The sequence below is a fragment of the Malus sylvestris genome, chromosome 12 (assembly GCF_916048215.2).
Source record: "Malus sylvestris chromosome 12, drMalSylv7.2, whole genome shotgun sequence".
NCBI lineage: Eukaryota > Viridiplantae > Streptophyta > Magnoliopsida > Rosales > Rosaceae > Malus > Malus sylvestris.
Window position 1 is genome coordinate 29,134,202 of NC_062271.1, and position 137,109 is coordinate 29,271,310.

At 38.4% G+C, this 137,109-nt stretch overlaps 10 protein-coding genes and 1 long non-coding RNA gene across 15 annotated transcripts; 4 read left to right on the plus strand and 7 right to left on the minus strand.

The window, feature by feature from the left end:
- Positions 1 to 2,106: 2,106 nt before the first annotated feature.
- Positions 2,107 to 3,065, plus strand: LOC126591911 (uncharacterized). Its single transcript, XM_050257621.1, has one exon. The coding sequence runs from the start codon at positions 2,220 to 2,222 to the stop codon at positions 2,925 to 2,927; it is 708 nt and encodes a 235-aa protein (XP_050113578.1). The 5' UTR covers positions 2,107 to 2,219; the 3' UTR covers positions 2,928 to 3,065.
- A 136-nt stretch (positions 3,066 to 3,201) lies between these two features.
- On the plus strand, positions 3,202 to 5,633 carry LOC126591909 (putative pentatricopeptide repeat-containing protein At3g05240). The gene is made up of 2 exons (XM_050257619.1): positions 3,202 to 4,989; positions 5,097 to 5,633. The coding sequence occupies exon 1, from the start codon at positions 3,225 to 3,227 to the stop codon at positions 4,920 to 4,922; it is 1,698 nt and encodes a 565-aa protein (XP_050113576.1). The 5' UTR covers positions 3,202 to 3,224; the 3' UTR covers positions 4,923 to 4,989; positions 5,097 to 5,633.
- A 935-nt stretch (positions 5,634 to 6,568) lies between these two features.
- Positions 6,569 to 13,608, minus strand: LOC126593942 (alpha-crystallin domain-containing protein 22.3-like). 5 transcript variants are annotated; one of them, XM_050260120.1, is made up of 6 exons: positions 13,469 to 13,608; positions 10,469 to 10,845; positions 9,136 to 9,688; positions 8,763 to 8,789; positions 8,259 to 8,325; positions 6,569 to 6,874 (listed from the first exon to the last, which is right to left on the minus strand). In XM_050260120.1, exons 1-3 carry the CDS (start codon positions 13,489 to 13,491, stop codon positions 9,450 to 9,452), a joined length of 639 nt encoding a protein of 212 aa, XP_050116077.1. In that variant the 5' UTR covers positions 13,492 to 13,608; the 3' UTR covers positions 6,569 to 6,874; positions 8,259 to 8,325; positions 8,763 to 8,789; positions 9,136 to 9,449. The 5 variants fall into 5 exon arrangements, with proteins under 5 accessions (XP_050116077.1, XP_050116074.1, XP_050116076.1 ...); XM_050260117.1 differs by lacking the exon at positions 8,763 to 8,789; XM_050260119.1 differs by lacking the exon at positions 8,763 to 8,789 and having other exon boundaries at positions 8,259 to 8,441.
- Positions 13,609 to 15,273: 1,665 nt separating this feature from the next.
- LOC126594166 (nuclear transcription factor Y subunit C-3-like) lies at positions 15,274 to 17,682 on the minus strand. Its single transcript, XM_050260380.1, has 3 exons — positions 17,537 to 17,682; positions 17,251 to 17,308; positions 15,274 to 16,361 (listed from the first exon to the last, which is right to left on the minus strand). The coding sequence occupies exon 3, from the start codon at positions 16,334 to 16,336 to the stop codon at positions 15,548 to 15,550; it is 789 nt and encodes a 262-aa protein (XP_050116337.1). The 5' UTR covers positions 16,337 to 16,361; positions 17,251 to 17,308; positions 17,537 to 17,682; the 3' UTR covers positions 15,274 to 15,547.
- A 9,391-nt stretch (positions 17,683 to 27,073) lies between these two features.
- Positions 27,074 to 29,934, minus strand: LOC126592049 (cation/calcium exchanger 5-like). Its single transcript, XM_050257807.1, is given in 3 exon segments — positions 27,074 to 28,277; positions 28,923 to 29,182; positions 29,185 to 29,934. Coding segments are annotated over 3 exon segments (1,212 nt in total). The 5' UTR covers positions 29,381 to 29,934; the 3' UTR covers positions 27,074 to 27,521.
- Positions 29,935 to 46,839: 16,905 nt separating this feature from the next.
- Positions 46,840 to 49,595, minus strand: LOC126594508 (signal peptidase complex subunit 3B-like). Its single transcript, XM_050260852.1, has 6 exons — positions 49,351 to 49,595; positions 49,185 to 49,232; positions 48,023 to 48,085; positions 47,618 to 47,671; positions 47,277 to 47,363; positions 46,840 to 47,157 (listed from the first exon to the last, which is right to left on the minus strand). The coding sequence occupies exons 1-6, from the start codon at positions 49,474 to 49,476 to the stop codon at positions 47,032 to 47,034; spliced, it is 504 nt and encodes a 167-aa protein (XP_050116809.1). The 5' UTR covers positions 49,477 to 49,595; the 3' UTR covers positions 46,840 to 47,031.
- A 1,407-nt stretch (positions 49,596 to 51,002) lies between these two features.
- On the minus strand, positions 51,003 to 52,719 carry LOC126592455 (gamma conglutin 1-like). The gene has a single exon (XM_050258133.1). The coding sequence runs from the start codon at positions 52,507 to 52,509 to the stop codon at positions 51,160 to 51,162; it is 1,350 nt and encodes a 449-aa protein (XP_050114090.1). The 5' UTR covers positions 52,510 to 52,719; the 3' UTR covers positions 51,003 to 51,159.
- Positions 52,720 to 55,694: 2,975 nt separating this feature from the next.
- Positions 55,695 to 58,473, minus strand: LOC126593780 (heavy metal-associated isoprenylated plant protein 34-like). The gene is made up of 3 exons (XM_050259893.1): positions 58,248 to 58,473; positions 57,982 to 58,057; positions 55,695 to 57,509 (listed from the first exon to the last, which is right to left on the minus strand). The coding sequence occupies exons 1-3, from the start codon at positions 58,275 to 58,277 to the stop codon at positions 55,897 to 55,899; spliced, it is 1,719 nt and encodes a 572-aa protein (XP_050115850.1). The 5' UTR covers positions 58,278 to 58,473; the 3' UTR covers positions 55,695 to 55,896.
- A 23,263-nt stretch (positions 58,474 to 81,736) lies between these two features.
- Positions 81,737 to 85,415, plus strand: LOC126592454 (probable serine/threonine-protein kinase PBL7). The gene is made up of 6 exons (XM_050258132.1): positions 81,737 to 82,143; positions 82,532 to 82,797; positions 83,838 to 84,220; positions 84,652 to 84,784; positions 84,879 to 84,968; positions 85,076 to 85,415. The coding sequence occupies exons 1-6, from the start codon at positions 81,822 to 81,824 to the stop codon at positions 85,235 to 85,237; spliced, it is 1,356 nt and encodes a 451-aa protein (XP_050114089.1). The 5' UTR covers positions 81,737 to 81,821; the 3' UTR covers positions 85,238 to 85,415.
- A 14,466-nt stretch (positions 85,416 to 99,881) lies between these two features.
- On the minus strand, positions 99,882 to 101,391 carry LOC126593971 (E3 ubiquitin-protein ligase ATL6-like). Its single transcript, XM_050260152.1, has one exon. It carries the CDS (start codon positions 101,220 to 101,222, stop codon positions 100,086 to 100,088), a length of 1,137 nt encoding a protein of 378 aa, XP_050116109.1. The 5' UTR covers positions 101,223 to 101,391; the 3' UTR covers positions 99,882 to 100,085.
- Positions 101,392 to 121,227: 19,836 nt separating this feature from the next.
- Positions 121,228 to 123,271, plus strand: LOC126592090 (uncharacterized). The gene is made up of 3 exons (XR_007612599.1): positions 121,228 to 121,342; positions 121,885 to 121,945; positions 122,740 to 123,271. It is a non-coding gene; the product is annotated as an uncharacterized LOC126592090 (long non-coding RNA).
- The last annotated feature ends 13,838 nt before the right edge of the window (positions 123,272 to 137,109 follow it).

Consider the following 137,109-nt stretch of genomic DNA (forward strand, 5'->3'; position numbering starts at 1 on the left):
GCAAAGCTTCTCGGGCAAGGCTGATCGGGCAAGGCTGAAAGAGAATGACAAAGTTAACTTTGAAAGGTGCCTGTGTGGGGTTAGGTGTAGGCCTTGAGGCTCACAATCAAGATTAACTTTTAAGTGCTTAGGCGTGCCACTGCCATCTTCAGCATGGCAGATGTAGAACGAATGTTGAATTTTAATTGTATATATATCCAAGAGACTATTTTAGTTATGACAGGTGCCTTTGTGGGGCCTTAGGTATAGGCTTTGAGGCTTCCCGTTAATAACTAACTTAGTATTTGAATATATACATATGGTTCGTTTCCTTGGTTATATAAATCTTATAACCATTATACTTCTGATTACCTGAACCCGAATGACAGAATGAATCAAATAGGTGCCTTTGTAGGGCCTTAGATATAGGCCTTGAGGCTTCCCATCAGAATTCATTCTATATTCAACGTTCTAGCCCGAATGACAGAATGAATCCAAATAGGTGCCTTTCTAGGGCCTTAGATAGGCCTTGAGGCTTCCCATCAGGATTCATTCTATACTCAACGTGCTATGGTAATCATAATATAATATAAATAAAACTAGGTGATAGATCGATTACTTGCGCCCCAAGTAACTTCGCACTTCTTATTTATCAAAGCTTGTCGTGGATGGGTTAAGTCAACATAAGGCTCTTTTTTATGCCTTGAAGCCAATGACTTTTAGATGATCAAATCTTACATGCTCGAGGGCTTAGAACTTAGATATGGCTTGAACTATGAAAACATATTCAAATCGGATTTAAGCGCTGGGAGAGTCTTTTAATAACCATATTACTAGAAATAACTTGAATACAACTTGTAGTATACAACATATTGCTAGGTTAGTGAATGAAAAGACAAAAACAAAGGGGGTTGGGCAAGGCTGATCGTCTTGCAACTTCCTATCTTTGTAGTTTATCAAGGGGGTTGAGAACTTTTTAGAAAAGGGGTAGGAAGATGAGTTTGCAGAAAGAAATCGATACTACAGCAGGTTCTTGACCAGGTAGCAGAGCTATTACAAAGGTTTATCCCGAGAAGGATGAAGGCTTGGGCTGACTACAGCTTTGTTTTGAAGGCAAATCTGATTTGAGCAGAGTTTGTGCTTGTATTTGTTTGTTTGAGTGTCTTCATTCATGACTTCTTTTTCTTCTTTTATAGACAACTCGGCTTGTCTTCTTGTAGCAGTAACCTTGCCCGAATGCAGCTTGAAGGGTAGTGACTCATCAGCTTTTTACTTGTACTGCCATTGTAAAGTACTTTTGGGCTGATTAACTGGCAGGTCTATACCACTTGGCGCTTGGACAGGTGAGCAAGTGGTGCAAATGATATGCACCTAGTCGGGAAAGGCCTCTTCTGCCTTCGGGACTTGGGCTGAACTTCGGGCTTTCCTCCTCTTCGTTGGGCCAACTCCCTTCTGAGCCCAAGGTTTAAGTTTTAACCCAAACAGTTTCAAAGTTTCACTTATACACAGCATTACAAAGACCCATTTTTCGACTTTATAGCTAATAAAAAATAAGAAACATAATACTTTTTTCTCCATCACCATCACTTTAGTTTGAATCAATCATTGAGGGCAATTTCCACCCAAATCAGACTGAATTTTTGGAGCATTCGCTCAATTTCATAAATCAAATTGTCTACCCTATTGTAGTTTGTAAACTTTGGACGGCAAAGTCAAAAGAATTTGAACTTGGTTGGTGGGAGAAAAAAACTTGTGGAGGGTATTGTTCATTAGCCGAACATTTTTCACCAAAACATGAGATTTTTTGTACTTTGGAATTTGGTATAGCTCTTTTTGTATATCTTACTGCGTTATACTTAAGATTTTGATGTATTTTTAGTCTTATTTAAACTCACACTCACATTATTCTCATTTAGTGTGAGAATTGTCGTAATTATGCAACCCATAATTTTAATACAATACTTTTTTTTTTGGAGAGAGTTAATACAATTTTTGTTTTCCCTATAATTAGGAAATATGGTATTCTCAACCCTAAAAACAAAATTGAAATTTCATATGACACTAGATGAATCACAAGGGATGAAAATAAAATATAAATATAAATATATAAATCCCACTTAAGCTTGTATTTTTATTTTATATTTGGTGAAAAAAATCCCACATAAGAATGTTCTTCAAGTTCAAACGGTCATCTTTTCTTCTTCCTCTCCATCTTTGAGATCAGAGAGCAGGGAGTAGAAATGCAGCAGATCCTTCACTTCCAATTTCAACCGGTCCTCTCCAAGCAATCTCTTTGCTTCTCCTACCCATTTGTTAAAACCAAAACTTCGCTTCCAAGCAATCTCTTTGCTCCAAAATCTCCAATTTTTACCATTCCACTCTCACTCTATCATCAAATCCAGACCCACAATCCAATTCTATGTGCGAGGAAGAACAAACGCCGCAATGGGTCTCAAAGATTAACAAGATTGCTGCTCCAATTGGTGCCGGCCATCGTATCGAACTTCAAGATACTGCCTCAGCCGCTGGATCTGGTTGTTGAAGAATTCTGCAGCGGAGACGGCAGTGGAGGGGGTCTGGGGATCTGGAAGGGGTTCGGAGGCGGCGGCGATGGGTTTGGAAGAAAACGAAAGAGGAAGTCCTTGTTGCTGTTTCTGTTATATGGGGTTCTGGTGATTTGTGCGTTGGGATTGTTGTTTGGAGGAGATGTTGAAAGCAATGTGCTTTTCTACGGATTGGGATTTGGGCTCTCTGGGGTTGCTATGGTTCAGTGGTGGGACAAGATTGGCATTTTTGCAATCTTTTTTGGGGGTGTTTTGGTGGGTCTAGGGTTTCAGAGAGAGGAATTGCAGAAATTGGGTTTGAAGATTAGGGCTTTTTGTCCCGCAATGGAAACTGTTACTTGGAGAACAAGAAGAAGAAGAAGAAGTGGAAGAAGAGCATTCTGAGAGACAAGAGAGAGAGAGAGCAGGTTTTTTTTTTAATTTTTTTTTATGGAATCTTGTAATTTTTTTTCCTCAAACACTACGAAATATGAGATGTTACCAATTTTGCAATGAATTTTAATTCTTCCATTCTACAGTGAAGTGATGTTTACTTCTTTTATGTCACTTTTGTAGCGTCATATACCGTGTACTGTCACGTGGTGTTACTAATTCATTTTTAGTCTCGAGCTTCAAAGTTCAAAGATCTTCTTTTGATCAGTCCATCAAGTTCTTCCATGTGAATAAAAAAGCTCATGATTCATGAAGAAACACCAGAAAATCATTCTCTCACTCTTGGAAAAATGCAGAAGCATGAGTGAATTGAAACAAATACATGGGCTGATGATCACCGCCTCAGTTGTTAACAATGTAATCCAGTTAAGTAGGCTTGTTGATTTTTGTACCAATTCCGAGGCCAGAGACCTCGGTTACGCGAAGAAAGTTTTCCGGCAGATCAGTCAGCCTAGTGTCTACATCTGGAACTCAATGATCAGAGGCTACTCCAATAGTGGGAACCCGGTTGCGTCCTTGATTATGTACAGAGAAATGCTGCAAAGGGGTTACTTGCCCGACAATTTTACTTTCCCGTTCGTGCTTAAATCGTGTTCTGTGATCGCTGATTACCATTATGGAAAATGTGTTCATAACTGCATTGTGAAAACTGGGTATGGGTTGGAGGTCTATGGCTCTACTTGTTTGCTTAGAATGTATGCTTCTTGTGCAGATATGGAATCTGCACTCAAGGTGTTTGATATTATTCCCAAGTGGAATGTAGTTGCTTGGACTAGTTTGATTTCCGGGTTTGTTAATAACAGTCGGGCTATCGAGGCTATAAAGGTGTTCAAGAGTATGGAACTTCACAATGTACAGCCTAATGAGATCACCATGGTGCATGTTGTAGTCGCTTGTGCTCGAAGTAGGGATATTGGTACAGGAAAGTTGGTTCACAGTCGTATTCGCCAACAAGGGTTTGATCCTTTCGGTTCAAGTTTTAACTTTAATGTAGTTCTTGCAACTGCCTTATTAGATATGTATGCAAAATGTGGCAGCTTGAGAACTGCAAGGGATCTGTTCAACAAAATGGCTCAAAAAAACTTGGTTACCTGGAATTCCATGATTAGTGCTTATAATCAGTATGGCCGGGCTGAGGACGCAATCGATCTCTTTTCTGATATGCGGATTGCTGGTTTTGTTCCGGACCAAACCACCTTTCTAGGCGTAATAGGTGCTTGTGGGCAGTTGGGGGCTTTGGCATTCGGACGAAATCTTCATTCATATGTATCGAAAACTAGCATGGGCAAAGATACTACAATCGGGACTGCCTTAGTTGACATGTATGCTAAAATTGGAGATGCAGGAAGTGCTCGAAGAATTTTCGAGAACTTGCAGAAGAAAGATGTGATGGCATGGACTAGCATGATTATCTGTTTAGCTACGCATGGACACGGTATGGAAGCGCTACATACATTTAGAAAAATGCAAGAGGATGCTAGTGTTATTCCAGACCAGATCACTTACATTGGGGTTTTATCGGCATGTAGCCATATCGGTCTTGTAGAGGAGGGTCAGAGACATTTTGCCTCAATGGTAAATCTTTACGGCATAAAGCCGACTGCGGATCATTATTGCTGCATGGTTGATCTTCTGAGTCGAGCAGGCCACTTTGATGAGGCGATGAGACTGCTGGAAGAGATGCCGATCCAACCCAATGTTGCTGTCTGGGGAGCTCTCTTGAACGGCTGCGAGATACATGAAAATGTTGATCTAGCTGACCAAGTGAGAAGATACATAATAGAGATGGAACCTCATGGCAGTGGAGTTTATGTTCCGCTGTCCAATATATACGCTAGGGCTGGTCGATGGCAGGAGGTAAATCGGGTTAGAGAACTGATGAAAAACAGGAATATTGCCAAAAATCTCGGGCATAGTTCGGTCGAAATGGAGTTGTTAAGTTCGTAAGTGTACTAAAACATTCCCAGATGAGATATATGTGTATGTTCTGCCTGTCATAATCTCAAAAGAGCAGGTATGTCCAAAGCCTTGGTCATTTGTGTTCAACTGAAACAAATATTTCAATCCCAATACTTCGAAATCCTCCGGAAAATCTCGATAATAATTCAGAAAAATTATCAGGAGTAAGCTGTACCGAAGAGGATCAGATCGAAGTTACTTGCAGTGCAAACTGCAGGTTGTCACGGTTGTGCGAATGGGAAGACCTTCCATTCCCATAACTGTGGCAACCTGAAGTTTGCAATGGAAGAATGAGACCACTGCCAGCAAAAGCCCTGAAGAATGTTCACAATAGTAACCAACTAAAACATCAGAGCAAGTGGTTGAAGAAGTGCTGAAGGTCTCAGGATTTTTTTGTATTCTTGGAGGTATCCTATACTTCGGAGTTTTTAGCTGTTAGATTTTTGATTGAGGATAAAAATGACTCCAACGACAAAAAACCTCAAAGTATAGGATACCTGGAGCCAAGGTTCTAAAAGGTGCTAGTCGGACGACGAGCAGGGGTCTAGCACCTAGGCGGCGTCTTGGAGCGGGGCCAATGTGGTTTTTTAATATTAATTAAATTTATTATATAACATATAAATAAATGTTTACTTATACAGATAAATTGCAAAATAGAATGACGTATAGATTATAAAGTATTAGAGTATATTGAAAACATGAGCAACAAGCATATAATGAATATTTATTCTAGTATTTAAGTCTACAACTTATTGAAAAAATTAAATGCAAAATGAAAATTATTTATTTTCTGTCAAAGTGAGGATGCAGCCTAGGCAGGTGCTTAGAGGATCCTACCTAGACGCCATTTCTTAATTTTCAAGCGCCTAGGTACTAATTAATCAAAGTGGTGACCAGCTGCCTAGCGCCTAAGCAGGGCCTAGATGACGTTAGGCAAAGATTTTTAGAACAATTCCCGAAGCATAATAGAATTTCGTAAACAAAGAGATTGAAAGGAGAAGTTCAAAGTCTCAAGTATTTGTATCGACTATTTATAATAAATTCCGTCCCAACTAAACAATGCACATGTTGCTTGCGTCCTTCAATTTGTGGCGACCCATACCTTATAGAGCTATGTTATGGGTAAAAAAGAAAAATTCTTTTTTACACATCAAACTATAATTTGTCTGCAAAGTAGAATGGCTGATAGAAGAAATGATGTGTAATTAGTCCTCATACATGTCAAATTGTAATTTGTCTACACACACATCAATTTGTGATTTGTCTGAGGAGGGTGTCCAGGAGTAATTTAATCAGGATTTTAAATGCGGTTACGAAGTCCAAAGGCGAGAATGATAAGGACTTTAAAGGAGTTTATAAAGTTCATGAAAATCCAAATGTATTCAATCAAAGATTTAATTTTCAAGGATTTAAAAAGAGGAACTTTAACGAAAAGCTCCCAGTACTGTTTACTCTAACGAAAAATCACATTTTTACACTAAAATATCAATCCTAATACTATTCACTTTATCCTTTATTTTGTCATTATCGTTAAAACTCAAAATTTTCAAACCTTTTCATTAGTCTTCCTTTTAAAAAGTTATGAATTCTGGGGGATTTTGAGGAATGTTTCAAGTCTTTTAACACATCCAACCTCTGTAACAAAATCACTTCGACAAAAGCAAATAAGAGTCTTCCAACACAATGCTCAAGAAACTCAAACAAATTGAAGAAGAAAGTTTATACCTCTTTTCTTCATTTTTCAGATCATAATTCGGTGTTTACACCGATACAAAGGGAAATGAATATATTCTGGTAATTTTGCTCATGGATCCGACTTTCAAACATCTGCATTTTGAGATGTTCGAAATTTTTTACTGTAATCCATCATGGATTCGCTTCATGTCCATCGTCCTCATCTTCAACATCACCTTCACCGGCACCTTCTCCCGAAATCATGACTGCAAGACACAAAAACAGAGATTGGTACAATGGACCTTGGATAATTTTGATTTCTACCTACAAATGACTAACAGATATGTTTTGGGGATGCAACTACTGGCAGTACTTATAGACTTAATCAGACCACGCAGCAGCGCGCACGCGGAAAACATGCAGTGCACACATGGGAAGAGCGTTACCTACACCCACCTACCCATTTAGTAGCATGTTCAGTGGGCTGGCTTGGATTGGGGTTTGGGTACCGGCGTGGAAACCCATGTCTAAGGTTGGGTTACAGAATCCCACTTATTTGGAATATAAATCCAAGATTCAAATCCGATTCGTGCTACACTTAACTCCAGCAAACAACGAACAGGATTCATGCCCTCATCCGGCCCACCAAACAAGGCCTTTAAAAATCCTCAAGCAACACAAATCTGGACTCATCTATCTTCCTAACATGAACGAGATGCACTTTGTACCTGTGCTTTGCATTCATGTAGAGAACATCCAACATACGAATAGGTTTGGCTTCACTACATTCCCCATTGAAAGATGGAGTGACCAAATCCAACAGTCTAACACAACTACAACAAAAAACTCTTTTACTCGTAAAGAAAAACATCTCTACAGGCAGGCGACGACATATTTACATATTAAGGAGGTTTTTTTTTGGGAAGAAGACAATCTGAGACTTAAAAAATGACTTCCAATGATATATGTGTTATTGCTTGAACATAAAGATGCATTGTCAGCTTATATGAATAATTGGTATGACAAAGAAGCAATCATCTATTAGCTCCAACCAAAATAAACATTGAATCATATCATTCAACCGTACCAATCATAGAAAATATGAAAATTGGGCAAAAAATTGAAGACACCAAAAATGAAATGCTAAACATTCTATTTATATTTATACCTGTATATAATTATAAATTATAAAAAAAAAACCTTTTCTAGTTGCACTAAGCGCATATTTCACCAATGACCTTTTAACTTTTATGTCTATACCATAACAGTGACGGAAGAATTTAGACATCTATAAAATACTAAGCAGAGTGCTGCTATTTACACCACATTTATTGACCCCGTTGCTGACCAACCTTCTAACAGAGGGTGGCCAAACATGTTTGTGGGCCCACCTCTATTAGAAGGGTGGTCAGTTACGGAGTCGATAAACGCAGTACAAATGACATTATTGTATTTTGTAAGATATGGTAAAGGATGAAATAGTAAGACAACCATTAGATGATTTTCCAAGTACTAAGCAATAATTAAAACCTTAACAGAGGAAGAAAACTGGCTTACCATATCTATAGATTCTATTCTATACAATTCACAATCTACTAACTTGGGAAGAAAATAACTGCATACAATAAAAGACAGTCAGGAAAGTAATACCTCTACAAATTATGCGATTCCAGATGGCAAGCAAACTTTATGATGCCAAAATTGCTTCAACCATTAACTGTGAATATCGAAAAGTTTACGTGTCAGTTTATCTTGTGTGAGACAAACCAAGAATTTGCTGGCAGAAGTTTGGCAGAGTAACCTCTAAAAATGAAAAATTAAGAATGCAGGAACCTGTAGAGCCAAATTAAGAATGCAAAACAGTAGCAGTCAGGGGAAGTACAGTAGTGAAAGCAGGACTCTCAGTAAGAGATGCCACAAATTCTCATCAGAGAATCTAAAAAAAATGTGAACTGGGAATGAACCAGAAAATTTTTGAAGACGCTAAGGTTGTAGGTCTTAACCTTCACAGGACACGGATGCATGAGGAAGTTTTAAAAAATCTTTTGGTCAATACAACAAAACACTTGCCCACTCATTCAGATATCCAAGAGGCTGGTAAAGAAAAGAAAACAAACTTATAAACGGTCTGAATTTGGGTTTCAAAGTTCAAACCTGCAGTTTGGTGTTCCGACCAGCAAGCTGTTAATCACAACCAAAGCACCACTACCAATGTCAGCCCCTTACGGTCAACCCCACCCACCCACCCAAAACATATACACACATTTGGAAGTGCTTTTAAAATAACTGGAAACACTTTTGGTGAAAGTGCTTTTGGGTTCCAAAAGCACTTGGAGTGCAATTGGAAGAAACACCAGTTATGTGCTTCTTGCATTCCAAAAGCAATTTCATCAAAAGCGCTTTTAGTAAACTCAAACGATATATAATTTTTTCCAAAAGTACTCTTCATAAAAATATAAATCCATAAGAGACCAATTTTCCACAAAATAAACAAAGCTAAGTATCTTGCAAGTCTCAAGATAACTACCAGCTGTTTCACCATGAACTGGTCTTGGTAGAGAGAACTTTCAACGAAAATAAAACATAGTCCACCCATGAACACAGCTTCCAGTCTTAAAATGAGTGCATATAAACAGCTTAGCAAAGCCCCAGTTCACTATTAGTTGGGCTCCAGCAAGCGTACTGTATATCACCTCTAGCTCGTATCCAAGGCCTCATCCTCCGCTTAACAGAGGCAATTATTTATTGTCTACATCTTAAGTCCTAACATATGGAGTCTTCTCCATTCAATTCAGACCTCTTCATCATAAGAAAGCATACAAGCTCCTCAAAGCAGAATATTTATGGTAATTTTTTCTTCACAATGCCCTCCAAAATCCCCTCATTCTCGAGAGAGACAATTTTTTTCTCGCTTTCAACTGGACCAGGAAGCTGGATCGAGACAGAGAAGTGACCTGGTGGGCACAGATTTTGTGTCTTCATCTTAAAGACATGAAAATCCCTGCATACGATTTTCCCTCCTGTCGTAGTTACTCCTTGTACTAATACTTTCCCATCAGGATCAACATTACAACTAAATTCTGCATTGGCAAAGACAAGAGATGTGGTTCATTAAGCATGATAATAAGTATCAAGACATGTTGAGACAAATAGATAACCCAGCTTCATGATAAACAGATAACCCAGTTATTCAAAGTCTAATAGGAACACATTATAGAAACATACAAAAATGTCAACATGCTTGACTAATGTTTTTGTTGTGTGTATGTTGTGCCCTACTAACCTGAATAGCTTAGGGCATTCTTAAGGTGACCTCACAACACCATATGGTGGTGAACTGATTTCAAACACCATGCCTCACTCGACCTCTACTCTATCACCAATCAATCACTTTAATCCAGTAAGGTGATAAGAACACTTACTTCTTTCACACTGTTGCTAAAGATAATCATAGAAGACACAAGGAAAATAAAGCTAGAAGATGGGTCGAAGGCTAAGATGCAATTGGAGATGCTTGGTGTCAAAATGTTATGCGGTATAAAAATGGAGAATCTTACTCTTTTTCACTAAATAAAATCTTGGAGATATGCCCTGCTTAGTTACACATGCATGACTAATGTTGAACAAATTAACTTTTGACTGATAATCACGCCTTTGTCAAAGATGTATATACTTAGCCTAATATGCTACAAGCATTCAAGCAATCAACCATTATTATATGAGATAAAGAATGCTAAGTCAACGAACAAGGGTCTCCATTCATAGTGCATCCAATTAACAAAAAGGAATAATAAGTTATAAGAACGTATAACAATAACAATCAAGTATTTAACAAACTGACGCAAGGTGATCATACTCACTATCTTCCTTCAAAGCCCCTGGTATAGAGACACGGAATAAGTATGAGTCTTCGTTCTCGCCAATATCAACTGATCCTACTGTTGGTCCCCCTTGTGCCAATGCAGCAGCAGCTCCAGTCAAAATAATCGTTGACTCATTGGTTTCCAAAATCTTATTCTTCTCTTCTATTGTTGACTGAGTTGGTAGAACTATCATAACTTGCTGCATCTGTTCTTCTGCATCAAAGTCTGTAGTTTCCGATAAATCCATTGTAGGCGGAATATAAGGCTCACTTCTGAGAGGTGTTGGATGTAATAATATGGGTTGTGTAGGATCAAACTTTGGTTGTTGAGGATCTGATTGATCTGGTTCATTAGTCTTACTTGTTCCCGCAAACCTACAAGAATACCTCAAAGTTTATCACAGCAGGCAAATAGGGTGCAATAAAGTCTATTAGACAAGTTGCATTTTCAGGCATTAAGCAACTCCATAATAAAATAATAGATATTAGTCACATACAGACATATACAAGAGAAGTACATATATTTCTACTCACTTTCCAAAGGAATGTGATAAATGATTATTTTCTAATTGCAGCTTTCAAAAAGTGAGTTTTATATTTAACTATTATATATTATCAGGTGTAATCACAAAAAGCACTCGAACCAGGGTAAGCCACTGGCATTTAGGGTCCTGAGAATGAAATGTGGTCCTCATATTACATTGGCATAAAAAATAAAAAATAATAAAAAATCTTTTATCACCAAGTTATAAGGTGCAAACAATATTGTTTAGTTGCAAGCATTCAGACTTAAAAAAATTTATAAAAAAATACACATAATTTGGTGAGTTCATGATTTTTTTTTCCATTCAACCACAATAGGTGGGAATGCAAAAAAAAATCATCGGGATATTGGAAGCTACACACTTCAAAATATAGCAACACCATAAACATGAAATACCCTAAAATCCATGACAAAAACCCCCCAATCATTTCCCATGTTCAAGAGGCGGCACTTACAGTACCCATCATCCAAAAAAGAAAGACAGATACAAGAAACAAAAGTCTCATCCTATATACCCAATTCTCTTGAAAGAATTAACTAACATAAAATAAAAACATTCTCTTTAAAATACAGTTGACTGAGATATAGAATCTATCATCAATAAAATAAAATTTAAAAAAAAAACAACTAAAAAAACAAACAGAAGAGAAACATCAGTCAAAGAAATGGGCAGAAATCAAAGCACAATAAGAATAGGGAAGATCAAGAGTAAATCGAAGAAAGAACAAACCTAAACGGCATTTTGGCAAAAACAAAGGGAGAACCAGAGCAAACTAGAAGGAGAGGAAGAAATTTAGGCAATTAGGTTTTCCGGTTTCTCTTAAATAAACAAGGGCATATGAAGATTGGGCTGGATCTTTTAGTACAACACTTAAAAAACATCCTTCCAAAGTACATATGTAACTTGGATCTAATTTTGGGCCCTATTTAAAGTATCATACTTTGCCCGGTGGCCTTACTGGGCTCGTGCTGACTCAAACCGACAGACATAACGCAATTTTTCTTGGACTATTCCTACACTTGGAAAAGAAATTCAACGCATACACTTAGATATTATATGTATAAGTAATCAGCACTCTTTTACACTTAAGTTCAAACCATACTTTAGTGAAGTAAGACGCATAAAGAACACATTATCATTAAATCCTGAGGATATGTATCTGTGTATATGTATATACATCATGTACCACCATTGCCTAAAGAAGCAAACACAGATACCCTTGCTAAACTTAGTATTGTCTTCCCGTGGTTTGTTCCTTTCTTCATTTTCTAAAATTCTTGTTATATTTTGTTATCCCTTTTTTGTGTTTTTCCTATTACAAGTTCTTTGTGGGATATTTTTTTCCCAAAATACTTGTTTTCTCAGTATCACAACTAGCATGATTCATCCCTTTTTCTCCCTTATGTTTAACTTTACCGGGGATCTAACCTTGCTGAATGTTTTATGATTCACTCGACATAACCTAATTGGAAATGTCCAAATATCATAGGGTACACAAATCTATTGGAACGCAAATGATAATAAATAGGCTAATCTATTTGTTCAATTCTCCTAATTTCCTAAATGACACAAATCTATTGGAAAGCTTCGTTTCCATATCAATCATACTCATTCTACAATAAACACTTCAGAAAAATATAAAGAACTAATCAAACTTCTGTGACCCCATTTGCGCAAAATGGTTTTTTCTTTCCGAAAATAGGAACATTTTGAAATAGCGCGGGAAATGCATATTGCATACAGGGTGCCACTTCGTATTGCATGACACGTTGAACATTTTTAGGAAGAAACACGTTTCCTTAACTGATGACCATGACCTAAAACCAATATCTCATATATTTCATTTTCAGTTTCAGAAACATGATCTCCCATTAAAATCACATTTGAACTGCGACGACCCCTAGCATTCCTCAAAAACATGCTGTTCTAGCCTAATACACATGCTTATCGAAGGAACAGTTTCAGAAATCTACCCACCAAACAACTCCTTACTCCTCATCATCAATTTAATCCACAAAACTCCCAAAGTATTTATCTTTTCTTATTCCTTTTCAATAAAGTCACACTCATAACAACTAATTTCCTGAAAGAAAAAAATTCCTTTACACATACAGAAACTGGAACAATTCCAAACACAGACCGTTATCGATTTCAAGTACATAAAAGCATTTTATGCAAAGACTACAAGAAATTCAGCACCAACATGCAAATATATAACAAGCAATTCTGTAGATACACACACACAGACATATAGATACACTTATATACATATGTGCATATGTGTGCGTGAAAAATCATACATGCAATTGCCGATCTGAGCCCCAAAAAAATGTATAAAATTAACTGAAAATTGCTGTGCAAAAATTCGACTTTATATGTGTAAAATTGATATGTCCAGAGATATAAATACATAAACTTTATGTATCTGTGAAAGGAGATGTGTGTTAGTATACCAAGACGGCGGTGGGGAAGCCATTGGAGAGAGGTAGGAGATTTGCACGGCGTCGCAACGGGGAGGTTCTTCGGGTCTCTGCCGCTTCCTGCGCTTAAGCTGAGAGTGAGGTGCTACTCGGACTAAAGAAAATGAGGTGCTTTATATAGGCTAGGGTAATCGGGTGCAAAGAGGTGCACCGTAAACAAAAAACTGTTGTTTTTTAGGGGGTACGTGTAAATTGCAGACATCGTAATATTATATTAAATGATTTTTTTTTAGTAACAAGCATGTTACAACCATAAATATTTCCAAGTGTATTTACAGGACGACACCAAGTCAACAAGGCTTCCCGCTTTGTGAGGATCGGAATAAGAAACGTCTATTTTACGCAGCTTAAATCCTTAATTACAAAGAGTAACTTTTCCGTTGCAGCAAGGCTGTTTCCAAGTGTTTTGATTAATTTATGATATTTAGACTTGCATTTAAGTGTGCTTAGTAACAATAATCTTTCTTAATACCATACAAATCATTCGTCGAGTTTGTATCGAGTTAGTATCACTCATGCGTTGAAAAAAGACTCTCATTAATATCTTTGTTGTTATCAATAAAGTCTAAACCAAAAATTTTATCTGAACTCACATTTCGATGCAAATTATCCATTAAAGCTTTTTGAAGACTTACATAGTGGTTTTTAGCCCTTTTTTTTATTTTTACAAATCGACAAATCAAAAGAGATTGCCAGCTGCAAGACTCAAAGGCCTTGATTCAACGTAGAGAACAATCCTTACGAACTCAACTAACCTTCGCTAAAAGGGTTAGTTACTTCCTTGTCGTTGAATAATTGTACAAATTTATTGGTTTACTGGTACATATATATGTTTTCACAAACCATGGATATCATTGAATGCTTCTTACTCATCTACTCTTCTTATTACAACCTTACAGTTGAAAATGTTTCACTCGCATAAATTTTTGTGAACCTTAACATTGTCGCGTGATGATCATTACCCGAGTTATAATATGAGTAAAATCAAATAACACGTGACTCGAATGCTAGTCCGAGTTATAATACGAGTGAGGTGTTTCGAATAGACATAAAAAATTACACCTTATTGCTTTGGGGTGTGTGGATCCTCATTGCTTTGGATTGTGATATCCACACACCTAATTTTACTTCTCACACACCTTTTTAATTTTCGACCGTCGGATCGGATGAATTGAAGAAGATCAATGGACATAATTATCAAGGGGTGGGTGAGAAGTAAAATGGGGTGTGTGGATAGCACACCCACACACCCCTATTGCTTTTCTTGAATTGCTATTGCCGCCTACTATCCCTACCTGAACATAAAACACCATTTATTTACAGCACGGGATATTTAAAATGTCTTCTTTACAAGAAAAACTTCCATGTCACAGGTTTCATACCTCCTCCGTTTCTCTCTCTCTGCAGAGAAAAGGAGGGGGTATGAAACTGATATAGCTACGTTTTCCTCCTCCACTGGAGGTTTCCCAGAGTGATTTTAATCAAAACCATGTGGAGTACCTCTATCTGAACTGCAACTGAATCAATTGAAACATATTTTTCGCAAATGGGGATTCAAATTTATGAACAAAAGGGTAAATTCAACTGCCCAAGTACGCAAAAATAGTCAACAAATGAAACCAGAAGTTCCATTACACCCTTCAGGATCTTATCACATCACAAGAAATGTATGATAAATGATAAAGGACGACTTCGAGCCAACAAGGCACCCCCTTTGCAAGGGTCGGAGGAGGGGGGATGTCAACAAATACTAGCTAAATCGTCGAAAACAGCATATATGCTAGTCATGGTCATTCTTTTTTTACTGTAAAAGGGTAGAGAAAAATCAGTTCACAACTGCATCATCGTCAACAATATTGTTTTACAGCGAAGAATCTACGAGACAGATACCAGATGTTAAGCATAAAGGTAAGAAATTGCATTATAATTACAAAACCTCCCAGAGTTTGAACACGTTAAGATCACCACTTTGCTTTTTTCTCAGCTTTCAGTCACAAGCCTGGAGAACAAAAACGAAGGAACTTACAGGTTTCCGCTTCCATGTTGCGCCCACTAATGATCTGATGGCGACTGCTGCTGGTCTGGAGCCTGCTGCCACATTGGCTGAGTCATGTAGGGGTTAGACTGCTGAGCATACATAGACGGATCCATCATAGGCTTACCCATCATCATTCCGGGAGCCCCCACCTGAGGTGCGTGCTGAGGCGGCATATAGCAGTATGGAAGTGCATCGGCAGGCCCCCCAACAGAAACTGTACCCCTTGGAATTGACCCGAGGACTTCATCTTTCAGATCCTCCCTTGGGACAATGTCTACCAAGAAATCAAAGATATCAGTCCTTGTGATTGCAGCTGCAATGTCATTCTTCTGGAGTGTCCTCCGCTTGTTCTCTTCCGTGTGATTCCAAGACCTCAATGTCAATTCCAATATGAACATTTCACATGCCCTGGCAAATATCACAGGTGCCTCGGCTGATATCATTCTCACATCCTCATCGGCCTTCATAATCTTCTTGATCCTTGCCAAGGGAAGGCTATGGTTCTTGAAATCGGTGACCTTGTCGATTTCTTGATACTGGTTTGCCCAGAAAGTTTGCAGCTGCTGCTGAAGTTGTTGCTGCTGCTGCTGGTGGATATGCTGATAAGCAAGCTGGTGCTGCGCAAGCTGAGCTCCAGGTGATTGGCTAGCAGATTGCATAGCTCCCACTGTTGCGGAAACTGACCCCGGATTTGGGCTCCCAACCATTTGATTATGCTGATAAGGGTTAGAACCGTAAGTCAACTGAGCTCCACTACCTACCATCCCCATAGATTGGGGTTGGTTATGCCCTTGCGGATCCATCCTGGTTGAATTCTGCAACTCGGCCCTGATTGAAACAGAGAACGGAAAAGGTGTCTGCTTTAGAAACCTAATAGTTACTATATGCATTCCTAAAATACCAAGGGATCTCCTTTTCACACACAATGAATGGTTAATTCCGACCGATCCATCTTGTGCTACGTTGCAGATAAATCTAAACAGTTTGTTCTCTCGTTTTTCGTTTTTCCTCTTTAGACAACCAAATATTAAGAATACTAAAACAACAACAAAGCCTCATCCCACTAAATAGGATCGGCTGTATGAATCATAGAATGTCATTGCGCTCAGTTAGACTAAGCAGGCATAGCCTTCCTGCAGAAAAACTTATCAATTCACCGCATGAAGGGTCCCTAAATGCTATCTTACAACTAAACATCTACAGAAAATCAACGAGATTCGCATCCCGCCACCTGGTTGCCACTCAAAATAGTACCCACCTCACAAAAGACAATTTTTGATAATTTGATTCTCTATTCTGCAGAAATCATTCTACCACCACCAGCTTAATTAAAATTATGTTTTAGAGAAAAAAGAGTTAGAAAAACTAAGAAAATGCGCATAAAATTCCATGAAAGCAATAATTCGAGGTCGAAACGCTTGAGATACGATCATGCAATTAAGCCAAAAACAGTTTCAACCAACAAAAATCATGCAAAACAGAATCAAACCCGACAACAAAATCCAAAATTCGATCTCTGACAGATACCAAAAACAACCGAAAATTCAAAACTCACATCCGAAAAACAAAAATGTTACATGGGAAAAGAGCAAAGATCGCCCATTTGGCAATCTAAGATCAAACCCACCACCCACACGCTTACACACATAAACGCAGAAATATAAAAAAAAAAACCCAGAAAACCGTGTGTGTGGGCGTGTGCGCGTTTCTCTGGTACCTTTTATCAAACAGGTGGTGGGCGCTGCTACTACGCAGGATTCGAGATTAACGAATACCTGGAAAAAAAAAAAAATCTTCAGAAAAAAAGCGACTCGGAAACATCCATCTGGGCAATGAGAAGAAAGTCTGAATTTTTTATATATTTTTTTCCGTTTTGGGAAATTAATCGTACGAAGAAAGATCCAGGATTTCTGGGAGGTTCTTGGGTTTGCAACCACATTGGATTATAGTTTTTTTATAGTTTTTTTTTTCGTAAAGATTAATGATGTTTTTAGAAGACAAACCTAAAAAAGAAAGAACAAAAGCTGCGAGGGAGTGTTGGATTCTGACTTAGATTTGTCAGAACATATTGAACTTTTATGGGAGTTTGGTTTTCTGTTTGACGGTTTTGCCCTTGGTGGAAGTTGGCATTTTACTATTAGGGGTAAATGGTCTATGGTTCCGAGTCTTCCGATGATACGTGGCGATGTTCGTTCTACTTATTTGGAATTCTGAAATCAAATCATTCGTAACTAAAATGGATGTGACCTCATTATAATTTTAATTATTGATTAACACATATAATAATAAAATTAAGAAAAGTGAAGTTTATAAATATATGTCAGTTAATGATTGAGGTCACACAGATGTCCATTTTGGATGCAGAAGATTTGATCTCTTGAAATTCTTATATGGTCTCTGTGTCAAAAGTTGATGGATCGGGAGAGTCAAACCACTCATTTTAAATTATGGAGTCTTAACGAAACGCTTCTGGTACTGTTCATTTTTAACGTTAAGGACATTTTTACTCTAAAAAGTCACTCCTGATACTATTCACATACAACACATTTTTGTCATTTTGATTAAAATTCAAAGTTTTCAAACTATTTTCATTAGTTTTCTTTTTAAATTATGCAATCCTCATTAGTCCATTTCACTACCCTACCCCACAAAACCAAGGATCCGAATCTTTCTTTCTCTCTTTTCAAATGCTCGGATCTCCGAATTCTTGGTCACTGAATACAAAGATCCAGAGAGAATCTCAGCTCACTTATTTAGAATTGTGATTGTCACCAGATCTATAGATTCTTAATTTTACTCTTAATTTATTTTTAGGGATAGGAAATAATTAAATTGGAATGTTATCTTAACAATCTGGAAAGAAGGGAAAGAATTTGGATTAGTCTTGAGTATTATATTAGTTGTCATTTTGATTTTTTTTCCTAAAAATTAAATTGGAATGTTATCTTAACAATCTGGAAAGAAGGGAAAGAATTTGGATTAGTCTTGAGTATTATATTAGTTGTCATTTTGATTTTTTTTCGTACAAGAATTTGCGTACGTTAAACTAAATTTCTACAAGAATTTGCATAAGTTAAACTTAAATTTCTAATCTCTCTTACTACTTGAATAATTGTTTGAGTTCTCCGAGTTTTTACTTTCCAGTGTTTCTAAACACTGGAATAAAAGTCTTCCATTCTCGTTTGTCGAGGACGAGCATGTAGAATTTCGTTATCAACCCATTTTGCAAACCGAAGAATCACTTATGGCCTGTTTGGTACTATACTTGAATCTAATTTTTTTAACTCAAATTTTTTTTTTCAAGTTTTAGGCCTTAAAAACTTGTTTGGTATGACTATTTTAAAAAACTGAGTTCAAGACTAACTCAAAAATATAGTTTATTCTTTAAAAACATAAAAAATGAGTTTTTAGAGTTTTTAGAGTTTTTAAAGTTTTTAAACTTAAACTCACTCATTTCTTTTTTCTCCTTCCTCCCCTCTCACTCTAAATCTATCTCTCTATTTTCTTCTTTCTTTCTCTTTTTTTTTTTTTACCTTTTTCGTCTCTCCTCCAATCCAATCAAGTTTAAGTCATAAGATTTAAAATTTTTAAATCGCAAACCAATCAAGTTTTTTAGTTTTAAAGAAAATTGTTTTCAGGAAATGTTCTTAAGAAATGTTTTGAGAAATGATAAAAAATTTCAAATAGGATACCAAATAGGCTCTTAAAAATTCAATCTTTTTTTACCATTAATGTGAATCTTATTGCTATCATTCAATTTATTTAATTACAACTCTGATGGGTTAATTGGGGTGGAATCTTGGTGAACCATATTCGACTCCTCTACAAACGGCTATGGGCGATAAATGAAGTTTGTTATCGTGGGACGAGCTGTAAACTTAAACATTAGTTGGTCATCTCAATAGCTTTGCGAGTTTTGATTTACTCGTTGCACAAGTTGTGGAGCTGGTTCATGTGACCGAATCTTATTTTATTTTCTTTAGTGTACACCAACTTTAAAGTTGCTAATTAGCAACTTATGTTTGATATAACAAAAACTAACATAATTTAATTGAGTTTGACATCCCAAACAAGTGAGGAATGTTGGTTTGAAACTAGCTATTTTTCGAAAATGTATTTCAATTTTTATTCATGGCCTTGCAAAAGCATGCTTTACAACTTTTATATTTGATGGGTTTTCTTTTCTTTTTTCTAAGATAACAACTGTAATTTGCTTTTATTTTTCGTAACACATGGAGGATAAAAAGAAAAAGTAGTTGTAGTACAAAAAAGAAAAAGAAAAGGAAAAAAAAGTACTTTATATCTTTCAGTTTGACTATAGAATGGGCCCCTGAACTTACACCTTAGTTTATATTTGATCCATGAACTAAATTTCCGTTAATTTACATCATAGAATTTTGTCAATGTGGAGAATTAGTCCCTCCATCCTAACTCTGTAAATTAACGGAAATTCAGTTTAGAAACTAAATCTAAACAAAGACGAAAGTTCAGGAACCAACACTAGAGTTTACTCTTATATCTTTTATGGGAAATTTCCTTTTAGAGTCTCGAGGTTCCTATGTTTATTTTATAAAGTACAATTCTATGAAACTAGTACAATATATATCAACATTGGTTTTTCATAAACCAAAAATCCCAAATAATGTGATTAGCAAGTGTTGGACATTAATAATTTAATTATTAAGTATTAAGGGTAAACCAAACCCAATTAGCATAAGTTTAAGTTCCCTAAAACTTGAATTTATGGTGATTGTGACCATGACCTTCATTTGAAGGACCACTTCAGATTCACATGATCAGATCGAACCCACCACATGTATGGAGTCATGGACCACTTCACTTTTGATTGAAACTTCGCTTTGAAATCCTACTTCATTACCTTCCTAGTAAGGATTTTGCTAGATTCAGTTGTCAGACGCGTGTGATTGTTGATGTCCGTAGATACATTGTGAGATCTACTTAAATATAGTGTCATCGATCAATCATGTGTCTGACACGGTTGTTGGTTGTGAATGAATTATAAGGGATGAGATCATCTTTGGATCTCTGCCCTAAAACTGACGGATCCAGAAATTTGAACCATTTAATTTAAACTATGCGGCCCCTTTTAGCACATCACACTGACCCACCTCACACACAAACCCGCTCCCTTTTCTCTCTCACTCATGACTCAGATTTTAGGATTTGTCTGCTCTAGAGGCATAGATCCGTAGATGATCTCATTCTGAATTATAAGACACACTTAGGTGTACAAGACTAAAGTGAACACACTGTTTTTTAGTTTTTTTTTTTTTTTTTTTTTTTTTGGGCGGGGGCGGTGTTGGCCAAAGCCATTGCAAAGCCCTTGGCGTTGTTTTCCATCTATGCATCTATTTCTTTGTACATTTCACTCTTGCAGTAAAAGCCTGTTTTTTCAATAAGACGATTATATAAATTACTCTAATCTATAAAGAAAATGACGAGGACTTGAACTCTGGTTAAAAATGGGCTAGCATTCGAACTCGGGCATTTCACTCTGCAGTAAAAGTTATAGTTCAAGCTATCAGGTGTTTAGATGATTCATGAACATGATTCTGAATTCCAAAGGTCAAAAAGTAATAAGGGCATATATGGAAGATCAAAAGCTAGAAAATTAAGTATTAAAACATGAAAAGGCATGTGGAAAGTAAATATGGGAAAGTGAATAACGCAACCCTTCTAGTAGTCCAAAGAATTTCATCTATCTGCCTATCCGGTGTGAAAACAATAAAAATACCTATAAACTGCATGACACTTACATCCGGGGAGTAAAAACTTGAAAGAGGGTGGATGATTCTTCCAATATGCAATGTCCATCCATCAATTATTTCTTAAATTGTCAGTGAATGATGCTTGTATAATATGCACAATCCATCCAGGTTAGAGCTGGCATGATTAAGCTTGAGATACGTTGTAGCTCTATACCGTCCCTGGCTTCTTGGATTTTCCGATGGCAGATCCAACCTAAATGAACTTGGAATCACCCTGAAAACTTGGCGAGCAATTACCAAACTAACTGCCATAAAAATAACATAGAGACCAACTAGGCAAATGCATAAGTTAATTTACATATTTCGCCTTGACTATAGAATCTGCCCCTGAACTTACACCTTAATTTAGATTTGATTTATGAACTAAATTTCCGTTAATTTACATCATTGAATTTTTGTCAATGTGGAGAATTAGTCTCTCCATCCTAACTTTATAAATTAACGGAAATTTAGTTTAGAAACTAAATCTAAACAAAGATGAAAGTTCAGGAACCAATACTAGAGTTTACTATTATATCTTTTATGGAAAATTTCCTTTTAGAGTCACGAAGTTCTTACTTTTTCTTATAAAGTAAAATTCTATGAAACTAGTCAACATGTATCGACATTGGTTTTTCATAAACCAAAAATCCTTTGGTCCCAAATAATGTGATTAGCAAGTGTTGGACATTAATAATTTAATTATTAAGACCTATTAAGGGTAAATCAAACCCAATTAGCATAAGTTTATGTTCCCTAAAACTTGAATGTATGTTGATTGTGACCTTGACCTTCATCTGAAGGACCACTTCAGATTCACATGATCAGATCGAACCCACCACATGTATGGAGTCATGGACCACTTCACTTTGAAATCCTACGTCATTACCATCCTAGTAAAAATTTTGCTAGGTTCAGCTGTCGAACGCGTGTGATTGTCGATGTCCGTAGATACATTGTGAGATCTACTTAAATATAGTGTCATCGATCAATCATGTGTCTGACACGGTTGTTGGTTGTGAATGAATTATAAGGGATGAGATCATCTTTTGATCTTTGCCCTAGAGCTAACAGATCCAGAAATCTGAACCATTTAATTTAAACTATGCGGCCCCTTTTAGCCCATCACACTGACCCACCTCACACACAAACCCACTCCCTTTTCTCTCTCACTCATGACTCAGATTTTAGGATTTGTCTACTCTAGAGGCAAGGTTCTAAAAAACGCTAGGCGTTAGTTGGGCGGCGGGCTAGCGCCTAGGCGGCTAGACGGGAGCTAGGCGGGCGCCTAGGCGGATTTAGGTAAATTTCTTGTATATCTTGTAAATAAGTGCATATTGACACTTACAAAAAATTATACTTGTATGAAATCCATGGATAAGATAATAAAAAAAATGATAAAATGCAAAAAGAGTATTCAACAAGTCCAAAATTTAAAAACACATTAAGCATATATGCCTATTGACCCTAAAAAACTACCAAGCCTACGTGGCACGCAAGTCAAGTAACTAATAAGCTAACTACGTCATTCGGTTGTGTGTGGGCGTGCCAACTCGTCGGCCGAGGAGTAAATTTGTTGATGTTGTGTTGGGTGCACTGCTGATTTTTTGATCTTGCGACTGTGGCCGAGGAAGGAACACGCCTCGGCCTTCGGGCATTGCTGTTTATCCAAACTGAAGGTGCTTCACGGTCGGCTGATTCTACGGCAACAGTCCAAACTGAAGATGTGTTGGCGAAAAAGGAAAATAAAAATCTCAAGGTTATTGAGAGGTTTCGCGTAGAGCGAGGGTTTGCGCATGGCAGTTTGTGTGTTGAGTTGGAGAATCTTCTTCCATTGCCACTGCCTCTATATTTATAGGGACATATGCGCGTTGGTTGATAAGCCAATATAGGCTTCTACCATGTACTAGAACTCTTCCACTAATCGCGTCAGATAAGCCTTATATTCCCAAGACTCTGAACTTAGTAAAAAATACAACCAAATTCAACCCGTGCTCAGCCTTATCGCATCGAGTCCCAAAATAAACTGCACGCCTGGAGATGAACATCTAAACAACCACCAATTATATATATACATACTTCCTCACCATTAAGAAAAACTTTTTTTTTCCTTATCCTTCACAGGCCTCCAAAGAACCGTGCCCTCACATCAATGTTTTCCCTCTTTATTTCCACCATGTGTAAAATCCTTTCCCATACGTATATGCATGCGCTGACTTAATGAATTGCAAATGAACTACAATTCTTCCACCAATATGTATCTGTGAAGAGAAGGACAAAGATAGGGCCAGGATTAAAACCACACTATATCTTTTAATAATAGCAAAATTATCTTCACCTTTCATCCGACGGTGTAAAGCTATGCTCACTCAACAGCCTTGATTGCATGGGCCGACGGTGTAAATTTGGGTCCAAACAATGCCATATAACCATAGTGAGGAGTATTGTAGGATGACAAATGTACAACAAGTTCACAATTTTCAACCACTTAGACTTAGATAGGATTTTTTATTTTATTTTTTAATTTCATGAAAAAAAAAACCACCTAGCCCTGCCTAGCCCCGCCTACCCTGCCTAGGCGGCCGCCTAGAGCCAATCTAATTTTTCCAACCGATTTGCAAGAAAACGCCTCGGCTCACCACCGCCTAGGCCGTTTTTTAAAACAATATCTAGAGGCATAGATTCGTAGATGATCTCATTCTGAATTATAAGACACACTTAGGTGTACAAGACTAAAGTGAACACACTGTTTTTTAGTTTTTTTTTTTTTTTTACGGTTGGCCAAAGCCTTTGGCATTGTTTTCCATCTATACATCTATTTCTTTGTACATTTCACTCTGCAGTAAAAACCCATTTTTTCAATAAGACGATTATATAAACCACTCTAATCTATAAAGAAAAGGATGAGGACTTGAACTCTAGTTAAAAATGGGCTGGCATTCGAACTCAAGGCATTTCACTTTGCAGTAAAAGTTATAGTTCAAGCTATCAGGTGTTTAGATGATTCATGAACATGATTATGAATTCCAAAGGTCAAAAAGCAGCAAGGGCATATATGGAAGATCAAACACTAGAAGATTAAGTATTAAAACATGAAAAGGTGTGTGGAAAGTAAATATGGGTAAGTGAATAACGCAACCCTTCTAGTAGTCCAAAGAATTTCATCTATCTGCCTATACGGTGTGAAAACAATAAAAATACCTATAAGCTGCATGACACCTACATCCGGGGAGTAAAAACTTGAAAGAGGGTGGATGATTCTTCCAATATGCAATGTCCTTCTTGATCCATCAATTATTTCTTAAATTGTCAATGAATGATGCTTGTATGATATGCACAATCCATCCAGGTTAGAGCTGGCATGATCAAGCTTGAGATACGTTGTAGCTCTATACCGTCCCTGGTTTCTTGGATTTTCCGATGGCAGATCCAACCTAAATGAACTTGGAATCACCCTGAAAACTTGGCGAGCGATTACCAAACTAACTGCCATAAAAATAACATAGAGACCAACTAGGCAACTGCATAAGTTAAACCAAAATTTCTACAAGAATTTGCATAAGTTAAAGTTAAATTTCTTCTCTCTCTTAGGGCTAGTTTGGTATTGCTGTGCTTTGAAAAAAAATTGTTTCTGCTGTGCTGTAAGAATAAACTCATTTTTCCTGCTTCACGTTTTCAGTTTTTTTTTTCTTCACCCAAAACTGTGAAACTAAGTTGTTTTCAAGTGTTTACCAAACATTTTTTTGAGCTCAGCTTTTTTTATATTCACTTTTTATAAAAGTACATCAGTACCAAACCAGTACTTACTACTTGAATAATTTTGTTTGAGTTCTCCGAGTTTTTACTTTCCAGTATTTCTAAACACTAGAACAAAAGTCTTCCATTCTCGTGTGTCGGGGACCAGCATGTAGAATTTCGTTATCAACCCATTTTGCAAACCGAAGAATCACTTAAAAATTCCATCTTTTTCACCATTAATGTGAATCTTATTACTATCATTCAATTTATTTATTACAACCCTGTTGGGGTTAATTGGAGTGGAATCTTGGTGAACCAGATTCAACTCCTGCTGACTCCAAACGGCTATGGGCGCTAAATGGAGTTTGTTGTTGTGGGACGAGCTGCAAACTTAGACATTAGTTGGTCGTTTCATTAAATTTGCGAGTTTTGATTTACTCATTGCACAAGTTGTGGAGCCGAATCTTATTTTCTTTTCTTTAGTGTACACCAACTTCAAAGTTGCTGATTAACAATTTATGCTTGATATAACAAAAATTAGCGTAATTTAATTGAGTTTGACGTCTCATACAAGTGAGGAATGTTGGTTTGAAACTAGCTATTCTTCGAAAATGTATTTCAATTTTTATTCATGGCCTTGCAAAAACATGCTTTACAACTTTTATATTTGATGGGTTTTCTTTTCTTTTTTTCTAAGATAACAAGTGTATTTTGCTTTTATATTTCGTAACACATGGAGGATAAAAAGAAAAAGTAGTTGTAGTACCAAAAAGAAAAAGAAAAGAAAAAAAGTACTTTATATCTTTCAGCTTGACTATAGAATCTGTCTCTGAACTTACACCTTAATTTAGATTTGATTCATGAACTAAATTTCTGTTAATTTACATCATTGAATTTTTGTCAATGTGGAGAATTAGTCCCTCCATCCTAACTCTGTAAATTAACGGAAATTTAGTTTAAAAACTAAATCTAAACAAAGATGAAAGTTCGGGAACCAATGCTAGAGTTTGCTATTATATCTTTTATGGAAAATTTCCTTTTAGAGTCACGAAGTTCCTACTGTTTTTATAAAGTAAAATTCTATGAAACTAGTCAACATGTATCGACATTGGTTTTTCATAAACCAAAAATCCTTTGGTCCCTAATAATATCATTAGCAAGCGTTGGACATTAATAATTTAAGGTAAATCAAACCCAATTAGCATAAGTTTTTGTTCCCTAAAACTTGAATGTATGTTGATTGTGACCTTGACCTTCATCTGAAGGACCACTGCAGATTCAGATGACGAGATCGAACCCACCACATGTATGGAGTCATGGACCACTTCACTTTTGATTGAAACTTCGCTTTGAAATCCAACTACCATCCTAGTAAGGATTTTGCTAGGTTCAGCTGCCGGACGCGTGTGAATGTTGATGTTTGTATATACATTGTGAGATCTACTTAAATATAATGTCATCGATCAATCATGTGTCCGATATGGTTGTTGGTTGTGAATGAATTATAAGGGATGAAATCATCTTTCGATCTCTGCCCCACAACAGAAGGATCCAGAAATCTAAACCATTTAATTTAAACTTTGCGGCCCCTATTAGCCCATCACATTGACCCACCTTACACACAAAACCACGCCCTTTTCTCTCTCACTCATGACTCAAATTTTAGGATCTGTCTGCTCTAGAGGCATAGATGCGTAGATGATCTCATTTTGAATTATAAGACACACTTTGGTGTACAATAAGTTCAGTCTCCTTATACTAATATGAACACACTGTTTTTTAGGTTGATTTTTTTGGGGGTTGGGCAAAGCCATTGCAAAGCCTTTGGCATTGTTTTCCATCTATGCATCTATTTCTTTGTACATTTCACTCTGCAGTAAAAGCCTATTTTGTCAATAAAGCAATTATATAAACTACTCTAATCTATGAAGAAGAGGACGAGGACTTGAACTCTGGTAAAAATGGGCTGGCATTCGAACTCGAGGCATTTCACTCTGCAGTAAAAGTTATAGTTCAAGCTATCAAGTGTTGAGATGATTCATGAACATGATTCTGAATTCCAAAGGTCAAAAAGCAGCAAGGGCATATATGGAAGATCAAACGCTACAAGATTAAAGTATTAAAACATGAAAAGGGAGTGTGGGAAGTAAATATGGGTGAGTGAATAGCACAACCCTTCTAGTAGTCCAAAGAATTTCATCTATCTGCGTATCCGGTGTGAAAACAATAAAAATACCTAGAAGCTGCATATCACTTACATCCGGGGAGTAAAAACTTGAAAGAGGGTGGATGATTCTTCCAATATGCAATGTCCTTCTTGATCCGTCAATTCTTTCTTAAATTGTCAATGAATGATGCTTGTATAATGTGCACAATCCATCCGGGTTAGAGCTGGCATGATCAAGCTTGAGATACGTTGTAGCTCTATACCATCCCTGGTTTGGATTTTCCGATGGCAGATCCAACCTAAATGAACTTGGAATCACCCTGAAAACTTGGCGATTACCAAACTAACTGCCATAAAAATAACATAGAGACCAACTAGGCAGAAACCCCAGAACCTAGGCACCCGGAATGTAATCACCAATAGAGACCCCATCAGGCTCAGAAGCAAGAAAACAAATGCAATCACAATACCCACGTGGAACTGAAGCTCGTACACCTCGGGATAAACATTGTATGTCTGTATAACCAAAGCTGTTCCAAGTCCAACAAGCATGTTAAACTTTGGCCCAGCAAAACACCCAGCCATGGCCATTGCAGGGTGGCCTGCCTTGGCAACAGTGACATCAGCAACAAGATCCCCCACCGAATTCCCCCATGCAAGAACTGTGAGCCCCAGAAGTGCAGGTGGCAACTCCAGAAGTGTTCCAAGAGCAGCAAGGCAGTTCAGCAATTCTCCGGCAGTAGTGGATATCCAAAAGACGCTCATTACAAATGCTATAAGCAATACGGGTAGTTGCTCAGTTTTGGGGGGCTCTTTTTCCACTGCATAATGAAGAAGTGCAAGAGAGGAGGTTGCCAAGAGGATTACAAACCATAGAGGCAAATGGGTGTCGGAAAGGAGAAAAACAACAGGATGATGGAATGGTATGAACGAATTGCAAGCATATAGAAGTGCTAGAGGGCAAAGAGCAATATTGGCTGATGAGTAGAATCTGCTCCATTCAGAAGGTGCAGCTTGAGGAATTGTGAGCTTCAGAAGAAATGAGACTGGAAGCTCCCATGCTTTTGAGATCTGCATACAAAATGAAGAGAGTTAACAAATGTCCGAAATGAGCTAATAAAATTGTATAGGTGAAAAATGAGCTCAATCAGGATATAAAGTTCCACGCTTTCTCCCGGTTCATGCTTCTAAAATTTATATCACACAACAATCAGGTATCTCCAGTTAAGGTTATCCTTGCTCATAGATTGAAGTTTCCTAATTCTGTGCATTGTAATTGATATATAAGCGAATTCCAACTCTCGAAGATCTCCACTTCTGGCTAATGTCATCCATTTCATATGCCCAAAGTTTTTCATCTCAAGGACTTTAGGCACGAAAACTTTCACCTACATTCAGCTACCGAAATTATTTGGTCCAATGTGCTTTAGGAACAAAACCATCAGAACATATAGACCAAAGTGCTGAGCTACTTAGCAAGCTGTATAGATTGATACTACAACCAACATTCCTCTATTAGGTAGCTCTTCTCAGAGCAGTACAACCAACCAACAACGGAAATTCTGATCGAATTCTCGAAAACATGTAACAAACCATTGACACTAATTCTAAACTTTGATACAGATACAATCATACAATTGCATACAATGCACAATCCACCTAAACTTTTGCAGAACAAGCACAAAAAAAAAGAACACAAGTTCATCTGAAACATACCATTCCAAGAGCTCTCCGAAACCTGAAACTCCGCTTAACATGCCCGATTCCGGCATCCGGGACAACCAAACCCCTCTGCATTTCACAATCTCCGACCAATCCCACCTCAACCCTGCTCTTCTTTCCTCCTCCGCCCAACCCCAAATCCATCCAAAACACCAACCCAACAAAAAACAAGTAAAACCCAACAAACGCAACCGCCTGCCACAGATAAATCTCGGCGCTGAGATACACATAGAACAAGAACAGCGCCGCCGTCACCTCACAAACGGCGCCGGATTGAGCGAAAAGGGCGCGGCGTAAATCGCCACAAACCCCACAACGAACGCCAACACGAACGTGCCGGCGGACAGAATTGCGACGAACCCAGTTCGGTACTGGCCGGTCCGGACCGCCGCAACCGACGCGAAGACGTCCGGGGCGCCGTTGCCGAGTGCGAGGAGGGTAACGGCGGCCATGCTGGGTGTCAAATCGAGGGAAAAGACAAGCTTTGTGGTGACGAGAGAGAAGTGATCCTGGATGAGAGAGAGGGAGGAGAGAGACAGTAATGGGTTTTGGCGGAAGAGGCAGAAGTGGAGGTAGAGGTAGTTGAAGAGGCCATTGGAGTGGCCGGTGGAGGAGCAGGGTGGAGTTTTTGCTGCGGTGGTGATGAGGGACCTGTGGAGGGTTACGGGAGCTAGGGAGGGCTAGTTTGGGGCATCGGGAGTTGGGGTAGTGAGGAGGAAGAAGAGAAAGGAGGAGAGGAGTGAGAGAGAGAGACAGAGAATGCAGGTTTTGAAAGAGGAGGAGAGAGAGATGGCCATGCCATTTAGCAAGCTGAAAGCTCCAATCTTTGCGTCAAGTTTCTGGTGAGAGTGTGAGAGAGTCAGAATTTTTGAATTTTTGGATCCAACTGATTGAGTGGTTACCTGCCTCTACAAGTATTTGAACTCTGTTCAATCCATTTAACTCCAAAAATATAACTCTTCCGTTGCAAGAAACCCTTGAACTGTTTTTTCAAAAATGCTTTCATTTGCTTTCAATCATTTTAAAAGCAAACGAGTCTATTGTTCAAAAATGTAATTATGCAATTTAGAAGTAGGATTTTAAGAAAATTTTGGATATTTAATCCTTTATGACTTGTATTACTTGTGAAACAAGTGAAGCCCACTTGATAAGGTATAAGTCCACCAAAAAGCATAAGCAAAAGAGTAATGCTACACTTATCATCTAGTTGTATCTTCATTTGTATCATATCTCTAATAGAGATAGGGTTCGCCAACGCATGTGATCCTCATTTTTATTAGAGACATGATACAACTAGATGGTAAAAGTAGCATTTTTGTAAGTAAATATATAACCGCTGAACTCTCCTTTCTCTCTCCCTCGCCATCTCGATTCCTGGAGAGATTTTTGAGTGTGACCGACATATAAGGTGGTACCCCACGTGTTACAATACAAATGATGAGATATGTGAGTTAACAAATTAATAACTTAAAAAGTAAAATTTCTCACCACTTACATAAAAAAACGTGATGTACCACCCGTGTTTTAGTCACAATAAAAAATTTCTCCGATTCTCACTCCTATCCTCCCTCCCTAAATTTTCCTTCAACACATTGACAAATTTCGTTTTTCTTTTACCAAAAGAGAAAAAAAAAAGGGTAATTTGTACGGTGTAATTGTAAGTAAAATCATGAAATATTTTGTTATCTTCAAATTTCATTTCATTCCCAGAAAATTGGGCAGAGATGTTGAATGTAACAGAGATATCTCATGTTCCAATAGCACTCAGCACGTGATTAAAATTTAGAGAAAATAATAAAATCTCGAGATTGTAATTAAGTAGTTTTTCTGCCTTGGGACATTATTCATAAAATAATCACAATTAATTGAACATATACAATAGAATTCATTAAATTTTCTCTATTATCAAAATTCAAAAAACCAGTTACAAGCATGATCATCTTTGTATCATAACCAGCTACACATATAATGTACAAACTTACCCAAAAATCCATGGCTAAGAACACCAAATGCATCTCAAGAAATCATAATAAAATTAATCAGAATTCATAAAATTTAATTAGTTACAAGAGTTTGTGATCGTAGTGGTAGACGAGAAATTTTTCAGTGTGCCAATAACATGGGCTAGTGCACTAAGTGTCATAATACAAGTGGTTGGAAAAAAAATTTGTTTAAGTATCCAACTACTTGTATTATAACACTTATTTTTTTTATCAAAATTGTATTATAACACTTGCTATATTGAATCATGTTCCAGGCACGTTGAAAAATTCATCTTAACAACCCAGCTACAAATATCTGTTAAAAGTGGAATAAAACTAAAAATTAAAGCAATTAAGATTATTTAACCTTCACCTCCGGCGGTATGTCCTCACAGTCTTCGGGAATTCCATCAAAGAACCTATACAAAAGCCGATGTTTCTCTTGCTCCAGTAAATCCAGGTCGGGAATCTCCCCGGGAATGTCCCACAAAACCTCAACAACCTCCTTCGTTGTCTTCTTCTTCGTCTCCTTTTTACCTGCCGTTGATGAAGTCGACGATGGTTTTTTTACCTTTTCACCACAAGAAGATGAGCCAATTTCTTTCTTAATAACAATCTTCTCACCAACAAGTTCTTCCTCAGTTTTCTGATCTTTTTTAATCTTCCTTCTTGTTTTTGTAATCGTTTCTTGCGTCTTACGCCTCTTTGTATTAGGGTTTTTCCCCAGTATCTTTATCTCGTGAACGATCTCAACTTCTTTTCGTTTACGACCATTAGTAACTGGTGGGGTGTGATCATCATCACTCGAAGACTCCGTGGCATCCGGGTCCAAAAAGCGGACGCGAACCACCTCCAAGCTCGGCTTCTCTTTTTCAGGTCCTTGTAATGCCGACGCCGCTGCTACCTTTTCTTGTTTTCTCTTCTGTCCGTGGCAGGCGGGTTTTGAGGGTGGTGGTTTGGGTCGAACGCTGTAGTCACTTTTGGTGCCGTCGTTGGCGGTGATGTTGAGCGGCTGTGGAGGGGCACTGGGAGGGGAGAGAGCAAGTGCTACTTCTTCCGTCCTCTCTCTTGTGCCTGCCCTGTCGGTAGTGGTAGCGGTGGTGGTGGTCTGGAGCTGTGGTGGAGGGGCGCACCGATCAAGCACTGCCTCTTTTGACTTCTCTCTCCTACCTAACATTTTGGTGGTGGTGGTTTGGAGATGCCGCGGAGGAAAGGTATTGGGAGCGGCGAGAGCAAGCACGACTTGTCTCAGCGGCATCTCTCTCGTTGTTCGCTTTCTCGAACCGGAGTTGCTTGAATCCTCCATGAGTCCTGAGTGCTTCGTTTCACAAAGCATATGAAAAAATATCAATGTTAGAGAGAGAACGAAGAGAGAGAGAGAGAGAGAGAGAGTACGTACGTAGCAAGAGTAGTGAAGAAAAGTGGAATTGGGCTACAAAGAACCAGTGTATATGTGTATTTATAGGGATTGTAACTTAAACGGTGCAATTTCCCCAAACCCGTGCTTTAATTTAATTCAAAAGGATTAAGGATTAGGAGAGAGTACATTAGGGATTAGGGGTTTCCAAATCCAAGTAGGTAAGGGGTTTACTTCCTTGCGCCCAAAGGACAATATCTTCAAACGTTAGGGTTCTACTAGCAGTCTAGCACGCAGAGGAAACAAGATCTAGAGTGAGAAACAAGAGAGAGTGTGTGGACTTGGTTGACAAGTAGCAAGTCTCTGTATTTTTATAGGGATTTGATCGTAATGATCTAAGATCGACAACGGGAATTTTTGCCCTCCATTTATTTATTCTGAAGACAAACGTAAACTTGAATTTGTACAAAATAACTTCTCTTTTAGAAATGAAAGAGAAAGAAAGATATACGAGCAGGATCATCGTTAGGCATCGACAACTCTTTTAACTCTTCAGTATTTAGTTACCATTTTTCTCTCCATCTTCGTCACCATGCAGGAAGGAAAAAGTAGGGATATCTTGCATCGATGCTCTACATCTCTCTCTCTCAACCCCAACTCACGCACTGCCAACCACCGCCGGCTCTGCCTCTTCGTCGGATCTCCGATTATCCCTCCACTCCCTTCCCTCTCCCCCAGTCCAATAAACCAAAAAAATCCGAGGATTGGTTTGGTTCTCACAAATTTGTATAAAGTGTCGTTTGATAAACTATTTTATTTTTATTCTTGTTTTTATTTTTATTTTTATTTTAAATTAAAAACCTGTTTAGTAATTATTTTCAGAGCTATTCTCGTGCACATTTGGAATTCGGCTTATTTTTAGTTTTCAGATTCTGGAGAAATGAAAATTTATTTCGTATCTATATTCAAACAGCCCTTAGTAATTTGTACCTAAATCAAACAAACTATAAGGGCGAAAGTGGAAAACTCAAAGTTCTGGGTGTTGGGTCCACATAAGTGTTTTTTTTTTTTTTTTGTAATAAAAGAGAACTGTTATTAACACTTTAAAATTTTCATTCTACAATCATTTATTTTTCTTTCTATCTATAGAAAATTTGAAGTGTAAAATGAGATTTTTGGAGTGCCATAACATTTCCCTATCTAAACGGTAAGTTAGGTAGACCAAATTTTTAAAACAAATTTTCAAACCAAATGACGTGTCACCAATTGGAAATAAGCTTGTTAATTAACACTTAAGTAATAATTCTTCCTTCATGGCCAAACGCATTTGGGCCGATTCTTCTTCCCGACAACATTGGTTTTCATTCATTCTTGCCATTTCGCTAGCAAATTGTGCACGTATCTGATCTTGGGACTTTCCTTTTCTCTTTGCTTCATTTTGCTTATCTCTACCCGCGGCCTTGCAAAAGAAGGAGTTGGGTTCATTTGTTTGACACCTTCATTGTCGGGAAAATTCACACCTTCATTGACATCATTTGGGGGTGGGGCTTCACTATGAAATAATCTTCCACATTGTTAGTTCGCATCGGTTCCCCACCTCGGACAATCTTTGAGAATGTTCCAAGCATGATGCAACTTAAAGGCTTGATTTTTTGGTGTAGTTATTGTCTTGTAAATTGTCATTGCTTTGTCACCCTATGCAACAAATACATAAAAACAATTAGTTGCAAAATCCTATTATGTACATGATAAATAAAATATCAACAAAGAAACTCACAATTTTTTAGGCGCCCCTTCCACTAGGCATGTCAACCATGGCTCTTTCCAAGCTTCCCTTCCACAGAGTGCACGCTTTGTTGATAATCTTCCACCGATCATAAACACCACCAACTTCCCTTTGACCGGCGTTGGAGTTTTCATGGAACTTATCAACGATTTTACCCCACAAAACCTTTCTATTTTGATTGGTGCCAACGGCACCATCTTCACTAACAGAAATCCATGCCAAACATAAAGCAATATCTTCGTCAAAGGTCCAATTACGACTTCTAACATGCTCTTTTGCCATCTTGAAAAATTTGGAAATGAGAAGAAATGATAGAAAGAAAAATTGGAAGAATTGTAGGAGAAAAGTGAGTTTTGTGTAGATGTTTGAACAAATACATAGGTATTTATAGAGTTTTTGGTTGAATTTTAAGTTAAATAATTTTTTTAAAATTATTTTAGCCGTTAGATTTAAATTTGGACCGTTAGACCTTTTTCTTTTACCGTTAGATTTGGTTATATTCGATTAAGCCGTTGGATTCAATAAATATATAAATATAAAACTAAAAAAAAACCATTTGAATGTGGACCGTCAACGGTCCAATTACCACAGCCGTGCGATGGAGAAAAGTAGCCGTTGGCTACATATATTTTCTGACACGCCGGGGGACACACCCACGTGGGTGAGGGTCCACCTCGGCTGAATGACTTGCGCGTCTGCGCATGGAGGAAGTGTGGCTGGGCATTTGGGCTTCACAGCACAGTTTCAGTCTCATCCATGGGTCCCACTTCAATTTGTGGGCTAAATTTGTGACCGGTACTTGCCTTTATTTTAAGTTTTAGGTTTTAGGTTTGGTTTAGGTTTTGGGTTGGAGTGGATTTGGAGGGGGGAAAAGGAAAATTTATGTTATAAGTCACCATTGGAGATGGACTAATGGAGATGTTGATGTTTGTTGGTAAGAAAAGCCCTCGGATGGGCTGAGATAGAGAGAGCCGAGAGAGTGTAAGGGAGAGTGAGGGAGAAGAGAGAAAGAGGAAGACTTTTCAGAAAAAAAAAAAAAAAAAAAAAAAAAAAAAAAAAGAAAGGGAAAGGGAACCGGGGGACAAAACAAGGGGTGGGCCCTTGGACACACCATTTAAGACCCAAAAATCATTTTAAAAGCAAGATAATCTCAAACCTAGTGAAAATACAATTTAAATTAGGAATGAGTGTAACACTTTAGCTTGAGGGGGTGTATTAAGGATACAATAGGAGTACCAGTCAATGATGTACCTGATTAAGAACTTACTTAGCTGTTAAGCTATGATTGCTATTTATACTTGTTGTACACAAAGTTTGGAATGAATGAAATAGACTCATTTTCTCCACGACAACTTCTCTCTCTAAGTTTCTCTCACTACAATTCTCTCTCTACTCCTAGCATTTCTCTCACAGAGCTATGAGTTTCTACAACAAGTTTGTTCTTTCAATCCTGCAATCCTGGTACAATCTTGCAGGTTGATGATCAGCAACAATCCTTACTCCACAACAGGCGCTATTTCCTCAGTCTTCGGGAATTCCATCAAAGAACGTATACGAAAGCCCATGAATATGATACTTTTTCTCCAGTAAATCCAGGTCGGGAATCTCCCCAGGAATGTCATACAAAACATCAACCACCTCCGTCGTCTTCCTCTTCGTCTCCTTTTTCTTCTTCTCCTTCCTCTTCGTCTCCTTTTTACCTGCTGTTGAAGAAGTCGACGATGATTTTTTTACCTTTTCACCACAAGAAAACGACGAGCCAATTTCTTTCTTGATAACAATATTCTCACCAACAAGTTTCTCCTGGTTTTTCTGATCTTTTATTATCTCGTGGACGATCTCAACTTCTTTTTGTTTACGACCATTAGTAACTGGTGGAGTATAATCATCATCGCTCGAAAACTCCGTGGGATCCGGCGCTGCTGCTCTCTCTTCTTGTTTTCTCTTCTGTCGAAGGCTGTAGTCACTTTTCGTGCCGTCGTTGGTGGCAGCGGTGGTGATGTTGAGCTGCGATGGAGGGGCGTTGGGAAGGGAGAGAGTAAGTGCTACTTCTTCCTCCTTATCTCTCGTGCCTGCCCTTTTGGTGGTGGTCTGGAGCGGCGATGGAGGGGCGTTGGGAGAGCACGTATTAAGCACTACTTCTCTCGGCTTCTCGATCGTGCCTGCCCTTTTGGTGGTGGGGTGGACCTGCGGTGGAGGGGCGTTGGGAGCAGAGTGAGCAAGCACTACTTCTTTCGGCTTGTCTCTCCTACCTGCCCTTTTGGTGGTGGCGGAGCGGAGATGCGGCGGAGGAAGGGCACTGGGAGCCGCGAGAGCAAGCACCACTTGTCTCAGCGGCATCTCTCTTGTTTTTCGGTTTCTCGAGTCGGAGTTGCTTGATCCCTCCATGAGTCCTGAGTGTTTCGTTTCACAAGGTACGTATATGAAAAATGGTCAATGTTAGAGAGAGAAAGTAGAAAGAGAAAGAAAGTAGCAAGTGTAGTCCATGTAAAAGAACTCAACAGTATCGTTGTAAGCGCCGTCGCGTTCAGTTACGTGGGCCTCGGCAGGACACCACCCACGGCGTCCTTGCCTCCACTCGCGTCTGAAATTCGTCCTCCCATCTCTTTAAATAAAAAATCCCTAACCTTTCTGTAATCTCTTTCTCTCTCTCTCTCTCTCTCTCTCTCTCTCTCTCTCTCCCCCTCCTTTGTCTCTTTGAAATTCGAAAACCCTAGAAAAAAATTGTGAGTATGAGCTAAATCAATCTTCTAATGGTGTGATTCTTTGCGATGCGCATATATATATATATATATAGGCAGTGAGATCGTTTCTTGTAAATATATAAGAGGAATGCAAAGTTGGTGCTTTATACGTTTTCCTGCCTTATCTGGAAATTTTCTCGAACGCGGATGGGTAGATGGCTAATTTCACGAAGCCTCACTTTATGGAATTTACCACAAGTATTTCCAAATAATGAAAGAAATGTCCTTTTTAATGGAAAATCAATAAAAATCTTAGACAAATATAATAAAATTAACTTAGCTTCTCAATGTGAGTAGAAATTTTGAATTTCCTATGTGGTCGATTTACGAGACTTCATACTTATAATCAGAACTTTTTATATTGTAAATAACTATGTAAAGATCATATGTGTAAAAAACTAATAAATTATGAGATCGTTCAGATATTGAATTGTATAAAAACTTCACTTTTATGAAGCAAAACTCTTCTAGAAATATTATTTGTCATAAAATAGTTTTATAATATTAACAATGAATAAATTAATATTTTGTGCTTTTAAAAGAAGGTGAATTCAATCTTAATATTTTTTATATTGTTGCAGCTTAGTCAAAAAGGCAATATGGTGTTTCCCTCTGCCTCAAATCCTCAAGTAATTTAATTTACAATAATACTAGGGAGACTAAATTTGTAAACTAAATTTTGAAAACTAAGGGCACTAGTACAAAAACATACTTGAGCGACGGAGAAAATTGCGTCGCGCAAAGTATGTTTGCGCAACGGTGACAACAAAACGTCACCCAAAGGCATTTTGCGCAACGGAACTTTGAGCGACGAAGATCGCTGTCGCGCAAAACAGCGCACGACGAAGTCGTCGTGCAATGTTAGGGAAAAAGCGATAAAAGTCTTGGTTTGGCGCCAAAATCTTGCACGACGCACAGGCATGTCGTGCAAACGTCCTTTGCACAATGAAGGTGTGCATTCATTTCGTAAACCTTGCAGTCACAGACCTTGCGCGACGGTTTGCGCGCGACGAAGATGTCGTTGGGCTAATTTTCAGACAACGTTTTTTGACTTTGCGCGACGAAGGCACGTGCGTCGCACAACTATTTTTTGTACTAGTGAAGACTTGGAAGTTAATGATTGGTTTATTACTTAAGTGTTGATAAACGTGTTCATTCCTATTGGTGGCACATCATTTAGTTTGTAATTTAGTCTCCCTAACATTACCCTTTAGTTTAATTTGTATAAATGATTTTATTTTTTGCCAAAAGAAAAGTTGTTTTTTTCCTCATAAAAATGATATCTAAAACTACATTAATGAAACACTCTTTGTCAACTAAAAGAATGTGAAAAGACATCTTTGTCTTCTACCACAACAAAAAAAGTAAGGACAGTAACATAATTTTACAAAACAAAATTTTGTTGTTTTTACCTGCCCTTTTGGTGGTGGTGGAGCGGCGATGCGGAGGAGGAAGAGCACTGGGAGCCGCGAGAGCAAGCACCACTTGTATCAGCGGCATCTCTCTCGTTTTTCGGTTTCTCGAGTGGGAGTTGCTTGATCCCTCCATGAGTCCTGAGTGTTTCGTTTCACAAGGTAAGTATATGAAAAATGGTCAATGTTAGAGAGAGAAAGTACAAAGAGAAAGAAAGCAGCAAGTGTAGTCCATGCAAAAGAACTCAACGGTATCGTTGTAAGCGCCGTCGTTCTTAGCGTTCAGTTAGGTCGGCCTCGGCAGGGCACCAACCACGGCGTCCTTGCCTCCACTCGCGTCTAAAAATCATCCTCCCATCTCTTTAAATCAAAAATCCCAAACCCTTCTGTAATCTCTCTCTCTCTCTCTCTCTCTCTCTCTCTCTCTCTCTCTCTCTCTCTCCCCCCCCCCCCCCTCCTTTGTCTCTTTGAAATTCGAAAACCCTAGAAAAAAATTGTGAGTATGAGCTAAATTTGTAAGTATGATTCTTTGCGATGCGCATATATATATATATATATATAGGCTAGGCAGTGAGATCGTTTCTTGCATATATATAGGGGAACCAAACCTGGTGCATTATACGTTTTCCTGCCTTATCTGGAAATTTTATCGACCGCGATGGGTAGATGGGTAATTTCACGAAGCCTCACTTTATGGATATATTCTTAACCTGCTGCCTTACCTGGAAATTTTCTTGAACGCGGATGGCTAATTTCACGAATGAATATATTCTTAACCTCATGGAAATATTCTTACTATTATTTATACTAGGGAGATTTTATTTAAACCTATTTAACCTCTTTTTACACTCAACTTAAATTTTAAATGTTAACTGTCTATTTTACCCTATTGTATAATTACTATTAAGTACAAAATGAAATTAATAATAAAACTCAAATTTATCAATAAACCTAAATATTATAATTAAACCCTACGATCATTCTTTGTTTATCCTACGTTTATTCTAGCTAAAACCCTAATAGCTGTCATAGAGAAAAATAAGTTTTGTTATTGATGGATGGTGATTTTGAAGTTTTGAATCCTCCAACCAAGTTATGACTCAATTTATGAATTTTTTGTTCGTTTGATTTCAATTTATGAATTGGCAAACCATGAGTTGCAATTAGAAAACCATGATCTGACTTCGATACGATCAGCAATTTCATTAGCCTTAATTGCAATTAGAAAACTATATGATTCTGCTCAACCTTGGTTGTTTCCAGTTTCTCTCATTGTCAATTCCAGAATCTAGAAATGACTGAAGAGTACGGGGAGGACAACTTAATCACACAAAGTGAAGCCTTTCTCAATCAAGTAGTTCTTCGAAATTGCAAGGACTCTCTAAAGGCACTTCAAACTTGTGATGACATTCTCCCTTATGCTGAAGAACTCAACATTCCAAAAAGGTGCATGGAATCACTTGCCATAAAAGCATGTACTGATCCTAATTTGTTTGGGTGGCCTGTCAAGGAGCATGGCGGCCCCATGCAAAGTCCTGGTGGGAGTGTCTTGTGGAATGGAATAAGTACGGGGGCCAGACCAAAGAAATCAAGTTCAGATTACAGGAGGAGCTTCCTCCCATCAAATTTAGCTTCTAAAAATCAAATGAGTGTAAAAATAAATCCACATATTGAATTGGGTTTATGTGGGTATTATTAAGGACAAAAGTGTAAATATCTCTTCAAGAGATAAATCTTAGAGACTAAGTAATTGTTACAGTTTATTAGGACATTTAGTTTTTTTATTAGGACATTGAATCCGGATTTTGTGACTTGGTTCGAGAATGATCAGAACATTCTCATCTGGTTAAATTCAACCCTCTCGGAGTCTCTCATTCCCTACACCGTTGGTGTTACCTCTGCTCGAGAGCTTTGGGCTAAATTGGAATCCCGTCTTGCCACCGCCTCTCAGTCGCATATTCATGAGCTCCGATCTCGCCTTCGTAATCTTTCCAAAGGTGAATCCACGGCTGCTCAGTATCTTCAGAAAATTGAAGAAATTGCTGATGCCCTTGCCAGTGCCGGTGCACCGGTTGATGATTCTGATCTCATCTCTGTCACTCTGCATGGCCTGCCTCCTGAATTTGATTCGTTTGTTGACGCGATACAATTTCGCCTTGGATCTACAACGATTGATGAACTTCATGGCCTCTTAATCAGCAAAGAAATTCAACTCAACAGTCGCAAGAATTTGTCATCTGCGCCACCTTTTCAGGCTTTCTCATCCTCCCCTGGTATTCTGCCTACACCGCCTCAAGCATTCACTGCTCAGAATTTCACCCACTCCACAACCACCAGCCGTGGTGTGGATCGAAATTCAAGGAATTACTCTTCCAATCGAGGCAACTTTCGTTCAAACAACACTAACAATCAGCGGCAATTTTCGTATCGCCCAAATCAGAGGCCAACCTATCATAATAATCGTGGAGGTCGTCACAACTTTCAATTTTCTAGCAAGAAAGTTCCTTGTCAAATCTGTCGCCAATTTGATCATGAAGCTTGGGACTGTCCTCATCGCATGAATGCACATTATGGTGTGAAATCCTCTCCCTCTGCAATGGTGGCGAACACTTCTACTTCTGCTCCTACTTGGATTGTAGACTCAGGGGCTACATCTCACATGACCAATTCTTATGGCAATCTTCAGAATCCAGAACCATATACCGGACCTGAACAAGTTTATATTGGAGATGGAAAAGGTTTATCCATATCTCATTCTGGCTCTTCTCTTTTGCCTACTGCACATCATAATTTTCGATTACAAAATGTGCTTCATGTTCCTGAACTTAAGCACAATCTACTTTCTGCAAACAAATTTTTAATTGACAACTGGTGCTCAATGCATCTTTATCCTTTTCACTTCACTGTGAAGGATCTTTCTTCGGGGATGACGCTTTTTAAAGGTCCTGTCAACGACGGTTTCTATCCTTTTCATCCTGCTTCATCCCATGCTGTGCATCCCAAGGCTTTGACTGCAACTGTTAAAGCTTCAAATACTATGTGGCATCAACGGTTGGGCCACCCCTCTGTGAAGATTTTGCATAAATTGGCTGCACATTCTTGTATCTCCATTTCAAATAGTAGAAATAAGTCTTTTTGCTCAGATTGTGCATTAGGCAAGTGTTCTAGACTTCCTTTTGTATCTACTCCTTGCACTACAAGTAAACCTCTAGAACTTGTTCACACAGATGTTTGGGGGCCAGCACATGTGTCTTCTCTTAATGGTTCTCGATACTATGTACTGTTTGTGGATGATTACACCAAGTACACTTGGTTTTTCCCTTTGAAATACAAATCTGAGGTATTCTCTGTGTTTGTTCAATTCAAGAATCTTGTTGAAAACTTTCTGTGTACTAAACTCATTGCTCTAAGATCTGATGCTGGAGGTGAATTCATGAGTACTTCTTTCTCTCAGTTTTTAGTGGATAATGGCATTCAACATCAACTTAGTTGTCCTCATACACCTGAGCAGAATGGGTGTGCCGAAAGGAAACACAGACACTTGGTTGAAACTGCAAGGACTTTGTTGGCAGCTTCTAATGTACCTCATTTCTATTGGGTTGATGCCTTTGCAACTGCAATTTATCTCATCAATCGATTACCTACAGCATACAAATCTTCACCTTGGGAGTTGTTATTTCACAAAGTTCCAAATTACAGTACTCTTCGAGTGTTTGGATGTGCTTGCTTCCCTTGGTTACAACCCTATTCTCCTTCAAAGCTACATCCAAAGAGCAAGTTATGTTTTTTCTTGGGTTATAGTCTACATCATAAAGGATATAAATGTCTTGACCCAGTGACCAAGAGAATCTACATATCTCGGCATGTTCTCTTTGATGAAACTCGGTTTCCCTGTCACCATTCTTTAGTCCCTGTTCCTACCACACCTCCTCCATCTCCTTCTCAGCACATCCCATCCTCTCTCACATTTACCACTTCCATTTCCTCTCCTCCGTCTTTATCCCTTCCTGCTATATCACCACCCTCTCCTCCACCCTCTACCTTATCCCGATCTCAGCAACCTCTTTCCCTCTCCACAGAGTTACAAGTTTCCTCCCCTCCTAATCAACCTTTACCACCTTCCTTCCCTTCATCTAATCATCACCAAATGCAAACACGATCCAAATCTGGAATATTCAAACCCAGGGCATTCACAGTCACAAAGCATCCAATTTCAACCCATGCCTCTTCTGATTATACTCTTCATACCTACCTGCAAGCATCCAAACATCCTCACTGGCGCAAAGCAATGCAAGACGAGTATAATGCTCTTCTCAGCACAGGTACATGGTCTTTAGTCCCTTCTATATCATCTCAAAATATTGTAGGCTGCAAGTGGGTATTCAGAATCAAGAGGAATCCGGATGGCTCTATTGACAGATACAAGGCCCGATTGGTTGCTAAAGGTTACAATCAACAAGAAGGCTTGGACTATTCTGAGACTTTTAGTCCCGTGGCCAAACCAGTTACCATCCGCATACTTCTCACTCTTGCTTGTCAATTTGATTGGTTTCTCAACCAACTTGATGTTAGCAATGTTTTTCTACATGGTACTCTTACAGAATCTGTGTTTATGCAACAACCTCCTGGCTTTGAGGATGCCACCAAGCCAAATCATGTTTGTCATCTTCACAAGTCTCTTTATGGTTTGAAACAAGCTCCTCGAGCTTGGTATGAAAAATTGCACGGTGCTCTGGTTTCCTTGGGATTTACTGGTTCCCAAAATGATCATTCCTTGTTCATTAAAAAGGTTCCCCATTTGGTCTTCGTCTTAGTCTATGTGGATGACATTTTAGTCACTGGACCCTCTTCTGCAGCATGTCAAACAGTGATCACGAAATTGAGCAGTTTGTTCCCTGTTAAAGACCTTGGTCCGTTGCATTATTTCTTAGGCATTGAAGTTAAGCGGTCATCTTCTGGGATCTTTCTTAATCAATCAAAATACATTCTTGATCTTCTGCACAAGTCTCATATGGATGGAGCCACACCCTGTGCAACACCCCTGAGTACAGACAAGCTTGATCATGACTCTCCACTTCTTGCCAATCTTACTGAATACAGGTATTTGGTCGGTGCATTACAGTATCTCACCTGGACTCGCCCCGATTTGAGCTTTGCTGTTAATCTGGTTTGTCAGTACATGCATCGTCCTCGAGTCTCTCATCTTCAAGCTGTCAAAAGAATCCTTCGGTACTTAAAAGGTACTATTGATTTGGGGTTATGGTTTTCTAAAACTTCAGCTCCCTTGGATATTCAAGCATTCTCTGATGCTGATTGGGCAGGTTGCCTTTTAGACAGGCGATCCACTGGTGGCTTCTGTATTTTTCTTGGCAGTTCTATTATCAGCTGGAGTGCTAAAAAGCAACCAACAGTGGCAAGATCATCCACTGAAGCTGAATACAGGTCTCTTGCTCATACTGCCGCAGAACTGTCATGGATTTCTAAAATTTTAACTGATATAGGCTACTCTCTTCCTTGTGTTCCTCAACTGTGGTGTGATAATATCTTTGCCATTTCTCTGGCAAAGAATCCTATTTTTCATGCTCGCACAAAGCATGTCGAAATAGATTATCATTACATACGGGAGAGAGTATTAGCCAACCAAGTTGCTATCCGTTTTGTGTGTTCACAAGATCAGATTGCTGATATTTGTACCAAGCCTCTGTCCAAATCCAGATTTACACTTCTCAGATACAAACTCTCTCTTCGGCTACCTCAGTTTCGTTTGAGGGGGGATATTAAGGACAAAAGTGTAAATATCTCTTCAAGAGATAAATCTTAGAGACTAAGTAATTGTTACAGTTTATTAGGACAGTTAGTTTTTTTGTTAGGCTTGTCTTACATGTATATATATACTCAAGATGTAATATTATCAGTTGTGTAAATGAAAATATATTTTCTAATAGGTATATTAGGTATTAAATTTGGGTTTAAAATGATATTAATAGTTTAGTTAAAAATCAAATGGGTGCAAAATGTAAGTTGGGTGTAGAAATAGGTTAGATGAGTTTAAATAAAATTTCCATTTATACTATTCCTCTAATAATGATGAGAGTCATTTGAATTGGTGGGCCCTACCTCTATTAGAGAGATGGTACAAATAAATCATAAGTTTAGCATTATTCTTTTTCTTTTTGGTTTATTATAAGTTTAGCACCATTGTTTCATCAATAGCATTATGGACTCCATTGGCTCCACATTTTTCTTTTCAAATGCTAAGCAATTCCGAGACTTCAAAATTCTCCACAAGCCAAATACCACCCATTTTAGATCTCTCCAGATCTTCCTCTTTTTCATAATGGTCTATGAGCCATTCCCAACATTCGAAAAAATCACCTCCCTACACCAAGGTAGAATCTAATTGAATAGGTGTCCCAAACCAAAAGACCCGTGCAAACGGGCATTGAAAGAACATTTGACATTGGGTTTCATCTGCAATACCACAAGTCAGGCAAGTAGTAGCAAGACGAATACCTCGATGTTGAAGATTCATTTTAACCGCCAAAATATCTTTACAACCCATCCAAATGAAATGTCGTAGTTTATTTGGGACATCCAACTTCCATATGTTTGACCATATCTTACTCCGGTCTTGTCCCACACTCGACTTCCCCCCGACCTTTTCGTCCAAGCCAACCCTTTTCCCACTTGGATTTGTAAACCCTTAAGGTGCGTTTGTTGCACTGAACTATCTCGAACTGGACTAGCTTCAGGGACTAAGATGGACTAGCTTAGACTAGACTAAGCTAGACTGATTTAGTGAAGCGTTTGGTGCATTGTCGGATTAAGCAGCAAAATAATTAATAAATTTTAATATTATATTTGTTTAATTCATAAAAATTATATTATATTATTAATTTATCTTTTTCTTTTTGGAAATCTCTTCCTATCTCGAAACTTCTACCATTTTTTTCTTCTTCCTTTCCACTCTCTCACTCCCCTCTCCCTCATTTTCTTCCTTTTTTTTTCTCCGGCCCATCGTTTTCTTCTTTCTTCCTACTCTCTCACTCCCCTCTCCTTCACTTTCTTTCTTTTTTTCTCCGGCCGACCATCTCCCTCCTCTCTCTCTTTTTCTCCCCCATTTCTCCCAATTTTCTTCCTCAAAGGAGGATCTATGCATTTTGCTCCTGATTTGGACCGAAATACCTACATGTATTTCTTCTTGTTCCTCAAAACAGAGAGAGCACTGCAAATTCGAAATCACATATCAAATTTCTATTATGATTTATGTTTTACAACTCCAAATATGATTTCGTTTTTTCCTACAAATTTCTGGAGAAGAGCACTACAACCCAAGGTAATATATTTATGGGTTTATCACAGATTTTGATATTTTCTGTAATTCGAAATTGCATCACAGATTTTGATATTTTCTAGGTTTATCGCAGATTTTGATTTCGTTTTTCCTACAAATTTCTGGATAAGAACAACCTTTAATTGGGGTTGGATTCATGGGACAGAGATGGAACCGAAATCTCGTACCCAATTTCTGGGAAGTGAAGGACGGCAAAGCAGGGAGGGGTGAAGCAAAGCACAGATGGGGAGAAGCGAGGAGGGGTGAAGCGAAGCACAGATAGGGCAAAGCAGGGACTAGCAGTCCGCTCATTTTCGAGGGGTCTCGCTAAGACCCCCTAGCAAGCATTTTTGTCGGAGCGAGTGAGACTTAGTCTCATTAAACCTAGTCCCTATTGGGAACAAACATGGGACTGGACTAATCCTTAGTCCAATCTAGTCCAGTACTCTTTAGTGAGAGCAAACAAACACCCCCTTAATCCCTAATTTACTCTCTCTTTAATCCTTTTGGATTAAATTAAAACATGAATCTGGGTGGGCTTGACAATTTCTGACACGACCCATTAACCCGGCACGAAACGACACAAAGTTAATAGGTTTTCTGGTTGACACGATAAGGAATCGGGTCGTTATCTGGTAACTCGATAAGCACCTACTAAGATAACGGGTCAATCCAGGTATACACGTGAGTAACCCGTTACATGATAAGAAAATATTAATTTAATAATTTTATACATCTAAAAATAAAACTATAACTAACAGCAGTATGATAACAAATTGAAAGTTCAAATATAAATACATCTATATATATATATATATATATATATTAAATTTAGAAAATTGATGATAGTTGGATCTCGACCATCTAATCTTTTTCTTATCCCTAAATAAAACTCTCTCTCAAACTGAACTCTCGAATATCAATGTCGAACCTCAACTCCGACCAGCCACAAGTCTACAACCACCCTCTCCGATCTCCCTCCATCACACCACTGTCACCGCATACAACCTAATAACCCACCACCAGCTGATCTACTACTTTTATCTCTGATTCTCTCTCTTTGGATCGAGCAAATCTTGTTAAGATATTTTAAAGCAATATTTATGTGAAAATGTGGCTGTGCAAATTTTTAAAACAAATTTTCAAACCAAATGATATGTCACCGATAAGAAATTAACACTTAAGTAATAATCCAATCATCAACTGGCACATCATTTGGTTTAAAAAATTAGTTTAAAAATTTGGTTTCCCTAGCATTATCCAAATCTAATACAACTTTCGTTCACAAGCCTGCAAATACCTTCCAGTTCAAGGCAATATATTAGCAACCAAAGTCAAGAGAATCCAAAATAAGATCAAACCTCATATATTTCTTTTTCTCATAACAAGTAAAAAACCTTCCCTGTTTCTATGTCTCTAATTTGTATCCCTTTCGGAATAGAGGCTAAACCTACAGAGAAAAAGATACACAAGACAAAGCACCTCCTCATCATCTATACCCCTGTGGCAAGCGATATCCCGGCATTACGATCTTGTCAGCGAACATTTTGCCCGTCTTGGGCATGACATGCCAGTGCAATGTCAAGTTGAATTCTTTACCCCGGAGATTGGTTCCCTACACAAAGATGAATTACAAAGAGAGTCAGTTAACGATGGAGCCAAGAAACTACAACAGATCTTAGTCTCTGATGAAGCCAAGAAACAGATGCAAAGAATGAAAGAGACTGCTCGTACCTGATCAATGAAGCGGTACTTGTTTGAAGTATGAATCCAAAATTTGGCATGTTCTTTGGTTGGTAAGATACCATCCCAAAGAGAGATCTGTAAAATAGTGTTAAAACTTTAAGCAAAGACTTATTTAAGCAATAACTAAAGCACTGTGCAGCCTACAAGCCCTAGAAGATAGTATAGAGTGGATATGTGGATCCGAGGGACACATACAAGCAAAACAAATGGAAAAACAGTTATTCAGTGAAAGAGAAGAGTTGTTAATCTCAATTTTTTACCTTAAGAAAAGCAAAATCGAAACATATAACTAACCAGAAATATAACTTGAAACATATATGTGCAGATACCTGATTCAGTGAGTTCTTTGGGGTTCCATACTCAGCGGCTAGAAAAACAAAAACCTGTCATGCATTGCAGATAAAGTAAAAGGGATCAGGGTACTGGCTGGAAAATAAAGAGACCGAATTTTCTAATTGTGGTATGCACAACTTAAATTTCACCAGACCCTATAAAATAATGCAGTCAACCATGCCAACAAAAACCGTTTCTCAACACAGATGGTAGGTTTTGAATTTTGGTTGGTGCTTCTAGTCCTATGCATGATAGTTGCCATCACTCTCTAAAAAATCATTATCATAGAGTTCCGCACAGTGTACCCAAAGACTACTTAACGCATGCACAGAATATACTAAAATAATTTAAGTGATCATGAATGCTAACACATACACACACAAATTTGTGAAATTGCAAACCTGCTTTGTATTCCATGTAAACAATGACTGCAAGTCTGCTGATATATTCATAGTCATGCTGACCTGCATAAAACGAAAATCATTTTAGTTCATACCAAACTGTGATTCATTCATACACATAATCTTCCTTTTTCAATCACCCAACTATCATGGTCACTATAAATCAAAGAAGCAAATCCGAAGTTCATGATTCAAAGTGTAACCAACGGAAATAGGACAACAGTTCAAGAACCTAGGGAGCAGTTGAATTGCTGCCAGTCAGTTTACTATAACTTTCAGCTCTAGCAAATGCCCTCGTATTTTATTTTACCTGCTTTCCTATTGGTAGAGGAATCACTTAAATAAATATTGTGAGCTCAGCTCATGCCCTGTAGACGTGTAACTATCTGTCAGTACTCTGAGGTTGCACCCAATCTCTAGACCCACCCCAGCCCAGATAAATAAACCTTAATATTAACCACACAAATAGAATGTTATACCTTATCTACTTAAAAGTTCAAGCCAAAATTGGGAAAGAGAAATGTTAGGCGTCAACATGGAAACTATCCCGTCCCAATTGGAATGATCCCACTCTGTTCTCTTATATCCCGTCCCAAACCTCAACACGGAAACTACCACCTATAATTTGACTATAGGCCTCCATTTTGACTGAGGAGCATACCAAAATACCACACTTTTACAAGTTTTTAAGACAGTGATACAACTACTTAATCAGTAATTTAGTTAAAAACCCATAAGCCAATGGGCTCGCACCAACATGTCAGAAAGGGGTGATTAAGCTCTCTACGGATCCTAATACTACCGTTGTATTAACCCAACCTTCAATTCACAAAATGCATACCTAGATCAAATTCACATATCATGTACTGAAACTAAAACACAAAACCAGGAAATTTAGCACCGAAACCTGCATACCCACACACAACCTACACACACAGAGTGCATGCCCATGAAAATTTGATACAGAAAATAAACACAAAAGCCCAAAGTACCAATCTTTAAACTGGATTAATCAAATACTATCCAGAGACTCAGTATAATCGAAATTCAGTGAACACCCATTTCAGCCAATACAAAATTGAATTCAAATTCAAAGAAATTTCACATATAACCCAAAAACTACAAATCCAATTATTAAAAAAAAAAATTGAAAGAAATGCACCTCGTCGTTCCCGTTCAGTTGCTTCTGCAACCAATTAATATTCAGCACCTAAAGAAAAACCCAACAAGCATATCAGAAACAAAATCCAACTGGGTATTTAAATTCGAACCCAAAAATCAAAATTTTTTGAAATCGCAGATCTGCCCCACAGAGAGAGCGAGAGAACCTGGACTTGCGTAGTGGGAGTGGGGTGGTTGAGATTATCGGAGATGGAGGCCATGGCGCACATCAGTGCCAAAATTGTAACTGCGAAGGTCAGCAGAGCATTGGCTCTGTACCCGAACGAATGCATTTTCCTACCTTCTTTCTTTATTTCTGGGATTTTTTTTTCTTGGATTTCTGCTTCGTCTGGTTTTGGTCCGAGAAAGAAAAATGTGTGCGCTTTTTGTGGGTTTTGAAGAGACGAAGACTTCAGAGGTTTTTATAATAAAACACATGTAGAGATTGGAGAGAATGTGAACTTTTGCTATACCGCTCAGTCATTGGACAAGACACGCCGGTGGGGCCCATTATCTTCTAATAAATTAAGAATTTTAACGGAAAACTTATGGTAATGTTTACTTTAATGAAAAATTATATTTTTACATTAAAAAATCAATATTAGTACTATTTATTTTACCCTTTATTTTGTCTCTATCGTTAAAACTTAAAATTTTTAACCTATTTTAATTAATTTTCCTTAATAAATTAACACATGTTTTATTGTTTTGAAAAGTAAGAAATACGTCATTAATTTTGTCCAATAATAAATTAAAACATGTTTTATTGTTTTGAAAAGTAAGGAATATGTGACTTTTTTTTATTAGGTCAAATTCGAAAGTGAGTGTATAAGATATTCACAAATCAGTACCTAAGTATTATCTAATATTGCGTTCATATACCATTGATATTGAGAGACAGTAAAATTGAACTCCAACCTCATACCTAGAAATAATGTTGTTAATTAATTGAGCTAAAAGCACTATGCAAATAATATGAGAATGAAAAATAAATACTAAATTCTAAAATTTGAATTTTGCTCATACAAACATTTGAATTAACTGTAAAAACATTATATTATACTCGCCCTCCTCATAAAAACATTTGAATTAATGAAAATGGTTTGAAAACTTTGAGTTTTAATCAAAATGACAAAAATGTGTTGTAAGTGAATAGTACCAGAAGTAACTTTTTAGAAAAAAAATGTTCTTTTCTTTAAAAAAGAACAGTATCAAAAGTGTTTCGTTAAACCTTCAAAAAAAATAAAGAATAACAAGGCTCTTTGGGCTCTTCAAGTGAAGGCTGCCCTTCACTGGCTTAGAAAAATGATATATAGCCCAACAACAAACTTAACCGGAGACAAGCCTAGGCCTGGCAAACACCATACACTTGATTTTGTTGTAGGTGAACAACGTTACGGACCCAGAGACAAGAGTGTAGAGTTAAACACTACCTGGTGCTATAACCTTCGTCACAACAAAAAGACGTATATAGTGTTAAACAATGTGGCACTGTAATCGTTGTCACACTAAAAAATTGTTGTCGTCGCACCAAAAAGGGCCTAGGGTATATAGTGTTAAACAATGTGACATTGTAATTGTCGTCATCACAAGAGAAAATTGTTGTTTCTTTTTATGTTGGAATGATATTTTTAATCTAATTTATACCGGAGAAAGATAGATTCACACTTGAGTGTAAAAAAATGAGCACACTACTATTTGCAACTTGACGCCAACAATCTTTCAATCCGGAAAATTGTTAGAAATATGAAATTGGAGTTTGAATCCATCTAAGAATACCAAGCATGAATGAGTTTGAGTTGGTACCAAGAAGAAGACATGAACAAATAATTAACAAAGTTTTATTTATCCAGTCCCTTAATATAGACGAGACTGCGTACACCAAAGCACAAAGCTTCACATTTTACATAGACTTTATTTGATCAACATACACAAACACCCTCAGATAGATCACCTCTCACAAGGGAGATCATAATTTATGGCTGATCGGTGGATTCAGTAGATTCTTCAGCACCAGTGGAGGATTTGCCAAAGTTGAAGTTGGAACAACTAGTCCTGCGGGACAACAACGAAGAGCTAAATCCCAACCTTGAGTTCGTCAAATCAAACTGCAGCAGATTATCCTCCAACTGGAGTGCTCCGATCACGATCGAAGCCTGAGGCCTCAACCCACCGTCCACAAACCCTAGACACGCCACGTTGGGACTTGGCTGAACGATAACGTTATGACCATACAGCCTCCAGATGTTCCGGTTGTTGTCTAGAACAAGGTCTATGCTAGAAACCGTAAGCGCTGCCTTGTTGCTGGCAAATTTCTTCGCATCGAAACACACCCCGAATGGCGCCATGGGCTTCACTTGGGGTACCCCTTGGAGCTGATTGATGAGGAGCTGAGTGAGTGCCCTAAAGATAGAGGTTTGGAGGATTGTGTAGGGAGTTGTGGTGCTGATCATTGTCCCATCAACCCCTCGTTTTGGTGAGTAGGGCAAGAGAGAGGTGTTGAGTGGAACCACCTTGTTGTTGATTTTGATGGATTGAACGTTTATGTAGTACTCTCCTTGCCTGCCTATGGTCAGTGGGGTGTAGGTCAACTTGCGCGACACGTCGATGCCCCGGTTCATGAGATAGGGTCCTTCCCCGAAGAAAATGACGCCATTCTGGCCAGGTGCAGAAGGGAGGCACACGGCAAATTTTGCTGGAAAGCCAAAGTGGGAGGCTAGTTGGTAGGGTAGGGAAATTGGGGAGTGGCCTAGGCCAGCAAAACCTTGAACATTTTTGGGTAGCCCTTTTTGCATAATATTTGAAGGTGCACATGCAAAGAGGAATTGAGGGACTTGGACCATTGGGCCAGGGCTTGAGCCTTGGGTTGATGGGATTGAGAGGACATCTTGAGCAAGCTCACCCATGGCGCTTTGGCGCGTCACAGGGTTTGTGGTCATGAGCCCACACGCGTTGGAGTGGCACCCTAGTCGGGTTCTAGACGAGCTGCATGTGCGGCATGTCATCTGGCTATTAGGATTGGCTCTAGCACACTGTGTTGAGTGGCAAACCGGAGCATTGTAGCCCGATGACAAGTACTGATTCTCACAATTGACTGATAAGAACCTCCCATTTAGGTCTATCACAAAGGGGAATTGGACTGGAGGGTTTCTTTTGTAAATTTGGGCCACATGAAGATTGGTTGCCCCATCTTTCTGCACCTTGAGGACAAGCTTATTTGGCTTGATGGGGATTTGGGGTCGGGTTTTTACTGTCGCCACAGACGTGAAAATGAGAAGGGAAAAGCAAGAGAAGAGTAGGAGCAAATTGGGAAGGAAAGAAGCCATGGATGGAATTGGAAACAAATTTTGAGTTGGAACGAAGAAGTTTTTGTATACCTAGAGGCTAGAGAGGAAACGTGGGAATTGGCAAAGAACGAGAGAGAGGAGTTCGCAATTTATAGTGCGAGGGTTACTAATTTAGGGCAGGCTCTAGAGTGTGATGGACATGCATGTGGACATTTTAGGGTTTCAGCATTGAGTTCTTCTTTGATAGATTTTGGAAAACTTTTCCAGTTTATGTGACGTTACGAATGTGGGGAGGGGGTTCACATGTAAAGGGAAAGAGATGAGCATAAATCTTGACATGAAAACAAAGTGTTGGTGAGTGTGTAGGGGTACTTGGCACTTGGCAGTGAAGAGGCCTGTACCCAGCCATGCAAAAGCTTGTGCTTTAAGTAACAAACAAAAAAGTGTCACTGGGTTCTGGCTTCTACTTGACACCGCTATTAGTTTGACAGATTGAAACAAAAACAACCCTAATCATCTCTCTTAATTTGTTTAGGAGCATTGTTAACTGTTTATAAAGCAAGATTACATGCGCATGGCCAAACAGTAATCGGTCCTAATTAACGGTAGTTGGTGCAGGGAGAAAGAGAGAAAGGGGAGAATTGTTAGTTGTTTAGGAGCATTGTTAAGTGTTTAGGAGCATAGGTTCGTTTCCGTACCTATTTTTATTGCTTTTTAGACTTAATTTTTGTGTCGTATTTTATGTTTTTCTTTGCTTTTCACTAATTTTGTTCAAATTTGTGTTCCCAAGCAATAACATTGAAATAAAGCTAAAACAGAGTGTTTTAGGATTGAAAGACGTTTTCCACCCTGGAAGTAGAGGTTTGACGTGCAGATCAGTCAAGTTGGAAGATTAAATTGCACTTCATCGGGACAAATCAAATATTGAACCTCATATGTGGAAAGCTCTAAATGTCTAGTTTGGAGAATTTTACAGTTTATGATTCAAGTTTTTTAGTAGACTTTATTGGTATTTTACCACAGACAACTCATAATGACGATTTCATGCAAATTTACGAATATTGTCGAGATTTTAGAGATTTAGCAGCGTTCAAGGGACAAGTGGGGACACTACTTTAAAAGAGTATTTAGTTCTTCTAATCTAATCATTAAAGGTAAAAGATACACAAAATTAAATCAACGGCTCAGATAAATGATGATTTTCTATAACACCAGCCGCGCGCGAGACAAGAATTGTTCTGGTACTCTCTGCTCTCGTTCTTCCGTCTCTTCTCAGTTTTTTCAAGCTTTTGATGAGTTTTTAGTTTGCTATTTTATTATTGCACATGAGTAGTTAAACTCTTTGTAGTTAGGGGTTAGTATGAAGCTCTAGACATGACTCTTTCTTCACTATAATAACTTTCCTGTTTGTGGATGAATGCTTACTTCACTATTATAATGAATGCATGTAACTTGTTTGTTTGATTGATCACCTTAGTAATCATGTCTTCACAATCACTTCCGCTGCAAACTCTAGTCGTCTTTAGTTATATTGTGAATCTTTTAAATAAACCTCTTAAAGAAATAGAAGGCCTAGTATATTGCGATGTGTGATATGATCAAAATTTTGTTTTTACAGATTCCGAATGAAAAACTGTTATCCTAAACAAAGTAATTACTTTGAATCTTCATCAATCTTAATTTAATTCTATAAACCTTTACAATTTAAAATATGGAGTTTTAACGAAAAGCTCACGGTACTATTTACTTTAACGAAAAACTACATTTTTACACTAAAAAGTCAAACATGGTACTATTCATTGTACCCTTTATTTTGTCCTTATCATTAAAACTCAAAGTTTTCAAACCATTTTCATTAGTTTTCCTTTTAAAATATTGTATATACATTATAAATATCTTGCATTCTTAGCAATATACGCTATGTTAAGTTCTTGTGATAATATTCATATTCTCTTTACACATTGTGGATTCTATTCGTTAAGGTTGCTTGACATAATACAAGAAATGAGGTAAACGACATGCACTTTACGCATTCTAGAGAGAATCGATATAACATAAGTTACATAACCTACATGTCATAGCTATGTTATGGATATCTTCGTTCTATTTATTGACAATTGTACCACATATATATGGCTTGGACACATAGTCCTGGTATCTTCACTGCTCATGGCCTTTTGTTACATCATTTAATGGGCTGCTACTCATCAAATTTCCCAGGTAACCAGTCAACCATTTTTTATTCAGTTGACTGATGTAGGTTTTTATTCAATAAGAAAATTACAGGTGCAGGATGTATAATTTCTCCTTTTTTTTTTTGTTAGATTGCATGCCGGTTCGATGGTTCGATTTGAACTAGGAATGAACTTATTAAGTTGGATAACAATCCAACATAATGTGTTTTACAAATTCTTACTAGAGAATGACTTAGGTGGAAAGAATTCACTGCTATCATTACGTTCCAAATCACTAATATAAGTTCATGTGAAAAAAGTCTTACACCTAACCTAATGACTCGGAATATCGCTATGATAGTAAACTCCTTATGCAAAAGTCTATCTCGTATAGTAAACTCGTTACGTGAAAGTCTTATCTCCTTCTACAAAGGCAAGACTTTATAGTACTGGCTTAAACTCAATCCAGCCACCAAGCATAGTATAATCTATTAATGGTCTATTTAGATGATAAAACGCTCATAAAACCCATCTCCTTGGTTTTTATTTTTTTTATTTTTTATTTTTTATTTTTTTATGGAACCCATGTCCTTAGTTAGGTAGAGATTAGAGAACGACCTATACATATCTAATACCCCACCAAGCAAGAAAAATATTGATATGGCACAATTTTCTTTTAATATTGGTGTGCACTGATAGCTCTGTATATAAAATGCCAATAAAGTTGCGTTTTCCAAGCAAAGGCCTGATGAAGGTGGGTGGATACTGGTGAGGTGAGGGAATGGAAGTCAAGAGATGGTCCTAATAATTTGAACAGATAGAGATTGATCCTTTAAATATTTCCAAGTTGAATCCTACACGCAATGCATTTTGAATTCGAGAACCACTACGCAAAGCCGAACGCAATAATACCTAAACAAATCATCAATGGCTATTCTAATTGGATGAGAAGGCTCAAACACGTTCCTGAAATTACAACATATCTACAATACAAACAAATTACAATTGTGGTGATCTATTGAGTTCATTCGTGTTTGTACCCTAAAAAACTTCGAATCAGAAGTTAATAATTCACTCATTGAACAGGTTAAGCAATACCATTTACCAAGCTACAAAACTTACTCATTACCATTTACCAAGTAGCATAAGCAATGGTACTTCCATACTTTCAAACTATTTTCGGCTTAGCACCACAACACAATAATCCTACAAAAATAAGTAAAAACATAGCCTGAAACCCTAGAAATAACTTCTACATGATACTACAACCATTAGGGTTCTCATCACTGAAGTAGTTGGCATAAGGATCAGATGCAGGTCCTGACGGCATTGGCTGTTGGGGCATGTAGCTCATCGGCGGCGGCTGCTGGCGGGCGTACATCATCTGATGGTACATATCATTTCCACCGTTGGCTGCTGCTCTCTGTTGATTCATCATCATGGCCAAGTATTGTTGCTGCTGCTGATTATACGGGTTTCCGGGACCCATACCGCCTTGATAGTATCCTCCTCCGCCGTTCATCATTGCCTGTGCAGGCAGTCCTTGTACTGCAGGAAAATTACCCATCTGCCCCATTGGATAGCTACCCATTTGACCCATCTGACCCATCTGACCCATTTGAGGTCTCTGCCCCATCTGACCCATATTTCCCATATGACCCATTTGACCCATTTGACCCTTTTGACCCATTTGTCCGTTTTGGCCCATGTAACCCATTTGCCGCATATCCTCACCATCATCACCACCTTTGGCGCCTTTCCCTCCTTTGCCCTCTTTGGCTCCTTTTCCATTTTTGCCCTCCTTGCTTTCCTTTCCACCTTTGCCTCCTTTCCCTCCTTTGGTATCTTTCCCTTTGAAATCAATCTCATGAAAATCATTTTTTCCATCTTTACCCCCGCCCTTTTTGCTTCCATTGCCCTTGCCGTTACCTTTCTCGTCTTTGGAACCGCCGCGTCCGATACTTGTACTCCGGCTGAGCCACCCTAGCAATCCACCTCCTTTTTTGCCATCTTTGCCCTCTTTCTTATTTTTACCCCCTTGCTTCTTATCCCCACCCTTGCTATTTCCACCGCCTTTATTTCCGCCATTTCCGTCCTTGCCATTCTTCTTTTCATTATTTCCACCCATACCTTTCATTTGCACAGGGAAATCAATTACCCCACCTTTCTTGGCAGACCCTCCCCCACCGCCGCCCCCACCACCTAGCTTTTTGTCGTTCATCACATGCATATTCATCATCCCAGCAGGCCCATGTGGGCCATGCCCATGATTAGCACCCATCATTGGCATCATTGGCATCATTTTCCCATATGGCCCTCCTCCTTGTGGCCCATTTACAATATTACCCATCACCTTGTTCTTAGCCATCTGATGATGTCCATGATCAAGCTCTTCCTCATCATCATAGTCATCATCATCAAACTCATCATCATCGAACTCATCATCAAACTCATCATCAAACTCATCGAAATCGCTACCGTCAAAGTCATCCGCCTCCGGCAGATTGAACTTCACAGACTTCTGGTTCTTCTGAGGCACCTTCATAACATTACCATTGCCTCCTTTCATTTGTTGGTGCTGTTGCTGGTGGCCTCCTCCGCCCTTTTGCGGTTGTTGCTGGTGGCCTCCTCCGCCCTTTGGTGGTTGTTGCTGGTGTCCCCCGCCTTTCGCATTCTGTACCGGCATTGCCATGTTCTTGAACTGGTTGTTGAGCTGGGCTTGATTGAAATTTGAACCCTTTGACCCTCCCCAGAGTTCTGCATGTTTCCCCTTCTTTTCAAGTTTCTTGATGATTGTGTGTGGATCAACATTCCCTGTCACAGTCACCTTGCTGTGTTCTGCATCAATACTTGTTGTGTACACACCTAAACAAGTGACCAAAATTGTGTGTTAGCATAAGTAAATAAACCATTTAAAATTCACACCACTACACTAAAACAATGACAATATTTATGGTAAATTGAACATATTTCGTCTAGCGATATTCAGTTTCTACTAAGCTCACATCGGAGTTGTTACTGAACAAAGAGAAGAATAATATTTGGGTTAGAAAAATGAGAATATGGTAACAGAAGAAAGTACCACAATCGAAAAATTCAAACCATTTTCGAGCCTAAACGCGGCGATCAAAATTGTGTTTTACCCTAAGTAAATAAACCAATTAAAGTTCACACCACTACACTAAAACAATGTCAATATTTATGGTAAATTGAAACATATTTCGTCTAGCGACATTCAGTTTCTACTAAGCTCAAATCGGAGTTGTTACTAAACAAAGAGAAGAATAATATTTGGGTTAGAAAAATGAGAATATGGTAACAGAAGAGAGGAAAGTACCATCAATTTTTTGCAGCAATTTCTTTATCTTGTGCTTGCATCCATCACAGTCAATGTTAACTTTGAGAACACATGTCTGCAAGTAAAATTAATCAGAAACGAACCAAATTAGACTGAGTTAATAACTTACTATATAGATTATAGTAATGAGAAACATAATTAAGAGAAAACAGAAGATAATGAAAAGGGTTCTAAACTAAACTAAACATCTTTGATTTTCAGACCAGTTTTGAGAGAAAATAGTGAAAACTGAAAAGGGTGTGTACCTGAAGCTTCATCACTTCCTGTTTACTCATTGTTTAGAGAGAGAGTGAGAAGAGCAAACAGGTATTCTACTTGTGAGCTGAGAATATAAAGAGGGGAGAGAGGGAGAGAGGGTGGAGTGAGAAGAGAGAGACAGAGAGAGAGAGTTTAAAGCTGGTTGGTGAGAATTGAACACTTTATCTTTTAACCTTCTCTTTCCCTCTATTCGAGGGTAGAGAGAGAGAGTGTGTGTGAAGTCGGTTTGCTGTAGCTGAAAGACCGCGGCCTGATTTGTTAATCGGATATTTACTGAGCACAGTTTCAGAAGAGGTTTAAATAGTTACACAAAGATTGATGGCAGTTGAAAAATGGAAATCCAATAAAATAAAGGAGGGAAGGGAGCAAGACTAGCTTTTTTAATTTGTGTCTGGAAAACAGTGAAGAAACATTAATCGCTTTGGTCGGCATGAACGGAAAGCGATCCCTTCGGATCTCTTCCACTTAATCATCTTTATTAAATAATTCGGATCTTTAAAATTTGATTCAACGATTAAAAACACGAATTTATTTTAAAAGTTATAATAATTTTAACCATTTAATCAAATTTCAAAAATCCGAATTATTTGATGAAGATAATTAAGTGAAAAGGATCCGGATATGACTCCTAATTGGCATGAACATTGGAAAACACAAAGGAAATACTATTATATTTGAGTCAAGGAAACCCCATTAAACCAACTCATACATGAGTTTAGTTTGTAAGAACTGTGTATTTCATGTCTTACCCTAAAGCTTGAAAACATAAAAGATGAAGAGAAATATTAGCAACATTTTCATAATATATGGATAATCTCGTTCTACTTTTTCAACTCTCTTGTTTATTCTGCAATGTTATGCGAGTTCGAGCCGTTATTTCTTAGGTCATCCTTTAAACATCTTTTATGCAAAAAATTGACTATATTTGAATTTTTTTACTTATTTAACGGTTGCCCAATAAATAAACAAAATATGTTTTCCACTTAAGCATTGAAAATTTGATAATGTTACCTGAATAATTAAATCATTTGTGGTTTAATTGATTTTTTACAAAGAATCTTTAAAATGTGACTAAAACTAAATACTTAAATGATTTATAGTTTGACTGATATTTTACAGAGTTAATCTTAAAATGTGATTTGAAGAGATGATGTGATTCGAGATGAGAATGAGAATCAAGAAAGTAAGATTTGAGTGAGAATGTTGCTTTAGAGAAACCACTGCCCAAACCTCTAACTAACAAAGAAAACACAAAAGGATTGTTAAATATAAGTAAGTAGAATTTAAATGTAGATCAAATGGTCATATACAATAGTGCTCACAACACCTTTAAAGCAGGTGTATATAAAAACAAAAGGCATTCGAAGGGAAGTGCTCTCTTTTCCCCCACTTTCGATCGTTACTATAACCTTAAACACGATTAAGCCATGCATAAACATGATTTGAAGCACTTTCTGTACATTATTAACAAAATAGCTGGAGATAGGTTGGAAACTTGGATGGACAAACTCTGTCTATATTAAGCTCTCGGACAACATGGCTCTATAATTGTATGGCACTCAAAAAGCGATTTAACAACTAATATTGGTAGGGGAAGACATGATTAGCCTAAAGATCACTGGCCATGGGTCCTACCCATTTGTCTGGGATCATGAGCCAGGGTTGCAACACTACACTCCAAGGTCTTGCCCTTTAGAATCGGTAGATTCTCTTCGAATTTCTGTGTTTGGAACTTGAAAGTCTGAAAATCTAAATCATTAAAAAAAGAAAAAGAGATCTGAATTCTTAATTTTGTGTAAAATATGTTTATAAAATAAACTAATAATGATCACAAAATTTAAAATAAATAATTCGGATCTTCAATTGCGGACACAAATTCAGACTGAATCTTAATTCCATAAGGGCTCATCAGACAAAATATCTTTACAATTATTTGACAATTTGCAAGTGTCGAATAATGTAACAATTTGGAAGTGTCGAATAATGTAACAATTTGCATGTTTTAGGTCAATTATTTGCATGTGTTTTGATCCCAAAATCATAATTGTGTATGTTTTCTTCTGGTTCGAGATTAAAAGTACCAACGAAATATGTTTGGACCAAGAATATTCAAATATTAATGAATTTAATTAAGCTATTAATGCATTATACAAGTTTGAAAGTGATTACTTTTTAATCTTTTTTTTAATGGGACAATAAATAGCGAACTACAGTTATTCACTCATTTCGTGCTTAGAGAAGGCTAATTGGAAAATGCATTCTATTCGTGGCCATATCAAGCAGATTACTTGAAAGCAGTTAAACGATTAATCTTTTGTTTGTGTTTTCTAAAAATATATAGTGCATTTTCAATTCTTTTCCTTGAATGTTTCGTGGTCCATATCTAACTAATTTATCTATATTCTCCGTACTTCTAAATCAGCATTGAAACATAGGGTAAATGGTGCAAAACTTATTTATAGCTAACTATTTTGGTATGTTATTTCTGTTGCTGTCTTGGTTGACTAAGTAAATGTGTGATTATTAGTTTGTATGAGATTGTTCAAAGAGGGAGAAAAATTAATATAGGACAAAAAACTATAGTCATTTTTTTATATCTTATATTTACACTAAAAGATAAGATAATAAATTGGTTTCGAACTCATCATCTACAAAATTCAAATTTAAGACTTCTCTCTTTTAAGTGAAGAGAATATGTTATAATTGAGTTTTAGTCGATAATAATTTACAAATGATTAAACTAGTTTGCTAGATATAATTAAATGGTCTATGGGCTCGTTTGTAAGTGATTTTAAAATAATTAATTTTTTTATTAAGAATTGTTTCCAAAAATATTTGTAGTAGAAGCGCTTCGAGTCATTTTAAAAATATTTTCAAACGAATGTATTACTTTAAATTTGGAAAGGAAAAAAATCCAACCAAACATCATGAGTATAGGTATATATTTTGTGGTACCATATGGTACCGTTTGGTACGTGGGACGGGACGGGACGGAACGGGACGAGCCGTTCCGTCCCACGTTTGGTACGCCTAAAAACTATGGAATGGGTTGTCACATGGGACGAAATTTGGCTGATTTTTCGTTCCACCTCTTCCCTTTGGAACGACCCGTTCCACATTCGTAGAACACAAATTTATAACATTTTATGACAAAATTTCTCCTTATTTTTTTTCATATTTACATCATCTGTTCCGTCTTGTTCCGTCTCGTCTCGTCCCGTCCCGTCTGCGTACCAAACGGTACCTATAATCATGAGGAATTACAGTCGGTACATTTACTTTACCAGCCCTGTCACATATAGTAAAAAAACATATGAATAAAGAAAAGAAAGAGGTTCTCTTTTGAGTAATATCAAGTACAGGAAGTTTCGAATCTTTGAGTGCTTAAACATGATGGCGGCAATAGAGCTTATGCAATTGACAGGTGAGAACTGCTAAGCGATTCTCTTAAAAGTGATTCTTTATAAAAAATTTGTCACTTTATATTTCTTGCATAGGATTTTAACGTTAGTACAAGAATTGACGTTAAATTGCGAGATGAAAAAAAATTATAGAGAGTTCCATGTAGGAAAATCTACTCAGCATTTCTCTTGCCATATAGTGCTGCCATCTTATTATATGGAGAAGGATTATCTCCACTCATATTACCATCTCATTCTCTCACACTCTTCTTTTTGTCTTATTATATATATAAAAAATTCAAAACAAAATCAGATGTGATGTAATCGCAATCGCTTGTGTAGCAGGTCGAACTCGATTGCACTCTTGCATGGTTGTCAGATCGACCATAATGACTATACAAGAGTGAAATTGTTGGGGAATCGATAAGATTGAAATTGTAGATACACACAAGACCAAACAAACCAAACCATTTTAAAGTTAAACCATCTGGAGACGAATTTGCAGCTGAAGTGATTAAAAGGCATAGAAGTGTAGATTCAAACAAGGCCAAGTAAACAAAGCATTTTAAAGCTAAACCATTTTGCAAAAGACTTGCATTTTGCGAAAAACTTGCATCTCAAGCGGTTAAAAGTGTATACTTTTGCATTTGAGGTTATGTGGTCGAAACTCCCCATTTGGCTTCTATCAACAAAGAGAAAGCTAAACCACCTCAGATGTGAAACAAAAAAAAAACGATATTTCTGAGTATGAACCCTTCTTTTGCAACCACATGATTGCTTGTCCTCCTTAAAAGCCGAACCCGTGAAGAAAATCTTGTCCTCATTTCTTCTTTAGTTTCCCTTTTGTATAAATAAAATAAAATATGAAAAACAGAAAAGAAATACCAATATTCTTGCTTTGTAAAAGATATTTTGAATGGTGACGACAAGCAGCCACCCAAGACACACACCACAAAGTTACAAACCCAAAAACAAACAAAAAATTAACCTTACTAAAATGCTCTATGCTGCATAGGGTATCGCTCACAAAATGGCTTTCGAAACCCAAAATTTGACTACAAATCTTCTTCTCCAATAATTGGAAATCAAAAGATTATGAGAATCGGCGGGTTCGTAATTGTTGAATTTAAGTGTTTTTAGCATGTGCGGTCTTTGAATTGTTTTAAAGATCATATTTGACGTTTTTTTTAGGGTTGTGCTATTTATAAACTTATTTTTATCTCTCACACATTCTTTAATTATTTTTGTTCTTTATTATTTTTCAATTTATTTAATTCGACCTTCGAAAATTAAAAAATGCGTGTGAAAGATAAATATGAGTGTGTGAATACTATCACCCTATTTTTAATGAAATTTCTCTTGATTAGCGATTTGGCTTACAAATTTTGGTTAAAAATATATATTATAACTCGAGTCTATCGTAGCACAATATAATAAATAAATAAAATATAACAAGAATCAACAGTCCGACCTCAACTTACTTTTGAAAGTGTCAAAATAACGTATACATTTATTTCCTATACTTGTATGGTTCAAATCAATGTAGGCTGCATGCTGACCAATACCTAGCTATGGTGTTGAACCCTGTGAAAGTGTTTAGCATTCGAATCCTTAAAAGCAATGGGGAACGATGATCTGCTTTCGCTTTCGGATCATAGTTTTTGGAACTTAAGCTACTATTTAATACTTTAACCCTAATCTTCCTCGAATGAACTTTGGCTTCTTCTCTATGGATTACGCATGCCTAACCTGTCCAGCTCCTACGACAAGAATTTGCACCATATAACCATTTTTTTTTTTCAAACCAGTAGATAGGAAAAGATTGCAAAATCTTGTGTGAAATAAAGTCAAGCCGTAGTTTGGGACTGGATTAGACTGGATTGGATTACTTGAACCATGCATTTTACTCGTTTGGGTATGAAATTTGAGGAGAGCGTAGTTCTGGTAAAAGAAAAATGGAATAGGACTTTTACTTAGAAGAGGCCAAATAGGTACCTGTTGAGTACCTTGAGTTCACAGCTGATTGGGGACGGTGGAAAGGGATCATCTCCGAATCTCTTTTACTTAATTATTCTTATTAAATCATTTGAATTTTTAAAAATTGATCAAACGACTAAAATTATTATAACTTTTAAAGTTGACTTCTGTTTCTAACCGTTAGATCAAATTTTAAAAGCCTAAATTATTTAATAAAGAGAATTAGACGAAAGGGATCCGGAGATGATTCATTTCTAGAGACGGTGAGGCGAGCAATTTAGGGGACAAGGATTGTCTGCCCTCCTTGTTCTCATGCCCTCTCGTGCCCTCCTGTTTTGTGTGGTCACGGTTAAGCCACATTAACATTTTATATTATTTTTTTATAGATATAATAAGACAAAAATGAATAGTAATATAAAATGTTGACGTGACTTAACCGTGAACACATAAACAAAAAAGCATAAAAGGGTACGGAAACAAGGAGGGCAGACAATCCTTGTTCTCAATTTAGGTCGTCGCTCAGCTGGGAGTGTTGGGACCCCAAGAAGCGGTGATGGGGCAGGCTCATTAGGAGACAATTAAGTCAGGGACCAGAAAGAGTCCATATTCATGGACTGGTCATTGGTGTGTTGGTGGGTTGGGATAAAATTATGTCAGGTACCACCGAAGTTGGTGAGCAGTCACATCTTTGATGCAGATACAGGGCTCTCTCTCAACGTTGGATTTGATGGGGGTAAATTGAATTATTTGTTTTCCAACTTTTTTTTTTTAGGTTTTTTAATGTAAATTCAATATAACTAAAAATTAGACCTATTTCAAAAATAAAAAATTACTAAAAATTAAGCCTATTTTAAAATTTCTCTTTTTTTTGTCAAGGATTTGTTTTCCAACTATTCACTCATTTTCTGATCGAATTTAGCCAAACTCTTTAGCATCATATCCATGGGTGTGTTTGCTTGGCAGTTGTAGCAACTAGGAAGGATGAAAAAGTAAAGTGAAGAAAGAATGTATCTTTTGATATGGATCCAAAGTAATTAAAAATTGGATCTATTTCAAAAGTAAAAAATCACTAAAAATTAGACATATTTCAAAAGTAGGTCTATAAAATTAGACATATTTCAAATTTTCCCATGAAAGTATTCACAGATTTTACTGAGGTTTGGTATTTAATAAACTTTCGTAAGAATGCTTTATTAGAGGTGCTCTCTCAAACGAGCAGCGTCCGTGTCTAATCAAGTTTTTTGCTTTTAAAAGTCTCATTCCGTCGAAGCGTTATTGGACGTCACTATTTATAATAATTGTGTTTATTTTTTGCATTATAATCACGTGTTAATCTCATGATTGGTCATGCGATGAAAATAATTTTATACAACTATTAATACGTACAACACATTTTCTTTCTCATTTCTCTCCATACAATCATTTAATTCGAAGAGAAATTTTCATCCATTTCTATCCTAATAACTAATATCTTTGAGTCCATGAACATAGCTAAAAAGTGGTTAAATACATGAAAGCGATCACACTAATATGTTAAGATTTTACGTCAGGCCAGCAATTCACAACTAATCATATTGATATTGTCTTAATATAATCACCTACACAGCTTTGAAGGTGTTGGGTTATATCACACCTCGCACATGTGGAGTTGGCAAGCATGTAAACTGCACAAATAGTAAATTTATATGTTTGGGAAAATTTAGATGCACAAAAACAGAAAAACGAATGTACGGAAAAGGAGGAAGAAATCCAAGAAAAGATTCAAATCCCCAACAATAAGTATGGTCACAGTCATAGACACTCAGATTGCTTTTTCACTTTAGACTTCAAATCACGACTGAAGACCCTCACTTTTGTCCCCCCTCATTTGTTCTCGTAACCCAAACCTTTGAACATCTCCAAGTTGCTAACTTCAACTTGTATCTCAAATATTCCCTCCCTTTGTCCAATTAACTTTGGAGTCACACACGCCTTCAAAAACTTTGAAGTCTATATAACCAAACACGATAAACACTAGAAAGTTCACTAGGCAGAAATAAAATCTTATCAACATGTAATGGATGTATTATATTCATAATCACATGTTGCTTGCATTATATAAACATGCGAAAGATTCGTCTTATGCACCATGGATACATAAGATAAGTCCTATGATGCTTGTAAGTAGCAGCTCGCGATGTATTGTTTTATTATTTTTAATTAGGAAAACTAATGAAAATGGCTTGAAAACTTTGAGTTTTAATGATAAGGACAAAATAAAGGGTAAAGTGAATAGTACCAGGATTGACTTTTTAGTGTAAAAATATGGTTTTTCATTAAAGTAAACAGTACCGGGTGCTTTTCATTAAAGTTCCTTTTTTATTTTGGGTAAAGATGCCTTGTAGTTTTAGTAATACAGTAACTTACTACTACAAAAGCGTCCAACTAATGGCCCATTGAAGAATAGAGTTTAGGCTAGCTGATCACCCAAAAGGCAATACAGAGACAAGAATGCCCACAACCCCAGAAAAAAAGAAATAAAGCCCATATTACACCCCTATCAAATTTTTCATGTACCTATTCCGTGAGTTAGATTAGTTGATAAGTCTGCTTATTCTCTTGCACAAGAGTTCGAATCCTCTTTAGGTGAATGAAAGTAGTTTAGAATATTGCTTTGCCACAAAAAAAATTGTTCAACATTCATTTATTGTACTCAATGGAATCTGGAAGTTGAATCATAGCCGATTTGATTTGGAATTTGTTATATCTCTCATTTAGGATGTCAATCTCCGTTTTATAGAACGTTTTGCTTGCAAATACATCACTTGCTTTCCCCACAAGGGGACATGTTGAAATTGACAATAGGCACCCATAAAACACCCTTCATTTTTCCAAACACTTATGCGTAGCTCTTAACCCTAACCCACTTCTTGTTTGACCGATCAAATTGAAGAGCATACAACCAAGATACACATACTAACCAATAAAGTTTCCCGTGGGACTCTTCAACCAAGTAAGAGTTACAGGATGAGTCCCAGTCTTGTCTTTTGCACTGACGACGTCTATCTTTTAGGCTGGCACCCAAAAAATTCACTCCATCCCTAAAAATAGGCCGGCCCAAAGTTCAAGTCAGTTTGTAGCCCGGTCTAAAATGGGCTGAGGTAGGAACCGGCTTATTTGGCATCATGCTAACGCTAGCATGACGTCAGCGAACAACATATATATTTTTTTGCACCAAGCGCGTGAGCACGCGTCCTCGACAAGGCGACAGGAGCCTGGCCTACGCTGTGGTGCGGGATATGGGCCACGCGGCTTGGTTACGGTCGTTGGATTTCCAATGGCTAGTCTTCTGAACCGTTGGATTTCCAACGGTAAAAAAAAATTGAATTTTAAACCCAATGGCTAGTGACGTGGCAAAATCTGGACCGTTCGATTCCTAGATCAATGGTTCAGATTTTTCGGCAAAAAACTTAAAAAAAAGAAGGAAAATGTCAGAATTATTACCGTTGGCCACGTGTTCAATTTTGGGCTGTTGGATTTCAATCTTTTTGAAATTCAATGGTCCATATTAATTAACTTAATAAAAATTATTAAAAATTGTTTAAAAATATAAAAAAAATAAAACAAAAATTATTAAAGATTAGTTAAAAATCCTATCCGAAATTAAAAATCAAAAATATTTTAATACAAATTGAGTTGATTATACTTTGGGCTATACTTTGGGCTATACTTTGGGCTAGCTCATTTTATAAAAAAATCAAAAATATTTTAATACAAATTGACTATACTTTGGGCTAGCTCATTTTTTGGGGTGTAAATGCATTTGGTCAATTACTGTTTATTGGAGTCAATTACTATTCATTTGAGTTGATTAATTGAAATTTGGGCCAACTCATTTTTTAGGAGTGGACTTGCTCTTAAGGAAGAGAACAAGGCAGTCATCTCCCAGACTTGAAGTTCGGCACTGAGCGCACCCAAATAATTTGATCGAAAACTAGCAAGTAAGATTCCATCAAAGTATATCAGATCATACATTTGTCTGTGACGAAGATTATTGGTTATGCAGATAGTACTCCATGTTCGATTCCTGAGGTTACATGATCTTATGCTGTCATCACGTCCAAATACGACATAAACATGACAACCATCAGCAGAAGTTGGAGCCTTCGTGAATGTGGTACAACAACAACAACAACAAAGCCTTTTCCCACTAAGTGGGGTCGGCTATATGAATCCTAGAACGCCATTGCGCTCGGTTTTGTGTCATGTCCTCCGTTAGATCCAAGTACTCTAAGTCTTTTCTTAGAGTCTCTTCCAAAGTTGTCCTAGGTCTTCCTCTACCCCTTCGGCCCTGAACCTCTGTCCCGTAGTCACATCTTCGAACCGGAGCGTCAGTCGGCCTTCTTTGCACATGTTCAAAATCACCGGAGCCGATTTTCTCTCATCTTTCCTACAATTTCGGCTACTCCTACTTTACCTCGGATATCCTCATTCCCAATCTTATCCTTTCTCGTGTGCCCACACATCCCACGAAGCATCCTCATCTCCGCTACACCCATTTTGTGTACGTGTTGATGCTTCACCACCCAACATTCTGTGCCATACAACATCGCTAGCCTTATTGCCGTCCTATAAAATTTTCCCTTGAGCTTCAGTGGCCTACGACGGTCACACAACACGCCGGATGCACTCTTTCCATCCAGCTCGTATTCTATGGTTGAAATCTCCATCTAATTCTCCGTTCTCTTGCGAGATAGATCCTAGGTAGCGAAAACGATCGTTTTTTGTGATCTTCGCTAGATTGCTTCGGTCATTAGTGTGGATAAGTATATAAATGGATAGAGATAGGAAAGCAAACACAAGATGTACGTGGTTCACCCAGATTGGCTACGTCCACGGAATAGAAGAGTTCTCATTAATTGTGAAGGGTTTACACAAGTACATAGGTTCAAGCTCTCATTTAGTGAGTACAAGTGAATGATTTAGTACAAATGACATTAGGAAATATTGTGGGAGAATGATCTCGTAATCACGAAACTTCTAAGTATCGGAGTGTGGTGTCGTCTTGACTTGCATTATCTGTCTCATAGGTAGATGTGGCATCTTCTCTGGAAGTACTCTTCCTCCATCCAGGGGTGGTATCTTTAACTGGTGGAGATGCACAAGGTAATGTATCAATTTCACTTGAAGCTTACTTGTAGTTTCAGGCTTGGTCAAGCGCGATACAAACCATGTAGTAGGAGTCCCCCAAGTCGCCGAGCTAGGGAGTCTGCTGAAAGAGGTGACAGACAAGGTAAGCAATCAGAGCTCCGACTGATTGTTCACCTTCTCCCCATCTTGCAGCAGCATGAAGGATAAAGAGAAGAAAAATGAGAAGAGATGATATGAGATACTTTTGCTTTTGAAGAAGTAACTTTCCACAGGCTTATTCTTGAACTGAGCTGGAGGGTTTTCTGGTTTCCTCCAGAGTATAAGGCCGACTGAAGAATTTGAGGGTCAAAACAAGTCCATCAAATCTAGAGTACGTTCCACCCTGCTGATATGGGATACTTTTGCTTTTGACAGAGTAATGAATGTATCGGCACGTGTGCTGTTACGCTTGTCTCCACATGCTTCCTTGTATCCTTCGCACTTGCCCTATCTGTTCCTCAAGCAGATGCGGAATCTTCCCTGGAAACATAAGATGTTGAAGATGAGTACTCGAGAGCAATGCCAGGTAAGTAATCAGGTAAGGGGTTCCAGGCAGTCAGTTCCTGGCTGGAAGCTTGATTCCAAGTGCTGACTGATTGCTCTCTTTCTCCTTGTCTTGCAGGTAAAAACAAGGCCAAAAGAAAAGACAGGGAAAAAGCATGATATGGGATACTCTTGCTTTTAACCCTGATGATATGAGATATTCTTGCTCTAGTATAGCTTGTTTGCAGAGGTATTATCGGGGGGAAAGAAAGCTGAATATTTCGAAAGGCTTCGTTGGGAGTGCCCTCTCAGATATGATGAAGGGTTGAGCATTTTTGCAGGTCTGCCTGTCCGTTGGGGATGGAGGTCGACATATATAGGAGTCTCCCTAACAACAAGTAGTAATGCTATTCCTTTACCCTGCTTGGTCATAGCACGGTAGATGCTCATAAATCCTGGTGGCAGTTCGATAATCTTATTACAAAAAGGACTACAGAAAAACAAGATACATGAAGTCCCTGTAGTTGTTAATATAGCAACCAACCGTATTTCGACGCACTAACTTCCGCCTCAGGAAACAATTCTCTCATATCTTCTCTTATGGTTTGTCCGGCGGAGTAAGTTTGTTTTGTAATATGCTTATGATTTTTCCGTTACGCTTGAACCAACCGTAGTTTACATAGTATGGAAAATCGTTTACAGGTCGACCTAGGACCCTATCAAGAACAACTTGCCTCCAACTCTTACATGCCACACCGAAGCGAACCCCGTCGAAAAGGAAAGACTTTGAGCCACTAGGCTTAAGAGTTCAATGCAAAGATCAGACCATGAACGCTTTGTCTTGATATATATCTGTCTTTCCATACTGTGTTCATACGATGGTTAAGTTTGTAACTTGCATTCTTCAAAATTTGAGAGATTAATTCAGAGTTGAACTCTTACCTTCCAGCAAGTCTAAAATATGTGTTTCACTTGGATCATCACATTGGCCTCATTGAGCTCTTGCCTTATGACTTCACATTCTTACACCTCTAATATTGGTTTTTGTATGTATCATTTCCTTTCTTTTGAGTAGAATGATAGTGTGTAGACTATAGTGAGTTAAATAGTTAGTTGTTAGGAAAGAGGGGAATCGGTGGGGATCAAATCCGCACCAGAGTGCATAAGCATGATTGTTTTCTGCAACTGCAATAACTGCCATGTGCATGCTTGCATCTATCATTTCCTTTCAGATTTTTGTCAATCACGGTTGAGCAAACATAAAAAAATAACTCATTGACAGCACAAATTGAAAAATTGATCTACACACACCGCAAAGTTTGATTAACATGTTAAATAGAAATGACTACTTTCCACAAAAGAATCAAAGCATCTTCAGAATAGTAGTGCTGTCAAAGATGAACGTTCAAGCTTCTTCAGGGAGTCACATTTTTGTACCACATGTTTTCTCTTCTTTTATCTCCGCATTTAATCATCCAAAATCAAAGATGAACGTTCATGGTATGTTTGGGTGAGAGACTTTCTAATTTCAAGGTATTTTGATAAAAAGTTAGATATGAGAAACTAGAAACTGCACTATATGAGCATTACAAAGGCATGTAAGATAGATGTGTAAACGACTCCTGCCAAGTAGTCGTGTTTCAAATCTCTCTCATTTGCCTTTTACAAAGCTCATGTGGTGCATTCCTAATCTCTTTCATGTAATGTTTTGTAATCTATTTCTTCATAACTATGCCTAAATTCCTTGAAATTTGAAGTTTCACAACCAAATTAGATTTGATCCATATCTTTGAACCCAAGCACACAGCTAAAACTTAAAAGGGGTTGACTTTAGACATGAAAACTAAAATGATATCATTAAGTGATTAACTTATAACATGCTGTTCTTTCCATCCCTCCCTCTCTGTTCTACCATACATACTATGCAAGAGACAAATGGTTCAAACTCATTGTGTTGAACTTGAGAGTGATGATGGTATGCTCGGAAGCATTACGCTTTACATGACAAACAACTTCATTAAGCTATGCTTGTGTCTAAACTGTGACAGATATCTGTACTCAATAATGCACAGCTCACACATGAGGATTTAGCAAGCTTGTGAAGTGCACAACAAAAAAACCAATAAGCATGTGAAGATGACGAACCCTAAACCTTAAAATTACAAATTACAAAACTGTTCTGAACTGTATGGAACTGCCAAATATAATGGTTGGCTACCGTCGTGCTGCAGAATGGTTTCTGTGGTTCCACGGGCATGACGAGCTTGGTCGCCTTGACGTAATGGACTCATGGCTCATTTGAGTTTAATTTAACTAATTTTCTGACTTTTCTAAATTACGGTTTGTCAAATCTGTAAAAGTAACTCTAAAAGCTCAAAATTAAAAATTTATATCCACATACGTTGCCAACTACGATTTGAATGAAGATCTGATGGACAACCACCAAGGTGAGTTGGCCGAATAACTAGCAGACAGGAAACATTTGTACTATGCTCGCCCACAGACACTTCATCACGTTATACTGGATATGAGTTTGGATTCCCTCGTTCCATACATCCAGGTGATGCGACACTAGTTGACAAGCTTCTCAACAGGTCTCTTGGTTTTGCAGATGATTGATGGAATTGTAAAATTAAATTACTTTTACTGAATGTATCCATCATATAGTCTTTTGCATATTATCGATCGAGATGCATATTTGAAACGGCATGATGTGCAATTTAGCTAATGTTGAAAAGTAACTCGGCTAGGGTTTAGAAATATGAAGTCTGGGAATCCACTTTTTAATATCTCTCACGCTTTTACAATAGAATACAAGACTTATATAATACAAGGAAGTCTATTCTAAGAAGGAAATAAAGATAATTTACATTGATTCATACGGATCAATTCTACTCCTAAGATCAAGGGGAATCAAGCAAGTATCCTAAACGATATTGTCGTCTAATACTCCCCCTCAAGGTTGAGTGTGAATGTCAAGAACAACCATCTTGCCAAGTAGAGAACGGAATGCTGACTGTCCAAGTGGCTTGGTGAATATATCGGCAAGCTGCTGTCCAGTAGGTACATAGGCTGTCGAGATAACCCCAGAACGTAGTCGTTCACGAACAACATGGCAGTCGATCTCTATGTGTTTGGTGCGTTCGTGAAAAACTGGATTGGCAGCTATGTGGAGTGCAGCTTGGTTGTCGCAGTGTAACTTTGCCGGACCCTTGTGATCAATTTGCAGATCAGCCAATAAGTACTTCATCCACGTAAGCTCACATGTAGCTGAAGCCATGGCACGATACTCCGCTTCAGCTGAGGATCTCGAAACAGTAGATTGTTTCTTGGTTTTCCAAGATACTAGTGCACCTCCAAGAAATATACAATAGCCTGTGATAGATCTTCTCGTAAGTGGACAGCGAGCCCAATCGGCGTCGCAATATCCTTTCAACGTTAAACTCCCATTTGAAGGAAAAAGAAGCCCTTGTCCAAGTGATCCCTTTAAGTATCGTAGAAGACGATGCACTGCATCTAGATGAGGCTTTCTTGGTTGTTGCATAAATTGGCTGAGTATATGGACCGAGTATGAAATCTCCGGCCTAGTGATTGTGAGATAAATAAGTTTCCCAACAAGCCTCCTGTATTGCGAGGCATTATGGAGAAGTTGCCCTTCCGTTGGAGATAATCTCAAGTTTTCTTCCATTGGGAACTTTGCAGGCTTTGCACCAAGTAAGCCGGCTTCATTAATAATGTCAAGTGTATATTTACGTTGTGAGATGGCGATTCCTTGAGAAGACCGAGCCACCTCCACACCAAGGAAATACTTTAAGTGTCCAAGGTCCTTAATGCGAAAATGTGATTGAAGAAATTGCTTGAGGTCATGGATGGCAGCCTCATCGTTGCCTGTGATAATCATGTCGTCAACATAAAGCAAGACGGCTGTAAACGAATTTCCACGCACCTTAGTGAATAGGGAGTAGTCAGCCATTGACTGCTGGTAGCCGGCTTGACTTATGGCAGTGGAAAATTTATGGAACCAGCTGCGAGAGGCTTGCTTAAGGCCATAAAGGGACTTGTTGAGTCGGCATACATTATGCTCCCCCTGCCGATGAAGTCCAGGAGGCAGCTGCATATAAACTTCCTCACAAAGGTCACCATGAAGGAAGGCATTATGAACATCCATTTGATGTAAGGACCAATGACGAACAGAAGCAACGGCTAACAAACAACGGACGGTGATGAGTTTGGCAACAGGAGCAAAAGTTTCCTTGTAATCGATACCTTCGCGTTGAGTAAAACCTTTGGCCACAAGACGAGCTTTATAACGCTCGACGGTACCGTCAGAGTTGTACTTGATTTTGTAGACCCATTTGCAATCGATTGCGCGATGACCAGGAGGTAAGGTAGTGAGAGTCCATGTGTTGTTTTGTTCAAGGGCCAGAAGCTCAGAGTCCATGGCAGCACGCCATTGAGGATCACCGTTAGCCTGTGGAAATGTAGTGGGTTCGACAAGAGTCGAAATAGCACAAGTAAAAGAGCGATGCGATGGTGAAAGATGAGCATAAGATACATAGTGAGATAAAGGATAGCGAGTACCTGACATGGAGGAGGACGTGGCGCTGGGAGCAAGGGATTGCACATGATATAAATGGTATCCCTGGAGCCTGACAGAGGGCTTGAGGGCGCGGCCAGATTGGCGAGGGGCAGGTGGGGCATGTGGGGTAGGAAGTGGTGGAGAGACTAAGTGAGGTTCGGTCGGTGTGAGAAGAGAAGGTTCTATGGGAAGAGAAGGTTCTGTGGGAGTGAGAGGAGCAGTTTCTGTCGATATGGATAAAAAGGTGTCGGTCGGTGTGGGGAAAGGAGGTGCAGTCGGTGGCGGTGTGGGATTAGGATGAGATAGAGAGTCGGTGGGGATATGTAGGATATGTGTAGCAGGGTGATGGTCAAGTGGTTGAGTGGAGAAAGGGAACGTGGTTTCATGGAAGATCACGTCACGAGTGGAAAAAATTTTGTGTGTGGTAAGGTCATAAACACGATAGCCCTTCTGACCTAATGGGTACCCAACAAAAATACATCTTTTAGCACGTTGGTCAAACTTATGGTGAGGATGGAGGTTGGTAGCATAACATAAACAACCGAAAACCCGAAGATGCGAAAAATCAGGAGTTTGACAATGCAAAAGCTCATAAGGAGTTTTATGACTAAGAAGAGGTGTAGGTAAACGATTAATTAAATAACACGCTGTTTGTATGCTTTCCCCCCAAAAATTTTGTGGTAAATTGGCTTGAAACCGTAGAGCTCGACCAACATTTAGGAGATGACGGTGTTTCCGTTCAACAACCCCATTTTGTTGTGGTGTGGACGGACAAGAAGTTTGGAATATGATACCCTTGTTATCAAAAAAAGAACGTAAAAAGGTAAATTCACCACCATTATCAGCCCTAAGTGCTTTAAGCATGCAATTAAATTGTGTTTGGACCCAAGCAATAAAAGAACGTAACAACCCTTGTGTTTCGGATTTAAAACGCATGAGATGTATCCAAGTATAGCGAGAATAATCATCAAAAATCGTTAAAAAATACCGAGCCCCTGAATGGGAATTGACTCGATGAGGTCCCCAAATATCACAATGTATCAAATCAAAAGGTGCTTTAGAAGAAATAAAACTGGACGGAAAAGATAACCGGGTTTGTTTAGCAAGAGGACAAATGTCACATGTATGGCTGGAATCAAATACTATTGATGGAACTTGTTTGGTTAATGTTTGCAGAGGACCGGTAGAAGGGTGCCCTAATCGTTGGTGCCAGATGGTGGAGTTGCGCCTAATGTGATGAGCAAGGCGAAGGTTTTGTTCTGGCGCAAGTAGTAAAGCCCATTATATCGCTTGCCCAGGCCAATCGTCCTCCTCGTATCCATGTCCTGTATCACACAGAAATCAGGGAAGAAAATCACTATGCATCGTAATGCTTCAGTAAGTTTGCTAACAGATAATAAGTAAACTCGAAAGTTGGGCACATGGAGCACTCCATCAAGTTTAATGTGGGGGGTAACTTGTATAGAACCAATCGAGTCTATTAAGGCATGTCCTCCATTCGGCAATTGAACAGAATCCAGCATGGATAATGACTTCTTGTCTAGCAAATGAGGAGAAGGAGATACATGGTCTGTTGCCCCACTATCAATGATCCAATATAAAGTTTTCTCTGACAAGTCAGAAGGTGTGATTGTACCTGTTGCATTTGCAAAATGCTGCGGATTACCATCAATGTTGCTCTTCTTGAGCATTGCCATAAGTTGATTATATTCTTCTGTGGTGAACTTTGGACCGTCACTGGACGTCGCCTTGTGTCGTGAGTCTACACCCTTGGTGGTCTCGGTCTCCACCGTTACTTGGTTTGCCGCAGGTTTTCTTTTGTTTGGTGGCTTGACTGATTTGCCATGATACTTATGGCCCGGCGAGAAACCATACAGGTAAAAGCATCGATCCACGGTGTGGTATTTTTGATCACAATATGAGTATTGAATGGTGTTTCCTTTTGGTGCAGTAGTTTCCCTGTTACGGGTTATATTCATAGCATGCAGATTTATATTGTTACGATTTAGAGATACCTCTACTTGCTTCTCTTGTTGGAGAACAAGGGAATATGCCCTCCGAGTGTCTGGTAGTGGCTGCATCAATAGTATCTGTCCACGTACTGCTGCATAAGAGTCGTTTAAACCCATCAGGAACTGCATCACCCCTTCTTTCTCATCTCGATCATTTATCTTCTTCAATCCCCCACAGGTGCAAGTCGGAGTTTCATTGTAGGATGCCAGTTCATCCCACAACGCTTTCAGTTTCGTGTAGTAAACCGAGATCGATTGTTGTTCCTGTTTGTGTTCAACGATCTCTCTCTTGATTTGATAAATGCGTGAGTCGTTTCCTTGTGAGAAACGATCTCGCAGGTCAGCCCAAACATCGGCTGCTGTCGTGTAATAAGAAACGCTGCTCGCACTGTCATCGTGGACTGAGTTGAGAATCCAGGCAAGAACCATATCATTGCATCTTTGCCATGATGCAAATTGTTTGTCAGTCTCTGATGGAGGGTCAATGGTGCCATCAACCATGCCAAGTTTATTTTTCGCGCTCAAGCTGATTCGCATAGCACGACTCCAGGTATTGTAGTTGTCTCCTTGAAGTGTTTTGGAGACCAAGATATTCCCAGGTTGATCTGAGGGGTGTAGAATAAAAGGGTTCGAGACATCTGTGAATGTCTCCATAGGGTTTTGGGTGTCAATGGACGCCTTAGGTATTGGATCGCCCATGGTGGTTTAGGTGATGTTGTGTTTGTTAGGATTTGCGGAAGCTGTGTGGGTATTCAGAGTCACCAGAAACGGTGCTCTGATACCATGTTGAAAAGTAACTCGGCTAGGGTTTAGAAATATGAAGTCTGGGAATCCACTTTTTAATATCTCTCACGCTTTTACAATAGAATACAAGACTTATATAATACAAGGAAGTCTATTCTAAGAAGGAAATAAAGATAATTTACATTGATTCATACGGATCAATTCTACTCCTAAGATCAAGGGGAATCAAGCAAGTATCCTAAACGATATTGTCGTCTAATAGATAAAGGTTTGTAACGTGATAGATATTGATTGATCAGCTATACACGGGTGAACAACGTGAAGACTAACATGATTAGCTTGGCCGGAATTTCAAATACTTTCGGGTATCAGATTGGGAAGACTTAATTTCATTTGTGTAGTTGAGACTCTTTAACATGTTATGCACCAGCTAACTTGTACCAAATGTGAGGACCACATGTTACTCACACACAAAAGAGCAGTTGTAGTTCTTTCTTGGCATGAAACTAATCATTCTTTATTATCTTCGAAGTGCTTACCTGTGATATAACTCCCATGTGTCTATGACACCCTCACAATGTATGTAAATTGACGAACAAACGAACAAATTAACTATAAACTAATATTATTTTATTAACGGAAAAGAAAGATTGCCCTGAAGACTACATAACCCATAAAGACTACATCTTGATTAACTTATTCTCTCAAATTAAATACAAGCTATATTTATATATAAACCTAAGAAACCATAATGCATAAATACCAAAAATACCCTAATACAAAATCAAATCAAATCTCTAATTAATTCCTAAATAACCCTAATAAATTCCAACACTTACCTATGATATAACTCTCATGTCTCTATGACACCCTCACAATGTCTCTATCTCTCTTCTCATGTGACTTATTTGTAACTTATTTGTGACTTATCACATGAGACAAAGAAGCGGGATATATCGAATGAGACAGACATGGAATATATTCGGGTGACATGTAAGTCCTTGAAAAATGATAAATAAATAATGATCAGCTTCATACCCAATCACCTATATACCTAGCGAACTTACCTTTTTTATCCTTATAAAACCTATTTGAAAGAAGCTGTAGCAGGTATTTGGGCATTCTATTACTATTTATTCTCCTTGTCTTCTGGGTTTTCTTTTATAGAAAACCTCGACAATACAAGGGAAATTTTATTGACGAAAAAATAAGTTATACCTATTTAGGGAAAAACATAAACCTTATCTCTCATAATGCAAAAAACAAAGGGAAAAAGAACATGAAAAAGAAAAAGGGGACATAAACCTTACCCCTCTAAAAACAAAAACAAAAAGATACAAGGAAGAAAAGGGGGGACATGAAACCTAACCCCTCTAAAGCCAAACCTAAAAGGTCTAAACTTGCAAAACAACTTGAACAACACCACAAGGTTAGGAGAAAGAAAAAAAAACAAGAAAGTAACATGTATGCCAAGAAACACATTAATTTGAGAAGCGAAAGCCAAGCAAGCTAGCATAGTCCAAAAAGTAGCACGAACTGCCAATATATGGAGAAGAAGCATGCCATACCAAAGTTGAAAAGAAAAATAAGCCAATGTAACTGTATGCAACAACATTTCCTTCGAGATATATGCGAGAAATGTAGAAAGTCATCTTCCGAATGCGGTCTAAATAAATAGACCATTACGAAGAGGGCAAGGAAGATCAAAATCAGTCGATTAGAGAGTAGAAATAGCACTAGAAAAGTCCTTTTCCAACTAGAGACAATGTCAACTTCGCTAATATGCAAACTCTGCAACAATAGCAATTGCTGATAATACTGCAAAAAATGAGTTGCGGTGACCAATCCATTAATAGAAACCACGAAGAAACTGACCATAACAATCCTTGAAAACTCCTCCACATGCAGCAAGACCAAGATTTTCTTTAGACAAATCATATGTGTTAAGCTTAATGCAAGGAAACCAAGGAAGAGACCAAAGTGCAGGAAGAATAATAGGCGCATTGCAAGTGATAGGTTGAATCCCAAGAGAAGAAATGATACTAGTGTCAAAACCCTGAGAGTAACTAGAAATAAACTTCCCACCATGAATAATTCCAGAAATTATAAATATGCAAAGTCGATGAAAGTGGATTGGTCGACCCTAAAAAACAAACTTATTTCGAGCTTTCCAAATAGCTAAAATAGTAGAAAGACCTGCAAAAACCCAGAGATTATGAAACTATTGGGGAAAGGGCTTACGCACTGAGACATTAAAAAATACAGTCGAAGAATCTAAAAGAGGCAAAGAAGTACCAAATTGACATGCTAACTACCTCTAAAGCTGCCTAGATATCCGACAAAGATGAGCAATAGATTCCTCAAGATTATGACATAAACAACAAATAGATGCCAAAGATATACCACGTCATTTTAGAACGCAATTGGTTGAAAGTTTATCATGTACAAAGGGCCAAGCCAAAATAGATAGTCGAGGTAAAATAAAATGTCACCAAATAAACCTTAGCCCAAGCACCATCACTATGTTTCCTTCAAATATGATGATAACCAGAGGAAAAGAAAAAGATCCCAGTAGGCGAAGGCTCTTGAATCAACTTGTTCTCCTCTACATTTAAAGGCAAAGGAAGACTTAAAAGATGTTGCACCACAAAAGGGAATAAATCTACAAAATAATCTGGCAAAGACCAACTTTGAACTTTAATAGCATTTGAAATTCATGGAAGAACCATAGTTGAAATGACCAGAGATATCCAAGGATTAATAATCGGGTCATCCAACCATTGGTTGAACTAAAAGGAAACTGACCGCCTACACCATAACCCAACAACTATTATTATTTAGAATAAGCAAAGCAAGCTTTAAACCATGCCACACAGGAGACCGTAAATAGATATCTTGTTTTTTGTAGTATAAGAGGAAAACATTGCTGAGCGAAAGAGCCTCACAAAGAAGAGGATTGTAAAGGATCCCAACCAAAACTAAGCAAAGCCGTTAAGTTCAAAAAAAGCTAAATCACGAAGACCAAACTCATCTTCCTGCTTAGGTTACACACCATACTCCAACCAAAAGTTACTAATTTCTGGGAAGTTAAGTCCTCTAACCTAATGAAATTCCTTTCACAAGTAGAAAGATGCTTTTACAGCCAAGTTGGCAATTGATAAATTGAGAAACTATGGAGAAACAAGCTTTGATAAACAAACTACACTAATTGTAGTCGTCTAGCCATTGAGATAAGTTTAACTTTCCACCCTGATAGGCGCTTCAGCCTTGTCTACCCAAACTTGAAACTGAAGTCTCTTTGGCTAACCACGAAAAATGGGTACCCCAAGATGAGTGAAATGAACAACACCCAAATAAAAGCCAAGATGTCTCGAAACATGCGCTCTATGGTGGGTAGAGGTGGACCCAAGATAAAAATTACTCTTAGTTGCATTAATAAGTTGTCTCGATGCACAACCATGCTTATCCAAGAAATTTTGAAGAGCACAAAGAGATCAAACATTCCTACAACAAAAATAAAAAGATCATCAACATAGACACATGAGTAGGAGGGCAACAACGTCGCATAGCTGAAATAGCAGTAATTCGTCTAGTAAAAAAAACAAGATAGACCCTTGCTTAGAGCTTCATCTGCTAGACAGAAAAGGAGTGGAGAAATAAGGTCTCACTGACATAGACCCTAAGAGCAAGAGAAACCCATGTGTTGTGCCATTTACTAAAATTGAAAGGCGAGTTGACTATACTAAAGCATGCACCCAGTCCACAAAAGTACGAGAAAAATCAAAGATAGAAAGCACATGGAAAAGAAAATTCTAGTTCAAAGTATTAAAAGTTTTAGCAGTATCGACTTTTATGCCCAAATTACCACCATAAGCCTTTTTGTCCATAAATTGAACCCTTCTGAAACCAGCCCAATGCAATTAGAAATACATCTACGTTTTAAAAATAGAATGGGCAATAGGGCCGAGCTGATCAACAAGAATCTTAGGAATAATTTTGAACAAAAAGTTAGCAAGAGCAATGGGCCAATACTGAGCAAATAGCGACATCCCCTTCTACTTAAGGGATAAGTACCACAAAGTTGCAATTAGCATTCAGATAAAATCATACACGCTATTACGAAAGTAATAACGTCCAAACTAACAGTATCCCAACATGATTGATAGAAAGAACTAGGAAATCCATCGGGTCATGAAGCACTCAAAGAATCCATAGAGAAAAACAAAAATTTTAATTTCATCAACTGAAGGTAAATAAAAAAAGCAAGAAATAAAATTTTTTTTGGGTGAAGAAAAGAGCAAGATTTTTCCCTTCAGTATCCATAGGTAAAATTACACCACATATTCCAAGTCCATCTCAACTGGTGAAAAAAGCCATTATCCACATGTCTCCAAGTCATACATGCAGGCAGACACTACGGAAATTTCGTTATTGTGGCAATTATATATGGCAATCACTGTTTTATCGTTTCTGTGGCAATTATATACATGGTTGGCACATCTGCCAAGTCCATCTCAACTGGTGAAAAAAGTCATTATCCACATGTCTGCAAGTCATGTATGCATGCAGATAATACGGAAATTTCGGAAGTTGTGGATTGTTGTATAATTTGGAAATAATGATTGTGGTCTTTCCAGTATGTTTGGGGATATTTTATACATTAGGATTTTTTCTGCCATTAGATTCTTATTTAAATATAATAGCAAAATCTTTTTGGTGTTTAATAAATTTTTTTATAATGTTGCTTCAGTATTTTAAGTGTTTTAATTGTTAGATTTTTTTTACACAACTATTAATTTTTTTTATTTCAATTTCAGTTATTTATTTTTCATACTATCGAAGAAAAGTTGAATGATTTGAGTGGAGAATCGATGACAAAACCTCCAAGGCTTTTCTGATACAACCACAGATACAATTCGTATAGACAATAGAAAAGAAGAGACGAAGCAAGTACACAACCACTTGCTATTCACGAGGTAGAGATAGAGAGAGATAAAGAGGAAACATGTGAAATGACCATACTTGGAGAGAGGGAGAGAAAGATGGAGTCCTTAGAAAGGAAACAAACTCAACCCCCAATATACAAACTTACACCTCAACCCCCCCCCCCCCCCTCTCTCTCTCTCTCTCTCCCTCCCTCCCTCCCTCCCTCCCTCCCTCTCTCCCTTTCTCCCTCTCCTGCATTGCTTTGTGCTCATGGAAGTTAACACCACAACTGTTGCACCCTCAGGGCCATTTGACCTTGCCGGAAAAAACCATACTAACAAACACCACCTTTCAAATTCTCAGCCCTACCACCACCACCACCATGGATTCTTTCTTTCAAAATCTGTTCTCATTGTCATCATACCTACCATCTCAGTTATGGTCATTCTTTCTATAATCTTCATCTTATTAATGCTTCGACGGCTCGCCAAGTCCACGAAAACAAATGGTAACATTTACAAAGAGACTAGCTTGATTAATACAAAAAGCAGGTTCATTGCTCAAACCACAGTGGACTTAAATTCTAGCCCAGGTAATTAAACATACCCATCTTTTATTTCCTTTTCATATGTATCTATAAAAAAGAAACTTACCCACATACATCAAGATGCCACCATCGCCATGTCTCAATTCAATCACACAATGCCCTGTGCTAAAATTAAAATGCACGGCAATGCATGATTGGTTTTGGGTAACACCAAAGTGGGATTGCAGTTGTAAGTTCTTCTCACTCTGTCGTTATCCCAAGCTAGTCACATTTGGTATGAGAAAATGCTAAAACGCATGACATCGCTTGTGAATGACTTGGAATACCCCTTCTATATCCCATTGTAATTAAACAGATGATTTTGAGGGGTAACCAAACAGATGATTTTGAGCAAGTCCAAGTTCTAATGTTTGTATGTGTGAAATTGGAGCAGATGTGAAGGGTGGGTGTCTCCAAGGAGGGAATTCTGGGAGGTCATTTAGGGCACCTGCACTGACAACACCAAGTAGATACAAAGGAGTCCAAGTGTTCTCATACAAAGAACTCGAGGAAGCCACTGATAAATTCAGCGAGGCAAATGTGATAGGGCATGGTAGGTTTGGAGTGGTGTATAAGGGGGTCCTAAGAGATGGGACAGTGGCAACAATTAAGATGCTGCGCAGGGAAGGCAGGCAAGGGGAGCGTGCCTTTAGGGTTGAGGTGAGTGACTTAATTTATTTAGCGTTTTCCTCCTATTTGATCCTTCTATTTCTTCAGCTAAATTTTGTTTTTTTTTCTTAAGGGTGCTCATTTGTATGTCAACACAAACTCACATGCATTAGAAGATACCTAGGCCAAGAGACTTATCTACACCTTTCATAACCTACCCAACATTAAATATGGAAATAATAAAATAACAACAATAAAGCTTTTTCTTATTAAGTGGGGTCGGCCACTAAATATGAAAATAATACGATGTATATAATTTTAAATTCCATGCACGGTGTTGCATAATTGGTATTAAACACCAATATCTTAGCATCTCCTTTTCATTTAAGTCATTTTTTATTCGGAAGAAAACTTGCTTGAATTAGAGGATATATACATTTGTGTCTTATAGGTGGTGAGACACAGAAACACATAAAAACAAGAGGAATATATCCGCATGACAAGCAAGTCCTCCTCCACTAAAAAATCTTTGGCACACCATGTTATGAGAGGAATATATCCTCGTGGCAAGCAAATCCTCCTCCACTAAAAGATTTTTGGCTCTCTCCCTCTCTCATGCACACACCAAAACACACATCTTTCAAAAAATGCTATGACCTAGTTCTTGTGTTTTATCTAAACTCACTTAGGAAAGCAAAACTTAGGGGTTGACTTAAATAACCCTCCCTCACACACATTATGCTTCCTTCAAATGTTTTGATAAATGAGTTTTGTTTTTAATGTGTGTTTATGTCTTATTAAACAAAGTTAGAGTCTAAATTTCAGGATTCAATACCATTTTTAAACTGTTTTATTTAGTTTCTGCACATGGGGTGTGAGAGCAAATTGAAAAATCCCAAATACCAAATGCCTAATATATTGCCTAATTCAAAGCATATAGGATCCTTTGCCTTTGTATATGAGGAGAAATGTTTCACGTCCTACATTATTCTATTCTATAGAGCTACCATCGCATAATCATCTATTTTATTATAAAAAAATATTTTATTATAAAAAAATGCCTTATTTTTTCTATTTTCTCCCTATCGTAGGTTGATCTGCTAAGCCGGTTGCACTCTCCATACTTGGTGGAGCTACTTGGCTATTGTGCTGACCAGCACCATAGGCTCCTCATATTTGAATGCATGCCCCATGGTACTCTGCAACGCCATCTGCATCCTACAATCAATCATCAGCCGTTGGATTGGGGGACCCGATTGAGGATAGCCCTTGATTGTGCCAAGGCCCTTGTGTTCCTCCATGAACATGCCACCCCATCTGTTATACACCGAGACTTCAAGTGCACCAATGTTCTACTAGATCAAAACTTTCGTGCCAAGGTGTCGGATTTCGGATTGGCCAAGATGGGTTCTGACAAGATCAACGGTCAGATTTCGACGCAGGTGCTGAGGACCACGGGATATCTGGCACCAGAGTGAGTGCTACATATCATCTGTAATGGAACCCCCTCTCACTATCATTCAGTACCAACAAATATAGGCACAGCAATAGAAGCATCCATGCACATGGGTGTATATACGATGTCACTATTACACTAGCTGTCAATTTTTATCATCTTTAGTGTTACTTGGGTAGAGCAAAATATATTGTAATAAAAGAGAAGTAATTTTCGCACATTTTTTTTTTCTTTTCAATACTTTTTTTTCTTCTAATTTTTGGATTGATTAAATGAAAAAAGAATTGAAGGGGAAAAGAAAAAAAAAACAGAGGTCTGCTGATTTCATTTTTCTAAAAGAATCTACAAATGTCCCGAGTACAAGAAGGCATTGTGTAAATACTAGTTTCTTAACTTAATGACTGTGATCGTTTATTCTTAAAGAAGTTTTTGGATCTTTGGTGATATAGGTATGCCTCAAGTGGAAAGCTCACTACAAGATCAGATGTATTCAGCTATGGCGTGGTTCTTTTAGAACTCTTAACAGGGCGCGTGCCAATAGACACAAAACGGCCTCCTGGAGAGCATGTCCTTGTCTCGTGGGTATGTCAACTGCAAATTTCTGTTAATAGTGAGTCTGCATGTATGCAAACTGGAAACTAAATGTAGATAAATTTTTTGTAATGTGATTAATCAGGCTCTTCCAAGGTTAACTAACAGAGAGAAAGTATTGGAAATGGTTGATCCAGTTCTTCAGGGGCAATTCTCACAGCGGGATCTAATTCAGGTCAGCTTAGCTAGGTTCCTATTAATTATATAATCATCACCAGAAACTTATTGATTCTAAATGGTTTAACTAACACAATTTTCTTGTCATAATTGTTGTTTTTATAGATAGCAGCTATTGCAGCAATGTGTGTGCAGCCAGAAGCTGAATATCGGCCTCTAATGACGGATGTCGTACCATCTCTAATTCCTCTGGTTAAAAACTCCTGTTATGGTGCTTCCTCTGGTTCGTCTAGGTTTCTGAATCAAACACCAAGTCCAAGGTATTAGGGTTTCCTCCAGATAAAAAGAAAAAAAAATGGATTAGGGTTCATGTGAAAACTGCAAATTGAAGCAAAAATGTGGATCGATCTTTCATTGAGTTTAAGTACGGTTGACTCCTGAAGGTAAAAATGCTTCATTTGGATCACATTTCAAATAATATGGGAAAGCACCAACCTTACAAACATAGGAGCAACAAGTGCAAAATTTCAATGAGGGTACACATGCATTCTTGATCGGCTAGTATAGTTTAATTAACTTTGAAAACAGGTTAATTAGTCCTAATTTATTAGCTGTGATTACCTCCTGTTTACAAGCATTCTAACACATTTTTTTGGGTTCTAAATTAATAATTGATTAACATCAGGTTCAAGAATTGGTCTTTAAAAGAGAAAGAAGCAGAAGAAGCAACCAAAGTACATTTTCTAAACCATTAAAATAACCTAAGTAGATGGATAGATCTATAACAAAAAAAGATTGTGCAACTAAACTTGTTGATCACTTCCATCTTACTTGAACACCCTTCTTTAGCTTCCTTGACAACATTTGTGTCTCCTCGTTTTCGCCGATTGCGACCAATATCTTTTAAGCTCTTATGCTAGACTTAAATAAACATTACTAAAAAGCACATTCTCTGCCAATATGAATTCTGAAAGCAAAACTGGACTTCTATGAAAACACTTGTTTCTCATCTTTTTTGCCACTGCGGTTAAGGATTTTCAAGCCTTTATGTTAGACTTCATCCTTCAATGTCAGATACTCTCAACAAAATATACTGAAAACCCCGCAACTTGTTTGTTCCCCTCCCCCTTCAGTTTTCTCCCTAAGTATTCCAACTTTACCGTGACAAGATGAACAAATAAATATAAAATAGAATACAAAAAATACAACCAGCAGCCGCAACAACCTCCAAACCGACAGACACCACCCATCTCCGCCAGCCGTCCCTCTTTGCATCGTGTTCCTCCTCGCTTTCTTTCTTTGCTTTTTCTCTCTTTTATTATCCTTCTCTCTCCTCCTCTCCTCCACCACTGGAACCGCATTTGTTGGTGTTTGAGGAGAATGTGGCGGGGAAGAAGGAACAAGATCTTGTTCCTTCACCACTAGAAGAATATGCTCATCAGTTAACTCACTCTCCACCTCACTCTCGCTCACTTTCTCACTCTCACTCTCACTCAACTTCAACCCCATTTTATCCCACGTCACCTCCCTCCCCATCTTCCTCTCTCTTCTTTCGTCTCCTCTCTCTTTTGTTCTCCCTCTGAATATCCACCTGCACCTCCTGCTTCTCCCTCCTTTTTCTAGCCATTCTTTTATTCTCTCTCTCCATCTCTCTCTCTCTAAATCCTTCTCTCTTTTCCTCTCTATATTTTTTCTTCTCCTCTCTCTTTTGTGTTCCCTCTCCCTCCCCCTCTCCTTCCCCCTCTCTGTTTCCACCTGCCTCTCACTCTCCCGTTCCCGTTCAATCTCCCTCTCCATCTCCCTTTCCAACTCTATCTCTCTCTGCATCTCCATCCACCTTTTCCACTTCCTGTCCCTACGATCTTGCATGTCATAGTCATAACGAATGTTGACATTCCTATCTTTCTTCCGCTTCATTTTCAACTCCATCTTGCTCTCCATCTCCCTCTCTATCTCTTTCCTTGTCATGTCCTCCTCCTCCACCGGAACCAAAAGGGATGCCGACAGTTGGGGAAGGAGCGAGGGAGAGAGAATCTGAGTGTCATCATCATGGGCATGCTTATGAATAATGCTCACCTCCGGAACAATTTGAATCAAACTTTCTGTAAGAAAGTCACCAAGCCGAGCAAATTCTTTGAATATATCACATGCCGGTTTACAATTTGTTTTGAAACCACAAATTAGACGATTTATGGAATATTTACCAGCGAACACTCCTTTAAATTCATCCGAAAACTCCTCAATTGCAACTGATGATGGCCCTTTGATAAATAGTGCTCGATTTTCGAATGTTTTTATGAAGCTCTCAACTTCAAACCATTTATTATCTGATCCATCATATTCGAAAGCATGCAATTCATGATAGTGATCTTGCTGAGCAACCAAATAGACCTTACTAAAAGGAACTTCAACCAAGTAGTAAACGTATCGGGACGTACTGTAACAGTTTTCGCATCCACTGCACCTGATTTTGTTTGCAAAAACGGAGCAATCAATCATGTCCCAAGCTTCAAGACGTTCCGTGAATGTGGCTTTATGTCCAGCGATTTTGTTGGTCAAAATCAAGGGAGAAGATAGTTCAATAACCTTATTCTTGAAAGGAATATAGAAAAAGAACTTAGTTGAACTACCATCTTCTACTTTTACCTTTTTCGTGAGAAGCAGCCAACCATATCTCGATGCACAAGGTTTCGCGTCCACGAATAATTCTCTAACTTCTTGTGTTATGATATCTCTGATGGAGTAAGTTTGTTCGGTCGAAGGATCAGAGAGCTCCAGTATGCTGAAGATTTCTCCGTCATGATTGAAGCAGCCATGGTTCATTACCCATATACTAAGGTTTTTGCATCGAGCTTGAACCCCATCATGAAAAGCTTGCTGCCAAGTCTTGCATACCGCAGCAGAACGAACAAAATCATAGTACGGAAGACGTTCAGTGATTAGGTTCAAGATCGGAATCGGAAGATCGGAACATGAATTATTTGCCATGGTTTATGGGTAGAGATTCACGATAATGAGAAGAAACACGATCTTATATAGGGAGGCACCTAACCTAATCCTAATCCTGATCTTTTTTATTTTTTATAATCCCTTTTTGCGTAGAGATTCGCATGAGATTTGCACATCGTGCTTTAATTTGAATGGTAGTGTGGGTTACTTAGGACTGCAATGAGATCCACTCGAGGTCTCTATGTCTAGAGTTCGCGGATTGAGAGGATTCAGGTCGTTCAAGAGAGAGACAAAAATCTGGGTTGTTCAAATTTTTGGGTTTTTTGTGCACTGGGTTAGTGCAATAGATTAAAGAGGTCGTAGGATTGAAATTAAGTGGTCTGAATCTCTCAATCTTCAAGCTCCATACACAGATCCGAAGAGAATTTTAATCCCCTATGACACACCTTGACCCGAAACGTCCACCTAGACTCGGAATTGAACTGTGGGCCAACACCAGGAGGGTGACAAAGCCATAACATGTAGTGATGTGGAAATGTGAGTAAATTTAAACCTAAAAGTGACTAAATGCAAGAGTGTGCTTGTGAACAGGAATGAACCCAGTTCACACGTGATGTCAGAGCACAAGTAAAGTACAGTAAAGTAGGATGAGAATTGTACCATCGAAGGTAACCACCGATACCAAAATTTGTCAAGAATTCTCAACGATACAAAAGCTCAGCTACTAAAATCTGGAAGGGTGAAAAACAAAGGTGAGTGTGACTAAAAATAAAGTTTCATAAAAACTTTTTCGAAAACATAATAACCCCTCACCGTAAAACAAGTATAGTTTCCAAAATATACATACTACGTATCGTATGAAAATACTTACTAGAGCTAGTAATATCTAAAAAATGCAACACGTCACAAACTTTCGTAAATAAACACATGACGTTTGTAAACACATATTTTCTCATAAATAAACATACAATATTGAGTGCTCATCGACCCATGCTGACACACGAGTTCATACAGAGGTATTCTGACATGGACATGACTGAATGTAATAATGATTGATGCTCTAATACTACAATCACGTGAAGTCTGGCGCTATGCGTAGCACATACAAGTCCTAATTACCTATAGCAATTTAGGACAGGACTGGCACCTACAATGGATCCAAAGTGAGTGGACGGTGCGATGTGCACATACACCTGAAAGACTGGCCCTGGGCCGGGCGAGTACTAACACCAATGCAGCAAACGATGAACAGATAACATAAATATAGTCATGCCACAATGATTCGATAATTCTAATCAACATAATATTATTCATAGTCATAAATATAATTATGGCATCAATAATAATACGCATACATGTGCATCCCGTAGGACGTAGCATAACTACCAGTAATTTCTATTAATGTGCTAAATCTTATAAACGTCACGTTAATCGAGGCATATTGTAGAAAACTCTTTATGAAATGTGTAAATGGAAACTAACAATTATATATATACTATATAAAAGAAAAGGCCCACTCACAGATACTTGTGAGGTCGCAGCCGTTTGAACTAGGAAAGCCGGAGTCTCCCATAGTAACCACACATAAGCATAATATTGGGACCCGTTAAAACTTGATTAAAATGTTTGAATTTAGGAAAATGGAGTGCGGATTTGAAATCATGACGTTGAAATATGCTAAGAGGGGTCATGGGCAAATTTTATAAAAAGTCAACAAAAAAGTCGACCGTCAACCCTAAGAAGTTAACCAGACACCCGATGGTCAACTATATTAAAACTTCAGAATTTCACTAAATGGATGTCAAAAACGAACTCGGGACATCAAATTAGCCTACGAGGGTTCTCGAGAAAATTTGGAAAAAGTCAACACAAGGAATATTCTCTCGAGAAAATTTGGAAAAAGTCAACACAAGGAATATTCTAAGAACATTACAAGTAATATTCCAAAGAATATTCCAAGCCCAATTCAGAGATGGGCCGGGTCGGATCCCGGGTTCGGATCTGGATCCGAGTAACAAATCTGGATCCGGGTATTGGATCTAGGCTTCCTATTTTTTTTCTTTCTTCTTCTTCTCTGGCCAGTTACCGCTACAACCGTCGCGATAGATCCCAGTTCCGACCACACTAAATCTTCACTAAACCTATCTTTCCAATAAATCAAATCGAATCTCAGGGAACACGAAATCAGAATATACCTTTGGTTTCCTCCGCCGTGGCCAGAATTGGCCGAAAATGGCTCGAAAGCTGCTGGATCTCTGCTGAAAAACTAGGTTTGTTACTCTCGGGGTATTTATGTGTCCAAACAACACTAGAACATCTCAAAAACATCATAATTGTGCTCCTAAACACGATCTACGAAGATCTTAGGGATTTTCGAGGCTTACCTTTGCCAGGGACGACGAGAACTCGCCAGAGTTCTCCATTTTCGATTATTCTCCAATGTGAGGTCTGAGAGTTGTTTAAAAGTTTGGGTTCTAGGCTCGGGAATATAGAGATGGGACGAGCTGGGGTGATGGTGATGTGGCTTACTGGCGAGGTACGAGTGGTGGTGGTTTAAGGCAGTTGCACCCTTTGGTGCTTGCCGAGGAAGAAGGAAGAGAGAGGTGAGAGACAGATGCGGGAGAGATAAAGTGAAGAGAGAAAGTGTGTCCCTAAGATAGGGGGAAAAGGCTAGGTGGCGAGACAGGAAAGGAGAGTTAAGTGAGGCATGGCTCCCACATGCCAAAATAAATTATTAAAATATGTAAAATATCCAATCAGAAATATTAAAATAGTAATATAATAATATATTAAATAAAATATAAAATAGTAATTTTTCACAAAAGTATTTCTCGAATTCGTAGTTCCGTAAAATCTTCGTCGTAGCTACAATTTCAATTCCGCTTGCGCCTACACGTTCGTATCGTCGAGTACTTCATGAATACGGTAGAATAGTAGCTTGTACACATCATGAAAAGACGGTCAACAAAAGTCAACAATCTCACCACAAGGGCATTTTCGTTAAATCACTCTTTTAAAATTTATAAAATTGTAAAATTAGGGATGGGTTGTGACACCCTAGGACTCGCCAAAAACTCTTAAGGAGCACATCATGTTCAAAGGACGGAATACAATTTGACTCAACCAAAATCTAAGTAAAATTGGTGAATTATTCCGGTCAGCCATAATAATTTAGTATTAGATTCACCATCCATTAATGTCAATACCAAATTATTGTAGTTGGCCAATTTTATTTGAAATTAAAAATCTAATAGTTTCATGTGACAAATAGAGCTATTTGTCCGTTACTTCTACTTTAATTTGTTTAACTTTTATTATAAAGACAATAAACCAATATACGTGATGAAAAAAACGATGTGGTGAAATCACTTTCCAGCCATTAGACAGAGATGTATATGTTCAACCTCTCTTTTACAAGTGGATGAGATTTGTGGTGTTCAATCTCAGTATTGGATTGTTTTCGAATTGCGAGTCGCGACTGACCGATGACTAAGAGTGTTTTCTTGATGCAAATATAAAGAGTTAGGAGTTGTTTGGCTTTCCATTTAAAAATACTTTATAGTTTAAAAAAATGATGAATGTTTCTAAATTCTTACTTTAGATGACAAAAACAAAAAATTTGATCCAAGAAGGATACTAAACAAGCTATCAGTCGTTTAAGAAAGTAACAAACAAACCCTTGACTTCAAAGACGAATGTACAAGAAGAATTTGTAATAGTTTCCTAAACATGGTCTTTAAATGGCTCGAAAACAGAACCATAACCCGAATACGTTTCCAGAACCCTAAATCCGCCTAAGATGGTTTTATAGCAGATGGATTTAGGGCAATGAAACTTTGTCGATGAACTACCAGCTGCGAAGCTGCTCGTTTGTTTTCAGTTTCAGCTTCCATGGCAGTACTTGTTTCTCCTTTTTGCTCTCCTTGTGACTTGCTGCTCTTTGGATTAACTTTATCAGCATATCTGGAAAAGGCGGCGGACAAGGCTGACTTAAACACTCAATTTTGGTTCGTCTTCCCATGTTTGCTCTCATCTTATGTTTCCACTGCTGCTTCATCTTCATCCACTGAACGAGGTTCAGCATTGCTCGGGGGAGAGGTTTCCGGAGCAGCAGGGTGGCTGGCAACCATACGCTTAAATGGTTCATGAAATGTATCATACAAACGTTTCACCTGATAAGTAAGGCAAAAAATGAAAAGTAAGATTGCTATTTCCTGTCGAATATTGGTCTTAAAAAAAAAAGGTAAGACTGTTTTGAACACACGTGATACCTTACGCTCTCCAATTCCAGGGCAACGAGCTTGATCTTCTATCTAAACATCCATGGTATGAGAAAGAGACTGCAAAACATGAGCATGATATTTCAACATTGCTAAAAAGCAAAAACCGCATTCTCTGCCAATGAATTCTCAGTGCAATACTGGAGGCATACCCCGAATGCAGTACCAAGAGTGACAACAACATCGGCCTTGTTAACATGTGGAACTGTCGTTGACGCATGATTCAGCTATACAGAAAGACAAGGTTCAGTGCAATGAACTCATAGCGTCATAAATCATAGAATCCATACCAGATATTTCGCAAATTAAGCAATAATTTAATTTTCAAAACTTCACATTAAGACGAAGGTGAAAATAAAAAGATTGAATCATGATTTACGTACGATTTGAATCATTTTTGTTAATTTTTCTTTTATTTCACTTTGTTGATGCACAAAACCTGGAGGTCTTGGAACAACGTAAATCCGACCGTGAATCTGCAAGAAAGTAAAGAACACAAGATGTATCGTGGTTCACCCCAATGTTTGGGCTACGTCCACACTGATGTTGATTGTATTTCTCTGTAATTGTATGTATGGATTACAAGTGTGAGGGGAAGTTCCCCAGAGAAATAGAGAGTTTGAGAGAGCTCCTTTGTTTGTGAGCCTTGTGGCTTTGTATGTGAGGATGAGAGCTTGAGGATTGTGAGGGTGAGGAGGCCCTCTTATAGACTAAGGGCTCCCCCCTTTTTACATGAATCATGGGCTCAATGTTTAGAAGCCCAAGTAACGAGGCCCAATATAATATGGTACTAACAGTAGTCCCCTAAGTCTTCAGTCAAGAGAGTCTTTTGGCTGGAGACTTGAAATTCAGTCCATGTGTGGGCCGAAGTAACTAGATGTCGTCTAGAACTGATACTCGATATGGGGTGGTGCTCAATGTGAAATGATGCTCAACTAGAAGTAGCATGTGTTGCGAGGCTGCTCGGCTTGTGGCTTATGTTGCCTTGGTTGGCTCGGCTTGTGGCGTTGAAAGTGAGGGAGTCCCTTTTATAGAATAAAGGCTCGCTTCTCAATACATAAATGATGGGCTAGAGTTGATGCTCGCGGCAAGGCGGTTGCTCAGCAGGCGGTGATGCTCTCTAATGATGGTGAGGGAGTCCCTTTTATAGAATAAGGGCTCGCTCCTCAATACATAAGTAATGGGCTAAGTCCCCCAAGTATTTTTCATGAGGCCCAGTTGCGGAAGCCCAGTATATAGTACATAGTGTAGTCCGCCAAGTCTTCAGTCAATATAGGTTGTTGACTGGAGACTTCAAATTCCATCCATGTATGGGCCGAAATGGCAGTTGTTCGGAGGCGGTCTTTGTATACCCTGCACTGAAGCTTTGTAGGTGAAGCTTTGCAAGTGAAGCTTTGAAACTGGAGCTTTGAAACTGGAGCTTTTGTAAATAAAGCTTTTGAAGCTGATTGACATGAGTGATGCTCATGAATGTTTATGTTGATTGACATGAGTGATGCTCATTGACATGAATAATGGTCATGAATGTTTATGTATGATTGACATGAGTGATGCTCATGAATCTTAATGTATGATTGACATGAGTGATGCCCATGTATAATTTTGGAGTACTGGATGTACTTTTGATCACCTAGTGGGTGATAATAGCGGCAGGCTGCCGAATAATTTTGAAGTACTGTAAATGCCCATTTCAAGAATAATGGGTCCATTTTTCAGAGCATGCTCATTTGCAGATTCGCATGCCTGCTTTATAGCAAACACATCTATAGCTTTTCCATGTGGGTGGTCGACAAAAGCCATCCATGTGAGTGGTCGACTAAAGCTATCCAGACTCATCATTTCTGATGGCATCACAGACAGAAACGGTTCGAAGAGGTTGCGGGTGACGGTGACATATGGAACCAGTCCGAGCTTTATGAATGAGAGTTTCTTGGTGCAATTACCGATGATGAGGTTTGACTCGACTGGCAAACTGCCATATGAATCGGAGTTCGACCTTCCTTGTCAACCAAATTCACGTTAATTCCATTGAGAGTCTTGTACAAAATCTCAAACAAATCAACCTGGTTCATCGCCGCCACGTCGTGCAAGACCTGATCTGCAAAATTACAGATGGGTCGCGTGGCTTCAAACCGGTTAGCCTCCATAGATTTCAACCATGTTTCCAAACTCCTTGACTTCCCCACTACGTTAAGCCCACTCTCCACTTCCCAAACCACCACTCCATGGCAAACTCCAATTCCAACCACAGTAGACCACTGTACGTTATTGTATATGTTGAATGTTTTGTTGCAGACAGGGCAAGAGAACTGGGCAAAATCATGCAACCAACCTAGGATTTACATGGGATGAGAAATGGAGATCTGAAAGTGACAGTCTCCACATAGTATCATCGAGCAAGATCGTCCTCACCTGCTCGCACAGCGCATTCACCTCTGTCTCCAGCAGAGGCTTGCACTGCATCAGGTGATCAATCTAACGGTCTAGATCGGCATGCGGTGGCATCATCGTGGATTTTTTCGGTGCTCGTTGATTGGTGCACGGTTTGAGCTTAACTCGATTGAAACGGAGGGGAATCTAGGCCATGTCACCGGAGCAAGGTGGTGGAGATCTAAAAGGGCACGAGAGTGAAGGCAGTGTTCTTCGTTAGCTCAGAAATGGAGATCTGAGAGTGAGATGCAGAGAGAGAGAGCGTAGGGATACTTCAGTACTTTCTCCAGCGGAAGCTATCATCAAGAACATCATACGTGTTTTTTACCACACTCGTTGATTCATCGGTAGCAATTAGTAACTTCGCCACCTCGGAGAGGCCTGAGAAGACGACGACGTAGAAGATGGAGCGGCCGTCCTCATTCCTGAGAGAGAAAACTTCAACGAGCTATTTCTGGATGTGCAGGATCTCTCTTATTCTCGTGACGAAGTTTCTAGAAATGAAGTGAGATCTGCTGCGCTTTTCAGGGTTGTGGGATGATATATTTTAGGTCGGTTTCTGTGTGCGACTGACTGAGAGAGGAGAAATAAACTGTGACTGTTTTATTTATTTATTTCTTTTTGTTTTTGTTTCTGTGTGTGACTGACCGAGAGAGGAGAAATAGAAGGATTTGGTTTCTTGGGTTTTTGCGATTTTGCAGATTCACGGTGGAGGTGAAAGAATGAAAGAGAACCGACATAGCTTTTCGTGTCGTTTCCCACAGACAGCGCCAAATGTTGATACACAAAACCAGGAGGTCTTGGAACAACGTAAATCCGACCGTGAATCTGCAAGAAAGTAAAGAATACAAGATGTATCGTGGTTCACCCCAATGCTTGGCCTACGTCCACACTGATGTTGGTTGTATTTCTCGGTAACTGTATGTATAGATACAAGTGTGAGGGCAAGTCCCCCAGAGAAAGAGAGAGTTTGAGAGAGCTCCTCTGTTTGTGAGCCTTGTGGCTTTGTATGTGAGGATGAGAGCTTGAGGATTGTGAGGGTGATGAGACATTTTTATAGACTAAGGGCTCATCCCCTTTTACATGAATCATGGGCTCAATGTCTGAAAGCCTAAGTAGCGAGGCCCAATATAATATGGTACCAACACACTTACCGTTACAACAAACTATCGTATTCATATTCTTCAAAATATATTTTTTCATTTGTGGAGCCCGACTCATTTTCTGAGCATCCGGAAGTTCACCTCGCCTTGTGTGCCTAGGTTCGCCTCGTTCTGCATATGAGGTGTCCGCATTGTTTTGCTTCTATAAGCCAGCCAATTTTTGCGTCCATGAGCCCGCGTGGTTTTGACGTGCACGAAGTTAGCTTCGATCTTCGTGCACACTTCGCTTTGTGCGATGAATCCCGCCTCATTTTCGCGCGACTTGTCCTAACTCGTTTTACGTGTTAGAAGCCCATCCTGTTTTCTGTGAGCCGAGCTCACCTTGTTTTACGTGCCATGGTTCGTCTCATTCTTAATGAGCTAAGTCCACCTCGTTTTGTGTGTGTCGAGCCCGTCTAACACCCATGTTTTTGACAAAAATGCAAATATTTTATTTTTGTAAAATATTTCTCCTGAGCGTTAAGTTCAACTTTTTAAGGAATTTGTAAGCAGTTTTACGGTTTATTGAGCAACATATGTATATTTAGTGGAATATTTAAGCCGAAAACTAAAAAAATAAGTGAAAAATATAGTAGTGAGGCTTAGAACGCTGTCAAATGGGGTTCTACTCTCAAGAATATCAATGGAAAGTCTCATCTTAATTTTCAAAACTTCACAATGAGGCAAATGTGAAAATAAAAATATTGAACAGTGATTTATGTACGAATTTGCAAAACCAATTGAAAATCGTTGTTAATCCACGTTTTTTTTGTTGTAAAAATTGCAAATTTTTTATTTTCTCGAAATATTTTCCCATGAGCATTAAGGAAATCTTTATAATGTATTTGGAAGTGGATTTACTATTTATTGAGAATTTAGTAGAATATTTTAGCCCAAAAGTAATTAAAAAAATAAGTGAAAAATATAGAGATGTTAAAATGTATATTTGAGAGAAGTTAAAATGTTCGTGGATAACTTGGGTGGCACCCCTTTAAAGACTAGAGTTGACTTCGTACATGCCCTCCAACTGTAAGAGTGGCTCTTCTTAATTTTTTTTTTAATAAATATTACTTTGTCAAAACGACATAGTTTCGGATCCTTAGCATGGTGGTTTATATTGAGAGGAATGTTTATTCTTCCATTGACAATGAAGCTATAATGCAACGTTTTCAAAATATAAAAACACGTTGGAGACTATTGTAACTTATATTGTTATCTATTCTATAAGTTATGAATGATGGAACTATAGTTTAATTTTTAAGGTTATTATATGTCTGAAAAATGTTTGTAAACTTTTATAAGTGATCCCCCAAAATATTTTTCCTGGATCCTCCATTGCTTGTAGGTGAGGCTTAAACAAAAAAATAGCAAAATTTTGTTTTGTTAAATAGTCTTTCACCCTCTTTTGGTTAACAAAGAAGGTTCTATTAATATGTTGTTCAGATTTAGATAAAAGAAAATTAACAAAAGTAAAAAAGGTTCAAATATCTTTAAATTTAGGTTTTAAATTGTTGAATACAAGTGTTTAAATACGAATTATAATAGATTTTGCACGGAAAAATATATTATGAAGAACATGAATACGATAGTTTGTTGTAGTAGTATTCATTTTCACTTTAAATGAGATGTCTTAAATTCGATTCTCGCCAAAGGTGAATTTGAATCACATTATTGATAGCCCTTTGCGAGGCTAAGTTTATCCCCACCCATTTAGTTTAGCTAACAACGTTTGCTAAAAAAAAAGTCCCGAACTTTTTACTTTCTCCATTCATGTCAAGTAAACATACATAAGTTTTACTTTGGTAGTCTATGAAATTACTAAAAAAACCAAACCCCGCAAAAGCAACTATGGAAACAAAGTCATGAAAAACGATAGCTAGGGAATCTTGAAAATTTCCTATAATAAAATTGCAGGAATATGATCCCACCAATGAGAGCCAACATGATCAACCACATAATTAGCTAAGGAATCAAAAACTTGATTGCCCTCTCGAAAAATATGAGAAAAACAAATTTGCACAAACTGAATTATTATCTCAACGAGCCCAACCAATAAGCCTTAATCCGAAACCATAAATTTTTCGTACAAATTCGAATCGTATTAACGAATCGTGTAAAATATTGGCGCATATATTTTATTTTATACAAGGATAAACACACAGTTTTGTTTATGTGGGTGAGTCATACACTTTTTGAGCATGCAAAACTTGTGAGAAGTGGTTGGCAAAACTTGGAGTTGAAGCATGCCCAAAGAGTGAAGAGTCATGATCCTCGGAACCTTGAGATTAATACCAAGATCGTGAATATTGTGAGGCACACACCAACTGTTTTATCAAGTTTGGCCGCTGTCCCAGCTATTAATTTGCTAATTACATAACTAATCTTAATTAATTAGATGTGAACGCTTCTGAAGGGCCAAGGATTCCAAATTCGAATGCTATTTCGATGGCACTTGAGAGTCAAAGAAAAAAAGGCAAAAAATTTGAATATGTGCTCCAAAAGAAGGTGGGGGTTGGTAATTTCCAAACCATATAATTAATTAAGCGGTTGAGTTTCAATTTTCACATGTTTTCACACCCAAAAAAAAATTAATTAATTTAGAAAACTGTTTTATATTCTAAGAAGGGAAAGTGGTAGGAATTGGTGCCTTAAGTCACAAGATGATAAGGGAATTAGATTCCACAAGTTGTCAAACAATTCGCACCAAAAGGATGATGAATTCCAAGCAAAATGGTCAAGAATTCCAGACTATTATTATAAAGGGAACACTCCAAACCCCAAATAATGAAATGTTACTTTTTGAAAGGCATCATGCAATAATTAGCATGCTGTTAGAAAGCACAAACAATGAAATTTTATCATGCGTATAGGATTTGTGTTTATGTAAATTTAAATTTAAATTTATCGCTTATAAATGAAGATAAACATTACTAAATTCCAACGTTAAAGATAACCAAGCAAAAAACTTGTAGCCCTTTCATTTTTTTGTCAAACCATGACCAAGTCATTAGATGAACAAAGAATTTCTTTCTTTTTTGGTCCAACGAACAATTCTTTTTGTATTTTTCCCTCCCAATCATTTTTGGTCATCACATTCAATTCAAATATATGAATAGAAGCTTTAACTAACTTTGGTCCTTTATTTATTTATTTTTTCCTCCCAAAATCCTCTTTAATTTATATTTTCTTCAAATTCTTAGATTTTTATATTTTTAACCAAAAAAAAATAAAAAACTAAAGGGGTTTTTTAAGCTAAAATTGTTCTGGAGATTGGCATAACTCTTCATGTCACATCCCAGACCGGCTCCGTCGTAACACGATATTGTCCGCTTTGGGCTCTGACCACGCCCTCATTGTTTTGTTTATGGGAACTCACATGAGAACTTCCCAGTGGGTCACCCATCTTGGAAATTCTCTCGCCCGAACTCGCTTAACTTCGGAGTTCCAATGGAATCCGAAGCCAATGAGTCCCCTAAAGGTCTCGTGCTATAGGAGGTGGGCATGTACATATAAGGCACATCACCCTCTCTCCATTGGTCGATGTGGGATGTTACAATTCACCCCCTTAGAGGCCCGACATCCTCGTTGGCACAGTCACATCACACAGCAGAGTGACTCTGAAACGATTTTGTCACATCCCAATCCCGGCTCTGTCGTACCACGATATTGTCCATTTTGGGCCCCGACCATGCCCTCAAGGTTTTGTTTCTGGAAACTTACACAAGAACTTCTCAAAGGGTCACCCATCCTGGAATTACCCTCGCCCGAACTCGCTTAACTTTGGAGTTCCGATAGAACCCGAAGCCAGTGAGTTCCCAAAATGCCTCGTGCTATAGAAGGTGGGCATGTACATATAAGACACATCACTCTCTCTCCATTGGTTGATGTGGGATGTTACACTTTATTTTGTTCTCTGAAATTTAAAATCGATAGAATTGGTACCTGAATTTGTTCACCATCAACTAATTTAATCATTCCGTGAAAATCTTCGTTAAATTGAAGAACAAAATGACAAAAATACCCTAATTTTTGTCGAATCATTTTGGTTAATTGTTTAAAAAGTAAAAACCAAACACGAGATCTAAGTACAGAGTGGAAAAATATTTACCAAGTTATAAACCCGTTAGTTTAAGGCAGTACACATACAGTCAGTAGATAAAACAAGACATGTTAATCAGAAAAACCACATCTCATTCCATTGATTATATAATATGAGCGTCAACATTGTCATCTACATACATGACACCCAGTCTTTTTCAATTTAAAATTTCAGAAATTTGATAGATAAGGTACAAAAAAATTTATACACGTTGAACAAATTGACCTAAGTAGTGGAGGTAAAAATGTAAAAAAAAGTTATCTAACCAAAACTAATTAAACCGGAGGCCGAGCGGAGCTACTCCTCGACATCCCTGGCTCGGTCGGCTTCTCGCCGTCACTTACCGCCACCTTTGGCGACAAGAGACTCGACATCCTCGTGAGAAACGTCGGCGTTTTGGAGAACACCCACCGGTCCGATTTGAATTGCCGGTCCAATGGCTCGAGCCTTCTGTAGCTCCTCACTCTATTAGTACTGCCACTCTCGCCGGTTCGAGGACCACGCCTCGAACTCCCTTCTCGGGGCAAGACCAACAAGCTAGTGGACCGGTTCAGCTTCCGATTCATGATCTGTTTTCTCACTTCAACCGGTAGTCTCAAGGTGAACCGCTCAGTGTCTTCTCCCGGTTGGACAAGAGAGTGTCCGGTCGAGTGCGACCGCGGGAACAATCTAAGCAACCTGCTTGATCTCGATCCGCGTGTACGGTTCCGATTCAGCGTCTGGTTTAAGTTCAACAGCTCAGGTTCTTGTTGTGGTCGTTCTAGCATTACCTGGTCATCTCTCTCCGCCGCCGAGTTAACGGCGTCGTTTTGAGCTTCGACGTCGCCCGCCTGCTGCGCCGATCCCAACTGAGTGAGTTGCGGCGCCGAGTCGCCGGGCTGAGGAACAAGGTTGGCCCGGCACACGGGACAGGTGGTGTGTGACGCCAGCCACTCGTCGATGCACTCGGGGTGGAACACGTGGTCGCATTTGGGGATCAAACGCAACGTTTCGTCGTCCTCGAATTCGTTTAAGCAGACGGCGCACTCGAGCGCCTCTTTCCCGATTTTAAGCCCTTTGATTTCGGCGTAGTCGAGGGTGGGGAAGGTGTCGAGGACGGCGGCGTCGAGCCCGCGGGAGGCTGCGCCGCGTCGGGATCGGCCGGTATGGGGCCCTCCGGGGCGGACGCTGCCGGGTTGGTTGGCTTCGGAGCAGTGGCGGATGTAGATTGAGAAGAAGGCCATGAGGAAGAGGGCGGCGATTAGTACAACGATGATGATGGCCATCGACGGGCTGAACCTCTGGTAGCGGTAAGGGTCGGCTCGGTCCGGTCCGGGCTGAGCTCTGACGAGCGAGATTTGTGGAGAAAGGAGGAGGAAGAAGAAGAGAGCGAGGGCCATGTGCCTGGCGGCGCAGGAGAAGAGCGGAGGCATGGTGGTGTGCTAACGTGTGCTGGGAAAGAGGTTGGAGAAGGAAGAGAGAGGGAGTGTGACAGAGGAGGGAGGAGGGAGGCGACAGGAGAGTATATAAACGAATGTTAGAGAGAGAAAGCTAGAGAGAGAGAGAGTGGACAAGTAGCGTCTGGGAAGGTGTCGTGTGGAACAAAGAACTGAAGATAGGAAACGAGGACTTTCAAGCCATGGGGGGATGGGAGTGGGACCCTCGGCCCCGGACATTACCATGATACATAAGCTCCACTTGGCACTGATGGCAACTGATATTTATTACCTACCACCAGAAATATGAGACGTGGCGTTAAGTTTGACGCTGTTAATTTATCCTTTTTTTTTTTTTAAAGCATAGTTGTCGATTTGTTCTTAAATTCGTATAAAATTGTCAATTTTTTTTAATGAGATTTAATTGATTACTTTTGGCAACAAAAAAAAATTTAATCGATTACTCTCATAAACTTCTATAAATAGCATATTTTCTCTCTGGCGTTAGGTTTTAGAATTTTTTTATCCATTTGTTGACCCTAGAAACTACCAAGTCTACGTGGCGCGTAGGCCGAGTAATCTATAAGTTAACTACGTCCTTCAGTGAATGCGGGGCGTGCCAACTCGTCGGCCGAGCTCGGCTGAGAAGTAAAATTTGTTGATGTTGCGTTGGGTGAGCGGCTGACTTCTGCGTCTTGCGATTGCAGCCGAGAAAGGAACACGTCTCGGCCTCTTGGGCTCTCGAACCTGAAGACAAGGTTACTATTCTTACGAAGTTCACGAGTCGTCGTCGTCGAATTCAGTCACAGTGATGTTATTCGTCAGAGTAAACTCACGCCGAATCGACACCAGAGTGTAAGGGCACAAATACTCAAAGCAAATATAAGTTTTAATGGTGAACGTGGTTCGGCCGTCCGAATGCCGAACTCTAAATCCCACTTGGGAATATCCAATCATAAAATAACTCGGCGAGCAAAGTGCCGAGCTCGATATACCGTAACACCTCACTTCGCCGAGAAGGCTAATGAGATGACCTCAATCAATAAGGATCCGGAAATCCTCCTCGACCGAGACTTAGATAGGTAATCAACCGTTCTCGCCGCAGTGCTGTTGATGCCAACGGAAGATACTGCGAGATCGACTGATTCTACGGTGACAGAGCTATCTATGCCGACTTAAGATATCACCGGTTGCTTCCACAGTGCTGTTGATGCCAACGGAAGATGTGTCAGCGAAAAAGAAAGAAAAAATCTCAAGTTGTTAAGAGTTTGCGCATGGCAGTTTTGTATTGATTTGCAGGGGGCTTGAATGATGCACAACCTCTTCTATTTATAGCAACGGCTCCCCCCAAGGTCGAGTTAAAACCCTACTCGGACTAGGTCTTCTTCTCCTTATTAGCACCAACTCAACCAGTCCTATTTTCACTAGGATTGTGAACCTAGTCCTTAACCGAGCCGGATTCACTTCCGAGTTATTAATCCTACCGAGACTCCCTATTGCACTAGGACTCGACTTGTCTTGTGTTGTGACCTAGCCGACCTAGGTTTAGAGGCCCACGTGCTGAACGATCCATGACATTCTTGTCGCAAGGCCTTCCGGGCCGAGAATGATTCTATACTTGGCCCAAACTATTATTTTGGGCCCAAACACCATCTTAATCACGTAGACATCGCATAACAAGTGCTTGAGGGGAAACACGGTGGTTTTGTTTTGGTAAACTGTGTGCAAAACCAATACTTTGCAGCTACTAATTGGCTATCATGGCTAATTCAAACATAAATAAGTCAAATAGTGGAAGAGAATAAGAAGAAGAAAAAGCAATTTGTTGTCTACATTAAGAATAAAATTATTTTATTTATTGCCCTTAAACATTTCTCATATGGCCCAAATGGTTTGAATTCAATGGAAAATTCTAAAGTCTAAGTTGGGGGAAAATTTGGCTAATTATAAAAATTCAAAAGATAATGAGTTAAAATTAAATTCAAATAAAAATTAACAACTCTTTACAAGTTTAGAAGAAAATTGACAAATTCCTTTGGTTCGTAACAAGTCATTGTTCTTACTAATTCATTTCATTTGACTAAATGGAATTTTGGCTGATATGATACAAATATTCACCACAAAATACATATCAATTTCAGAACCAACACACATTTAAACATATCTTCCACCTACACACATAAATTATAGGTAATTTTTTTTTTCCACAGACGATAGCGTCAGTGGGTTAATCGACCCACACCAAGGTGCATTGGGCATCTCATGCTTCAAACATGACCATTTTTACCTTATTTATAATATTTTAGCAATCACTTTGTATAAAACCTACATTTTGAGAACCCCCTCCCCCCCCCTCCGGCGAAACATCCCATATCATTATAAATTGGTTGAAATTATTATTTTTTAAATATTTCTCCAATTGTAATTGTTCCGCTCGTGTTCAAAGCGCGATGAAAAATCTCCGCGTGGTGATACTATAGTTTATACCATCTACTAATTTCTCGGGACTTCCTTTGGCTTTTTCCGCGAGGGACTGGTGGGGGTGGATGACGTCAGCAGCTGGTCATGGGTGGCGTTCCATATCCACTCACGCGCTGCCTTTAAATAATTCTCCTGGCAATATGCATGCCTCCAATCCAGTGTCTGTAGTAATTAGAAACTGTTTTTTAAAGAAGAGAGTTTGTCTGCTATGATGTCCTTTTTATTCTCTTCTATTTATACGGTCACTGTTAAATCACGTTAATATTTTATATTATTTTTTTTATAAAGATAATAAGATAAAAAGTAATAGAAATATAAAATATTAACATAACTTAACCGTGACCAGACAAATAAGAGGGAATGGAAGGAGCACCATAACAGGACGGCAAACAATCTGCCTCCTTTTTAAATGCTTTAACTAATTCAGGAATTAAATCATAATCCAAATGGTGGATTATACCCTATTTCAGATTATTTAATGGATTTGATGACTCCTCCAACAAGGATAGAGATTTTTAATGGAAAGTGATTTTCGCTTCTTTTTTTCTTCCATTATTTCATTTATTATGTTTTTTGGCACGATCAAATTTAAAGGAAAAAGAAAAAAATTAGAATAAGAGAGGAGTGCACAAGGATAAAAAGCGAAGATTCACTACTTTTTTCTTGTCTTTTTCCTTATCGTTTTATCATTTAATAAAAGAGAATTTTAACGAAAAAATTTCGGTACTGTTTACTTTAACGAAAAATCACATTTTTACATTAAAAAGTTAATCCTGGTACTATTCACTTTATTATTTATTTTGTCATTATCGTTAAAATTCAAAGTTTTCAAACATTTTTTCATTAGTAAGAATTCAAAATCAACCAACTCATTTCTAAATTTGTCTTATCTCGTTTCGTTTTCTCCTCGCTCAAGGATTCATCCTTGAGTTTTATTTTATTTTTTAATATATAGCTGATCAGTTGCTCTGTAAATCTTAAGAGTTCATTTTGCTAAAATGGAGACTAAGACTGACTAAATTGGGTAAAGGTATGTATTAAAATAATAATAATCATAATAATAATAATAATAATTGGGTAAAGGTTTGACCAAAGTGGGTCAAACAAATCACAAGAAGTTGAGCAACTTTATTCTCAGCAGCCGAAAGCATACTCGCGAGAAATATGGGTCAACATCATACTACGATCAATAAGGAAATCGAATCGAGCGGCTGTCAGAAAGTACTGCAAAGAAGAGTTGGAATGTAAGAACTAAGAAGTACCATACAAGCTTCCAGAAGAATCTAAACTCTACATCTTTAATTAGCATGCAAGATGTCGCTCAATACAATGGTCTGAAAGTATTTTTCTTCACTTGGAGTGAGAGATCTTAGGTTCGAATCTCGTGAATGCGAATTTGATACCAAATTAGGCTGCCCATTATATGACATAACCGAACTTCCCCTCCCCTTAGTGTACAAATATTGATGTACTAAAAAAAAATATTAGCATGCAAGATGTTCAACGCAAATCAAATTGGTTAGGGAACCACTGAAAAGTAGCGTGGTCCGAAGGGAACTAGGAAGGGGAAGGGAAGGTGTGAACTTTGAACTTGACGTTCATGTAAAGTACCATTTTTCTTTTTGTTATAATTCAAAGGGGCATTGGCTTTACATCATTTTTGTTTTGGTCGAAGTAAAATTGCATTCACCACCACGAAATAAGAGGAAGTTCTTCGGAGGTGGGGTTGAAACATTGGCAACGGTCCAAATAAGATGTTTTTGTGTCTTGAACGTACAAGGTGAGGTTGCATTGATTAGCCACACTCAGGAATTTTCATGTAATAAGTTTGTTCTGCCAATAAATTTCTCATACACATGTCAAATGTCTATGATGTCATTGTGCTCGGCATAAAAGAAAAAAAACCTTATTTCTTCTATGAGGTATTTTATTTTTTTGTCTTTATACAAGTGTTAGCTAGGAGGGTAACTTAGAACCTCCGGTTTATGTGTAAATATTCTTAACCATTTGAAAACTACCGTTGCGCTCTAATATTATTCCTCTCCACTTATGAGAATGATGTCTCAAGTTCAATTCTCATAAGTGACGTAATTAATACATGATTATGCTCAACATTTGCAGGTTAATAAACTAGAATATTAAACCCTTGATGGCCTTTGAACGTGAATTGTAATAAAATGGACACAAAATGTAAGTGGTTCACTCCTCAAAACCGAGCTACATCTACTGTATTGCACTAATTCTATTAATTGCATGGCTAAAGATAGTACTCGGTTAATACATGAATTTTTCTCTTGTTGTTTGTCTGACCCCCTTATTGGAGGTTTTCACCCCTTTATATAGGCCCTCAGCGAACACTTCAGCCTTGGGCCTTTCCCACTTAGCATTCAATGTGCCGCATACTTGACTAGCCTGCTGACACATTTTCACCTACAAATCAAACATTTGGTGGTGAAGTGATGGGTGTCCTATTGAGATAGCACACACTCCTAATGTAAAGCGGACTAAGCCTCCTGGTCAGTCTCGGTTATCAAACCTAATCCTTCCGAGCATCGTTTCAACTTTATTTACGTCCCATCTTGGGTCTCTGCTGCCGACTTACAGTTACTAAGTGGCTTGATTGACGTTTGAGTAAACCTTTCCTTCGACGCTTATGCCATAAAGTTGTTAATCTGCCCACGTGCTTTTGGCGGTCGGCAAGCCTCTCGTATACCCTGATCGGTCAATGCTTACTAAACGGACAATCCTTTTCTAGGCCCCTTGGACCTCTTTTGTCGTGACCTTGTTTTGGGCTCTTCATACCTGCTTTTCGGGCCAACATTTTTAGGCTCCATATGAGCCTAAAAGTGCCTAGTATTAACAATACCTAATAGTTGACCAATTGAACGATTTAGCCTAATCTCATGCATGCATATCTTTGACAATACTTCGCATTCTCAATGTTAGAAACGGACACAAGTTCAAATTCTTCCTTAAGAAATTAGAAGACAATAATGGGAAAATATTATAATTTCTAACATGAATAAATATTTAGAAAAATACATATTCAAACCCAAATAAAAACTAAGAACACGTACCATGTTTGAATACATTTCTATAAGATATTAGATAAAGAGAATAGAAATTAAACAAATAATTTAAAGCAAAGATTGAAGTTTAAATCTCCATAGATTTGGATATCAATGAGAAGCAAACATTTAGTAAAATTGAGAGTATCATGTGTGATTTAAGGTACCATTTGGTACGTAGACGAGACAGAACAGGACGGAACAGGACGGAACGGATGATGTAAATATTGAAAAAGATAAGGAGAAATTTTGTCATAAAATGTTATAAATTTGTGTTCCACGGATGTGGAACGGGTCGTTCCAAGAGGAAGAGGTGGAACGAAAAATCAGCCAAATTTCGTCCCATGGGACAATCCGTTCCACAGTTTTTAAGCACACCAAACGTGGGACGGAACGGCTCGTCCTGTTCCGTCCCGTCCCGTCCCACGTACCAAACGGTACCTAAGGCTCGTTTGAAAGTATTTTTCAAATGACTGAAAACGTTTTTGATGAAAATATTTTTGAAACCAATTCTTAGTAAAAACACAAGTGAATCTTAAAAAAACATTTGAAGTGCTTCCTGGAACTAGCACATAACTGGTGCTTCTTTCAGAAAGCACTTCAAGTGCCTTTGGAACCCAATTTCTTTAAAATCACTTTCAACAGTCCTTATACGTTGCGTAGTAAAATTCGTTTGATAATTTGACACCCTTCTATAAAAAACTTGATTACCAAACCTTGATTACAAACCATACTGATTAAATTTGACTCTATGCTCATGATGTTGGAGGTGACGCTTTAGTTTTAGCTAGGACGTGGACTAGTAGGACTGTAACTGATTATCAAACCCTAATTATGTGATTAATTTATGTAATTAATTTGACTCTACCATGCATTACATGTGCTACCCAAACTTTCAAGATTTAATCATCACATATTCTAGAAATTCGTTGACTTAAAATCCTTTCTTTTCCTCCAAGAGAGAGATAGGAATATTAAAAAGTTATAATTTTGTGAACAAGAAATTGACATAATTAAATTAATCCCCAAAGGCCATATGGTAGAGCCACACTTTGATTAATTCAAGGTCATCGACCACCAAGATTTGTATATGAAGTCCAATATCTCCCCAAAAAGTAAAACCCTATCTTTCATTATTTCAATTAAATTCTTCATTTCCTTGTCACATGAATGGGACATTCCGCATTCTACAAGTAAATTTGTACATAAGATTTGTCATTCACAAGTGAAAGAAAAATACCAGTATATCTGTAGACATCGAAATTGCGGTGAAATAAATGTTCACCAACGCATTAAAATTTTGACGTGTCAGGGCATACATGGCATATGCCATGTGTCATACAAATTGTACACATGGTGTGTGACTCAACAAAATAAGAAGAAATACCCTTGGAGGATTACACAAGTTTTTCTTCTCATTTTGGGCAATGACAAGGCAAGCACATTTCAATCCATTGAAGATCAAAACAAGGTTTTCTTCTCATTTTGGGCAATGACAAAGCATGCACATATCAAGTTTAAAATGATATTAAGTGGAAAATTAGGCCATAAAATTACCACTTCAAGTTTAAAATTGTATTAAGTGGGAAATTAGGCAATGTTGCTTGGAAAAGAAAAAAAATATTTTGTGGTGGTGATTCATTCTCAAAGCCTATAAATAGGCTTCTACATCAAGGTATCAACAAACCAATTCACAAATACATTTCTCTACTCCCAAAATGGAAGAGAATACTCCCCACACATCCAAAATCCTTGAAGCTTTGAAACTCTAAAGCTCTCAAGCAAATCTCGAAGGATCAAGAAAGCCCTCTTCGTTCTTCATCAAATCCTCCTTCAAGATCAAGCGCAACGGCCCTTGAAGAACTTCCACCAATTCAAGATCAAGTCTCGACGGCCCTTGAAGAAAGTGTTCATCGTTCATCATCCGTTCATCCTAAGATCAAGCCCCAACGGCCCTTTGGATCAACAACATCAACAAATCCACACATCCAACCGTTCTTCAAGATCAAGCCCAAAAGCCCTTAAAGATCTGTTCATCACCGTTATTCAAGATCAAACCTTAACGGCCCTTGAAGAAACACTCATCCTCAAGATCAAGCCCCAACGGCTCCTTGAAGATCCGCTCAAATCCACCTTCAAAGATCAAGCCCACGACCCCTTGAAGAAACTTCCAACAGTTCATCCAAGATCAAGCCTCGACGGCCCTTGGATCAATGAAACATCCACAAATCAACACCTTACGGAGATCGAATCAGAGGATCAAATTTGAGAGAGATTGTAACCCAAAATCATCAAACACAAATATTGTTTTGTGCACGTTGTTCTTGTCTCTTTCGTTTCAGGAATTTTCCGTGTTCACAAATTGGCACGCCCAGTGGGACAATCTCTACCTCTCATCTCTTTCTCCGTTCAAGAAATTCAAGCACACTTCCAAAAGTAATGGCATCAAGGAAGGCTCAAACTGTTCCCGCAACCGGTGCAAAGAACAAGAGCGTCCTCATCACAAGTGGTGTCACTTTAGGCATCACGACTCGAAGCAAGACAAGAGCTACTTCTGCCGCCTCCTTCACCTCTGCATCTACTCTGCCAAGGGAACAAGAGCACCCAAGGTACGAGCCTGTAATCACCTTAGCCTCACTATGGGCACCAGGGGAGGATAGCCCAAGGAAGTACTCTGAATCCATGCTTTCTGATGCTGACTCCAGCGGTAGTTCAACCATGCAAGTTATGACCACTGGAGCAACTTCAATCGATGAGCAGCTGGCTCAGATGAATGAAGCAATCGCAAGGCTAACCCGAACTGTGGAAGAAAAAGACTTGCAAATTACAGCACTCGTCAACCGACTAGAGGCGCAGGACGGCGAGAAACCCAACCCGAGGATTGATCCTTTAAAGAAGGAAGACGATGAAGAAGATGAGCCTATAGTGGAGAAAGCTGAAGAAAAGTTGAAGCTCGACCCAATAACAACGCTTATGGGATCTCTCTCCATCAAGCAGTTGCAGGAGATGATCGCCACCACCGTCAAGGCGCAGTAGGAAATGAGCTCACATGCTTCCATGTTGTACTCGAAGCCTTACTCCAGGAAGATCGACGCCTTAAGGATGCCGAGGGGTTATCAACCGCCAAAGTTCATGCAATTTGATGGAAAGGGAAACCCGAAACAACACGTCGCCCATTTTGTTGAAACTTGCAACAACGCAGTGACCGAATGGGACTACCTTGCCAAGCAGTTTGTGCGCTCGCTGAAAGGAAACGCCTTTGAGTGGTACACGGACCTAGAGCCTGAGTCCATCAACAGCTGGGAGCAACTGGAGCGGGAATTCCTCAACCGCTTCTATAGCACCCGCCGCACTGTGAGCATGCTAGAGCTAACGAGCACAAAGCAGTGGAAGGACGAGCCAGTCATTGACTACATCAACAGATGGCGCACTCTAAGCCTCGACTGTAAAGACAGGCTCTCGGAAACCTCTTCAATCGAGATGTGCATCCAAGGCATGCAATGGGGTTTGCAATACATCATTCAAGGCATCAAACCACGGACCTTCGAAGAGCTAGCCACCCGCGCCCATGACATGAAGTTAAGCATCGCCCATCATGGGAAGAAGGAACCGATCGTCGACTACAAGAACGACAAAGTTCTTGAGACAAAGGTGGAAAAGGCTGCATGGAAACCTACCAAGGAAGCGATGACGGTCAACACATCTCTCGTCAAAATCTCCACACGAGGCAAGGCGATTCAAACCGAAGCTTTTCGTGATCAAGAGATGCGTAGGCACACTTTGAATGAGCTTGAGGAGAAGACTTATCCATTCCCCGACTCTGATGTGGTTGCCATGCTGGATGACCTGTTAGACAAGAAGGTGATCGGCTTGCCTGAGTGCAGACGGCCAGAAGAAATGAATCGCACCGACAGTCCAAGGTACTGTAAATTCCACCGATTCATCAGTCATCCGACAGAAAAGTGCTTCGTGCTGAAAGATCTCATCATAAAGCTGGCTCAGAAAGGAATCATTGAGCTAGATCTTGACGATGTGGTGAAGTTAAACTATACCACCATCACTTTTGGCTCTTCCGACTCAAGGTTTTTACCTCAACCGCTAGGGGCATCCTCCAAGACAAGCAAAGTTGAAGGTTGGACTCAAGTCACTCCTAAGAAATTGCACAAGAAGCATACGTCTCTTCCACAAGTCTGCCAATCGGAAAGGGGGCAAAACAGCTCTTGTCAACCTTCAAAGCAACGTGAACGTGTTGAAGATGATGAAATTTCGACACATAGATCGTCCATCCCCATCACGATGCGCGATTTCTTTCCCAAAGACTTCTTCAATCACTCGGTCAAGGCTCCTTGCTATGAAGATTGTGAGGAATGCCTCTCCAAAATTGCTTGACAAAATTCACAAATTCTCCTCGCCCGCACGAGTCTAAACTGCATGGCACAACGCTCCTGGTCTGCACGAGCATAAAAGGCAACACCAAATGCTCCTTGTCTGCACGAGTTGAAACTGTAAACGACACCAACGCTCCTGGTCTGCAAGAGCATAAAAGGCAATACAACATTCTGCTCGCCCGCACGAGTCTAAACTGCATGGCACAAAGCTCCTGGTCTGCACGAACATAAAAGGCAACACCAATGCTCCTTGTTCGCACGAGCCTAAACTGCACGAACCAAAGCTCCTTGTCTGTAAGAGCCTAAACTGCAAGACACGAGGCTCCTCGCCTGCACGAGCCTAAACTGCACGGCACTAAGCTCCTGGTCTGCACGAGCATAAAAGGCAACATCAACACTCCTGGTCTGCACGAGCATAAAAGGCAACACCAACGCTCTTTGCCTGCATGAGCTGAAACTGCAAACGGCACCAAAAGAAAATACCAGAAAAAAAAATGTATTTCGAACTACGTTTTGACTTGATCTCTTTCTTTGGAAGGGTACGTAGGCAGCTTGAACATTTAACTTCGAGTTCAGTCACATAATAAATAAATTAAAAAAAAAAAAAAGGTTTTATTCAAGGGACTAATGAAAGTCAATTTCATTACAAAAAAAAAAAAACAAATGCATTGAGAGAAATAGAAGTCCATTTTATTTATTTTTCTGGAAATTTTACATAAATTTGCATTATACATACCTTAAAAAAAAATCAAATCAAATCAAAATTACAAGAGGGGATCTTCAAGGACGATCAGGCGGCGCCTCACCACTCAGCAGAGCTCCAGAAATGAGAGGCGCCGGAGGTTGACTGTTTGAAGCCACACCACTCGGCAGAACCCAGGAGGAGAAGGCACCAAAGGTTGATCATTTGAGGCTTCATCACGCGGTACAGCCCCAGAAGACGAAGGCAAATGCTGCTGGAACAAACCCACAAACCTCTGATGATCAAGTAAAATCTGACCATCAGATTCCTGCATCTGGTCAATCTTCCTCTTCATGTTTGTCGCATAGCTATGTGCGAGCTTATGCAATTGTTTATTCTCCTGCTTTAGCCCTCTAATCTCCTGTTTGAGACTCGTCACTTCAGCTGCCAATGATTCAACTTGACGGGTTCGAGCAAATAGGCGTTGGGCCATATTAGACACAGAACCTGCACACTGCACACTGAGAGCCAGAGAATCCTTAACAGCCAACTCATCAGACTGTTTGGAAAGTAGTCTGTTATCTCTGGGAGTGACAAGGTTTCGGGCCACCACCGCAGCGGTCATATCATTCTTCACCACCGAATCCCCAACGGTAAGAGGACCAGTAGGGGATATGAAGGATGGACGCCATATGTTGTCTGGAAAATGCGGGACTGCCTCTTCACAACGAAAATTCAAGTGTGCTTTGAAACGAAGTGTGCCTCTATAAAAAATCAGCACTCGACAGGATTTCAGAGATCGAAGAGGCGAGCTCAAAATTCGAAGAGGCCAATTCAAAAATCGAAGAGGTGCTAGCTTCCTCAAAAGCTGGGCTTGCTCGAAAACCATGGGCCAATCTTCCTTTCCAGACTTGTCCGCACTTGTCATATGCAACCTCTGCACTCGACGGGGCTCAGAAATCGAAGAGGCCAATTCAAAAAATCGAAGAGGCAAGCTCAAAAATCGGAGAGGCATCTTGCTTTTCCAGACACGTCAGCACCCGTCACCCACAAACTCAGCTTTGCAGAAATCACGGGCAATTTGTCGAAGCGCTGATCCCAGATATTGAAGAGGCGCCAGTCTTTTTCAGCCGCGTCAACACCTGTCATATGCACACTCAACTTTGCGCAAATCACGGGCAATTTGTCGAAGATTTTCGGTGAAGGAGAAAACACGTGAAGTTTACTGTTCAATCATCCAACGGTTGCCAACAAGAGTGAAAGAACAGTACCGGTTATTAATCCATATAAATGTCCACCTTCACCTTCCATAGCAAGGCAGACATACAAAACCTTTCTTCATCTCCGAGAATGCCTTCCCAACGAAGCCTCTCGAGTTACTTAGTGTTTCTTATTCCTTGGGGTACCTCTGCAAACAAATGACACCAAAGCAAAAGTATCTCATATCAACAGGGTAGAAAGCAAGAGTATCTCATATCATGCTTTCTCCCCGTCATTTCCTTTGTCCTTGTTCTTACCTGCAAAGACAAGGATAAAGAAAACAATATGCCGGAACCTCCACTCAAACTCGGGTAAGGAACCGACTGCTTGGAACCCTTCCCTGATTGCTTACTTAGCATTGCTCTCGAGTACTCGTCTCCCACTGCTGCTGTACTTCGAAAGAAGCTGCCACATCTGCATGAAGAACAGATAAGGCAAGTGAAAATGATACCTTGCAGCATGTGGAGACAACGTGCAGAAAAAACAAGCAGAGAAGAATGCAGCCTGCACAGTCAACTCAGCAGAAGGAGTCTGAGATGAGGAACTCGAGAAGATGCCACATCTGCCTAAGGAACAGATAAAGGAAATGAAAATGATACCTTGACGCATGTGGAGACAAGTGCAACAAAGCACGTGCTGATTCATCCGCTACTTCTTCAAAATCAAAAGTATCTCATATCATCAGGGTTGCAATCACTCTGGACGGTGAACTCGTTTTGACCCTCAAATTCTTGGGTCGACTTACTAGGCGTTGTGGACTGCACGTGCCGATTCACCACCCTTGAATCAAATCCTTAAAGATCAAGTCACCAACTGGAAGAAGAGCCCATCAATCTTGAAGATCATACCGTTGACCAAACTGCTTAGGGGTGAATTAGAAAGATTGAACAAAGCAACAAGTCGTCACCTTCACCTCGTGCCTGCTTGCCATGTGTTTGAGTCAACCTTCAAGAATCAAGCCTTAACGGCTCTTGAAGAAGCTTCCAACCAAATTCAAGATCAAGCCTCGACGGCCCTTGAGGAAATCACAAGTCCGATTCAAGATCAAGCGTCCACCATATTTGAATCAAATCTAGTTCAAGAATAAGCTGTGGAAAATCAACAATTGGAGGAATCCAAAAAATCCTCCAACCCAGTTCAAGATCAAAGCTGTGGAAAGTCAACAAAGCGCAAAAACAAATACGTACCGATTCATCCACTACCAAAGCCAAAGATCATCTACCACATGAAGCTCCTTGTGGTCCAATTTCAACCTTCAAGATCAAGCCTCGACGGCCCTCGAAGAAATTTCAAACAAAGTCCAAGAACAAGCCTCAACGGCCTTTGAAGAAATCTCCAGCCCAATTCAAGATCAAGCCTCGATGGCCTTTGGATTGACATATACAGTAAGGGACTTCAAAACGCATCTCCTACACGTGACAAGCACATGTATACGACGCACCTTGAAGTGGAGGCATTTGTAGACATCGAAATTGCGGTGAAATAAATGTTCACCAACGCATTAAAATTTTGACGTGTCAGGGCATACATGGCATATGCCACGTGTCATACAAATTGTACACATGGTGTGTGACTCAACAAAATAAGAAGAAATACCCTTGGAGGATTACACAAGTTTTTCTTCTCATTTTGGGCAATGACAAGGCAAGCACATTTCAATCCATTGAAGATCAAAACAAGGTTTTCTTCTCATTTTGGGCAATTACAAAGCATGCACATATCAAGTTTAAAATGATATTAAGTGGAAAATTAGGCCATAAAATTACCACTTCAAGTTTAAAATTGTATTAAGTGGGAAATTAGGCAATGGTGCTTGGAAAAGAAAAAAATATTTTGTGGTGGTGATTCATTCTCAAAGCCTATAAATAGGCTTCTACATCAAGGTATCAACAAACCAATTCACAAATACATTTCTCTACTCCCAAAATGGAAGAGAATACTCCCCACACATCCAAAATCCTTGAAGCTTTGAAACTCTAAAGCTCTCAAGCAAATCTTGAAGGATCAAGAAAGCCCTCTTTGTTCTTCATCAAATCCTCCTTCAAGATCAAGCCCAACGGCCCTTGAAGAACTTCCACCAATTCAAGATCAAGTCTCGACGGCCCTTGAAGAAAGTGTTCATCGTTCATCATCCGTTCATCCTAAGATCAAGCCCCAACGGCCCTTTGGATCAACAACATCAACAAATCCACACAATTGTTCATCCTAAGATCAAGCCCCAACGACCCTTTGGATCAACAACATCAACAAATCCACACATCCAACCGTTCTTCAAGATCAAGCCCAAAAGCCCTTAAAGATCCGTTCATCACCGTTATTCAAGATCAAACCTTAACGGCCCTTGAAGAAACACTCATCCTCAAGATCAAGCCCCAACGGCTCCTTGAAGATCCACTCAAATCCACCTTCAAAGATCAAGCCCACGACCCCTTGAAGAAACTTCCAACAGTTCATCCAAGATCAAGCCTTGACGGCCCTTGGATCAACGAAACATCCACAAATCAACACCTTACGGAGATCGAATCAGAGGATCAAATTTGAGAGAGATTGTAACCCAAAATCATCAAACACAAATATTATTTTATGCACGTTGTTCTTGTTTCTTTCGTTTCAGAAATTTTCCGTGTTCACAATATCGTAGTATCAAACTGTTTTAATTGGTTCTGCATACATACCTACGATTCACTTGCACATTTGATTGCATATATATGTAAGCAGAAAACATGTGTACTTGATTTGAAGAAAACTTGATAAGCCAATTTGGGATGTAAACATTCTATTCGTGTTTAATATACATATATATGTGTACACACACACACACACACACATGTATCATCCGTTTCTAATCACACACACACACATGTATGATCCGTTTCTAATCATCTAAGTTATGTTCAAACTGTTTTTGGGGCTCAAAAGCTTTGATAGAGATGTGTTGGTGTTTTATCCTCTTTGGGCCTGATTACTTCTCTCCCCTTTTCCATTGGGCTTTCATTGCAGAGTTTTCATACAAGAAAAATAAAAAGGAGAGACATAAATCTCTGATGCCGGGATCTTGCATCGGCAGTCAGAGGAAAACACACTACAGGCCCCATGCTGACTCCTCATCCCTGTGCTAATAGCCAGAGGAAAAACACTTAAGGCCCTATGACAACACCATAACCGTCGCCCGGGACGGACCGGAATCTATCCTTTCATCCCGTAGTGGAATAGGGACCACTAGGTAAGTACAAAACCATGGAAGATATATACAATAAAAAAACAACTTCATAGTATAAAGTCATCCATCATCTATACTATAAAGAGGTGTTCTAAACATGTTCTAAATATTATATCGTCATCCATCAGATATTCTATAAAAACACGGGTTATAGGAAAAATAGTAATAATTCAAAATAGCATCAGTAAGCATGTTATCTCAAAGTGTTTCATAGAACATAATTGTTAAATCATGTTTTTCCATGTATGCATTTCTACTATTAAAACATGCATTTTTAGAAGGGGTCCACTCATAGATACTTAGCCGTCAAAGAGCCACGCAACTAGCAAAGACAGAAACGCTAGTATAATTGCCCCTAAGCACATAAATGGTACATTTAGTTAAACTCTACTCAAACAATTTAATTTGGAAAAACGGACTTCAACAACGGGTGTAGGATGCTGAAATTAGCCTATGAGAGGTCCCGAACGAAAACCCAAAAAGTCAACGATCAAAGTCAACGCTGACCGGTGATCGAGTCAACGGTCAGACCGGGTCAAAGTCAACGGGTTATGGATCCGGGTCAGACCATGTTAAACGGGTTGGTCAAACCAGGTCAACCCAGTTTAGGGTTTAAGCCTTAGGGATTAGGTATAGATTTAAAGTTAATAGGTCTAGAGAAATAGGGAATTAGGTTAGGAGCTTCTGGGCTCGGCCCAGACCCACACGGCCTGAGGGCCACATTTGAAAAGGTTTTGGGTTGAGTCAAGGGGCCAAAAGCCCTAAGAAACAGCTCAAAGGAAATAGGTAAGGGTATTGGGCTGCATCAAAACGGGCTTAAGGCCCGTGGGTTTAGAAAACGGCCTGAAAGGCTTTGGTTGAAACGGAAAAGTATAATTATACCTTTGATTTGCTGTAGAACGGCTAGTGGTGGTCGAAAAACCCCTCGACAACCACGGGCTCGCCGAAGTTGTGTTTGGCTTTTCCCCGAGCCGATCTCACTTTAAAACCTTGGAAATAACGAGTAAAACTCAATAAATCTCTTCCAAGCTTCACACTAGAACAAAAAGAGAGGAAAATTCGAACTTACCAAACTGGAAAAACAATTAAAACTGCAGAAGAGTTTTCCGGGACTTTCAGTGTCTTGCTGCGACGGGGGGGGGGGAGAGAAAGACGAGGTTTTGATGATGTTGATGGTGGTGTCTTCCTCGTAGATGGTGCAGCTGTGTGTGGGTGAGGTCACGGTGCAAGAGAGGAAGAGATGAGAAAGTTTCGAGAGAGAGGAAAGGGAGAGATGACTCACAGGTCCAAGGGAAATGAGAAGAAAGGGGGCCGGGTAAGGGGAAACCAAAAAGAAGAAAAAAAGGGCCACACGGGCACACACATTAAGACCTAAAACAATTTTAAAAGAAAATAACCCAAACTTAGAGAAATTACAAATTAATTTGGGGGTGGGGTGTAACAATCTACCCCCTTAAAAAGAATTTCGTCCACGAAATTTAAAATTACTTACTAAACTGAAATACTCAAAAATAGAAAGAAGAATATACATATAAAGATAAATTAAGTCAGAGTTGGTGCATCAAAGAGAATATGCCACACCGTCGCGATCGGGTTGCAAAATTGTCACATCCCAGCCCGGGCCCCCACCCCATCCCAGGCTTGACTCCGTCATAGCACGATATTGTCCATTTGGGCCCCGACCACGCCCTCATGGTTTTGTTTCTATGAACTCACACGAGAACTTCTGAGTGGGTCACCTATCATGGGATTGCTTTCGCGCGAACTCGCTTAACTTCGAAGTTCCTACGGAACCCAAATCCAGTGAGCTCCCAAAAAGTCTCGTGTTAGGTAGAGACGAGAATATACATATAAGGCTTAGAGAATCCACTCCCCCGGGCGATGTGGGATGTTACAATCTACCCTCCTTAGGGGCTCGACGTCCTTGTCGGCACACTTCCTGCCAAGGATTGGCTCTGATACCAAATTGTCACATTCCGACCCGGACCCCCACCACTTCCCAGGCCCGACTTTGCCGTAGCATGATATTGTCATCTTTGGGCCCCAACCACACCTTCACGGTTTTGTTTCTGGGAATTCACACGAGAACTTCCCAATGGGTCACCCATCATGGGATTGCTCTCTCGCGAACTCGCTTAACTTCGAAGTTTCTACGAAACTCAAAGCCAGTGAGCTCCCAAAAGGCCTCGTGCTAGGTAGAGATGAGAATATACATATAAGGCTTAGAGGATCCACTCCCTCGGGCGATGTGGGATGTTACACCTTTTCTTGAACACTTATGCCACAAAGCTATCAATCTGCCCACGTACTTTTGAGAGTCGACAAACCCCTCGTTTACCCTGGTCGGTCGATACTTACCAAACGGACGTGTCCTTTTCTAGGCCCCTTGGTCTTTTTTTGTCGTGACTTTATCTTGGGCTCTTCATACCTCCTTTTCTGGCCGACACCTTCATATGAGCCTAAAAATGCCTAGTATTAACAATATCTAATATAGTTGACCAATTGATCGATTTAGCCTAATCTCATGCATGCATATCTTTGACAATACTTCGCATTCTCAATGTTAGAAACAGACACAAGTTCACATTCTTCCTTAAGAAATTAGAACACAATAATGGGCAAATTTATAATTTCTAACATGAAAAAAAATATTTAGAAATATACATATTCACACCCAAATAAAAACTAAGAACACGTACCATGTTTGAATACATTTCTATAAGATATAACATAAAGGGAGTAGAAATTAAACGAATAATTTAAAGCAAAGATTGAAGTTTAAAGGGGCACTTTGATCTAGGTCCAAAAAATTCAGCTGTTTTTTAATTGGGTCCAATTTTATTTGATTTTCTATTACACTTGTTTTGCCCCTTGAAAATAATTTTTTTTTAATTCTTTAAATTTGAATCTTCAAATACCTTTATCTACCTGTTTTCTAATTAAAAACACATTAATACAAATCTTATAAGTTTATCAAAAATTAAAAGAAACATTGCCAAAGGTAGATAAAAAATAAAATAAAAAATTTGTGATGTATGTAGAATCTATGATAGAGGTTGACTATGAACAAAAACCTATTGTATAGATGGATAATACAAAATAATCTGTGATACATATAGACTATGAACAAAAACATATTGTGATAACACAACTAATTTGTGATATATAGGTAGATAAACACAATTAATCGTAGATAGATTATTAACAAAATATGTAATATATATATATATAGGTAGACAAATACAATTATTCATGATACATGCACAGTATAATATAAAAAGATATATACATATATATATATATATATAAAGGACAAGTGATATAGGTAGATTTTGATAACCCGTTCCTAATTTTATTATTTTATAAATTTTAAATGAGTGAAATGACGAAAATACCACTAGGAGTGAGATTTTTGACTTTCGTTGACCGTCATATTGAAATACTTATGAACCATCCTCTTAGCATATCGTCGTAGTACTCGTCGCTACGAACATGTGAGCACAACCGAAATTGAAATCGAAGCTACGATGAAGATTTCACAAAACTATGAAGTAGAAGGCTATTTCAATAAATACATTATTTCATATTCACCCTTATTATTTTATTATTATTTTTTCAGATGGGATATCTATCCGTGGGACCCACTCACGTGGGTCTCCTCTCTTCTGTGTCCCCGTGTCCCCTCCTTCCGAGTCTCCCGAATATCTCTCTCTCTCCCCCAGTATTTTTTTCTTTCTTTCTTAGAGCAGTTCCACCGGGGAACCTTTAGGCCAGCACCCAGCCCAATTATTGGCCCGGCACCCAGCCAATCCATTCCAGCCGAGCAGATAGGCTGGCACCCAGCCCAAGCTGGTCTCTAGGCTGGCTCAGAATGTGCTGAGCCCTTGCCCGGCCTACATGATGCCAGGCGATACCGCCACGTCTCCTTGAGCTGAATTCGAAGCTCTCTGCTTTCCTTCCACCACCACCCCAACTCGAGCTTCCATATCCAAAACCCTCCCTCTCGGTCTTGGGCTATTGCTCGGAGATGCAGCGATTGAATAGATCGGTGACGAAGTAGCTGACGTAATGGTCTGAATCGGAGGCGGCGTCGGAGAACCAGTCGCAATCGGAGGAGCTCCGGGGATCGAGAGGATCGACGGCGAAGGGTTTGCAGTTTTGGTTGGCACACCAGTGGGTGAGGGGATCGGGGAGGAGGGTTGGGTGGGATTGCGGGTCGTCGGGTTCGTTTGGTGGTTGCGGCTCGTGGGGTAGGGCCGAACTTGGCTAATCTCACATGGGTTTTGGTGGTTTGAAGAGAAGAAAAAGAAGAAGGGAAGAAAAAGTGGTGAAACTGTGCTTGACAGCACAGTTGGAAAATCAGGGAAGAAAAAGAAGAATGGAGTCCAGAGAGTACTTTCATAAAAATTATTATTTTATAATAAAAATTAATAATATTTTAATAAAATTGACTAGGCTATTTAGTTTTAGGGGTGGAGATGCTTTGGCCTATTACTGTTCATTGGAGTCTGTTACTGTTCACTTGAGTGGATAAATGCGCTGGGTGCTGGCGCAAAGTCCACAGGGGTGGACTTGCTCTTATATTCATACTCTCGGTCTCTTCTTCTCTCTCGTAGCTCTCTATCTCAATCTCTCTTCTCTCTATGAACCACAGAGAAGATAGGACGAAACCCAAACCATCGCAGCACCACACGAGTGGACCACCATCTCCTCATTTATGCCGTTTTGCTCAGGGCACCCTAACTTGTGGTCTACTTCCCATTCAGTGAGAACCATCACTGTTCACCCATTTAACTTACCATGGTGAGCCTCGAACTCTCAACTCCTTGTTATTTTGAAGTTTTATATTGTTGTTCAACTTTGAAATGAGATTTGGGGGAAGGTTGGTGCAGATGAAGTTGGTGCAGATGAACCTCGGGGGAGATCCCCAGATATTTTGGAAGCTTGGACCCGTGACCATTTAGCCCATTTCAGAGGATTTTTCCGGCCATCTCGGTGACGTTTGGCCCTCGAAAATGGTATAGCGTTGTTCACTACATTTCTAGCTTCATGCTTGTTTTTTAATCACTAAAAATGGTTAAGTATTGGACACTAAATTAGCCTTCAAATTTGGGATGAAATATCTTAGATTCTGGAAAACTTAGACCGTGGCCATTTAGCCACTTTCAGGCCATTTTTCCGGCCAGCACCGACCTTAATTCGGCCCTACTTTGGTATGGTTTTGTTCCTGACATTTCTAACTTCAAAATGGCTTTTGAATCATTGAATTTCGTTGGAGATCGAGCTCCAAATGAGCTTTGGAAGTCAGCCGAAATCTGCAAATTCTGCAGATTTCTTGAGGAAGGCGCGTGGGCGCGCGCGACCTTGTGGTGGCTCGTGCGGCGGCCCGTGGAGGAACCGAAGTCGCTCCTTAGGTTTCTCAACTTGCCAAACCTGAATCCATTCTCCATTTTCTGAAATTCGACCCTTTTAAAATAGTTACTTTATTAGCTGTACTTTGTACGAAACTGCATAAGTACGTTAGTACGTTATATATTTACGTTAATGGTTTCGTTTTTAGGCGAAACACATCGCAAGGATTCTCGATGCTACGAGACGGGTTCGACTTGACTACATGATATGTGAGTGGGTATTTTTGTTTTCATATATATATATATATATATATATATATATATTGTATAGTTTCCACTGCTTTTAATTTGGTTTATGCATATTATGCCACGATTTACTTAATTTTAAAAATGCTGTTATGTGGCTAAGATTTATATTTTCACGGCATATTCATGTACATTTTACTTGCTCGTAAATATTATAGTGTTGTGAAATACTAAAGTAATTCTATGGGACGCGCATGTAAGTTCAAGTGAGTTTATTGTGTTGTTTGGAATGACTGAGTTATGGCATGCTCATATTCATATAGTGACTCATCATTGCAGCACCACACGCTCGCCTTGGATCCAAGTAGGTGCTAACCATGTCGTACAAATTGTAATAGGCAATTCCGACTCGTATGTGACAGCAATTAACGCTAGCCTTCACGTGATTGTAGCACTATAACGTATATTATTACACCTAGTCCAATCGTACATGTCACATTAGGTGACTCCGACTTGTGTGCTAGCATAGATTGATGAGCAATAGGTGCAATCGTACAGGTCACATTAGATGACTCTGACTAGCGTGCTAGTATTGACTGTTGAGCAGATGATTATATTTACATTGCTGTTGAATTATTATGTTGTGGCATACTTCTGATTCAATTGTTGGCATGCATTTGATTTCATACTTATACGTAGTATGATTTTAGGAAACTATACGTGTTTTACGGTAAGGGGTTAGTATGTTTAGAAAGCAAATGGTTTTTATAAACTTTTATTTTTGTGCCCACTCACCCTTTTGTTTTTCGCCCCTCCAGGTTTTAGTAGCTGAGTTTTTGTATCGACGATGACTCATGGCAAATCTTCATATAAGTGGTTATCCCCGAGGGTATAATTCTCAATCCACTATACTGTACTTTACTTATGCTCTAATGTCATGTGTGAAATGGGTTCATTCCCGCTCACATGTGCACTCTTGTATTTAGAGGCACTTTTAGGTTTTAAATTTATTCACATTTTCACATCAATACACTTTATGGTTTCGTGACCCTCCAGGTATCGCCCATCACAGTTTGATTCGGAGTCAAGGCAGACATTTTGTGTCAGGGTGTGTCATAAAAACAAAACAAAAAATTGTGAAGAAAAATGATATTGAGGGAGGAAACACTAGAGAAAATGCTAATTCGATGAAACTTCAAAGTTAAAAAAAATATAAAACGGAGAATGAAGCAAAAAATAAACTAAAATAAAGATGAGACGAAGAACCCAAAATACAAAATTGACTAATGCAATATATTTTTTTAACCAATCAAATGTATATTGATCATCCTTATGGAAGGAGGAGGAGAAGAAGAATATTATGGAAGAAGATTATTGTGCAAAATAACGGAGGAAGAGAGATATTGTGAGGGAGAACACTACTACAATATTAGCTTTAGGTGGCGGATGATAGTGGCGGATTTAGAAAAATATTGTCGGATAAATTATATCCGACACATTATTTAATTAGGAGAGAAATGAACGGTTTGGGCAAGGGGAAGAAAAAAAGGAGATTTAAATCCCTAATCCTATAATTAAGGATAAGATTAACATTAATCCCAAACTTAAAAAAATCAGTAATTACTTAATTGGTCAATTTAAGGGTAAATTTGGTAAGAGAATACAAATAAGCTTATGTGGACAATGAATCACTAGAGCTAACCCAAAAATTAAACAAAATTGGACCATGACTAATAATGGCTCATAAAATTGGACTCATATTAAGTTTCCCCAAGTTTAAATCTCCATAGATTTGGATATCAATGAGAAGCAAACATTTAGTAAAATTGAGAGTGCCAATATCATGTGTGATTAAAGGCTCGTTTGGAAGTGTTTTTCAAATGATTGAAAACGCTTTTGATGAAAATGTTTTTGAAACCAATCCTTAGTAAAAACACAAGTAAATCTTAAAAAAGCATTTAAAGTGCTGCTTGGAATAAACACATAACTGGTGCTTCTTCCCTAAAGCACTTCAAGTGCCTTTGGAACCCAATTTCTTTAAAAGCACTTTCAATAACTTTAAAAACACTTCCAAACAGTCCTTATACATTGCGTTTGTAAAATTCGTTTGATAATTTGGCAACCTTCTCGAAAAAACTTGATTACCAAACCATACTGATTAAATTTGACTCTATGCTCATGATGTCGGAGTTGACGCTTTAGTTTTTGGACTATGATTTTCTTCCTTGCTCTCTCCATCCTCTTCCATCCCCTCCTCTAACATTTTCTTATTTTGCGTTTCTCTTACTATAAAAAATTAATATAAAATGTTAACGTGGCTTAACCGCAACAGTTCAAATAGGAGGGGAGGAAAGGAGAGGGGAAAAAAGATATGAGATAATCCTACTTCTTAGTTTTTAGCTACAACGTGGACTAGTAGGACTGTAATTGATTATCAAACCCTAATTATGTGATTAATTTATGTAATTAAATTGACTCTACCATTCATTATATGTGCTATGTGGCTGCAGATAAACCCAAACTTTCAAGATTTAAGCGTCACATATTTTAGAAATTCGTTGACGTAAAATCCTTTCTTTTCCTCCAAGAGAGATATAGGAATATTAAAAAGTTATAATTTTGTGAACAAGAAATTGACTTTTAATTAAATTAATCCCCAAAGGCCATATGGTAGAGCCACACTTTGATTAATTCAAGGTCATCGACCACCAAGATTTGTATATGAAGTCCAATATCTCCCCAAAAAGTAAAACTCTATCTTCCATTATTTCAATTAAATTCTTCATTTCCTTGTCACATGAATGGGACATTCCGCATTCTACAAGTAAATTTGTACCCAAGATATGTCATTCACAAGTGAAAGAAAAATACTAGTATATTGTAGTATCAAACGGTTTTAATTGGTTCTGCATGCATACCTGCGATTCAATTGCGCATTTGATTGCATATATGTAAGCAGAAAACATGTGTATTTGATTTGAAGAAAACTTGATAAGCCAATTTGGGATGTAAACATTATATTCGTGTGTAATGTACATATATATGTGCGCGCGCACACACACACACATGTCATCCGTTTCTAATCATCTAAGTTATGTTCAAACTGTTTTTGGGGCTCAAAAGCTTTGATAGAGATTTGTTGGGTTTTTATCCTCTTTGGGCCTGACTACTTCTCTCCCCCTTTCCATTGGGCTTTCATTGCAGAGTTTTCAGACAACAAAAAGAAAAAGATGAGACATAAATCTCTGATGCCGGGATCCTGCATCGGCAGCCCATACGGGTTAATGTGGATTCCAAGGAAGGCCATCTTTGACACTCTAAGCCTGTAGTCTGGTTGTACGTACGCACAATAAAACTAAAGAGATATTTGGAGGATTTTGCTGGCATCAGTTGGGGGACCTTGCTAGCTAGTGAGGTTAGAAGACTGATCGTAACACACCTCCTACTCGGTTCTTCGTACGTGAGAGTGAAAATCGAAGTATGAGAACCCTTTGAGTTCGTGTTCGATGTATACGATCAGAAAGGCGTATTTTAAACAATGCAATCTATGGTTTAGGCCTTTTGCGCACAAAATGGTTGCATTACCTTCTTCAAAATGTTAGCTATGTTGAGCCAATGGTGCCAATGATCCATGAAGAGAAGGACAATGATATTTTTGTGAAAAGTGCAATCATGTCATCAAAGCTGTAGGAGTATTTGGCCAATCATAAACAAACAGATGGTCTTTCTAGCTAGTATGGATAGGTCACAGTGTATGTCTTTCAAACCCTAAAATCTTGCCAGAACAACAATATTATTGGCATATTGCTAATTGGATGGTGTTATCCATAGGACCCGGCTTCTCTGCCCTCTCATTTCTCATACACTCTCATCCCCTCTATTTTGTGCGGTCACGGTTAAGCCACATCAACATTTTATATTACTATTGTTTTTTGTCTTATTATCTCTATAAAAAAATCAATATAAAATGTTGACGTGACTTAACCGTGACCGCACAAATAGGAGGGGATGAGAGTGTATGGGAAGTGGGAGGGCAGAGAAGCTAGGTCTGTTATTCATATGCCCATTTTTATCTCTCACACACCTCTTAATTTTTGGTCATCAAATCGAATAAATTGAAGAAAATTAATAGACAAATTTAACAAGGATATGTGGGAAGTAAAAAATAGTGTGAATAACACTACCCTTAATAATACCCATTACTGAGACAAGAAGGGATTAATTTGTTCATACATAATATAATGGAGATTAAAAAGGTCGCTTGTTTCTTTGTAATGAAAAAGTATATAACCGGTCAAAAAAGTTGCCATCATGGTGACTTGGCGGGCTCAAAAAAAAAAAAGCAAAAAGAAAAAAGGAACCCCATATGGGAAACCGGGTCTATTCAATTTTTGCAATCAAATTTCGATTTTGCTTTGAAAAATTTTACGAGTGGTCATTCAAATTTTCAAAGAAACCGAAAAGAAATCATGGCAATGTCAACTTCGGGTTGGGGCCAACAAGTTAGCAGTGCAGGATGAGGATGAGGAATAATGGGCATGGATGTCACCAAAATGTTCTCTCTAGGCTCTCTCTGTCTAGGCCTAATATTATGTTGTCTGGATTTTTGTTTTGGTTATTCAAAGTAGCTATTATCACAAATCGACCCTAACCATGATGAATGATTAGAAATTATACTAAACCCTATCAGCAATCCTCATTAACTTTTCGACTGGTGCTGCTGCACAGAGTTGTATTAAGTTTTGTAATTCACCAGATGATGTATTAGTGTTGTTTATTCAGGTTTAGGCATATTTTGGATTTCATTTAGGCTTAATTACTAAGATTCTAACATGTACGCAAAACACATTATTTATTGAATAAATCTAGTAAAGAAAACATTTGCGATAATGTCATATACTGTTACTTTTAAGCCAAAAAAAATCATCATATCCCATAAGATGTCGTTTTGTGTTTAACACTGAATTAGATCACTCACTAGATCGAATATAGTTGAAGGACAAAATGGATGTCAACTTTAACAAATCGTCCACATCAGGTAATTAAAGCTTTGTCTAGTAGTTTAAATAATCATTAGCATGCCAATAAACATAGCAATTTTGGTCATTGTTGTAATTATAAGCTCGTCACATTCATTTTAGTGATCCCTGCACATAGTAGGTAACTATATGAGAACACTTAGTAACCCCTGAAAATGTGCGAAAAATGCAAACGCAAGCAAGATATATATTATAAACCATTTGCCCAAGGAACTCTGAGAAACCTTATGACATCCATATATAGAGCAAGCTGATAGAAAATGACCTCAATCACATATGATGCTACGCTGTCTCCCAAGCAATATCTAAATGGCCTCAATCACAACAAGAATCTCAGCAACAATTCCAGTTCCAACACAAGTGGCTTCGCTTGTGTTACTTTCAAATTAACACAAAGTAATTCTTAGAAAAGAACAGAAGCAGTCAACACTGGAGAAATTTAATTTAAGGGAACACAATTTAGATAATCTGGTTGTTGCCTTGGTGGTATCCGGAATTTCTTGTTTGATATTTCAAACTCTTTTTCGATGGGGTCACAAACTTGAAAGGGAAAAGCTTAAATAAGTCAACATCTGCATATACTTTGCTTTTCTATAAATTCTGCTCAAGGAAGTGTTATTCATATGTCAACGTCCATCATCTTCACATGTATGGAGACCTAGCTGAACCAGTTTTATTCCCTTCAATCATGTTAATATATACTCAGTGTGTACTATTAATTTAGACAAAGATTTGAAAAGAATAATGGAAACTAACAGCTTGCAGTCGATGGTTTAATATGAATTATTAGTTTTGTTCGTATGTATTTTCTGCATCTAAATATGGCCATGTTTGGTTTTGTGTATAAATCTCGGGCTGGTTTGGTATTGATGTGCTTTAAAAAAAAACTGATTCTGATGTACTGTGAGAATAAACTCATTTTTGCTGCTTCACGTTTTCAGTTTTTTCATCCAAAACTGTAAAGATAAGCTGTTTTTAAGTGTTTACCAAATATATTTTTAAACTAAACTTTTTTTTATACCCACTTTTTATAAAAACACGTAGTACTAAACCAGTACTGAATCCCCGCTGAAACCGCTGTTTCTACAGAAAGTGGTATTTGTTGCAGCCGCTGTTTCCTGACACCTGAGCGGCTGCCCTCGCGTAGGGAACTTATGAATGCAAAAGTTCTTGAGGAATCATAATCATCTGCCACGTGTAGGGTTAAACCGGGCCATGGAGATGGAGCCATGCATGGAGGTGCTCTTCCAAATGCATGAGGACAAATTTCTTTATGTCATTTCGAACAGTATGGCAAACGTTAATCAGGTAAAAGTTACGGTCCACAAATAATGACAGTTCAATAGCAATTTTGCATGCATTACATGCATGCATGTTACATGTCTTGCAATTTCTAACTAGGGTTTTAAGAAAATTTTCTCCATCGGTCACGAAATGGTACATCACTTGTCATTATATAAATGGTAAAATATGTATGTTAAAAAATTAATAACTTAAAAATAATATTTCCCACATGTTGATGCACAAAATCAGTGAGGACTTTGGTACAACAGAAAGTGTTAAGTTTGTGACCTTCGCTAAGTTGCTCCGGTCACTAGTGTGGATAAGTATGTAAATGGATAGAGACAGGGAAGCAAACACAAGATGTACATGGTTTACCCAGATTGGCTACGTCCACAGAGTAGAGGAGTTCTCATTAATTGTGAAGGGTTTACACAAGTACATAGGTTCAAGCTCTTCTTTTGTGAGTACTAGTGAATGATTTAGTACAAATGACATTAGAGAATATTGTGAGAGAATGATTTCTATTTATAGAAGAGAGTTTCTAGTTTCATTCTGACATTGACACGTGTCGTGCTATGATTGGCTTCTGATATCGACACGTGTCGCATTATGATTGGCCTCCTGGTTGGAGGGAGACTCTTGTGGGTCCTTGGCGGTATAATGTTGACCGGTCCTTGGAGGGAGACTCTTGTGGATCCTTGACTCTTATGGTACAAACACCACCATTTATATAAAAACACGTGGTGTACCTTGTGTTCCAGTCAGAATGAAAATTTTCTCGGATTTTAGACCACTATAAAGTCATCCCTGGGAAAATTCACCAAAGGATTGTTCTACATAGCCCTATGTGGTATAACAAAATACTTGCCCATTTTCTAGCAATCATGAATGTATATAATTGTTTGATGGAGTCCTTCTGCATATAACACTGCAGCTGTACCAGAGTGGACGACTAGACTGGAATTAATGTTTAATTAAAGTATGCAAATTCGACCGTTCACTGCACCAATGCATCTACTACAACTGTAGGTGCATTGTAAAATTTTCGTTGTTGATGTTCAAAGCTGCCTTTACTTGAGCTTACTACTGACTTTAATTCTTATTGTGGTTTTGATTTCATGTCTAACTGAGTAATGTAACTTATCGATCATGAGTTCCACACCACGTAATTGCGATTATCACTCATCTAAACGTCCATATGGAGTCGATATGGATTGATGCCCCTATTTCTCCCATTTCTTTTTATGAATGAAACATGGAAATATTATTGTTAATTGCAAGATTGAAGAGCAGCACTTGGCCACAATTAGACATAAATATATAGTACTCATGTAAATTAAACCAAGAGAACAAAGAGAAGTTCATAATTTGGTACACCAAACCAAGTAAATTAAACAGCATTAATTTAGACATATATATATATATATAGTAACCATGTAAAGTAAACAATACATATTAACAAAATCCAAAATCCCCATACAGATAATCTATTATATATACACTTTAGAAAAGTGAAAGCGCATATAGTAACCATGTAAAGTAAACAATACATATTAACAAAATCCAAAATCCCCATACAGATAATCTATTATATATACACTTTAGAAAAGTGAAAGCGCTTTTTAGCCACTTAGATGAGATGAAATCAAAGCCTTGAGAAGAAGGGATTTGATTGGAGGCAGGCGAATACACTTTTTCTTGTTAGAATTGGAAATAATAACAATGATGAAGCAAAGGTATTCAGTGTAGGACAGGTTGGTGAAAGACGTACGGGGGCGGTCGACAGATTGATTAAAGCTTTTAGACGACAACGATTTTTGCTGTTTGTTACAATGGATCTGGAGAAAGCGTCTGCCTTTAATTATGTATTTTGTTGCTGATTTTGGTACTAAAATAGCCAACAGGATCCTCTCCGGATCCTTTTAGTGAAGATGTTGGGGATCCATGACTCATGTCCGTTTATCATATATTGTGCGGTCAGTTTTTGTCAAGTATTGTTTGTGTTTAATTTTAAATAAAAATATTTAAAATAATTTATGACCCATGATGTACAATGAATGAATATGATTGACAGATCCCCGAGATCCTCACAAAGAGGATCCGACGAGGATCTGAATTCCTAAAATAGACCAACCACAGTGGTAATTCAAAGGCCTTTATACATATATACTAATATTTTTTGCATGCACAACAAAACACAAACTCTATGCACAATTGTAGTTATCATTAATCTAGATACATCTTGAAGAAAGTTGAGGTTTTATCATAAAATTAATTGGTAAAATAGGAAGTAGCCCAACACTTATAAGCCTATGCAAGGTTTTTCCTTTCACCGATGTGAGAGTCTCTTTTACCTTCATATATATCCTCACGTATCATAGATTAAGATGAAAAAGAAAACAAAACCTATCCTGTATTTGTTGGGAGCAATATCATAAATTGCTTGGAAATTGAAAAAGAAGTAAACATATCTTGTGCTTATATATGGTTTAGTGAGAAAATGTATTAAGGACTAAACTGATTGTATTAAGGAAAGTATAGATGCATAAGGATTTTTAATGGACTTGTGTTGATCAGTGTAAACCCATTAGGGTTATTTAGCTTATACAATATCCTAAAATTCATATTAAACACGTCATAAAATAATTCTCCTCGTTTGATATTATAACCTATTGAGTAAAAACCATTTGAAAATCCTTACTAGCCCGTCGGGAGAGATTCAAAAGGATTGTCTATTACCTCATAAATCCAGTTAGTGCGTTTGTTTGATTTAATTCGTATGAACACTTTTTTATTACAGTATTTTGAAACTAAAGTACAAAACACGAATTTATACATGATGATTTGTGTAACAATATTATACCCATATATCATCACACAAGGTTTCTCAATTCTCCCGAGTTTGGAGTCAGATCGAGGGAATATATAAATTAAGCACTTATCATAATCATGCACGAGAGAGAGAGTGCCCACAAGAAGGAGGGTGTGGTGGGGTATTGAGAATTCACATGATAGAATACAAGGAATACAAAGCAAATAGTGTTTTCATTTTTTACTCTGTAGATTGTACGGACGTCTTATAGCTATCTTTCAAAGTCCTTTGGTGTTTCCTCATGAAGTAAAGATAAAGCAAAGCAACCATTGTTTGATTAGTTGGACCATAAAAATGAAAAAGAAAAGAAACCATTGTTTCTTTGGGAACAGCAAGAGCAAATGGAATGCATGGTCTAATTAATCATGGCCGTGGATCTGAGAATTATGTATAGTCTGCAGCTGTACCACATGTACTGTTGACTGTTCTATCTAGGAACAAAACTAAACAATTGTATACTCCGGTGAAGTGAAGAAAGGTGTTACTTATCATTAGTTAAGGTCGTAATTAAATGGAAATTATCTTGAATCGCATCGCATGCCGATCTTATGCAAACTGCTGCGCCCGACCAAGGGTATTTGGACAGTCTTTTGTATTCAGCAGCAAAACTTATCGTTTTAGCTTTGTTCCTAGTATTAGGGTTTTCCAGTAGGAATAGAAATTATAATAAATTTCTTATTTGCTATTAGGGTTTAAGAATTAAGATTGCTCTCTGTTTGTTAGATCTTTATAAATATACCTCTTGTAACTCTATACAAACTTACATTTTGGAAAGGTGTAGTTTTCTTGGAAATCTTGTAAAAAAAATTTCTCTTATATCTATGAAAAAGTCAAAGTTTTGCAATCAGTTTCCCTTAATGCAGTTGTAGGTATACATAGAGCCGTCAGAACATTAGGACTGTCCCTTAAACAAGCTAGCTAAGGTAGATAAATTTGGTTGGTTGTTTATGTCAGAACATTGGCCAATTCCTAGCTAGAAATAAGCAACCAACCAAATTTATCTACCTTACTGACATTCAGAGAGATACGTCATTGGGCAATTCCTAGCCACACTGATATTGTCTCAACTTGACTATCTATTTCTAGGTGTTGGACTTTTGTTTTTTTTTTCACAAAAGATCTCAGTGTTATTAGTGGAACCATACACTTATATATTTTATTTGATTTTTCAATCCTCCAATGTGAGACTTATATGCAACACACCCCCTCACGTGAGACCAACACATAGTTGGCCACACGTGCAACCAATCCCAGATCGGACATTAAGCGCGAAACTATGGTGGTACATTAAACCCGGTAACTCGAGCACGACACAAACCCACATGACCCACAATCAAACCCGTTATGATACCATGTCAAATATTCAGATAGGCGGGCCATTAGCCCACTAGACACACCGATATTCTCCCACACCTTAACCACCTATTGCTAGATGTTAGGTTTTCACACAAAATATTTCAGTATTATTAAAAGTGAAAATATACAAATTTATATATTGTATTTTATTTTATCAATTCTCCAATGGGCGACTTATATACAACAGTTTATACCTAAGTACAATAAACCCAACAATACGATTACATTTTAATGGTCGATATATCTCTAGGTCTACATATGAAGGGAGACAGATTTATAGTAGCACGACTGCACGAGGCAGCCCATCTACAGAAACATGCTAGCTCAATCAATCTATCTCTAAATGACATAAAGTTCAATATTACCTCCATCACTGCTAGTAGTGCCATAGAACTATGTAGTAAATAGTTTGTTAATTAATGTTAACTATAGACCCTACGATCCACTATTCTACTTATTCTGAATTATATGGCTTTTACTCAAATACTTGAGTCCACGTGAAAGTGATGAATAGGGAATTTACTATAGACCCTAAGATCAGTCATGCTTAATTATGTTGGTTATGATAATTTTTAGTTAGGTAAAGAATCGTATAAACATAAGGGTCGGTGGTACTATCTACACACTTATTTTTATCTCTCAGTTCTCACACATCTTTTTTAATTTTTAGCCGTCGGATCAAACAAATTAAAGAAGATCAATAGACAAAAACTAATAAGGATATGTGAGAGATAAAAAGGAGTATGTGAATATCACTACCCTAAGCATAATTAGGGTACTGAGCTGTGAAACACAATTAGGGTTTTCATTGTACCAAATAGATTAATAAATATTGGACAAAGACTAAACATACAGTCAAAGTTTTGGGCATATGTTACTATCACAAAATCCAAATCCTTGACAATGTTGACATCTGTTTCCTTCCCCAACTCTACATGATACAGTCAAAGTTTTGGGCATATATTACAATCACAATGTACTATACTAAATGTTAAATAACTTGCATGCATTAAAAATATGGGTACGTGAATTATTCAACTTCTTAAAAAATTTCATGCGTTTACTAACAATGATTTAATTTCTTTCCTTCGTTTAAATATATTCCGAATTTAACATTTAAATCTAACAAATCTATCATTTAACAAAAAAAATATATATATAATTTTCTTCCCTTACTTCTCCTATCCCTAAGTCGTTGGATTTCATTTCATCTCTCATTCTTGTTAATTAAACATGTCTGCTTCAATTCTTCAAAACTATGCTAAAATATGGTTAGGCCTATCCTTTAATTATCCACCGACTCCCTGAGCAACGCAGCATTGCGAATTCATGCATGCATTTGAACTATCAACTTCACCAAAACTTGAAATCAAAAAGAAAATCTGGGTTCAAGCTCGATATTGGAAGACTTTGAATATTATGAAAAAGAACCGATTAATTTGTTCAAGGAAAATGAGAAGTTTAGTTGATTAATTTATTTATTTAAACATGACTTGATCAAAGTGTTAATTGATGTGAGAGACTGGATCAAACTTAACACATAATGTAAAAATTAATTAGCTGGTGCCATCTTATAGAGACCTAATTCATGAGACCAATTAACCGGCCGGCCAGCCTAATGCCTAATAATCGACTGGACTATCTAGCTCTAACTGCAGACCAGCTTTGACTGTATTCGCAGGATCGATGATCTACCTTCTAAAAAATCATGCATCCTTTGAATTTCTTATCAATTTTGTCCACGTTACCTCTAGACCTAAGGTCCAAAATTACATCAAAGTGTGAACGTGTGTTTGTAGATAACAATTTTTTTCCGCAATATTGCATTACCTAATGTCCAATATTGGGGGGCTAGGGCTAGCACACACTGTGTCTCCACATATTTCATATATATATATAGGAATCCTTTAACAAGAGGGATCCTCATTTTTCTAAAAAAATAGGGACACCCTCTTGACTGTTGGATTTGACTTTAATGAAATTGTGTGGTTGAGATTGTGTGGCCTGTGATTTAATCTCAACTATACAATTTCATTAAAGCCAATCCAATGGTCAAGAAGGTGTCTCAATTTTTTTTTTTTAAATGGGGATCCCTCTTGTTAAAGGGCATGTACATACATACATATATATATAACAATCAGTACAATTTATAATACTTTCTGCATCAAATGAGACAATACACCGGGAAATAACATAAATTTGGTTTGTCTTCAAATGGGTAAGCGATACTATAGTATATATCTATACAAGTGTTCCACATATTTTTATTTTATTAAAAGGATAATAACTGACTAGGTGAGTCAAGCTACACATAAATCTTGATCATTGATTTACCATATAGCAGTCTTACTCTCTACACCTGCACAAAATGGTTAGAAAGAACCAAGACCCTGAGTTTTAGCCATGAAGTACAAAGTAAGGCTACTTCCTTCCCGCTCAGAGCAATTAGAAAGGGCTAATTCGCTGATGCAACAAGCCCCCTCCTCGTCCTCTATTCTGAAAATTTATTGAATATAAAAGCAATAAAAATAAATACAAGCGGGAGAAGCCAAAACCCACAAAGAAAAACAATACATCATTCACTTGGAACCAAAGTCTCAAACCGAGCCAAGCGAAGTGCTAATAAACCACATGGATGATCAACTCCAAAATTAGCTAATCAATCTGCCACCGAAAAGGTGTAGAACGCATTAATTTGAAAAGTGGAAGGCAGACAAGCCAACAAAGTCTGAAAACAAAGCAGCACAAACCACCAAAGAACGCATTAATAATTACATAAAGTTTTGCAAAGAAAGAATTGCAATGGCCAATACCCTTACATAAACCCACCAAGAAACCAACCATGACAATCCCTGAAAACGCCACCGTATGTAGTAGGATCAGGATTTTCCTTAGACAAACTATTTGTATTATGTTTAATCCAAGAGTCACAAAAGAAGACCATAACACGGGAAGAATAGTAGGGGCTTTGTGAGGAATGTGATGAATCCCTAGAGAAAAAATGATACAAGTATCTAAATTTTGAGAGTATACAGGATTAAACTTCCCACCATAAACCAGCCCAAAAATAATAGACATGTAAAGACAATGGAGAGAGATGATCTGCCCTTATAAATAAACTTGTTCTGAATTTTCCAAACAGCCAAAATCATTAAAAAAATATATAAAAAAAACCCCGCAAAATTTAGAAATTGTGCAACTGATTTTAATAGAGCTTCGGCACAAAAACATATAAAAAAAAAAGCGAAGACAAAGAGATTGTGCAACTCAAGAAGCAATCGCCATGTATGTTTCACATGCTTTTAGCATGGTTTTGATACCATCGAACACTCTATTTAACTAAAATTCTACTATGATAGGACCACGTAGCACTTTTTTGTATCCTTTTCCCATAATAGATTAACTCAACCACGGACATTGTAATGGTTTATAATATTTTAAAGAAGATGCTTGCAGTCTAGATCATATATAAAAAGGTCGAAGACAAATCGTTTAGCTACTAAACGAGTGGTTAATCCAAAATTGTTTTGTATTAGATGCATCCAAGCGAGGGCCAGTTGGGTCTAAGGCTTTCTTTAATGGGTTTAGATCGGTTGGTGAAAGTATGAGTCAATTTTTAAACCAAAAACACGATCATGTGCGTAGTTTCATACAAGTATTCTCTTCTATTCTATCAAATCCCAAGAAATCAAGCTCAGCAAATGGTGAATTAATTCTGCACATGTCTTGGAGCTCTAGGAGAAACTTTTGTATATATAATGAACACTCTTATATAGTGGTATTATTTTACATGTTTTAATATGAGTGAACGATATGATTAATATGTGTCACTTCTATAATATATTAATAAAAAAATAAATGTGTTATAATTTGGAAAAAATAATAAAAAAATTACATGACTGTTCCGATGTCACACCTCGACCCGGGCTCCACCACATCTCGGGCCACGCCTCCGCCGTAGCACAATATTGTCTGCTTTGGGCCCTGACCACACCCTCACATTTTTGTTTCTGGGAACTCAGACGAGAACTTCCTAATGGGTCACCCATCATGGGAATGCTCTCGCTGCAATCTCGCTTAACTTTAGAGTTCCGATGGAACCCGAAGCCAGTGAGTTCCCAAAAGGCCTCGTGCTAGGTAGAGATGAGAATATACATATAAGGCTTAGAAGATCCACTTCCCTGGGCTATGTGGGATGTTACTATCCACCCCCTTAGGGGCCCGACATCCTCGTCGGCACACTTCCGGTCAGGGATTGGCTCTGATACCAAATTGTCACACCCTGACCTGGGCTCTACCACATCCTGGGCCCCTCCTCCGTCGTAGCACGATATTGTCAGCTTTGGGCCCCGACCACGTCCTCACGGTTTTGTTTCTGGGAATTACTCACACGAGAACTGCCCAGTGGGTTATCCAACATGGGAATGCTCTTGCTACGATCTCGCTTAACTTCGGAGTTCCGATGGAACCCGAAGTCAGTGAACTCACAAAATGCCTCGTGCTAGGTATGGATGATAATATACATATAAGGCTTAGAAAATCCACTCCCCTGAGCGATGTTGGATGTTACATCCAAATACACTTAAAATTACTAGTTTTTAGAGCATAAGTTTCTTACCCTTAATTTTTATTAAGAC

Coding starts and splice junctions, on each gene's coding strand:
- LOC126593942 (XM_050260117.1), bottom strand. CDS start 13,491: ATGGCTTCCCCACCGCCGTCTTG. Junction 10,846..13,468: donor GCTTCCCCACCGCCGTCTTG/GTATACTAACAC, acceptor GTATTCTTGTAG/GTTTGCGGGAACAAGTAAGA. Junction 9,689..10,468: donor AGGGGCTTTGAAGGAAGATA/GTGAGTATGATC, acceptor TTGCCAATGCAG/AATTTAGTTGTAATGTTGAT.
- LOC126592454 (XM_050258132.1), top strand. CDS start 81,822: ATGGAAGTTAACACCACAACTGTTGCACCCTCAGGGCCATTTGACCTT. Junction 82,144..82,531: donor GGACTTAAATTCTAGCCCAG/GTAATTAAACAT, acceptor AAATTGGAGCAG/ATGTGAAGGGTGGGTGTCTC. Junction 84,785..84,878: donor AGCATGTCCTTGTCTCGTGG/GTATGTCAACTG, acceptor GTGATTAATCAG/GCTCTTCCAAGGTTAACTAA.
- LOC126591911 (XM_050257621.1), top strand. CDS start 2,220: ATGCAGCAGATCCTTCACTTCCAATTTCAACCGGTCCTCTCCAAGCAA.
- LOC126592455 (XM_050258133.1), bottom strand. CDS start 52,509: ATGGCTTCTTTCCTTCCCAATTTGCTCCTACTCTTCTCTTGCTTTTCC.
- LOC126594508 (XM_050260852.1), bottom strand. CDS start 49,476: ATGCATTCGTTCGGGTACAGAGCCAATGCTCTGCTGACCTTCGCAGTT. Junction 48,086..49,184: donor AACTGAACGGGAACGACGAG/GTGCATTTCTTT, acceptor CGTTTTATGCAG/GTCAGCATGACTATGAATAT. Junction 47,672..48,022: donor TTACATGGAATACAAAGCAG/GTTTGCAATTTC, acceptor AATGCATGACAG/GTTTTTGTTTTTCTAGCCGC.
- LOC126593971 (XM_050260152.1), bottom strand. CDS start 101,222: ATGCCTCCGCTCTTCTCCTGCGCCGCCAGGCACATGGCCCTCGCTCTC.
- LOC126593780 (XM_050259893.1), bottom strand. CDS start 58,277: ATGAGTAAACAGGAAGTGATGAAGCTTCAG. Junction 58,058..58,247: donor AGGAAGTGATGAAGCTTCAG/GTACACACCCTT, acceptor TTTTACTTGCAG/ACATGTGTTCTCAAAGTTAA. Junction 57,510..57,981: donor ATTGCTGCAAAAAATTGATG/GTACTTTCCTCT, acceptor TCACTTGTTTAG/GTGTGTACACAACAAGTATT.
- LOC126594166 (XM_050260380.1), bottom strand. CDS start 16,336: ATGGATCCGCAAGGGCATAACCAACCCCAATCTATGGGGATGGTAGGT.
- LOC126591909 (XM_050257619.1), top strand. CDS start 3,225: ATGAAGAAACACCAGAAAATCATTCTCTCACTCTTGGAAAAATGCAGA.